The 143,726-nt window shown below is 48.6% G+C and overlaps 4 protein-coding genes across 5 annotated transcripts; 1 reads left to right on the top strand and 3 right to left on the bottom strand.

Moving 5' to 3' along the window:
* Nucleotides 1–22,419: 22,419 nt before the first annotated feature.
* Nucleotides 22,420–60,799, bottom strand: SLC2A4RG (SLC2A4 regulator). The gene is made up of 10 exons (XM_040331139.1): nucleotides 60,629–60,799; nucleotides 44,074–44,264; nucleotides 39,964–39,996; nucleotides 34,761–34,834; nucleotides 31,426–31,631; nucleotides 31,205–31,305; nucleotides 30,078–30,330; nucleotides 25,861–25,944; nucleotides 23,058–23,140; nucleotides 22,420–22,839 (listed from the first exon to the last, which is right to left on the bottom strand). Exons 1-10 carry the CDS (start codon nucleotides 60,701–60,703, stop codon nucleotides 22,728–22,730), a joined length of 1,212 nt encoding a protein of 403 aa, XP_040187073.1. The 5' UTR covers nucleotides 60,704–60,799; the 3' UTR covers nucleotides 22,420–22,727.
* Nucleotides 60,800–70,760: 9,961 nt separating this feature from the next.
* On the bottom strand, nucleotides 70,761–88,954 carry LIME1 (Lck interacting transmembrane adaptor 1). The gene is made up of 6 exons (XM_040331458.1): nucleotides 88,484–88,954; nucleotides 81,444–81,578; nucleotides 78,954–79,017; nucleotides 78,715–78,802; nucleotides 75,985–76,316; nucleotides 70,761–71,730 (listed from the first exon to the last, which is right to left on the bottom strand). The coding sequence occupies exons 2-6, from the start codon at nucleotides 81,554–81,556 to the stop codon at nucleotides 71,491–71,493; spliced, it is 837 nt and encodes a 278-aa protein (XP_040187392.1). The 5' UTR covers nucleotides 81,557–81,578; nucleotides 88,484–88,954; the 3' UTR covers nucleotides 70,761–71,490.
* Nucleotides 88,955–89,045: 91 nt separating this feature from the next.
* ZGPAT (zinc finger CCCH-type and G-patch domain containing) lies at nucleotides 89,046–111,148 on the bottom strand. Of its 2 annotated transcripts, none has more exons than XM_040331456.1 (7): nucleotides 110,931–111,148; nucleotides 106,883–107,565; nucleotides 105,579–105,712; nucleotides 103,020–103,178; nucleotides 100,634–100,756; nucleotides 92,997–93,408; nucleotides 89,046–89,316 (listed from the first exon to the last, which is right to left on the bottom strand). In XM_040331456.1, the coding sequence occupies exons 2-7, from the start codon at nucleotides 107,440–107,442 to the stop codon at nucleotides 89,178–89,180; spliced, it is 1,527 nt and encodes a 508-aa protein (XP_040187390.1). In that variant the 5' UTR covers nucleotides 107,443–107,565; nucleotides 110,931–111,148; the 3' UTR covers nucleotides 89,046–89,177. The 2 variants fall into 2 exon arrangements, with proteins under 2 accessions (XP_040187390.1, XP_040187389.1); XM_040331455.1 differs by having other exon boundaries at nucleotides 106,883–107,508.
* A 37-nt stretch (nucleotides 111,149–111,185) lies between these two features.
* On the top strand, nucleotides 111,186–134,767 carry ARFRP1 (ADP ribosylation factor related protein 1). Its single transcript, XM_040331459.1, has 8 exons — nucleotides 111,186–111,271; nucleotides 113,393–113,494; nucleotides 117,643–117,730; nucleotides 118,694–118,776; nucleotides 120,693–120,774; nucleotides 123,035–123,105; nucleotides 131,339–131,439; nucleotides 134,544–134,767. Exons 2-8 carry the CDS (start codon nucleotides 113,402–113,404, stop codon nucleotides 134,629–134,631), a joined length of 606 nt encoding a protein of 201 aa, XP_040187393.1. The 5' UTR covers nucleotides 111,186–111,271; nucleotides 113,393–113,401; the 3' UTR covers nucleotides 134,632–134,767.
* Nucleotides 134,768–143,726: the final 8,959 nt, after the last annotated feature.

Genomic DNA, 143,726 nt, shown 5'->3' with positions numbered 1-143,726 from the left:
GCCCAAAAAATTGCGTTTGTAAGACCGTTGCGCAAATACGGTGTGAGTGGCCGCATATTTGCGTGCATCAGCTCTGTGCTGAGTTTGCGCGCCCTGAGCACTTTTGGCACGGTTACCGGCGACTGACGGGGGGATAACTCCAGATTGCAAGATTTCTGATCATGTGACCACCAATCTCAGCGGTCACGTGACCTTAAGCCCTGCCTCCTGGCATGAAAAACCCCTTAAAGATCCAGTAGGCGCCGGCTCCAAGGGGCTACATTTACAAATGTAGCCATTTAGAAATTGAATGAAAGGTTTAGTAATGGGAAACACTTTTTGAATGATAAAAAGTGCATTTTATATACAATTGTATAGATCGGACCAAAATGGGGAGGAAAGATGGACGGAGGGACTTCTTTCCAAATCGGGGACGGTCCCTCAAAATCTGGGACGGTTCCTCAAAATCTGGAGTGGTCCCTCGAAATCCAGGGCGGTCCCTCGAAATCCAGGGGGGGGGGTTCCTCAAAATCCGAGATGGTCCCTCGAAATCGGGGATGATTCCTCGAAATCCGGGGCGGTTCCTTGAAATCGGGGATGATTCCTTGAAATCCGGGGCGGTTCCTTGAAATCGGGGACGGTCCCTCGAAATCCTGGGCGGTTCCTCAAAATCCTGGGCGGTCCCTCGAAATCCAGAACGGATCCTCGAAATCCGGGACGGTCCCTCGAAATCCTGGGTGGTCCCTCGAAATCCAGAACGGATCCTCGAAATCCGGGACGGTCCCTCGAAATCCTGGGTGGTCCCTCGAAATCCGAGACGGTCCCTCAAAATCGGGGATGATTCCTCGAAATCCGGGGCGGTTCCTTGAAATCGGGGATGATTCCTCGAAATCCGGGGCGGTTCCTCGAAATCCGGGGCGGTTCCTCGAAATCGGGGACGGTCCCTCGAAATCGGGGACGGTCCCTCGAAATCCGGGGCGGTTCCTCAAAATCCTGGGCGGTCCCTCAAAATCCAGAACGGATCCTCGAAATCCGGGACGGTCCCTCGAAATCCTGGGCGGTCCCTCGAAATCCAGAACGGATCCTCGAAATCCGGGACAGTTGGGAGCTATGAGAAAATGTAGGGGGGAAAAAAATAAATTGTACCTCCTAAAAAATGTTAAGCTTTGCATGTTGCAGTAATGTGATGCAAAACTCCATCATTTTGTACAGGGCTTTAAAGCGTTTGATCTGCTGTCTCCCCCACTTCCTGTGTCAGTTGGAAGTGAGGCGTTGGAGAAACAGGAAGTGAGGTGTTGGAGAAACAGGAAGTGAGGTGTCAGAGGAACAGGAAGTGAAATCTCCCCAGTAGGTTGTAAATACTTAACAGCCCTTCATCCAAAATTATATAAAAAAAAATATAATTTTTCCTTTATCAGTAGATTGGGTCTGAAGTTTTTCCAAAGCAACAAACCGAACGATAAATGTGTCGATATACTTCAAGAGTCTGTACAGGCGTTACAAAACAAGGCAGACAATGAAAGTAACTTTTTTTTTTTTGCCTTCACTCACAACCCAAATTGTTCTTAGGTGGAATTACATTTTTTTTTTATTACACCAACACCAAACTTTTCACCTGATGAAGTGTAGAGTTATGCGGAATTTTGCCCTTTTTCACGTACTAAAAAAAATAAAAAATTTAACTATTTATACTAGTAAAATGCAAAAACTGGATTTTTTTGCAGCTTTCCCCGGCCGCGTTGGAGTCGGTAACTTTTTCAGGCCTGTTTTGGATTTAGTCGAATTACTTCACAGGATATATATATATATATATTTTCTTTTGGCTATGAGTGCTGCGTGTACGCTTTTTCCATATAGAAATACATATATTATTTATTTCACACACTCGCCCCCCTTCTCTCCCCACGCACACATTTCCCCAAAAGACGTGTAAACAAGAGAAATTTTGCAAGACAGTGCAATGTTGATTTAATTATTTTTCTTTTCTTTTTTGTTGGAATATACTATATTATATTGACTTTAAGAATTATTATAAACTTGTGTTTTGTGATGGAGATGTTTTTAATATTTTGGGTTGGTGGGTGGGAGAGAAGAGAGAGGGGGGTGTCAGTGTTGGCACGGTAAGCCCGTGGCAATCTTCTGCTTGGCAGACGGTGGGTTATAAACTGACCGGGGTAGAGTTTAGGAATAATTGCAATTCAATCAGCCTAAATAAAACACAAAACTGCTGCTAACCTGCCTCCAGTTTCTTTATTTTGCAATTTTTTTTTTTTTTTTAAGGGACCGTCCTATCAAAAGTGGTGTTATAGTTCTAGGTAAAGGTTAATGGGTTAAGGCAGTCCTTGGCTTCTTCTATGTCTTGGTTGCTCCAATAGTGAGATCTTCCTCCTAAAATTCCCAACCCTGTATAATGGGCACAGCAAGGGTTCAGACCCAGGAACTCAGCACAGGGATGGTGGGGACCCCTCATAATGGGCACAGCAAGGGTTCAGACCCAGGAACTCAGCACAGGGATGGTGGGAACCCCTCATAATGGGCACAGCAGGTGTACAGACCTGGGAACTCAGCACAGGGATGGTGAGAACCCCTCATAATGGGTACAGCAGGTGTACAGACCTGGGAACTCAGCACAGGGATGGTGAGAACCCCTCATAATGGAAACAGCAGGTGTACAGACCTGGGAACTCAGCACAGGGATGGTGGGGACCCCTCATAATGGGCACAACAGGTGTACAGAGCTGGGAACTCACTGCAGGGATGGTGGGAACCCCCTTCTTAAGGGGGGCAAAACAGGTGCAAATTCATATATTGCCATTCGCTTTCATGAGAAGTCCATTGATTTTTCATGAACTGGCTTCTTGGTACGATTTCACTCCATCAGCCCATGCAGCCCTGATCCGTGTAGTCTAATGGCAGGGGGGGGGGGGGGGGGGGGGGGGGGGTCCCACTGTCGGAAGAGGACACAATGGGGAATATTCCCACATCCACATTGAAGGTGTGGATGGGGGGAAGGGAATAGTATCAGTCTTGTGCCGTTTGGTGGGCTGGCTGATCGAAAAAAGAAAACTGAACCAGCATTCAAAGACTTGTTGCCCAACTCCATCTGCCATCGAAAGCTTTGAATCTCGGATCCGGATCATACATTGAACCTACGTCTTAAAATTTTGAATACCAGTTCTGGGTCATTGACTTGGGAAGCACAGAAGCCAATAGCATGGCAGCCATGCAACTAGCAATTTCAGTTTGGTCAGCAGTGGCTTTGTCCATGAATCTGTCCTGACCAGCCACCAAGTACTAAAAGAACCTCCGACAAGGAACGCCATCCTGGGACCTCGGGGGAACATATCGGAGAAGAGCCAGCTAACCGAAAGCCAAGATGTCTCTGATTGGCACATTAGGTATAAAAAGTGCTGGACGAAGAAAGCCCTATGGGGCCATTTACTACGTAAAGTCATCCAAAAGTAGACTACTAATTTATCTGATAAACTCTCATTTGGCGCATGTGTCCGTTGGCGTCTTTTCTCCCAGATTCCATTTTAATAGATCCAATCTCCGGTACAATTCAGGCCGCTTACGACACGACTTTTCATCTCATTCTATGTGGAATCCTCATATGTCTTAAAATGACCTTCTGTGAAAAATGTTCTACCAACGAGTCTCATCGACCAGAAAATAAAATGGCGGCCACTGCATGAATAAACTCTGATTAAAAATAAATAAATATATATATATATATTTATTTATTAGCAGCATGGCTATAAAACTAAAATTCACAGACTCAAGAAAGTCCAGGTGATCCAACATCTCCAACACCTGGCCTGGAAGATCTCAGGGAAGATCATCCAGTTGGATCGCCTGATAAATGACTACAGAGAGTCCTCACTATTTATATACTAAGAATTTATGTTTATAGGGCTGCCTGCTAGTGTACTAAATAATAATAAAAAATATATTCTAAGTCCCACTTTTTACCCACCTAGGGTTTGAGTCATTTTAAATACTAAGTCTTTGAGTTACTAAGTGTTGATGTTCAAGGGGCTTGCCGCTAAAGCCCTTCACTGGAACACAGCTCTGGCCCTGTGGTTTAGTAGCCAGCCAACAGCCAGCAAAGTAATTCCCTGTAGGTTCGAATCCAGGATGATTTATTTAAATTGGTGACTTTTTGTTTCTTTATTCCTGAAGTAGGATGATGAGAACATAAGTGATTGAGCAGAGGCGAGTAACTCAGAGCATAAGAGCGTTGACCCAGAGCACCATAGACCCGAGTTCGAATCCATGAAACGTTGTAGACTCCAAGGGCAAATACCCAAAATTGCTGTAGACCCCCCCCAAGCTCAAATCTCTGAGTGAAAGTCTGGAGGCCATGGACAACCCACCAGTCTGCTCCAGTCCCAGGTCCCCACAGCCCTGTAACATGTGTGGGCATCACATTAGGTTGTGGACACCCCGCCTCTTCGGTCCACGGTCTGTGACATCACTGCAACATATATAATTAGAATGGGCTGTCTTATTGGGGCAGCCCATTCCAAAAGCAGGGACTTAGGTTTTTAAATGAATAAGACCCAGTTCCTCAACATCGTAAAGTCTTGGATCATTTTCATCAACTCTACACAACCTGTGAGTCCAAACCTGGCGTTCCACACCCCATCTACCAAAGGCCCATAAATAAAGAAGAAGAATCTATTAAGTCCCCATTTTTACCCACCTTTCATTACAAATATTTTCGCCCTCCCGCAGGGATATTGGATGCTAACCTTCATTAGATGGCCAATTATGTCTTAAAGATTAATTGGTTTGATTGATTAATTAATCAAATTGGTGATCATTTATTTACCAAGTCTTGATATTTAAAGGGTTGGCTGCTAAATCACTGATCCAAAGCTGATCTACAGTCCCTAAATGATAAAAGGAAAAAACATTCTAAGTCCCGATTTTCACCTACCTGGGTAAACCGCTCTTTGCAAATATAGTTGTCAGGAGATTAGTAAATTGGTTACTAAAATGTTGATGTACAAAGGGCTGGCTGCTGAACTCCAAGCCCGAGCTTTGTTCTGGTATAGAGGTTTAGCAGCAAACCAATGGTCCAGCATGACCTTCAGGTTTGTGGTTCGAATCCACATCCATTTATTAGAATGTCGATGATCATATTTAGCTTACTAAGTCTTGATTGACTTTCCTGGTGATGAGAAGACTGCTTGGCTCAGTGGGTTAGCAGCCGACCCAAGGCCATCAAGCTGTTTTTGAGTTGCAGGTTCGATTCTCTTTTAAATTTGAGACCTTGTTATAGACCTGAAGTAAGAGAACGAACACATAAGTGATTGAGCAGAGGCGAGTAGCTCAGAGGATAAGAGCGTTGACCCAGGGCGCCGTAGACCCGAGTTCGAATCCATGAAGCGTTGTAGACTCCGAGGGCAAATGCTTGAAAACGCTGTAGACCCCGAGCTCAAATCTCTGAGTTGGAAGTCTGGAGGCCATGGACAACCCACCAGTCTGCTCCAGTCCCAGGTCCCCACAGGCCTGTAACATGTGTGGGCATCACATTAGGTTGTGGACACCCCGCCTCTTCGGTCCATGGTCTGTGACATCACTGCAACATATATAATTAGAATGGGCTGTCTTACTGGGGTAGCCCATTCCAAAAGCAGGGACTTAGGTTTTTATTGCCTCACCCCAGGAACTACACAGTACCTGAACCACCTGCTGGTGAGACAGGGTAGTGAGTCTGAAATATTTCTCACTACCTTGTTCCACCAGCAGGGGGCTCAGGTACCATGTAGTACCTGGGACTGAGAAGAGGCAGACACCAACTCAGGGATTTGAACTCAGGTCTCCAGCAGTCCAATCACAGCTCTTACCCACTGAGCTATCACTGCTTCACACCAAGCTGTGTACTCGTCCTCCTATTCATGGACTACACCCAATAAATCTAACCAGAACCCTAAGACTCACTATCCAAAATAGAAACACAATACTCTAGGTGCCACCTGGAAAAAGAAAGAAAAAAAAGTCCCACCAAGTGAAATATATTATTTTAGATAAGGAATATTTTCCCCCCAAGTTTCATTAGTTAAAATAGATGAAATAAAGTCTAATCAGCTATAATAGAGGGAAAATACTTTAAGTCCCAACAGCAAAAATATGATAAGTCGCACTTTTGGATGGAAATATCTCCAGCAGGACAAATCACTCCATGAAGTTGTTATATTTATATCACAGGAAGTCTATTTCATCTTTTGAAGTAGTATTTTGTACTCACCGTAAAATCCATTTCTCTGAGTTCATGGACGGACACAGCAATTTCTCGGCTCATCGTAGTCTTTTACGTCACCGCGTTTTGGACAGTTGGAATTTGGTCCGACAGTGTGCATGCAAGACAGCTTGAATGGAATTCCAAAGAAAAATTCCATCGGATTTTAGGCCATGGGAAATTGCGATCGTGTGTATGAATGAGGCTTTAGAGACATTCCACTTAGGCTTTCATCATACACCTGGAGCAGCGGTTCTTTTCTCTTCAAAAGAAAGGAGTGGCTCAAAAAGAAGCACATTAAAGTCCTGGAGTGGCCAACAAAAATATCCAGAGAAACGCATTTCAAAAAAGTTATAAATTGATTTGCATTTTAATTAGTAAAATATTTGATCCCCGAGCAGAGTCATGTTCTGCTCGGGGATCAAATATTTTACTAATTAAAATGCAAATCAATTTATAACTTTTTTGAAATGTGTTTCTCTGGATATTTTTGTTATTGTCTCTCGCTGTTAAAATAAACGATCCATTAAAAGTATAGACTGATCATTTCTTTGTCAGTGGGCAAACGTACAAAATCAGCAGGGGGGGATCACATACTTTCTCCCCCCCTCACTGTAGCCATTCGTTTCTCTCACCCATCATCTTGTGTTCATCTCCCTCGGAATCTGCAACAATAAAACTACGTGCAAAAGAAGGACAAAGACAACAAAAAGTACAAAAACAGAAAAAAAAATCTTTAATTTGACCAAGATGATTGACAAAAAATCAAAAACAAAAAAAAAAAAACGTATAGCTCTGTGCTTGGCACGGTATACCCTCCATGAGGTGGCGGCTTTGTGCATACTTTCAGAAAGTCACAGCTGAGCAAATGGAAGATAAAGGTTTGAGCTCTCTCTCAGCCCCGCTACATTTCACACATACAGTCCCCCCCCCAAATTCATGGCCCCCATCCCCTCCCCTCCCCCAGAGCGCAGACCTGACCCGCAGCTACAGACACCAGGTTTCAGCTTTTACGGACCAGGAACCAGGCGTTCATCTTCTGGACCTCCCCCCCCCCCTAGTGCAAGAGAGACCGGCAATTCCCCAGCCTCTCGCATTTCTATGGCGTGTCTCCCAGGCCAAAATTAGTGCAAGAATTCATTATTATTTCTATTGAAACAAACAGAAAATAAATAAAAGTTCTCACCCCCCCCCCCCCATTTCTCTTTAACTTTGGAATGTGCCGGTGACTTGTCGTTAAGGTTCCTCTATCGAGATGGTTCCTGCAAGGACTGCGCAGGCGCAATCCTTGCCGACGGAAATCTCCGAAACTCGGCCGGCATCCAGGCTCATTCCTTAACATCCCCGTGGATTGGAGGATATTAAAAAAAAAGAGCCAGGAGGCCGAGCGAGCGGAGAGAGAGCCGACTGGCCACTTACCTCAAATTCCACGTCGGCCTGGAGGTTTGGAGATTTCCGTCGGCAAGGATTGCGCCTGCGCAGTCCTCACAGGAACCATCTCGCTAGCCGGAACCATATCGTCAGATCACCGGGGATGTCACCTGCACCCCCCCCCCTAGACCTGGTGTGCAAACCACAGTGTCACCTCTCACCCAGTGCAAGATATAGGAACCCCGAGCAACTGATCCCCCCCCCCCCCCCCGAGACGTACGTCATTCAACATTTTATTCATTCTGGATGGAGTGGAAAAGGGTTAAGCGTTTTGGTTGCGGACCGTCCCCCCCCCATTGGGGAGATCCACCCCTCCTGGTCAAGCAATGATGGGAAATCATCCCCAACGCAACACGTCTCTAAAAAGAGGATCTCCTTCAATTAGTAGAGATTTCCTGCTACAGCTCTGGGCCAGGAAGTGACGGCAAACCGACCAAAGAAAAAATATCTGGCAGAGGTTTTAACCCACCAGTGGCTCTCCAGCTGTTGGGGAACATACCTTTGCAATTCTGCCTTTGGAAGGGATGCTTGTAACGGTCAGCCTTGCAATGACTTGTAGTTCCACAACAGCTGGAGAGCCTCAAGTTGAGCACCCATGTTTTAACCCTTCTCCACTCCACACTGGCCCGGGATCACACTGTCGCCGCATGCAGCGCTCAGCAGGGGGTCCCGTGCGCGCTGGTTCACCGGTTCAGGTCAGCAGGGGGTCCCGTGCGCGCTGGTTCACCGGTTCAGGTCAGCAGGGGGTCCCGTGCGCGCTGGTTCACCGGTTCAGGTCAGCAGGGGGTCCCGTGCGTGCTGGTTCACCGGTTCAGGTCAGCAGGGGTCCCGTACGCGCTGGTTCACCGGTTCAGGTCAGCAGGGGGTCCCGTACGCGCTGGTTCACCGATTCAGGTCAGCAGGGGGTCCCGTGCGTGCTGGTTCACCGGTTCAGGTCAGCAGGGGGTCCCGTACGCGCTGGTTCACCGATTCAGGTCAGCAGGGGGTCCCGTACGCGCTGGTTCACCGGTTCAGGTCAGCAGGGGGTCCCGTACACGATGGTTCACCGGTTCAGGTCAGCAGGGGTCCCGTACGCGCTGGTTCACCGGTTCAGGTCAGCAGGGGTCCTCTGCGTGCTGGTTCAGGTCCGATTTCAGCCCCAATTTTGGTCTGAAATCGAAACCTGAAACGCACCGGACCCGCTGCGGAGATATGTAAACAGGCTCCATAGACAGCCAGTCACATTCTGCTGCTATGCGAATTGAAAAGCGGGGAAAAGCACATCCGATTCGCATAAGTGTGAACCCGGCCTTAACGGCGCTCGACTGACAGGTCTTTCTTCTGGCACTGGACATTAATTCATATTTTAAAAAATTTGGGCAGAAATATGGAAAACAAAAATACACTTTGGGGGGCATATAAAAAAAAGACTTTAAAAAGTACCATAGCTTATTTTATTTTTTTGGATGCTTCAAGATCAAGGCCACAAGGAAGCCTTTGCAGAACGGAATTCAGAGACGCTTTGGGGGAGATTGACTAAACCTGGTGCGGACAGGATCTGGCAGAGCTGTGCAGAGTAACCAATCAGATTCTAACTTCAGCTTGTTCAATTAAAGCGCAACTCCACTTTTGTTGGGGGGAAAAAAAAACACATTCCCCTCTGGGTGATCGATGTACATTGCAAGGATTATATCAATCCTTGTTGCAGATTCCTACCTTTTTTTAAAATGAAGAAATCCCTGTGTGTTGGTCTGTGTCACTGTGCCAAGTGGGTCTAATGGGAGTGGTTTCATAATCATCAGTCAGCTGTGCAGCTGCAGAGCACTAATGAGGAAAGCTGCTGGGCCTGCATCCCTTTAGACGTATTCCTATTGGAAATATCTCACCAAAAGATTACATTTTTGTTGCAGGAGATGCCTGAAATCTGACTTGAATCTTAGGAAGACTTCTGGGGAAATTTGTGAGCCAATCACACAAGCAGGAAATGAGGTTTCGGGGGAGTGGTCAGTACGCACTCCAGGCGGCCATATTGCAAAGCCTTCACAATAGCACTTGTGTCGCAATTATATGCGCTATATTATTTATTTGCCATTTTTTCCCCCCACAAAAGTGGAATTACCCTTTAGGCTTCGACAATAAAACCTGGAAGCCGATTGGTTACTCTGCACAGCCGCACCAGTTTTAGTAAATCTTACCCCTTTCACACGGGCGATGCGATCAGGTCTACCTGTCAGCTTTTCAGGCGGACCTGATCGGACCCTCTAGTCCAGGGATATGCAATTAGCGGACCTCCAGCTGTTGCAGAACTACACTTCCCAAGAGGCATAGCAATACTCTGACAACCACAAGCATGACACCCAGAGGCAGAGGCATGATGGGATTTGTAGTTTTGCAACAGCTGGAGGTCCGCTAATTGCATATCCCTGCCATGGGTCTTCAAACTATGGCCCTCCAGTTGTTCAGGAACTACAACTCCCATCATGCCTAGTCATGTCTGTGAATGTCAGTTTTACAATGCCTCGTGGGATGTGTAGTTACGCAACAGCTGGAGGGCCGTAGTTTGAGGATCCCTGCGTCTAGTCTCTTCTATGGACACGTCAGCTGACACTCGACAACATTCGATCCGATCCACCAAAAATAGACGGATCGGGAAAAGGAGTGCCCCACAGACGAGAGCCGGGCTGTGTCCGTGTCTGCAGAGTGGAGCGGACACGGGCCTATCCCCCCCACCCCCTCCTCCGTGCTGAAGCAAGCAACACCACTTCACAGAGGCGCCCGTGTGAAAGCGGCCCTTTATGTTTCCAAATATTTTTTTTTCACTGAAGGCCGCTCTAGGCAGGAAGTTCACGTGACCACCGGCTACACCGATTGGCGTTACAACAGGACCACAGCTGACACCAAGACTCGAGCATATGTGGCTTTCCCTCTAAGCTACTCCAGTCCTTTCCTACCACCCCCAAAATATACTGATAAGCTTGTAAGGCCCCTTTCACACCGATATGTTTTCGCCTGCGTTTTTACACTGAAAAAAAAAAAAAAAAGAAAGAAAACGCAAGAAAAAACAATTCCCTTTAAATCCTATGGGACTTTTCACAGCACTGCGCTGTGGGTGCGGTATGGTTTTGAAAAGTCCTGCACGCTGCATCTTGGGTGCCTTTGAAAACGCAACTTCCTATTGGAAATGAATAGAAATCGTAGCAAAAAAAAAAAAAAATAATTTGCGATTTGCGTATGTGGTGCGTTTTTGAGTCACACGTCCATTCACACCAGAAATGCATCAGAAAACGCATAAGAAAGAGCAGTGTGAAAGGGCCCTAAGATGGACGAGAGGGACGTTAAGCTTCTCTGACGCAGCAAGTATGAACCAAATATGTCCAATGTGCGAAATAAAAACGCCAATTGTGCAAAAACGCCAATTGTGCCGCCTGCACTGCATAAAGGATACAGAGATTCTTATTTCTCTTTAAAAAGTTTCCTCTGGAAGCATTAAAAAGGCACGGGGGATAGACGGCATGCTTCTGTCATGTGGAATCTCAGGAACAGGAAGCTATCAGCCCGATAGGTGAGCAGAAAAGGCTGCACCATAAGGCCCCTTCCATAGGGGGGATGGATCCGCCTGCAGCAGTACGCCTACTCAGCGGGAGATGTCTCCGTTGATCTCCGCTGAGCCGGCGGATGACAGGTCCCTCTCTGCTCACTGAGCGGGGAGGGGCTTGTCAGGCACCGCTGGTGCCTGACAAGCCCCTCCCCGCTCAGTGAGCAGAGAGGGACCTGTCATCCGCCGTCTCAACGGAGACATCTCCCGCTAAGTAGGCGGACTGCTGCAAGAGGATCCATCTAGTGAAGAGATCGAACAAAAAACGGACAGCATGTCCGTTTTCATCAGATCTCATCCGATATGGACGGATGGGGAGGTATCGCCATCTGTCTTATTTTAGCGGATTGGATGTCAGCGGACATGTCACCGCTGACATCCGACGTTCCATACTGAAGAATGGAGCAGACGTTCGGGTCCGCTGACGAAACTGACGGGTGGACATCCGACGTTCCATACAGAAGAATGAAGCGGACGTTCGCCGACAAAACTGACGGGTGGACCTGAACGGTCCGGCAGTGTGAAAGGGGCCTAAAGGACGTATCCATAGAAAAAATCAGAACTGAAGCCTTCTTTTAAAAACAGATATATAGGAAACGGATATTTTAAAAGAAAGGCTTCTGATCCGTACACAAAATCAAACAACGGCAACAGTCATTTCCTCAGAGGGAGTCGGATCTCACATTCAGAGGCCACCTCTGAGCCCCGCATTAAAACAACGAGAGAACGCAATTCGGGGGAAACGCCATAAACCATGCAGGGCTTTCTCATCTGAAAAGGACGGCTATTTGTGACGTTGGGGGTCTGCTCTGCAACTACAACCCTTTGGGCTGGAAGCAGTAGGTTTTTAACCGCTTGGCGATGGCCGCACGCAGATACGCAGCCTGTCGGCGAGAGGGCCTTGGCGGCGCCGCTGAGCAGCCGCATATTTGCATGCATTAGTGCAAATACAGCTGTGCCGAGGAGCGCTCCCAGCTGCTCATGATCGCTCCTAGCGATTGGGATCTTACCGATCATGTGACCGCTGATCACGTGATCCTAATCCCCTTAAAAGTGCCAGCTCCAAAAGGTCAAAGGGTTCAAAAAAGTTGATTTGGGGGGGATCCCAACCCCCCCCCCCTGCTAACTGATGCTAGTGTTTCATCAGATTCGGCGACCTGTCAGAATTTGTAACGCAAGTGACGTTCCGTCGACGCCATCTTGCTACACCCAGCACTCGTCCATAGTAAGTATACAGTGAGAAGGGGAAAGCGGACATCTTGTTACACCCGCCGGACTTTTGCATTTTACACTTATTTTTAAACAGGAAAGTGCGTTTATATAGCGATATGCCGTGCTTAGAACTCTGTGTGACTGGTTAGATGTTGAATTTTATAGGCAGCGAACTTCTGTCAGTTTACCAAACCTGTGAGATGAGGAGGCTCGCCGCCGCTTCTAAAATTCAACGTCACAACAGTCACTATATAACTTCACTTTACTGTTAAATAGAAGCAGGGCCGCCACCAGGAATTATGGGGCCCCTTACACAGCTTCAGGCATTGCCCCCTGGAGCAGAGAACCTGGGGGGGTGCCGCTAATTGAGAAGCGGGGGGGGGGGGACCTCTGGGCCCCTTACAAAAAAAAAATGAAATAAAAAAATAATATAATATACATATATATATATATATATACATACATACATATATATATATATATATATATATATATATAAAAAGGGGGGTAGCCATCTGGGGCCCTTGGGATCTTTAATAAAAATAAAATAAAAAATATATATGAAAAAAAGGGGGGTTGCCATCTGGGCCCTTTAATAAAAAATATATATATATAAAAAAAAAGGGGGGTTGCCATCTGGGCCCTTTAATAAAAATAAAAAAAAAATATATAATTTATTTAGAAGAAGAAAAAAAAAGGGGGTTGCCCCTTACAGGTGTACTGCCTGTACCCCCCCCTGGTGGCGGCCCTGAATAGAAGTGTAAAATGCAAAACTCCGGCGGGTGTAACAAGATGTCCGCTTTCCCCTTCCCTGTGTATCCTTACTGTGGAGGAGTGGCGGGGTGTAGCAAGATGGCAGCGACGGAACGTCACTTCCATTACCAATTCTGACGGGTCGCCAAATCTGATGGAACATCGGGCATTACACCAAAGAAAATAAAAAAACAAAGTGCTCTTTTTACTTGCCTACACAACGCTCCAATCCTGAGTGCTTCCTCCTCTTCTCTTGGGGTCCTTCTTCGGGTGTCCACATCACGGCCTGCATAATATGGAAACTTCCTATTGGCGGTCTAGCAACGGCGGTCCTCTCAGGATCCAGAAGAGGACGCAATGATGTCAGAATGGGTCAGAGAGGGGTAAATATTTGCCTGGGCCTCTATTACATTTATACTGCTATGCTCCTGCTGATTTCCCCTCACTTCCTGTCCCGGAAATTCTCCCCAACAAGCAAAAAAAATAAAATAAAAAAAATACCAAACAAATGTTCTAGTCCTTCCTTCACTCAATCCTCATCTAAAAAATATTGCTTTGGCTGGAGTTGCACATAAAAGTATCTTGGTGAAGACACCGCGATAAGATTCTAGGTTTCCTTACCCGTTTATGGGTTAGCTTATATATGCAAGGGGGAAATAATAATAATAAAAAAAAAAAAAAAAAGCGTGCAATACGAATCATTAAAGTGCTTTATTATATATATATGTGCAACGCATCAAAAATGTGCATTTGCATAGTGCAAAGATTGGGGAACGCAATGGAAGTGACACTGCGCTCCGTTATAAAAGTCTGCAAATCCAGCAGAAAGGAAGGGCTCTGCGAGTGAAAGAACATTCCAACTGTCACTTCTTTTGGAACTGGAAGGAAAAAAAAAAAGAAGAACAAACCGGATTGGCTGCTGTAGCTGCATGGGCACAGCTGCTCCTCGCAGTTTGAGAGCCGTACGGGCGCAGGTCCTGGTTGGCATGAATGAGGCTGCCCGCACGGAAACACCTGAAAACACGGTGATCTGCCGTGCTGGTTCCAGCTATCGTGGAAGTTCCAGCTATCGTGGAAGTTCCAGCTATCGTGGAAGTTCCAGCGCATGCGCAAGCTGATGTGCTGAGATGGTTCCAGCTATCGGGAAAGTTCCTTCAAGGACTGAGCAGGCGCAAACTTGCCGACGGAAATCCCCGAACCGCGGCCGGCATCCAGGGCGACGTGGATTTCGAGGTAAGTGGCCAGTCCACCCCACGTCCTCGCTGCGCTCGGACGGCTCGCTCGGCCTCCTGGCTCTTTTTTTAACATCCTCCAATCCACGGGGATGTTAAAGAATGAGCCTGGATGCCGGGCGAGGTTCAGAGATTTCCGTCGGGAAAGTTTGCGCCTGCGCAGTCAGTGAAGGAACATTGAGGACAAGTCACCGGCATGGATGTGCCCTATTGTTTGCGCGTGTAAACACGCAAACAACAGGGTACATCCATGCCGTGTTTTCAGGTGTTTTTCCGTGCGGGCAGCCTCATTCATGCCAACTGGGACCTGCGCCCGTACGGCTGTCAAACTGCGAGGAGCAGCCGTGCCCATGCAGCCGCTGCGTCACAATGAACACGAATGGAGCTGCCTGCATGGGGGATGCACAAGCTGGGCAAACACAGTCGGCATGTGCTATAGTATATACCTGTGCCAACGAGGCCTTATTTCCTCTCCCACGGGCCCCGTGTGTTTAGCTTCACTAGAATTTATATCAGAAAAAAAAAAAAGGCTCCTTTGCTGGCAGGAGGTACCTAATCTGATGCAGATGAAACAACCAACTGCTTTAAATTTTCAGCGCACTGCGCCACCTGCTGGATAATTATAGGCACTACTTACTGGGAATTTTTTGTTGATCTGAAAACTATTCACTTGACTTCATGAATTATTTTTTTTTTTTTCCGAAAAAGTTAGAATGTGCGTTTTCAAGGCCCAAACGAAAAGTTAAACCTGAACTTCAGTCTTGCACAGTTGTACAGGCTACAACGAAATGGCTTACGCCAATTTCACTGCGAGCTTCTCCGAGTGTGCGTTGGAAGCTCCAAGTCAGATAGAACCTGCCTCATTTCTTGGCTGGGGGATGGTCAAGCCACAGGTGTCAAACACAAGGCCCGCGGGCCGAATCCGGCCCTCCAGGCCATTTCATGTGGCCCTTCACCTCTCCTCCAGCTGCAGGAGAGCTCCAGCCTTCCTCTGGTCCTCCTCCAGACCCCTACTTTCTGCCTTTAAGCAATGCATCCAGCTTCTTCTCAGCAGCAGCATAAGGAAAGGGGGGGCGCATTGTGATGTAAGGGAGAGTGGGGGACTCTACTTCTGATGGTGGGGTGGCTCTTGACATCTAATGTAAGGGGAGGGGAAGCGCTGGACATCTAATCTTACAGATACAACCGGCCCTTTTGAGGGCGATCATAATGCTGATGCGGACCCACAATGAAATTGGAGTTTCACGCCCCTGGTCTAAGCCCTTTACCCAGCCTGTCTCTGGTCTACCCCCTTCCATTCATTGAATTTCAGTTCTTTTTTTAAAAAGGAGGGTGCATCACACGTGGGCATGACCTCGGGCGGTTTGCATGCCAATACAGCTTGCCTGGGAAAGGCATTTTAATATTTGCATAAATCCATCCAAAAGCCAGCCCACTGCTTGCATCCAGTCTGAAGGCTCTTAAAGAAGCCATGGCCCCTCCCACCAGCCATGATCGGCCTGCATTGTATAGAGCAGGGGTCTCCAAACATTCTAAACAAAGGGCCGGTTTATTGTCCTTCAGACTCTTGGGGGGCCGGACTTTGGCCAGCGGGAGTAGAAATTTTCCTGGCATCATTGTTAGTAAACATCTGGTATTAGGGGGAGGAATAGTGCCCCATTGCTGGTATCATAGGGAGGAATAGTGCCCCATTGCTGGTATCATAGGGAGGAATAGTGCCCTATCGCTGGTATCATAGGGAGGAATAGTGCCTCATCGCTGGTATCATAGGGAGGAATAGTGCCCTATCGCTGGTATCATAGGGAGGAATAGTGCCCTATCGCTGGTATCATAGGGAGGAATAGTGCCCTATCGCTGGTATCATAGGGAGGAATAGTGCCTCATCGCTGGTATCATAGGGAGGCCGTGCCCCATCGCTGGTATCATAGGGAGGAATAGTGCCCTATCGCTGGTATCATAAGGAGGAATAGTGCCCCATTGCTGGTATCATAGGGAGGAATAGTGCCCCATTGCTGGTATCATAGGGAGGAATAGTGCCCTATCGCTGGTATCATAGGGAGGCATAGTGCCCCATCACTGGTATCATAGGGAGGCATAATGATCCATTAGTTGTCTCAGTGGGAGAAATGGTGCTCCATTGTCGGTGTCAGATGGCAGAATAGTGTCTCGTATCAGTGGGAGGAATAGTGCCCCAAGGGCCGGATAAAGGCAAGCAAAGGGCCGGATAAAGGCAAGTAAAGGGCCGCATCCGGCCCTCAGGCCACTGTATAGAGAAGCACACAGAGACCCAGGGATGACATTACTGCAATTATTTCAGGGGAGAAATTAAACCAGCAGGGAAGGCAAAAAAAATAAAAAAGCATATTCAAATTTAAAAGCTCTAACTTGTAAATGAAAAACGCTGAAGAAAAACTAAAAATGCAATCAATCTGCATGTAAAACACGTCAGAACTTACAACCATGTGCATTAAAGCACAAAAAAAAAAATATATGAAAATTAGAGCCGTGCAAACATACAAATAAAAAAGGGCGCCCCTTGGAGAAGTCTTATGATGTCATCAGAGAAAAGGGCCCAGACTGTGAAGGGCCCGGTCTGATAAGGCAACTAGTAAAAAGACAGAAAGCCAACACATATGACTGGCTGCTGTTGGGGGGGGTCCTGCACTCTACAACTCATCGTTCTGCAGCCTCTTCCAAGAGGGACAAGGGTTAGAGAGACCAGCGCCCGATGTCTGGCCTGCAGACACCTTGTGGGCATCTCCTGCCTTGTTCTACGCCACCCTGTGCAAACAATCCCTCCTCCCCCCCTTCACCCAATACACCCTGTGCAAACAATCCCTCCTTCACCCAATACACCCTGTGCAAACAATTCCTCCTCCCCCCTTCACCCAATACACGTATTTCTTCCTAAAAAACAATGAGAGGACCGTGCTAACAATTGCCAACTCTCTACCCCGCCGTAATAGGTGCCAGGAAAGGGTTGCTGGTATCATAGGAGGGCACAAACACTGAGCAGGTTCATAGTGACAGAAATAATCAAAATCTGCTGGATCAGTTGGAATCTACCTGTTGTGGTGCGATGGTGCCAACTGGCATGAAGCCGAGTAATTTCACCTTCCTAGAAATGGCAAACAAAAAAAAAAGCGTCACTGGTCCAAGTGTCAAAAAAAACTTTTGGTGTCGCCATTTCCCCTCACCTTTTTCCCCCCCAGTTGCCTAAAACTAGGTTCGCACTTGTGCGGGCTGCGCTGTGCGGTTAGTGCAGCCCATTCATCTCAATGGGCGGTCCTAAGAGCAGAAAAGTGAGGGGGAAAAGTGCTGAACGTTTTTTTTCAACTTCGCGTCTCATGGAATGGCACAGTCCATCAGTTTTCACATGTGCAAAAATGCAGGCGTCTCACGGATGCATGGAGGGCACCGTTAAGAATGAATGCCACCCACGTGCATCTGCCAAATATGGTTGCAATTTTGCCTGCAGGTCGGGAACGTGTGCGATTTTGCAAGTTGCGATTGCCTGCGGGTCGGGAACATGTGTGATTTTGCAAGTTGCGATTGCCTGCGGGTCGGGAACATGTGCGATTTTGCAAGTTGCGATTGCCTGAGGGTCGAGAACGTGTGCGATTTTGCAAGTTGCGATTGCCCGCGGGTCGGGAACGTGTGCGATTTTGCAAGTTGCGATTGCCTGCGGGTCGGGAACGTGTGCGATTTTGCAAGTTGCGATTGCATGCGAGTCGGGAACGTGTGCGATTTTGCAAGTTGCGATTGCCTGCGGGTCGGGAACGTGTGCGATTTTGCAAGTTGCGATTGCCTGCGGGTCGGGAACATGTGCGATTTTGCAAGTTGCGATTGCCTGAGGGTCGAGAACGTGTGCGATTTTGCAAGTTGTGATTGCCTGCGGGTCGGGAACGTGTGCGATTTTGCAAATTGCGATTGCCTGCGGGTGGGGAACGTGTGTGATTTTGCAAGTTGCGATTGCCTGCGGGTCGGGAACGTGTGCGATTTTGCAAGTTGCGATTGCCTGCGGGATGGGAACGTGTGCGATTTTGCAAATTGCGATTGCCTGCGGGTCGGGAACGTGTGAGTTAAGAATGAATGCCACCCACGTGCGTCTGCCAAAAAGGGTTTCATTTTGCCTGCGGGTCGGGAACACGTGCGATTTTGCAAAGGTTCCCGACCCGCACAAGTGTGAACCTAGGCTAACTATGTATTGTATTTCAAAGATAAGGGGAGGATGGCCGAAACAAGTTGGCCAGTTGCGGCTGTGATCACTCATCATACCGCTGATAAATGCCACTGTGCCGGCTTTCCTATTGGACTGGATTACATGCAACCAATCCTATAAAAGATAAGAGATTAGGGCAAGAAGGGAGGCAGCAGTCTTGCACATTCAACAGATATAACCGGCGGCCAACCCTCCAAGAAGCAGACAAGCGGCGTCCATCAGAAAAATCACAGCCAGCGGCATTATTCAAATTACCTGTCCAGACCGATCAACTACCTCAGAGCCAGTGACATCATAGGATCAGGCCTGCCCGCTCCCTCAGAGCCAGTGACATCACAGAGTCCGACCGACCCAGTTCCCTTGAAGCCAGTGACATCACAGAGTCAGACCCAGTTCCCTTGAAGCCAGTGACATCACAGAGTCAGACCCAGTTCCCTTGAAGCCAGTGACATCACAGAGTCAGACCCAGTTCCCTTGAAGCCAGTGACATCACAGAGTCAGACCCAGTCAGATCTAGCTCCATTGAAACCAGTGACATCACAGAGTCAGATCTAGCTCCATTGAAACCAGTGACATCACAGAGTCAGATCTAGCTCCATTGAAACCAGTGACATCACTGAACCAACCCAATCAGCTACCACAGATCTAGCTCCATTGAAACCAGTGACATCACTGAACCAACCCAATCAGCTACCACAGTTCCAGTTCCCTTGAAACCAGTGACATCACAGAGTCAGACCCAGCTCCATTGAAAGCAGTGACATCACAGAGTCAGATCTAGCTCCATTGAAACCAGTGACATCACTGACCCAACCAAATCAGCTACCACAGTCAGTGGCATCACCAATCCCCAGGAATCCCACCACCTTTATATAGAAAAAGGAACTTCAAAACAAGCTTTTGCAGCACAGTAAGCTGCCTGGCGTTATTTCGCCTTGCCTGGCAGCCTCTCAAAATTTTACTCCAGAGGACGGGTCTCAGGGAAGCCTTTCTAAAATGATATCATCAGGGATCAGCGGGAAGAACGCCCCTCTTACAGACAGTCAAAAAGATCATTGGTGTCATTCTACTGGCTCCGCTTCGGACCCAGAATTAGGCAGGGACCGTCAGTTGGAGGTCAGGGAGCCCTGAGCACCTTATGGAGGTTGAGGATGGTTGCTTTAGAGCAGTGGTTCTCAACCTGGGGGTCGGGACCCCCTGGGGTGTCGAATGATGATTTGCCAGGGGTCACCGAATCCTGTGTTTTTCCCGAAGCCGCACCACTCTCCCAGCCGCCACCCAGCAGGGCTATCCCTGGATCCTGTGGCCGCCCAGCTGGGCTGTACCTGGAGCCCACAGCCACCCACTCAGCCTCTTCGCAGGTGCCCATTCAGTTCACGGCATGGCTAGGAGGCAGAGACTAGAGGTCAGCTGACTAGTGAGGAATGTGAAGTGGGAGGGGCTGGAGGAGACCCTATCTCCCGATTTCGGCATAGGTGTCACTGCTACCAGACACCAAAGTCAGAGACACCGTGAATCCGGAGACACAGTGAGTTACACTACCTGTGATTATATTTGCCAATAAAAAGGACTCAGGTAGCGCTAAATATCTGTGGGTTAGGGGCGCAAATTACTTGTCTTGCCCTGGGTGCTGACAACCCATGCTACAGAAATTATTTTACCGTTAGGGGTCCCCACAACTTGGAAAAATGTTATCAAGGGGTCACAGCACTAGATGGTTGAGAACCACTGCTTTAGAGCAAGGGTCTCCAAATTATGGCCCTCCAGTTGTTCAGGAACTACAATACCCATCATGCCTAGTCATGTCTGTGAATGTCAGAGTTTCACAATGTCTCATGGGACGTGTAGTTCTGCAATAGCTGGAGGGCCGTAGTTTGGAGATCATTGGTTCGCACTGGTGCGGTTTTGACGTGTCAAATCGGCGGCATTTGCCGGCAAAGGCACCGTCCTAATCGGTGCGACGCCGCATCTCCGCAATTTAAAAAAGTACTTTCTATACTTTTTGCGATTTACATTTACATCTGTGCAGAAATGTCTGTAATCGCGGCCGAAATCGGGAGTGAAATCGTGCGAGTTCAGCTCAACTTGCACGGCTTCATTCCCGCAGCCTATTGTGAACCTGGGCTTAGAGTGTATTTAAAGCCAAAGCCCTTTAAAGTGTGTGTAAAGCCCTGTCAGGTTATTGTTTTTTGCTGCCTGGGATAGGAAGTGATGGGAAAGCTCCCACATGGGACAAAAGACACTCAACAGGAAGTAAAAGAAGATCTCTCCAAGGAGAAGGCAAATACCCGAGACAGGTGTCACCAGAATAGCCATCCCCCCCCATTGGAAGCTTTCCCCTCTATTCCTCTTCCCCTTTTGTATTTCATATTTCTTGCTGTTCAGGAGACTATAGGGCACATCACTAAAATTGGTGCAGCTGAGCACAGTAACCAATCCGCTTCCAGGTTTTACTGTCAAAGCTCAATGGAACAAGCTGAAGTTAGAAGCCGATTGGTTACTATGCACAGCTACTCCAAATATTGAGTGCTGCAGTTTTAGGTAATCTCCCCCCAATGGTTACCAGGACAAACAGAGAGGGCGAGTCTCCTTAACAGGGGACACAGACACCAATGATAACCTGACAGGGGTTCCAACACCCCATCCCCAAATTGTATTTATTTTTTTAAACGGCTGGCTTGTCACACTAATGCAGCCACGGGTCTCAGCAGGGGGCCCGGTGTGTCCCTTGAGGCTGTATTCACACTGTAACGCCGCGTACGCGGCGTATTCTGCCGCGATTTGTTTAACTTTTTTTTTTTAACAAGACATTTACATTGATGTCTATGGCCGAACGCCAATGCCGCCTGAAAAAAAGGGTCCGGGACTTGTTTTCAGGCGACAGGCGTACGCCGTGAGATGTGAACCATCTCATAGACATCAATGCAAATTCGCCCCTCCAGCGTGTCGGCCGTTTTGTCGCCTAGGTGTGAATGGAGCCTTAGACCAAAACGGAGCCAAAGACGCACAGGACCCCTTTCCCGACGCCCTCCGCAGCCGCCCCGGAGATGTGTGAACCGGCTCCATAGAGAGCTGGTCACAATCTCCTGTCATGCGAATTGGATTGGGGGGGGCACATCCAATTTGCATCAGTGTGAACTCAGCCTCAAGCATAAACTTAAACAGCTCTGATGCCTTGATGTGCAGACTGGCCTGCGCTCTGCACATGCCTTGTGTGGCTTACACGTTAAAAACACATTGATTTCCAGCGACATCCAGTTTCGGGGCTATAGAACCCCTTAAGGCGTATTCAGCAAAACAGTGCTCTAATACTCAACAGCCAGCTCTGAGTGTTTTACAGTCGAATCAGATTAAAAAAAAAAAAAAAAAATCAACACTGATTGGCTGCAATGGATCATTGCACTGCAGAATAACCACCCCCCCCCCCCCCCCCCGTTCCATGAAGGCACACCTGTCACATGGTCAGCTAGGCTAGTGATGTCACAAGCAAACTCTTGCGTGACATCATGGCTTCCGTCATTGTATGCAAGCAACAGGTATTCTTTAAAATGTACCCCTTGCTCCTGAATACGTCTCCCCCCTCCCCGCCCAAATCAAAAACCCCACTCACCCACCCCCCCTGTCCACAGAGCACCCCCAAAGTGCAAAGCAAAGTGCAGCGAGAGTTTAACACCGCCCTACAAAACGGGAAAGAACACAAAAATTTAAAAACACGCCTCATCCCACCCTCCCGCGTCATTCCCCCCCCCCCCCTCCCCTTCAACACGTCTCACGGTTAAAAAAAAACAAAAAAAACAATTCATTCTCGTCTTTCTCACCAACAGTCCACAAGCAGAACCTCAGGAATTCGCTGGGCGCTACCTGAAGAAGGCTCCTATTGAGCACGACCGTCTCCTGTGTCCAGCTCCAGACCGTAGAGAGAGAGAAAAATAAAATAAAAAATACAATCCATTTATAAAAATATCAGCTGTATCACAAGTGTCCTGAATCAGATTCTTGCTGGGAACGGAGCTGAGGCAGCTCAGGTGGTGCCCCCTAGGGGAGGGGCAGTTGAGGTGAAGTGATTGTACACCATCATCAGTCTATGAACCTTTGGCAGGCCTTCTTCCAGCGGCAGGCGGTGCACCACATCTCCTTGCGCTCCATTCCGTATACCTTGCGGCACTTCTTGGCTTCCCCTCGTGGCTTCCTGGGGAAGAGGAAGAAGAGGGGTCGCCCCTGGGTCAGAGGCTGGCCTCTGCTAAGCTAATACATATTCCCTATGACCGACACGTGACAGGGAAAGATTCACAGATCAGCGGATAACATCAAAACACGATGGGTGACACCACAACACTGACCAGCGAGGCCTCAGGCACACGGCAACACACATCACAGGGAGACAGATGGGAGAGGGGTGACGCTCACCGTGTCCCGGTCACTTGCTTGGGATTGGGAGTAGCGGTCAGGATCTGCGGCCTCTTCTCTCCGATACTCAGCGTTGGCCGGGCCTACAGGAGGAGATCAGAAGATGTGTGAGGTTTCTTTTATGTTGAAACTCATTTCACGTTCAGTCAGACAGGTGTCCCAGAAACAATGATAACAGAAAGAAAAGAAAAGAGAAAAAAAAACCTCCCCTGGTGTCCCTACCGCTAAAAGATCTGCCCAGGATGTCAAACCTGTACCCCAAATAAAGTTCTGGTTGGAAAAGAAAAATCCCAATAAAAGAAAAAAAGGATAAAGTTTGTCAACCACTTGGTACTTCCACCCCCTTCCTGCCCAGGCCAATTTTCAGCGTTATCACGCTTTGAATGACAATTGCGTGGTACCCAACCCCCCCCCCCCCACACACACACACAAATTGAGATTTCTTTTGGTGTGTTTAATCACTAATGTTTTTATAGTTTGAAGAAAGAAGAGTAGGAGAAGAGAAAAAAAGAAGAGAAGAAGAAGTAGAAGAGAAGAGTAAAAGAAGAGAAGAGTAAAAGAAGAGAAGAAGAAGTAGAAGAAGAGAAGAAGAGAAGAAGAAGAAGAGGAGGAGAAGTAGAAGAAGAGAATAAGAAGTAGAAGTAGAGAAGAAGAAGTAGAAGAAGAGAAGAAGAAGAAGAAGAGAAGAAGAAGTAGAAGAAGTAGAAGAAGAGAAGAAAAGAAGAAGAGAAGAAGAAGTAGAAGAAGAGAAGAAAGAAGAGAAGAAGTAGAAGAAAAGGAGAAGAAGTAGAAGAAAAGTAGAAGAAGAGAAGAGTAAAAGAAGAAGAAGAAGAGGAGAAGAAGAGAAGAGTAGAAGAAGAGAAGAGTAAAAGAAGAAGAAAGAAGAGTAGAAGAAGAGTAGAAGAAGAGAAGAAGAAGTAGAAGTAGAAGAGAAGAAAGAAGAAAAGAAGAGAGAAGTAGAAGAAAAGAAGAAGAGAAGAGAAGAAAGAAGAGTAGAAGAAGAGAAGAGGACGTAGAAGAAAAGAAGAAGAGAAGAAAGAAGAGTAGAAGAAGAGAAGAGGACGTAGAAGAAAAGAAGAAGAGAAGAAAGAAGAGTAGAAGAAGAGAAGAGGACGTAGAAGAAAAGAAGAAGAGAAGAAAGAAGAGTAGAAGAAGAGAAGAGGACGTAGAAGAAAAGAAGAAGAGAAGAAAGAAGAGTAGAAGAAGAGAAGAGGACGTAGAAGAAAAGAAGAAGAGAAGAAAGAAGAGTAGAAGAAGAGAAGAGGACGTAGAAGAAAAGAAGAAGAGAAGAAAGAAGAGTAGAAGAAGAGAAGAGGACGTAGAAGAAAAGAAGAAGAGAAGAAAGAAGAGTAGAAGAAGAGAAGAGGACGTAGAAGAAAAAAAGAAGAGAAGAAAGAAGAGTAGAAGAAGAGTAGAAGAAGAGAAGAGTAGAAGAGAAGTATTTTTTGAATGGCGTCTGGTAGCGTTGAAGAAGAATTAAGGTATTCTAACCGAGAACAGAACTGGACAAAGAGGAGGAGGCCTAGCAGTGATCTACAAATCTCACCTCTCTCTTTATGGAAACACTCACTCTACAACTCCAAACAACCCCCCAGGACACGGTCCACATACTAATATGCACCAGACCCAAAGACGCAGCTCCTCACATCGCTGACACAATTCATCTCCACTTACACTTTAAAAAACCAAACACCTCCTGCTACTTGGGGATTTCAACCTCTGGGCCAACTCCTCACAGGATCCCATCGCCAACGCCTGCATTGACCAATTGGAAGGACTAGGTTTGCAGCAACGGCTATGCACGCCCACGCACGTGTCAGGTCACATCCTCGACCTGATCTTCAAACAAGATATGGATGTCAACATTACAGAGAACAGACCCCTACCCTGGGCAGATCATCATGCAATTAAATTCAAAATAACCACCAACACCATCTTAAAAAAAAAACAGGCAATAACACCCTGGACTAGATCCCTGAAGAAACTCCACTCGGAAAAACTTTAAAACTACACTATTAAATAAAATGACAACAATAAAACAAACTCAATCAGCAGTGGAAACTCTCAACTCCATTAACAAAGCTTTACTACAGATATAATCGTCCCGAAACGCAGAGCGCTCATCCGTAAAAATAACTCCGGCTGGTTCAATGACGCTCTCCTACAAAAGGAAAACCATGCAAATTATAAATCAATCACTAAGAAATATCACAAGGAAATCTTCAAAGCAAAAAAAGAAAAATTTTTAAAACATAATCGTAAAAAGGCCCGGAATCGTCCCCGAGAGCTCTTCAACCTAGTCGCTCAGACTATGAATCCAGCCTGACTAGAGGCTCCAAAATATGAAAACAAGATTTTTGCAATGAATTATCGGATTTTTTCATTAACAAAATAAAAAAAAAAAATTGGTAATACCGAAAGGTGATCAATTCGATTTGGGCACATTCAGCTTTCCATACATGGTTTGAATGTCGACTGGACCCTGCTGAACCAGCCGAGATCAGAACAGTCGATGGCGGGCTTAACCAGCTTTCCTAACTGCTGGTGCAAAACAAGTCCACAGATCAGAGGTTACTGGTTTGCACATTTGTTCTGAGTCAGAGACTCCGAGTATAAAATCTGTATGACCAGCATGGAAGCCATACTTTTACTAAAAGCACAAACAACAAAAGGTCTTATAAAAGCAGTAACTCTCGACTATGCTAGGCTTCTTCAGCTATGCTTTAATCCTCTTCGCTACCATTAAAAAAAAAACATATATATATTTTTTTTTTACTGTAAAAAATAAAATGACAGCACTTACTGGAGGTGCCTTGATGAGAAGAGGAGGCGGCTGCCAGGATAGGCTCATCTTGGGTGTCACAGAAACATTGATGGGGGAGGGAGCCTGCCGACAATGTTTAAAGGAAAATTCAAAAACACAATAATGACGGAATTGTCTTCAGTGCGAAACAAGGGCATGTGTGCGTGTGTGCGTATGTGCATCTCAGGCTGTATAGCAGTAAAGTCCTGTGCCCGCCGTGAGTGAAGGACGGCGCTCGTCTATGCTCCAGACAATAGTAGAAAGTGACTGGGTGCCCTGGGACCCGCACATCAAGTGAAGACCCTCAGTGTGATGCTGAATAGCAGTCTCAGCCTAGACCTCCGCCATGCCACACCAACGTGTTTCGCTATGCCCCCCAGAGCTTACTCAGGGATTGGGGGCGGAGCAAAACATGGGTGCATGGCCTGGCGGGGGTCTCTGCTCAAAACCATTGCACTGGGCAGGCTAATAGGACTTTTTTTTTTTTTTTAAAACAAACGTTACAATCAGGGAGAAGTACAACTTGAGAATTACAGGCATAACAGTGACCGGGAGAACGGGGAACACCAACACAGAAGGAACTAAAGCAAAAAAACAAAAAAATCACACAAACACACAAAACTGTAGATTTAACTCCAACTAATAAGTGCGAGTCACGTGCCAGTGCTGCCTCGCTTTAGTAAGCTAGAAGGCACTACTAGCGGCAAAGGAAAATAATTACGTTTAATATTTAGCGCTAAGAGGATCTACAGCCCTTTAACCACTTAACCCCCCCCCCCCCCCCGGACCATATTGCTGACCAGAGCACTTTTTGCGATTTGGCACTGCGTCGCTTTAACAGACAATTGCGCGGTCCTGCGACGTGGCTCCCAAACAAAATTGGCGTCCTTTTCTTTTATTTGATCACCTCTGCGGTTTTTAGTTTTTGCGCTATAAACAAAAATAGAGCGATAATTTTGAAAAAAAAAAAAAAAATAATAAAAAATAATATTTTTTACTTTTTGCTATAATAAAAATCCCCCAAAAATATAAAAAAATAACATTTTTTTTCCCCTCAGTTTAGGTCGATACGTTTTCTACTATATATTTAAAAAAAATCGCAATAAGCGTTTATTGATTGGTTTGCGCAAAAGTTATAGCGTCTACAAAATAGGGGGTATTTTTATTAATATTTTTTTTTTTTTTACTAGTAATGGCGGCGATCAGCGATTTTTTTTTCGGTAGTGCGACATTATGGCGGACACGTTGGACACATTTTTGGGACCATTGGCATTTTTATAGTGATCAGTGCTATAAAAATGCATTGGATTACTATAAAAATGCCACTGGCAGAGAAGGGGTTAACACTAGGGTTAAGTATGTTCCCTGGGTGTGTTCTAACTGTAGGGGGGGTGGTCTCACTAGGGGAAATGACTGATCTTCTGTTCATACATTGTATGAACAGACGGTCAGGCATTTCTCCCCCTGACAGGACCGGGAGCTGTGTGTTTACACACACAGCTCCCGGTCCCCGCTCTGTAACGAGCGATCGCGTGTGCCCGGCGGCGATTGCGCCCGCCGGGCACGGGAGTCGGGGGCGAGCGTGCGCCTCTGGCGGCGCGCACACGCCCCTAGAGGCCTGGGCGAGAGCCGACGTTATACAACGTGCTCTCGCGCAGGGGAGCCGACCTGCCGCCGTAAAACTGCGGCGGCTGGTCGGCAAGAGGTTAAAGTGTATTGTCTGGGCAAATATTCAGAACATCGCTGCAACAAATCTACATTTTCCCATGTTTTGTCCCTCTTAGAAGCCTTGCTGAGAGGCGGCGCTATCTGCCAGTCCAGGCATCTGGGTGGACCGGCTCAGTGACGTCAGCAGGCTTTAGCCCGCTGTCGGCTGAAAAACCAGGTCACAGGAGAGAAGAATGAACTGCACCTCCTGTGATCCATAGAAGTACAGCCAAAACATCTTTGGGGCTATACTTCTCCTTTAATTCTGCTCAGATATACACAACATTTATTTTATTCATTTTTTACTGCAAACGTGAATGTGCATTAAAGTGTTACTAAACCCACAACAGTAAAAGTCTGTATACGCAGTAAAGCATGCTTGTTTATACTCACTGTGGAACCTAAGTGGTTAATCCTCCGCATTGTGTAAAAAGGCTGTGTGATCCTGTCTTCTCTGATCCTCCCCTTCTTCCACAGTCCCCAATCCATCTCCTGATAAGACAGAGCCTTTGGAGTCACCACTCTGCACATGCTCAGTTTTGGTGTGTAATGCTAGAGTTTTTTTTTTTTTTTTTTCTCTTGGGAGGGTGCGTGTGATCGGCACATGGGCCAATCAGCACTGTCCAGACAAAGGGTCCTGCAGCCTCATGGGACAGTCAGAGGAGACTGCTGATGAGAAAAGGCATTTAGCAGATTATATTTACTAAAACTATTACATTTCCATGTTCTGACTACTGTGGGAGACCAGATATAGTGAAATCAGGGTCCTGGGGAGACCAGATATAGTGAAAGCAGGCTCCTGGGGAGACCAGATATAGTGAATGCAGGCTCCTGGGGAGACCAGATATAGTGAATGCAGGGTCCTGGGGAGACCGGATATAGTGACTGCAGGCTCCTGGGGAGACCGGATATAGTGAATGCAGGCTCCTGGGGAGACCAGATATAGTGAATGCAGGCTCCTGGGGAGACCGGATATAGTGAAAGCAGGGTCCTGGGGAGACCGGATATAGTGAAAGCAGGGTCCTGGGGAGACCAGATATAGTGAAAGCAGGGTCCTGGGTTTAGTAACACTTTAAGGTGTATAAAATCAGAAAAGCTATTTTTCCTTTTACTGATTTAGTTTAAATTTTGATACGGTGGCATGTCCCTGACTTCAAAGCCTTGCCATATGGAAAAATTACAAGGCATTTCTTTGTATGTTTCAGAGGCGCCATGGTAAGCCAATGCCAGACTTTCCAGCTCCATACAATGATGGCATCACCCACATACATAGGGGTAGATTCAGGTAGGGGCGCGCTTAGTTACGGCGGCGCAGCGTATTGTATTTACGCTACGCCGACGCAACTTACAGGAGCAAGTGCAGTATTCACAAAGCACTTGCTCCGTAAGTTGCGGCGGCGTAGCCTAAATGGGGCCGGCGTAAGCGCGCCTAATTCAAATGTGGAAGGGGGGGCGTGTTTTATGTAAATCTATGATGACCTGACGTGACTGACGTACATGCGCCGTCCGTGTACATATCCCAGTGTGCATTGCTCCCAAGTACGGCGCGACGTATTGGTTTCGACGTAAACGTAAATTACGTCCAGCCCTATTCGCGAACGACTTACGCAAACGACGTAAAAAAATTCAAATTTCGAAGCGGGAACGACGCCCATACTTAACATTGGCTGCGCCACCTAATAGCAAACGACGTAAAAAAACTACCGCCGGGCGCACGTACATTCGTGAATCGACGTACCTAGGTAATTTGCAAATTCGATGCCGAAAAATGTGGAATGTGGAAGGGGGGGCGTGTTTTATGTAAATCTATGATGACCTGACGTGATTGACGTTTTGGCGCATGCGCCGTCCGTGTACATATCCCAGTGTGCATTGCTCCCAAGTACGGCGCAACGACGTATTGGTTTCGACGTGAATGTAAATTACGTCCAGCCCTATTCGCGAACGACTTACGCAAACGACGTAAAAAAATTCTAATTTCGAAGCGGGAACGACGTCCATACTTAACATTGACTGCGCCTCCTAATAGCAGGAGCAACCTTACGCAGAAAAAGCCTTACGCAAACGACGTAAAAAAACTACCGCACGTACGTTCGTGAATCGACGTAACTAGGTAATTTGCATATTCTACTCCGAAAACAACGGAGGCGCCCCTAGCGGCCAGCGTAATATTGCACACAATTATACGCCGCCGCATTCAAGGAAGCCTATTTTTTTAGCGCATCTGCCTTTGAGAATCGGCGTGACGAAACGCCGGCGCAGAATTCAAAAGCTACCTGAATCTGCCCCGTAGCGTTTTCTGTAATGCAGAATAAAGGAATACTTGGTGACGTCAGCTGTTAGAGATGGACACCTTTGTTATAGCCTTAAGGGAGAGGACAGAGACAAACTAGAGTAATAAAAATAAAAAATAATTGGAGTCCAAGGGATCTCCGAGTTGGACCTAAATAAAAAACAAGAATATATAAAAAGTACAAAAATAATATTACTAGTTGTAAATATAAACTCACCTGGTAAGCATGGTCAGTGTGCACGTGGCACAGTGTGCTAGGTGCTGATAGGCTGAGCGGGGAGATTAGGGGCAGCTCTGTGCTGTTGGCTGCTCCAAGGGACCCTGGACAGAGGAAGGGCGGGGGCCCGCTGGTGGTAGGCGACGTGGGAGTCAAGCTGGACAGTCCGTCTGTCAGTGTGTCCACATTAACATCCATTTCCGTGTAGTAAAAGTCCTCCTCGCCATCGTTGTGTCCCTGCTCTCCGCAGCGCCTGCGGGAGACAAAACAACAGTGCGTCGCACCAAATAGACGCTACACCAGGGGTTGACAAATTGGCTTGGAATCTAGGAGCCAGCTAAAAAAGTTAGGAGCCAGAAAACGCGCCCCGTCCCGACGAGCTTGCGCGCAGAAGCGAACACATACGTGAGCAGCGCCCGCATATGAAAACTGTGTTCAAACCACACATGTAAGGTATCGCCGCGATTGGTAGAGCGAGAGCAATAATTTTAGCCCTAGACCTCCTCTGTAACTCAAAACATGCAACCTGTAGATTTTTTTAAACGTCGCCAATGAAGATTTTAAAGGGTAAAAGTTTGTCGGCATTCAACGAGCGGACGCAATTTTGAAGCGTGACATGTTGGGTATGAATTTACTCGGCGTAACATTATCTTTCATGATATTAAAAAAAAAATGGGGATAACTTTACTGCTGTCTTATTTTTTAATAAAAAAAAAGTGTAATTTTTTCCCAAAAAAGTGCGCTTGTAAGACCGCTGCGCAAATACGGCGTGACAGAAAGTATTGCAACGATCGCCATTTTATTCTCTAGGGTGTTAGGATAAAAAATATATATAATATTTGGGGGTTCTAATTAGAGGGAAGAAGATGGCAGTGAAAATAGTGAAAAATTACATTAGAATTGCTGTTTAACTTGTAATACCAATGGCTCACCACCAGATGGCGCCAGCTCACACATCTGGTGGTAATAACTTGTAATACCAATGACTCGCCACCAGATGGCGCCAGCTTTAAAAAAAAAAAAAAAGCCAAGTCGCCAGGACACCATTTCTAGTCGCCATGGCGCCCAGGATTTGTCGAGCCCTGCGCTACACAACACCGCAGGGACAGGCCTCATAAAAAACTCACCCCAAATGTACCGCCCGGATGTGCTTCTGGATGGCTGTAGATGTGCTGAGAACTTTCCCACAATTTTTCCACAGGCAGCGGAACATAAGACGTCCGGAATTCTGTTTAAAAGACACAGAAAGGAGCGTAAGTTCCACCTAGTAAACAACAACCAAAGAAAAAAACAAAACAAAAAAAAATAAAACAAAGGAGGAGGGCACTAAAAAGAAAAAAAGCCCCACCTTTCTCTTTCGGGGGGTGGGGTCACCAAACAGGAAGTGGGTGGTGTCAGAATCCTCAAGGCCGGCGTCGGAATGGGCAGACAAGGGGGCATTCTGCAGAGGAGGAGACGGCGTGGTGGGGAAGGAGGTGTAAAAGTCACAGCCATTGGAAGAACCAGAGCTATACGAGAGGATGGAGCTCACTGCGCACGCCTCACTGAGACTTCCTACAAAAGGAAAAACAAATACATGGGGACATAGAAAGCAGTGCACACAACAGCTCCAAATCATTGCAAAACCATACTGAAAAATGTATAAAAATACTACACTAAAACTTGGCACAGCAAAAACTTACCGAAGATACAGTACTAATATATACACAAACACCGTATATACTTGAGTATAAGCCGAGTTTTCCAGCACATTTCTTTGTGCTGAAAATGCCCCCCTCGGCTTATACTCGAGTCACCTTTTTGCGCCTGATCTCCCGGACTTTGGGGACCCTGTACCAGCCGGCCATAGGTCCCCAAACTTGGCACACATATAGCCCCACTCTTTCTCTACAAGTGTGCAAAGTTTGTTGTCTGGGGGACCTACGTCCGGGGAGCACCGATTTTTCAAAGTCAGGGACCCCTTCCATAGACTCCCATGTTAAACGTCAGTCTAGGTATGGGCACAGTGAGGCATGCAGATGGACACCCTAGGCTCGAGCCTGATCTCCTGGAATTTGGGGACCCGGTACCGGCCAGCCGTAGGTCCCCTGGACCCCAAACTTGGCACACCCGTAGCCCCACTACAAGTGTGCAAAGTTTGTTGTCCAGGGAGTACCGATTTTTCAAAGCCGGGTACCCTTTCCATAGACTCTCATGTTAAACGGTAATTTCTACAGTGATTTTGGGGACCCAGTAAGGCCGGTCGTAGGTCCCCTGGACCCGGATCTTGGCACACATGTAGCCCCATTTCTCCTCTACAAGTGTGCAAAGTTTGTTGTCTGGGGGTCATACGGCCGGGGAGCACCGATTTTTCAAAGCCGGGCACCCCTTACATAGACTCCCATGTTAAGACGTCAGTGGAGGAATGGGCACAGTGAGGCATGGGCAACAGTGAGGCATGGGCAACAGTGAGGCATGGGCAACAGTGAGGCATGGGCAACAGTGAGGCATGGGCACAGTGAGGCATGCAGATGGACACCCAAGGCTTATACTCGAGTCATTACGTTTTCACATTTTTTTGTGGTAAAATTAGGTGCCTCGACTTATATTTGAGTATATACGGTAATTAAAAAATAAATAATAATAATAAAAAAAAATCTAACTAACATTTTTTAGAAAGCAGCTATCCTTTTTACCACTTTGAAGTTCATATGACGACCACCCCAGGGAGAAAACAAGCAGCTGGCTTACACAGACCAATTGTTAAATTTCTCCCTTAAAAAAAAAAAAAAAAAAAGATTTTTACACGTTACTTAGAACCCCTTAATATAATATAATAAATGAGATATAAAAATCTCTCTCTCTCTCTATAGATCTAAATGTATATCATTTATTTTTTCTTAGCAGGAGCCCTAGAGAATAAAATCAGTGGGTGTTCCAAACTTTACGTCACTTTGAGTAAATAGAAACCCAACATGTCAGACTTAAAAATTGTGTACACCGGTGGAACGGCGCCTAAAAATCTCCATAGGCAATGCTTTAAGGTTCACACCAGATGCAGTTCCGTTTTTTCTGCACCGGAAACTGACTGCATGGTGTGAACTAGAACCATTGGAATACATGGAAAACACTGTGCATGCATTTTTATTGCTGAAAAAAAAAAGCGCACGGAACTGAGTCTGGTGTGAACTAGCACTAAAAGCCTTTACAGGTTACCAGTTTAGATTTACACAGGAGGTCTGGTGGTAACATTATTGCTCTCTCTCTGACGGTCGCAGGAAAACCTCACAAGTGTGGGGCGATCTCTGTTTACATATGCATCCTTGACCTATGTGTGCGTTCACATTTGCGCATGAGCATGGGGGAGAGGGGGGGTTGGGGGTGCTTTAATTTAATTTTATTATTATTTATATATTTGTCAACTAATTTGACATCACATGAACATCACCACTTGGGATAGCATGGGCCGTGGCAGGGGTCTTTTAGATGGAGAGAAGCCCCACTTGCTGTCAGATCAGGGAGCGCGGACAGGCGTGTTCATAACAGGTTACACCCTGAATATGCGTGTAGCATGTTACGAAAGGTGAACTTATCCTTTTACATCTCTTCCTCTCTTACAGAAAGTGAAAACACCAATATATTCCTTCAGTTCTGATAAATGGGATTAGTGCTGGATGTGACAATAATTGTTTAGTTACCGTATTTATCGGCGTATTAAAATCAGGGGGAAATCGTGGGTGCGCGTTATACGCCGATCCTCGCTGTCTCTGATCGCTTTTTTGTAATGTACCAAAGCAATTCTCTGTTTGAGGTGGAGAGGTGGGACAGTGATGTGACAAGCTCCACCTTGTCCAATCAGAGAATGGCTATGAATGGTGGTGGTGCCAAGCAAGATACCCCCTGCGGACAGTATGCGACGCTGAAGCCACAAAACCCAGGAGATCGAGACCATCACTGCAAAAGTGACGACTACTACAGTGGTTGTCAGCTATCACAGCGGCCCATCAAATACGCATGCTTACATTGGTCCAAGCTGGCCGAATGTACCGTATTTATTGGGGTATAGCGCGCTCCCGCGTATAGCGCGCACCCCTAAAGTTGCCTGAATTCCTGTGGAAAAAATATTTTTTGTACTTACAGTTTTGGTGTCTTGCGCGGCCTCGTCCGGTCCGGCGTCCGTCTGCGGCTTCAGGTGTCCTCTTCGTCGGGTCCGGCGTCCTTGCGTCCTACCCGCTCGTTTCCCGCGCCGACATATAAAGAGCGCAGTACACTCGTGCAGGCTCGGCTACTCTCGCGCCGACGTCCTGTACGTCCAGGACGTCAGCGCGAGAGGAGCCGAGACTGCCCAACGAGTGTACTGCGCTTGGTATATGTCGGCGCAGTATTCAAACTTGGCGCGGGAAAGCGGGTATCGGCGTATATGGCGCACCCACGATTTTGCCCTGATTTTCATGGCAAAAAAGTGCACGGTATACGCCGATAAATACGGTAACTATGTAATTAGGATCATACCCGGAGCTCAGCTTCAAACACCAGGCTGCTCCCACAGTGGGCTACCATACCCAGCTTTGCCAAGTGCTAGCATCTTTGGGGGCAATGCTGCATGCAACTTCTGGATCATTTAGAAGAAGAGTGGAGAGGTCGGGGGCTGGGACACAGTTTGCAGGGAGTAGATGATAACAGAAGTGAGCTAGATGGATGTACCTGCTCCTGCTCCCAACGCCATGGGCCCCGAGGACAAGCTAGTGAGTGCAGCTGCTGCGATTGCCTCATCCAATCTGCAAAAAAAGAAAAAAGGAGAAATATTTTACTAAGCAAACAGATCAGTCCTTGAAATAAAAAAATAAAAGTTATTACCTAGAATCCACCCCCCCAATACCCTTCGTGTGCTACTCCTTTTCAGAGGATGGAAGCTGTACTGTGCACAGGGCCAGTGTGTTCTGTAAACCACTGGGCTATGGGGGAGGGGTTTTAAACAAGGGAGGATACTTGGTCCTGTGATCCTGGGAAGACACTGTATGCCATGTTCTGGCATCCGAGCCGAATTAGTAGTTCAGTGGGAGTTTTTTGGCCAGGCTTTGGGGGTGCCGTTAATGGCTTACACAGGTATGGCATTTAACCAAGCAAAACTTTTCTAAGCTGAGCTGTGTTGGGGCCCCTTGACTGCAAAAGGCTATTTTAGTCAAAATCTGAACTTAGCCTTTAACCACTTCCAGACCGCCGCATGTATATGTACGTCCACAGAATGGCACGTACAGGCAAATGGGCGTACATCCTTGCCTTCTAGCGGGTGGGGGGTCCGATCGGGACCCCCCCAGCTACATGCGGCGGTCGGATTCCCACGGGGAGCGATCCGGGACGAGGGCGCGGCTATTTGTTTATAGCCACTCCGTCGCAATCGCTCCCCGGAGCTGAAGAACGGGGAGAGCCGTATGTAAACACGGCTTCCCCGTGCTTCACTATGGCGGCGTATCGATCGAGTGATCCGTTATATAGGGAGACTCGATCGATGACGTCAGTCCTACAGCCACACCCCCCTACAGTTGTAAACACACACTAGGTGAACCCTAACTCCTACAGCGCCCCCTGTGGTTAACTCCCAAACTGCAACTGAATTTTCACAATAAACAATGCAAAATTGTCCTAAATGTCCGCCATAATGTCGCAGTCACGAAAAAAATCACTGATCCCCGCAAATAGTAGTAAAAAAAAAATAATTAATAAAAATGCAATAAAACTATCCCCTATTTTGTAAACGCTAACCAATCGATAAACGCCTATTGCGTTTTTTTTTACCAAAAATAGGTAGAAGAATACGTATCGGCCTAAACTGAGGAAAAAAATAAATTTTATATATGTTTTTGGGGGATATTTATTATAGCAAAAAGTAAAAAATATAGAATTTTTTTCAAAATTGTCGCTCTATTTTTGTTTATAGCGCAACAAATAAAAACCGCAGAGGTGATCAAATACCACCAAAAGAAAGCTCTATTTGTGAGGAGAAAAGGACGCCAATTTTGTTTGGGAGCCACGTCGCACGACCGCGCAATTGTCTGTTAAAGCGACGCAGTGCCGAATCGCAAAACCTGGCCTGGGTATTTAGCTGCCTAAAGGTCCGGGGCTTAAGTGGTTAAAGGCAGAGTTCCACCCAAAAATGGAACTTCCTCTTTTCGCCCCCCCCCCCGTGTCACATTTGGCACCTTTCAGGGGGGAGGGGAGCAGATACCTGTCTAATACAGGTATTTTGCTCCCACTTCCGGGCATAGATAGCCAAGCCACCCGCAGATATCTACGCCATTTCCAACACCTCCTCCGTCCCCACACACAGGTCCCAGAAGACAGCAGGGACCAGTGGGCTCGCGCATTCACGCTGTAGGGAACCAGGAAGTGAAGCCGCAAAGGTTTCACTTCTTGATTCCCTTACCAAAGATGGCGGCGCCTCCACCCGAGTGACAAATTGGCTTTGGGTGCCGACATCGCGGGCGCTCTGGACAGGTAATTGTCCTCATTTTAAAAGTCAGCAGCTGCAGCATTTATAGCTGCTGACTTAAAGCGGGAGTTCACCCTAAAAAAAAAAAATGTTACCCTTAGATTGAGGCTCATTTTGTCTAGCTGAATCGGCTAGTTTTTTTTAAATCAAAGCTGTACTTACCGTTTTAGAGAGCGATCTTCTCCTTGGCTTTCCGGGTATGGTCTTTGTGACTGGGCGTTCCTATTTGATTGACAGGCTTCCGACGGTCGCATACATCGCGTCACGAGTAGCCGAACGTCGGTGCGGCTCTATACGGCGTCTGCGCACCGACGTTCGGCTACTTTTGGAAAATCGTGACGCGATGTATGCGACTGTCGGAAGCCTGTCAATCAAATAGGAACGCCCAGTCCCGCAGCCCATACCCGGAAGCGGCGGAGAAGATGTATCTCTAAAACGGTAAGTACTGCTTCGATTTTAAAAAAACTAGCCGATTCCCCTTCACAAAATGAGCATCAATCTAATGTTAAAAATTGTAATTTCCGGGTGAACTCCCGCTTTAAAAAAAAAATAATAATAATTGGCGGAACTCGGCTTTAAGGCCACCTGATGGGAGAGTGATATTTCAGGACTATTCACCGATTACGGTAAGGGAGGTAAATGACCCCGATATAAGCTGGGATATAATCTTACATGGCAACATCATGGCTGCTATTCATAATGAGTAGGGATGTCCTGATGCAGATACTAGTATCGGTACCGATACCGAGCATTTCCCCGAGTACTTGTACTTGGGGGAAATGCTCCGATTCCTCACCCGATACCTGGGCAGGCAAGGGAGTAGCAAGTCTTCCCCCCCCGTGTTGTCTTTTCCTCGTGTTGTCTCTTCCCCGTGCAGTCTCTTCCTCGTGCAGTCTCTTCCCCCGTCCGTGCAGTCTCTTCCCCCGTCCGTGCAGTCTCTTCCCCCGTCCGTGCAGTCTCTTCCCCCGTCCGTGCAGTCTCTTCCCCCGTCCGTGCAGTCTCTTCCCCCGTCCGTGCAGTCTCTTCCCCCGTCCGTGCAGTCTCTTCCCCCGTCCGTGCAGCTCTCCCCGCGTCCGTGCAGTCTCTTCCCCTGTCCGTGCAGTCTCTTCCCCCGTCCGTGCAGTCTCTTCCCCCGTCCGTGCAGTCTCTTCCCCCGTCCGTGCAGTCTCTTCCCCCGTCCGTGCAGCTCTCCCCGCGTCCGTGCAGTCTCTTCCCCTGTCCGTGCAGTCTCTTCCCCCGTCCGTGCAGTCTCTTCCCCCGTCCGTGCAGTCTCTTCCCCCGTCCGTGCAGCTCTCCCCGCGTCCGTGCAGTCTCTTCCCCTGTCCGTGCAGTCTCTTCCCCCGTCCGTGCAGTCTCTTCCCCCGTCCGTGCAGTCTCTTCCCCCGTCCGTGCAGTCTCTTCCCCCGTCCGTGCAGTCTCTTCCCCCGTCCGTGCAGTCTCTTCCCTCTTCCCCCGTCCGTGCAGTCTCTTCCCTCTTCCCCCGTCCGTGCAGTCTCTTCCCTCTTCCCCCGTCCGTGCAGTCTCTTCCCTCTTCCCCCGTCCGTGCAGTCTCTTCCCCCGTCCGTGCAGTTTCTTCCCTCTTCCGTGCAGTCTCTTCCCTCTTCCCCCGTCCGTGCAGTCTCTTCCCTCTTCCCCCGTCCGTGCAGTCTCTTCCCTCTTCCCCCGTCCGTGCAGTCTCTTCCCTCTTCCCCCGTCCGTGCAGTCTCTTCCCCCGTCCGTGCAGTCTCTTCTCCCGTCCGTGCAGTCTCTTCCCTCTTCCCCCGTCCGTGCAGTCTCTTCCCCCGTCCGTGCAGTCTCTTCCCCCGTCCGTGCAGTCTCTTCCCTCTTCCCCCGTCCGTGCAGTCTCTTCCCCCGTCCGTGCAGTCTCTTCCCCCGTCCATGCAGTCTCTTCCCTCTTCCCCGTCCATGCAGTCTCTTCCCTCTTCCCCCGTCCGTGCAGTCTCTTCCCCCGTCCGTGCAGTCTCTTCCCTCTTCCCCCGTCCGTGCAGTCTCTTCCCCCGTCCGTGCAGTCTCTTCCCCCGTCCGTGCAGTCTCTTCCCCCGTCCGTGCAGTCTCTTCCCCCGTCCGTGCAGTCTCTTCCCCCGTCCGTGCAGTCTCTTCCCTCTTCCCCCGTCCGTGCAGTCTCTTCCCTCTTCCCCCGTCCGTGCAGTCTCTTCCCTCTTCCCCCGTCCGTGCAGTCTCTTCCCTCTTCCCCCGTCCGTGCAGTCTCTTCCCCCGTCCGTGCAGTTTCTTCCCTCTTCCGTGCAGTCTCTTCCCTCTTCCCCCGTCCGTGCAGTCTCTTCCCTCTTCCCCCGTCCGTGCAGTCTCTTCCCTCTTCCCCCGTCCGTGCAGTCTCTTCCCTCTTCCCCCGTCCGTGCAGTCTCTTCCCCCGTCCGTGCAGTCTCTTCTCCCGTCCGTGCAGTCTCTTCCCTCTTCCCCCGTCCGTGCAGTCTCTTCCCCCGTCTGTGCAGTCTCTTCCCCCGTCCGTGCAGTCTCTTCCCTCTTCCCCCGTCCGTGCAGTCTCTTCCCCCGTCCGTGCAGTCTCTTCCCCCGTCCATGCAGTCTCTTCCCTCTTCCCCGTCCATGCAGTCTCTTCCCTCTTCCCCCGTCCGTGCAGTCTCTTCCCTCTTCCCCCGTCCGTGCAGTCTCTTCCCTCTTCCCCCGTCCGTGCAGTCTCTTCCCCCGTCCGTGCAGTCTCTTCTCCCGTCCGTGCAGTCTCTTCCCTCTTCCCCCGTCCGTGCAGTCTCTTCCCCCGTCTGTGCAGTCTCTTCCCCCGTCCGTGCAGTCTCTTCCCTCTTCCCCCGTCCGTGCAGTCTCTTCCCCCGTCCGTGCAGTCTCTTCCCCCGTCCATGCAGTCTCTTCCCTCTTCCCCGTCCATGCAGTCTCTTCCCTCTTCCCCCGTCCGTGCAGTCTCTTCCCCCGTCCGTGCAGTCTCTTCCCTCTTCCCCCGTCCGTGCAGTCTCTTCCCCCGTCCGTGCAGTCTCTTCCCCCGTCCGTGCAGTCTCTTCCCCCCCCCAAGAGCCGGACGCACAGATTGGCTTTGGCTGCCAACATCGCGGGCGCCCTAGACAGGTAAGTGTCCATATATTAAGTCAGTAGCTGCTGTATTTCTAGCTGCTGACTTTTAATAAAAAATATATATTTCGGCGGAACACTGTTTTAAGGTGAAAAACCTGGAGACTTTACAACTCCTTTAAGGAATATCGATGAGGACAGGAGGGAAGCAGGGGAGAAGTGGGCAACATTGGATGCAGAATTTCTGGACTTTTTTTATTTTTTGAATACAGTGGTGGGTGGGGGTTAGAAGCCCTGTTAGTTTTTTTCATTTTCCCTGTGCCTTGTACATTCAGGTGGTTGGAAACCCTTGCATATACCCAGTGAATTGACCAGTCCAAGATAATACACATTAAAAAAAAAAAAAAAAATCCTCCTACGTACCCGTTTATCTCCAGCCATCTCTTCTCCGGAGCCCTTTAAAGTACAGAATTTAGACAGCATTATTAAGCTCCAGAAGGCAGGAGGTGGGGATCTGATGTCACACATTAAACTACACTGGGGGGGGGGGGGCGGGGACTTGCACCACTACTGTGGGCACCCCGGCTGTGACAGCTTGCAGCTTCACAGCTGGGTGCCCACTGTGCATGCACGAGTCGTGCTGCACATCCTGGGCAATCTTCTGGGACCTGCGACATGTCCCAGAAGATTGCAGCGGGGAGGGGCTGCCTAGGGGGCCCGAGCGGACTTGTCAAAACTAGATAATGCCCCCCCCCCCCCCCCCCCCCAAAAATGAAATGGCAGAGGGTCATAATTTCTTAACAGCTTCCCCACCGCCGCACGCCGATATATATCTGGAGAATGGCACGGGCAGGGAGTGCGCTCGCGAGTCCCGCAAACTCAAGAGGCAGGCTATGTAAACAAGGCATTTCCCTGTTCTGTCTAGCAACACGACAGGGATCTACTGCTCCGTCATCGGGAGCAATGATCGCTGTCATGTCACTGGTAGCCCAGTTAGAATCACTCCCTAGGACACACTTAACCCCTTGATTGCCCCCCCCCCCTGGTGTTTAAACCCTTCCCTGCCAGTGTCATTTACACAACAATCAGTGGCTATTTATAGCACTGTGATCGCTGTATAAAATGACACTGGTCACAAAATGGTGTCAAAAGTGTCCGCCATAATGTCGCAGTCCTGAAAAAAAATAAAAAAAAATAAATAAATAAAAATCACAGATTGCCCCAATTACTAGTATAAAAAAATATAAAAATGTTTTTTAATAAAAAATTGCATAAACCTATCCCATATTTTGTAGACACTTTTGCGTATATGCTTATTGCGATTTTTTATTTTTCCAAAAATATGTAGAAGAATAATACTTATCGGCCTAAACTGAGGAATATATATATATGTATGTATTAGTGCTGTCAAACGATTAAAATTTTTAATCGCGATTAATCGCATTAATGTCATAGTTAACTCACGATTAATCTATCTAATTTATGACGAATTTCCCCACAAATATCGCACAATTCTGCAAGTGATTATAATTTATTATCGCTGTTTTCTAGCTGCTCTAAAACCATTTTTGACATAAAGGGACACTTTTGGACAATCTACAGTTTCCAGGCAGAAAGAACAGTTTTTATTACATAAAAGAACATGTAGGGCACTGGGCAGACCACTAGGGACAAGGGGGGTGTGTATTTTTTACATACAGTACTGTAATCTATAAGATTACAGTATACTGTATGTAATGTGTTTGTTTACGTTTTTGAATTTGGCGCCGTTCTCCGCTCCCGTGCGTCGTAACGTCGCAGGGAACGGAGCTCGGCGGCACACAGGCACTGTGAATCGAGCGAGGAGGACCCGCCAAGCAAGGAGGACCCGCCAAGCGAGGAGGACCCGCTCGATCACACAGCGGGGTGGCATCGCTGGATCCAGAGACAAGGTGAGTAACTTGCCTGTGAATCCAGCGAGAAGGTAAGCCGCGCCGCGCCGCTGCACACTCTGCATGTCCACCCCGAGGGCTCCTGCGTTAATCGCGCGATAAAAATATTGACGGCGTTAACATGGGTTTGCGTTAACGCCGTTAATATCGCGTTTAACGCACAGCCCTAATATATATATATATATATATATATATATATATATATATATATATATAAAAATATATTTATTATAGCAAAAATTAAAAAATATTGTCTTTTTTCTTCAAAACCGTCGCTCCTTTTTTTTTTTTTATAGCGCAAAAAATAAAAACCGCAGAGGTGATCAAATGCCACCAAAAGAAATCTCTATTTTCTATTTGTGGGGGGGGGGGACGTAAATTTTATTTGGGAGCCACGTCGCACGGCCGCGCAATCGTCAGTTAAAGCGACGCAGTGCCGAATCGCAAAAAATACTCTGGTCAGGAGGGGGGGGGGGGGGTAAATTCTTCCGGGGCGGAAGCGGTAAAAAAAAAAAGAAAAGGGAAGCTTCACTTTTGGGTAGAACTATGCTTTAAACTTTACACACCCACAGCGGTTCGCATCAACAGGGTGCGATGTGGATGCGGTACGGAATCCGCACAAGATTCGCAGCGAATTCACACAAAATCACTGTGAACCGTCTCTGAAACCTGGAAGCTGATTGGTTACTACTAGGGTTGTCCCGATACCGATACTAGTATCGGTATCGGGACCGATTTCGAGTATTTGCGGGAGTACTCGTACTCCCGCAAATACCCCCGATACCGAAATAGAATACTCCCCCCCCCCCCCCCACCGCATCCCCGCTTGGTTAATACGGGCGGGGAACATTACAGCATTCATTTGAATAGCTGTAGTCTTTCCCGCCACGCCGCGTATAGACACTCCCCCTTGCTCGGGTGAACTGTCCAATCCCGAGCAAGGGGGAGTGTCTATACGCAGCGCTGCGCGAAAGACTACAGCTATTCAAATCAATGCTGTAATGTTCCCCGCCCGTATTAACCAAGCGGGGATGCGGCGCGGCAGCGGGGATGCGGCAGCATGTACGGTAAGGGGGACATGGCTGCATATATGGGGGGGACATGGCTGCATATGGGGGGACATGGCTGCATATGGGGGGGACATGGCTGGTTATATGGGGGACATGGCTGCATATATGGGGGGGACATGGCTGCATATGGGGGGACATGGCTGCATATGGGGGGGGACATGGCTGCATATGGGGGGGGACATTGCTGCATATGGGGGGGGACATGGCTGCATATGGGGGGGGACATGGCTGCATATGGGGGGAGACATGGCTGCATATGGGGGGGGACATTGCTGCATATGGGGGGGGACATTGCTGCATATGGGGGGGGACATTGCTGCATATGGGGGGGACATGGCTGCATATGGGGGGGGGACATGGCTGCATATGGGGGGGACATGGCTGCATATGGGGGGGGGACGGCTGCATATGGGGGGGGACATGGCTGCATATGGGGGGGGACATGGCTGCATATGGGGGGGGGGGGGACATGGCTGCATATGGGGGGGACATGACTGGATATGGGGGGGGACATGGCTGCATATGGGGGGGGACATGGCTGCATATGGGGGGGGACATTGCTGCATATGGGGGGGGGACATTGCTGCATATGGGGGGGGGACATTGCTGCATATGGGGGGGACATGGCTGCATATGGGGGGGGACATGGCTGCATATGGGGGGGGGGACATGGCTGCATATGGGGGGGGACATGGCTGCATATGGGGGGGGGGGGGGGACATGGCTGCATATGGGGGGGACATGACTGGATATGGGGGGGACATGACTGGATATGGGGGGACATGGCTGCATATATAGGGGGGGACATGGCTGCATATATGGGGGGGGGACATGGCTGCATATGGGGGGGACATGACTGGATATGGGGTGACATGGCTGCATATGGGGGGGACATGACTGGATATGGGGGGACATGGCTGCATATATGGGGGGGACATGGCTGCATATATGTGGGGGGACATGGCTGCATATATGGGGGGGGGACATGGCTGCATATATGGGGGGGACATGGCTGCATATATGTGGGGGGACATGGCTGCATATATGGGGGGGGGACATGGCTGCATATATGGGGGGGACATGGCTGCATATATGTGGGGGGACATGGCTGCATATATGGGGGGGGGACATGGCTGCATATATGGGGGGGACATGGCTGCATTTGGGGACACATTTAAAAAAAAGTATCGGTACTTGTACTCAGTCCTAAAAAAGTGGTATCGGGACAAGCCTAGTTACTACACACAGCTGCGCCAAATTCCGTGTGCACCAGTTTTAGTAAATCTTCCCAGTTGGACAGTAAGTGTGCGATTTGGGGGGGGGAGGGGATTGAATGCAGACATGACATCTCAGAACTAGCAAGCTACAACATATTACATGTTATTCATAGTTCTTCTCTGTTACATAACACTGCAATAACAAAGTACAGGGTCACGGAACAGCTCATGGGATTTGGAAATCGTTCAAATAGACAACATGAGAGTGCATGTAATAGGCAGACGGGTGTGGAGCGGGTGCGATTGGTGGCTGACCTGTGTCTGGGGACGGGGATGACGCTGGAAAACACTGGAGGGAAGCGGCTCTGTACAGGTTGAGGCTGGGAGACGGCTGCGTTGGGAGATTGCAGCGCCCCGCACAGGAAGTCCTGGCACTGGCCGGTCCTTGGCGCCAGCATGCCGTCATACTGAAAAGGTGTCCGGGTGTCGGCGTAGAAGGCAGAAACCTGTACAGGGAAGAGAAGACGTGAGAGGTCAGCAGCAGACATACAACACGGGTGACACGAGGGAGGAGTGAAAGAGCCGGGTGCCTTGTTGTGTGTTTGGGGTATAAACATCTCATTCTGGGATGGCAGGGGGGGGCATAGAGAAATATCCATGTGTAACACATTGTATACACAAATACCAGGAGGCAATGTGTACGGGGGGATCGTCCACATGTGTGCGAAGGGGGGGGGGGGGTGTGTCAGTGTGTGATGAAGAAGGGGGGATGAGGAGGTGTCAGTGTGTGATGAAGAAGGGGGGATGAGGAGGTGTCAGTGTGTGATAAAGAAGGGGGGTGAGGGGGTGTCAGTGTGTGATGAAGAAGGGGGGGTGAGGAGGTGTCAGTGTGTGATAAAGAAGGGGGGTGAGGGGGTGTCAGTGTGTGATGAAGAAGGAGGGTGAGGGGGTGTCAGTGTGTGATAAAGAAGGGGGGTGAGGGGGTGTCAGTGTGCGATGATGAAGTAGGGGGGTGAGGGGGTGTCAGTGTGTGATGATGAAGAAGGGGGGTGAGGGGGTGTCAGTGTGTGATAAAGAAGGGGGTGAGGGGGTGTCAGTGTGTGATAAAGAAGGGGGATGAGGGGGTGTCAGTGTGTGATGATGATGATGAAGAAGGGGGGTGAGGAGGTGTCAGTGTGTGATAAAGAAGGGGGATGGGGAGGTGTCAGTGTGTGATGAAGAAGGGGGGTGAGGAGGTGTCAGTGTGTGATGAAGAAGGGGGATGAGGAGGTGTCAGTGTGTGATGAAGAAGGGGGATGAGGGGGTGTCAGTGTGTGTCGAAGAAGGGGGATGAGGAGGTGTCAGTGTGTGATGAAGAAGGGGGAGTCAGTGTGTGATGAAGAAGGGGGATGAGGGGGTGTCAGTGTGTGATGAAGAAGGGGGGTGAGGAGGTGTCAGTGTGTGATGAAGAAGGGGGATGAGGGGGTGTCAGTGTGTGATGAAGAAGGGGGTGAGGAGGTGTCAGTGTGTGATGAAGAAGGGGGATGAGGAGGTGTCAGTGTGTGATGATGATGAAGAAGGGGGGTGAGGGGGTGTCAGTGTGTGATGAAGAAGGGGGATGAGGAGGTGTCAGTGTGTGATGAAGAAGGGGGATGAGGGGGTGTCAGTGTGTGATGAAGAAGGGGGATGAGGAGGTGTCAGTGTGTGATGAAGAAGGGGGATGAGGGGGTGTCAGTGTGTGATGAAGAAGGGGGGTGAGGAGGTGTCAGTGTGTGATGAAGAAGGGGGATGAGGAGGTGTCAGTGTGTGATGAAGAAGGGGGATGAGGGGGTGTCAGTGTGTGATGAAGAAGGGGGATGAGGAGGTGTCAGTGTGTGATGAAGAAGGGGGATGAGGGGGTGTCAGTGTGTGATGAAGAAGGGGGATGAGGAGGTGTCAGTGTGTGATGAAGAAGGGGGATGAGGAGGTGTCAGTGTGTGATGAAGAAGGGGGGTGAGGAGGTGTCAGTGTGTGATGAAGAAGGGGGATGGGGAGGTGTCAGTGTGTGATGAAGAAGGGGGGTGAGGAGGTGTCAGTGTGTGATGATGAAGAAGGGGGGTGAGGGGGTGTCAGTGTGTGATAAAGAAGGGGGTGAGGAGGTGTCAGTGTGTGATGATGATGATGAAGAAGGGGGATGAGGAGGTGTCAGTGTGTGATGATGATGATGATGAAGAAGGGGGGTGAGGAGGTGTCAGTGTGTGATGAAGAAAGGGGATGGGGAGGTGTCAGTGTGATGATGATGATGAAGAAGGGGGGTGAGGAGGTGTCAGTGTGTGATGAAGAAAGGGGATGGGGAGGTGTCAGTGTGTGATGATGATGAAGAAGGGGGATGGGGAGGTGTCAGTGTGTGATGAAGAAGGGGGATGAGGAGGTGTCAGTGTGTGATGAAGAAGGGGGTGAGGAGGTGTCAGTGTGTGATAAAGAAGGGGGTGAGGAGGTGTCAGTGTGTGATGAAGAAGGGGGATGAGGGGGTGTCAGTGTGTGATAAAGAAGGGGGGTAAGGAGGCGTCAGTGTGTGATGAAGAAGGGGGATGGGGAGGTGTCAGTGTGTGATGAAGAAGGGGGGTGAGGAGGTGTCAGTGTGTGATGAAGAAGGGGGATGGGGAGGTGTCAGTGTGTGATGAAGAAGGGGGATGAGGAGGTGTCAGTGTGTGATGAAGAAGGGGGGTGAGGAGGTGTCAGTGTGTGATGAAGAAGGGGGGTGAGGGGGTGTCAGTGTGTGATGAAGAAGGGGGGTGAGGAGGTGTCAGTGTGTGATGAAGAAGGGGGGTGAGGGGGTGTCAGTGTGTGATGAAGAAGGGGGATGAGGAGGTGTCAGTGTGTGATGAAGAAGGGGGATGAGGAGGTGTCAGTGTGTGATGAAGAAGGGGGATGAGGAGGTGTCAGTGTGATGATGAAGTAGGGGGGTGAGGGGGTGTCAGTGTGTGATGATGATGATGAAGAAGGAAGGTGAGGGGGTGTCAGTGTGTGATGAAGAAGGGGGGTGGGGAGGTGTCAGTGTGTGATGAAGAAGGGGGGTGAGGGGGTCTCAGCATGTGATAAAGAAGGGGGGTGAGGAGGTGTCAGTGTGTGATGAAGAAGGGGGATGAGGGGGTGTCAGTGTGTGATGAAGAAGGGGGATGAGGAGGTGTCAGTGTGTGATGAAGAAGGGGGGTGAGGAGGTGTCAGTGTGTGATGAAGAAGGGGGATGGGGAGGTGTCAGTGTGTGATGAAGAAGGGGGGTGAGGGGGTGTCAGTGTGTGTCGAAGAAGGGGGATGAGGAGGTGTCAGTGTGTGATGAAGAAGGGGGAGTCAGTGTGTGATGAAGAAGGGGGATGAGGGGGTGTCAGTGTGTGATGAAGAAGGGGGGTGAGGAGGTGTCAGTGTGTGATGAAGAAGGGGGATGAGGGGGTGTCAGTGTGTGATGAAGAAGGGGGTGAGGAGGTGTCAGTGTGTGATGAAGAAGGGGGATGAGGAGGTGTCAGTGTGTGATGATGATGAAGAAGGGGGGTGAGGGGGTGTCAGTGTGTGATGAAGAAGGGGGATGAGGAGGTGTCAGTGTGTGATGAAGAAGGGGGATGAGGGGGTGTCAGTGTGTGATGAAGAAGGGGGATGAGGAGGTGTCAGTGTGTGATGAAGAAGGGGGATGAGGGGGTGTCAGTGTGTGATGAAGAAGGGGGGTGAGGAGGTGTCAGTGTGTGATGATGATGAAGAAGGGGGGTGAGGGGGTGTCAGTGTGTGATGAAGAAGGGGGATGGGGGGGTGTCAGTGTGTGATGAAGAAGGGGGATGAGGGGGTGTCAGTGTGTGATGAAGAAGGGGGATGAGGAGGTGTCAGTGTGTGATGAAGAAGGGGGATGAGGAGGTGTCAGTGTGTGATGAAGAAGGGGGGTGAGGAGGTGTCAGTGTGTGATGAAGAAGGGGGATGGGGAGGTGTCAGTGTGTGATGAAGAAGGGGGGTGAGGAGGTGTCAGTGTGTGATGATGAAGAAGGGGGGTGAGGGGGTGTCAGTGTGTGATAAAGAAGGGGGTGAGGAGGTGTCAGTGTGTGATGATGATGATGAAGAAGGGGGGGTGAGGAGGTGTCAGTGTGTGATGATGATGATGAAGAAGGGGGATGAGGAGGTGTCAGTGTGTGATGATGATGATGATGAAGAAGGGGGGTGAGGAGGTGTCAGTGTGTGATGAAGAAAGGGGATGGGGAGGTGTCAGTGTGATGATGATGATGAAGAAGGGGGGTGAGGAGGTGTCAGTGTGTGATGAAGAAGGGGGATGGGGAGGTGTCAGTGTGTGATGATGATGAAGAAGGGGGATGGGGAGGTGTCAGTGTGTGATGAAGAAGGGGGATGAGGAGGTGTCAGTGTGTGATGAAGAAGGGGGTGAGGAGGTGTCAGTGTGTGATAAAGAAGGGGGTGAGGAGGTGTCAGTGTGTGATGAAGAAGGGGGATGAGGGGGTGTCAGTGTGTGATAAAGAAGGGGGGTAAGGAGGCGTCAGTGTGTGATGAAGAAGGGGGATGGGGAGGTGTCAGTGTGTGATGAAGAAGGGGGGTGAGGAGGTGTCAGTGTGTGATGAAGAAGGGGGATGGGGAGGTGTCAGTGTGTGATGAAGAAGGGGGATGAGGAGGTGTCAGTGTGTGATGAAGAAGGGGGGTGAGGAGGTGTCAGTGTGTGATGAAGAAGGGGGATGAGGAGGTGTCAGTGTGTGATGAAGAAGGGGGGTGAGGAGGTGTCAGTGTGTGATGAAGAAGGGGGGTGAGGGGGTGTCAGTGTGTGATGAAGAAGGGGGGTGAGGAGGTGTCAGTGTGTGATGAAGAAGGGGGGTGAGGGGGTGTCAGTGTGTGATGAAGAAGGGGGATGAGGAGGTGTCAGTGTGTGATGAAGAAGGGGGATGAGGAGGTGTCAGTGTGTGATGAAGAAGGGGGATGAGGAGGTGTCAGTGTGATGATGAAGTAGGGGGGTGAGGGGGTGTCAGTGTGTGATGATGATGATGAAGAAGGAAGGTGAGGGGGTGTCAGTGTGTGATGAAGAAGGGGGGTGGGGAGGTGTCAGTGTGTGATGAAGAAGGGGGGTGAGGGGGTCTCAGCATGTGATAAAGAAGGGGGGTGAGGAGGTGTCAGTGTGTGATGAAGTAGGGGGGTGAGGCGGTGTCAGTCTTTAATGATGATGATGATGAAGAAGGGGGATGAGGAGGTGTCAGTGTGTGATGAAGAAGGGGGATGAGGGGGTGTCAGTGTGTGATGAAGAAGGGGGATGAGGAGGTGTCAGTGTGTGATGAAGAAGGGGGGTGAGGAGGTGTCAGTGTGTGATGAAGAAGGGGATGGGGAGGTGTCAGTGTGTGATGAAGAAGGGGGGTGAGGAGGTGTCAGTGTGTGATGAAGAAGGGGGGTGAGGGGGTGTCAGTGTGCGATGATGAAGTAGGGGGGTGAGGGGGTGTCAGTGTGTGATAAAGAAGGGGGTGAGGAGGTGTCAGTGTGTGATGATGATGATGAAGAAGGGGGGGTGAGGAGGTGTCAGTGTGTGATGATGATGATGAAGAAGGGGGATGAGGAGGTGTCAGTGTGTGATGATGATGATGAAGAAGGGGGGTGAGGAGGTGTCAGTGTGTGATGAAGAAAGGGGATGGGGAGGTGTCAGTGTGTGATGATGATGATGAAGAAGGGGGGTGAGGAGGTGTCAGTGTGTGATGAAGAAAGGGGATGGGGAGGTGTCAGTGTGATGATGATGATGAAGAAGGGGGGTGAGGAGGTGTCAGTGTGTGATGAAGAAAGGGGATGGGGAGGTGTCAGTGTGTGATGATGATGAAGAAGGGGGATGGGGAGGTGTCAGTGTGTGATGAAGAAGGGGGATGAGGAGGTGTCAGTGTGTGATGAAGAAGGGGGATGAGGGGGTGTCAGTGTGTGATAAAGAAGGGGGATGAGGGGGTGTCAGTGTGTGATAAAGAAGGGGGGTAAGGAGGCGTCAGTGTGTGATGAAGAAGGGGGATGGGGAGGTGTCAGTGTGTGATGAAGAAGGGGGGTGAGGAGGTGTCAGTGTGTGATGAAGAAGGGGGATGAGGGGGTGTCAGTGTGTGATGAAGAAGGGGGATGGGGAGGTGTCAGTGTGTGATAAAGAAGGGGGGTGAGGAGGTGTCAGTGTGTGATGAAGAAGGGGGGTAAGGAGGCGTCAGTGTGTGATGAAGAAGGGGGATGGGGAGGTGTCAGTGTGTGATGAAGAAGGGGGGTGAGGAGGTGTCAGTGTGTGATGAAGAAGGGGGATGGGGAGGTGTCAGTGTGTGATGAAGAAGGGGGATGGGGAGGTGTCAGTGTGTGATAAAGAAGGGGGGTGAGGAGGTGTCAGTGTGTGATGAAGAAGGGGGGTGAGGAGGTGTCAGTGTGTGATGAAGAAGGGGGGTGAGGGGGTGTCAGTGTGTGATGAAGTAGGGGGGTGAGGGGGTGTCAGTGTGTGATGATGATGATGAAGAAGGAAGGTGAGGGGGTGTCAGTGTGTGATGATGAAGAAGGAGGGTGAGGGGGTCTCAGCATGTGATAAAGAAGGGGGGTGAGGAGGTGTCAGTGTGTGATGAAGTAGGGGGGTGAGGCGGTGTCAGTCTTTAATGATGATGATGATGAAGAAGGGGGATGAGGAGGTGTCAGTGTGTGATGATGAAGAAGGGGGATGAGGGGGTGTCAGTGTGATGATGAAGTAGGGGGGTGAGGGGGTGTCAGTGTGTGATGATGATGAAGTAGGGGGGTGAGGGGGTGTCAGTGTGTGATGATGAAGAAGGGGGGTGAGGGGGTGTCAGTGTGTGATGAAGTAGGGGGGTGAGGGGGTGTCAGTGTGTGATGATGAAGTAGGGGGGTGAGTGGGTGTCAGTGTGTGATGAAGAAGGAGGGTGAGGGGGTGTCAGTGTGTGATGATGAAGTAGGGGGGTGAGGGGGTGTCAGTGTGTGATGAAGAAGGAGGGTGAGGGGGTGTCAGTGTGTGATGAAGAAGGGGGATGAGGAGGATTTCAGTGTGTGATGATGATGAAGTAGGGGGGTGAGGGGGTGTCAGTGTGTGATGATGAAGAAGGGGGATGAGGGGGTGTCAGTGTGTGATGAAGAAGGGGGTGAGGAGGTGTCAGTGTGTGATGAAGAAGGGGGATGAGGAGGTGTCAGTGTGTGGTGATGATGATGATGATGAAGAAGGGGGATGGGGAGGTGTCAGTGTGTGAAGATGAAGTAGGGGGGTGAGGGGGTGTCAGTGTGTGAAGATGAAGTAGGGGGGTGAGGGGGTGTCAGTGTGTGATGAAGAAGGGGGATGAGGTGTCAGTGTGTGGTGATGAAGAAGGGGGGTGAGGAGGTGTCAGTGTGTGAAGATGAAGTAGGGGGGTGAGGGGGTGTCAGTGTGTGATGAAGAAGGAGGGTGAGGGGGTGTCAGTGTGTGAAGATGAAGTAGGGGGGTGAGGGGGTGTCAGTGTGTGATGAAGAAGGGGGATGAGGAGGTGTCAGTGTGTGATGAAGAAGGGGGATGAGGAGATGTCAGTGTGTGATGATGAAGAAGGGGGATGAGGGGGTGTCAGTGTGTGATGAAGAAGGGGGGTGGGGAGGTGTCAGTGTGTGATGAAGAAGGGGGGTGAGGGGGTGTCAGTGTGTGATGAAGAAGGGGGATGAGGAGGTGTCAGTGTGTGATGAAGAAGGGGGGTGAGGGGGTGTCAGTGTGTGATGAAGAAGGGGGGTGAGGGGGTGTCAGTGTGTGATGAAGAAGGGGGATGAGGAGGTGTCAGTGTGTGATGAAGAAGGGGGGTGAGGAGGTGTCAGTGTGTGATGAAGAAGGGGGGTGGGGAGGTGTCAGTGTGTGATGAAGAAGGGGGGTGAGGGGGTGTCAGTGTGTGATGAAGAAGGGGGATGGGGGGGTGTCAGTGTGTGATGAAGAAGGGGGGTGAGGGGGTGTCAGTGTGTGATGAAGAAGGGGGATGAGGAGGTGTCAGTGTGTGATGAAGAAGGGGGGTGAGGGGGTGTCAGTGTGTGATGATGAAGTAGGGGGGTGAGGGGGTATCAGTGTGATGATGAAGTAGGGGGGTAAGGGGGTGTCAGTGTGTGATGATGAAGTAGGGGGGTGAGGGGGTGTCAGTGTGTGATGATGAAGTAGGGGGGTGAGTGGGTGTCAGTGTGTGATGAAGAAGGAGGGTGAGGGGGTGTCAGTGTGTGATGATGAAGTAGGGGGGTGAGGGGGTGTCAGTGTGTGATGAAGAAGGGGGATGAGGAGGATTTCAGTGTGTGATGATGATGAAGTAGGGGGGTGAGGGGGTGTCAGTGTGTGATGATGAAGAAGGGGGATGAGGGGGTGTCAGTGTGTGATAAAGAAGGGGGGTGAGGAGGTGTCAGTGTGTGATGAAGAAGGGGGGTGAGGAGGTGTCAGTGTGTGATGAAGAAGGGGGATGAGGGGGTGTCAGTGTGTGATGAAGAAGGGGGGTGAGGAGGTGTCAGTGTGTGATGAAGAAGGGGGGTGAGGAGGTGTCAGTGTGTGGTGATGATGATGATGATGAAGAAGGGGGATGGGGAGGTGTCAGTGTGTGAAGATGAAGTAGGGGGGTGAGGGGGTGTCAGTGTGTGATGAAGAAGGAGGGTGAGGGGGTGTCAGTGTGTGAAGATGAAGTAGGGGGGTGAGGGGGTGTCAGTGTGTGATGAAGAAGGGGGATGAGGTGTCAGTGTGTGGTGATGAAGAAGGGGGGTGAGGAGGTGTCAGTGTGTGAAGATGAAGTAGGGGGGTGAGTGGGTGTCAGTGTGTGATGAAGAAGGAGGGTGAGGGGGTGTCAGTGTGTGAAGATGAAGTAGGGGGGTGAGGGGGTGTCAGTGTGTGATGAAGAAGGGGGATGAGGTGTCAGTGTGTGGTGATGATGATGAAGAAGGGGGGTGAGGAGGTGTCAGTGTGTGATGAAGAAGGGGGGTGAGGGGGTGTCAGTGTGTGATGATGATGATGAAGGGGGGGGGATGAGGAGGTGTCAGTGTGTGATGAAGAAGGGGGATGAGGGGGTGTCAGTGTGTGATGATGATGAAGAAGGGGGATGAGGGGGTGTCAGTGTGTGATGAAGAAGGGGGGTGGGGAGGTGTCAGTGTGTGATGAAGAAGGGGGGTGAGGGGGTGTCAGTGTGTGATGAAGAAGGGGGATGAGGAGGTGTCAGTGTGTGATGAAGAAGGGGGGTGAGGGGGTGTCAGTGTGTGATGAAGAAGGGGGGTGAGGGGGTGTCAGTGTGTGATGAAGAAGGGGGATGAGGAGGTGTCAGTGTGTGATGAAGAAGGGGGGTGAGGAGGTGTCAGTGTGTGATGAAGAAGGGGGGTGGGGAGGTGTCAGTGTGTGATGAAGAAGGGGGGTGAGGGGGTGTCAGTGTGTGATGAAGAAGGGGGATGGGGGGGTGTCAGTGTGTGATGAAGAAGGGGGGTGAGGGGGTGTCAGTGTGTGATGAAGAAGGGGGATGAGGAGGTGTCAGTGTGTGATGAAGAAGGGGGGTGAGGGGGTGTCAGTGTGTGATGATGAAGTAGGGGGGTGAGGGGGTATCAGTGTGATGATGAAGTAGGGGGGTAAGGGGGTGTCAGTGTGTGATGATGAAGTAGGGGGGTGAGTGGGTGTCAGTGTGTGATGAAGAAGGAGGGTGAGGGGGTGTCAGTGTGTGATGATGAAGTAGGGGGGTGAGGGGGTGTCAGTGTGTGATGAAGAAGGGGGATGAGGAGGATTTCAGTGTGTGATGATGATGAAGAAGGGGGGTGAGGGGGTGTCAGTGTGTGATGATGAAGAAGGGGGATGAGGGGGTGTCAGTGTGTGATAAAGAAGGGGGGTGAGGAGGTGTCAGTGTGTGATGAAGAAGGGGGGTGAGGAGGTGTCAGTGTGTGATGAAGAAGGGGGATGAGGGGGTGTCAGTGTGTGATGAAGAAGGGGGGTGAGGAGGTGTCAGTGTGTGATGAAGAAGGGGGGTGAGGAGGTGTCAGTGTGTGGTGATGATGATGATGATGAAGAAGGGGGATGGGGAGGTGTCAGTGTGTGAAGATGAAGTAGGGGGGTGAGGGGGTGTCAGTGTGTGATGAAGAAGGAGGGTGAGGGGGTGTCAGTGTGTGAAGATGAAGTAGGGGGGTGAGGGGGTGTCAGTGTGTGATGAAGAAGGGGGATGAGGTGTCAGTGTGTGGTGATGAAGAAGGGGGGTGAGGAGGTGTCAGTGTGTGAAGATGAAGTAGGGGGGTGAGTGGGTGTCAGTGTGTGATGAAGAAGGAGGGTGAGGGGGTGTCAGTGTGTGAAGATGAAGTAGGGGGGTGAGGGGGTGTCAGTGTGTGATGAAGAAGGGGGATGAGGTGTCAGTGTGTGGTGATGATGATGAAGAAGGGGGGTGAGGAGGTGTCAGTGTGTGATGAAGAAGGGGGGTGAGGAGGTGTCAGTGTGTGATGATGATGAAGAAGGGGGGTGAGGGGGTGTCAGTGTGTGATGAAGAAGGGGGATGAGGAGGTGTCAGTGTGTGATGAAGAAGGGGGATGAGGAGGTGTCAGTGTGTGATGATGATGAAGAAGGGGGATGAGGAGGTGTCAGTGTGTGATGATGAAGAAGGGGGATGAGGGGGTGTCAGTGTGTGATGAAGAAGGGGGGTGAGGGGGTGTCAGTGTGTGATGAAGAAGGGGGATGAGGAGGTGTCAGTGTGTGATGAAGAAGGGGGATGAGGAGATGTCAGTGTGTGATGATGAAGAAGGGGGATGAGGGGGTGTCAGTGTGTGATGAAGAAGGGGGGTGGGGAGGTGTCAGTGTGTGATGAAGAAGGGGGATGAGGAGGTGTCAGTGTGTGATGAAGAAGGGGGGTGAGGGGGTGTCAGTGTGTGATGAAGAAGGGGGATGAGGAGGTGTCAGTGTGTGATGAAGAAGGGGGGTGAGGGGGTGTCAGTGTGTGATGAAGAAGGGGGGTGAGGGGGTGTCAGTGTGTGATGAAGAAGGGGGATGGGGAGGTGTCAGTGTGTGATGAAGAAGGGGGATGAGGAGGTGTCAGTGTGTGATGAAGAAGGGGGGTGAGGGGGTGTCAGTGTGTGATGATGAAGAAGGGGGATGGGGGGGTGTCAGTGTGTGATGAAGAAGGGGGGTGAGGGGGTGTCAGTGTGTGATGAAGAAGGGGGGTGAGGAGGTGTCAGTGTGTGATGAAGAAGGGGGGTGAGGGGGTGTCAGTGTGTGATGAAGAAGGGGGGTGAGGAGGTGTCAGTGTGTGATGAAGAAGGGGGATGAGGGGGTGTCAGTGTGTGATGAAGAAGGGGGTGAGGAGGTGTCAGTGTGTGATGAAGAAGGGGGTGAGGAGGTGTCAGTGTGTGATGAAGAAGGGGGGTGAGGTGGTGTCAGTGTGTGATGAAGAAGGGGGGTGAGGAGGTGTCAGTGTGTGGTGATGATGAAGAAGGGGGGTGAGGGGGTGTCAGTGTGTGATGAAGAAGGGGGATGGGGAGGTGTCAGTGTGTGATGAAGAAGGGGGATGAGGAGGCGTCAGTGTGTGATGAAGAAGGGGGGTGGGGAGGTGTCAGTGTGTGATGAAGAAGGGGGGTGAGGGGGTGTCAGTGTGTGATGAAGAAGGGGGGTGAGGTGGTGTCAGTGTGTGATGAAGAAGGGGGTGAGGAGGTGTCAGTGTGTGGTGATGATGAAGAAGGGGGGTGAGGGGGTGTCAGTGTGTGATGAAGAAGGGGGATGGGGAGGTGTCAGTGTGTGATGAAGAAGGGGGATGAGGAGGCGTCAGTGTGTGATGAAGAAGGGGGGTGGGGAGGTGTCAGTGTGTGATGAAGAAGGGGGGTGAGGAGGTGTCAGTGTGTGATGAAGTAGGGGGGTGAGGGGGTGTCAGTGTGTGATGAAGAAGGAGGGTGAGGGGGTGTCAGTGTGTGAAGATGAAGTAGGGGGGTGAGGGGGTGTCAGTGTGTGATGAAGAAGGGGGGTGAGGAGGTGTCAGTGTGTGATGAAGTAGGGGGGTGAGGGGGTGTCAGTGTGTGATGAAGAAGGAGGGTGAGGGGGTGTCAGTGTGTGAAGATGAAGTAGGGGGGTGAGGGGGTGTCAGTGTGTGATGAAGAAGGGGGGTGAGGAGGTGTCAGTGTGTGATGAAGAAGGGGGGTGAGGGGGTGTCAGTGTGTGATGAAGAAGGGGGGTGGGGAGGTGTCAGTGTGTGATGAAGAAGGGGGGTGAGGGGGTGTCAGTGTGTGATGAAGAAGGGGGATGGGGAGGTGTCAGTGTGTGATGATGATGAAGAAGGGGGGGTGAGGGGGTGTCAGTGTGTAATCATGAAAAGGGGGTGTCGGTATGGGGGGCGGTTGTTGGAAGGGTCACCATTGGGGAGGGGGGCCATGATAGGTCAGGGGGGAGGGGTTGTGGATGGATATCAGTGTGTACAGGGGGCGTGTTGGTGTTTTTGTGGGGGGGGGGATTAGTGGAGGATGTCAGTCTGTGTGGGTGATTGGGGGTTGATGGGTAGTTATCTGGAGGGAAGGGGGTGTGTTAGTCTGTGGGGGGTGTTGCAATGGTGACTATTGAGGGGGGTAGGGGGGTGTTGGTAAGTCCGGGGGGGGGTTGTATTGGGAGGAGGATTGGGCATTGTTCAAAAGGGTGTCTATAAAATAGAGAGGGAGACATTCAGGGTGTGTCAGTATGTGGGGGAGGGGAGATGTATGTAATAAGGGGGGGGGTGTCCCGGGTCGAGTGTACACACAGCAGGGGGGGGGTGACATTCCGGGTGTCAGAAGGGGGTGTGTCAGTGTACGGGGGGGGGGGGGTGTCCCATGCCAGGTGTACACAGTACTGGGGGGGGGGGGGGGGGGGTGACATTCCGGGTGTAATTAGGGGGGGTGTGTCCCGGGCCGGGGGAGATGTATATAATGAGGGGGGGGGGGGGTCCCGGGCCAGGTGTACACAGTATTGGGAGGGGGGTGTGTGTGACATTCCGGGTGTAATTAGGGGGTGTGTCCCGGGTCGGAGGAGATGTATTAAATAGAGGGGGGGTGTCCCGGGCCGGGTGTACACAGTATTAGGAGGAGGGGGGGTGTGTGTGACATTCAGGGTGTCAGAAGGGGGTGTGTCCCGGGCCGGGGGAGATTTATATAATGAGGGGGGGGGGTGTATCCCGGGCCGGGTGTACACAGTATTAGGAGAAGTAGGGGGGGGGGGGTGTGTGACATTCAGGGTGTCAGAAGGGGGTGTGTCCCGGGCCGGGGGAGATTTATATAATGGGGGGGGGGGTGTATCCCGGGCCGGGTGTACACAGTATTAGGAGAAGTAGGGGGGGGGGGGGGGGTGACATTCAGGGTGTCAGAAGGGGGTGTGTCCCGGGCCGGGGGAGATTTATATAATGAGGGGGGGGGTGTATCCCGGGCCGGGTGTACACAGTATTAGGAGAAGTAGGGGGGGGGGGGTGTGACATTCAGGGTGTCAGAAGGGGGTGTGTCCCGGGCCGGGGGAGATTTATATAATGGGGGGGGGGGGGGGTGTCCCGGGCTGGGTGTACACAGTATTAGGAGGGGGGGTGTGTGTGACATTCCAGGTGTAAGAAGGGGGTGTGTCTTGGTGGTGGGGTGTCAGTGTATTGGGGGGAGGGGAGATGTATATAATAAGGGGGGGGGTGTCCTGGGTTGGATGTACACACAGTAGGGGGGGTGACATTCTGGGGGGGTCAGTGTATTGGGGGGGTGTCCTGGGTTGGGTGTACACAGTATTAGGAGGGGGTGTGTGTGACATTCCAGGTGTAAGCAGGGGGTGTGTCTCGGTGGCGGGGTGTCAGTGTATTGGGGGGAGGGGAGATGTATATAATAAGGGGGGGTGTCCTGGGTTGGATGTACACACAGTAGGGGGGGGGGACATTCTGGGTGTCAGAAGGGGGTGTGTCAGTGTATTGGGGGGGTGTCCCGGGCCGGGTGTACACAGTATTAGGAGGGGGGTGTGTGTGACATGCCGGGTGTAAGAAGGGGGTGTGTCTCGGTGGTGGGGTGTCAGTGTGTTGGGGGGAGATGTATGTAATAAGGGGGGGGGGTGTCCCGGGTCGAGTGTACACACAGTAGGGGGGGTGACATTCCGGGTGTCAGAAGGGGGTGTGTCAGTGTACGGGGGGGGGGGGCCCATGCCAGGTGTACACAGTATTAGGAGGGGGAGGGGGGTGTGTGTGACATTCCGGGTGTAATTAGGGGGGGGTGTCCCGGGCCGGGGGAGATGTATATAATGAGGGGGGGGGTGTCCCGGGCCGGGTGTACACAGTAATAGGAGGGGGGTGTGTGTGACATTCCGGGTGTAATTAGGGGGGGGGGGGTGTCCCGACCGGGGGAGATGTATATAATGGGGGGGGGGGTGTCCCTGGCCGGGTGTACACAGTATTAGGAGGGGGAGGGGGGTGTGTGTGACATGCCGGGTGTAATTAGGGGGGGGGGGGGGGTGTCCCGACCGGGGGAGATGTATATAATGGGGGGGGGGGGGTGTCCCTGGCCGGGTGTACACAGTATTAGGAGGGGGTGTGTGTGACATGCCGGGTGTAAGAAGGGGGTGTGTCTCGGTGGTGGGGTGTCAGTGTGTTGGGGGGAGATGTATGTAATAAGGGGGGGGGGGGTCCCGGGTCGAGTGTACACACAGTAGGGGGGGGGACATTCCGGGTGTCAGAAGGGGGTGTGTCAGTGTACGGGGGGGGGTGTCCCATGCCAGGTGTACACAGTATTAGGAGGGGGAGGGGGGTGTGTGTGACATTCCGGGTGTAATTAGGGGGGGGGGGGTCCCGGGCCGGGGGAGATGTATATAATGAGGGGGGGGGTGTCCCGGGCCGGGTGTACACAGTAATAGGAGGGGGGTGTGTGTGACATTCCGGGTGTAATTAGGGGGGGGGGGGGGGTCCCGACCGGGGGAGATGTATATAATGGGGGGGGGGGGGGTCCCTGGCCGGGTGTACACAGTATTAGGAGGGGGAGGGGGGTGTGTGTGACATGCCGGGTGTAATTAGGGGGGGGGGGGTGTCCCGACCGGGGAGATGTATATAATGGGGGGGGGGGGTGTCCCTGGCCGGGTGTACACAGTATTAGGAGGGGGTGTGTGTGACATGCCGGGTGTAAGAAGGGGGTGTGTATCGGTGGTGGGGTGTCAGTGTATTGGGGGGAGGGAAGATGTATGTAATAAGGGGGATCCCAGGTCGAGTGTACACACAGTAGGGGGGGTGACATTCCGGGTGTCAGAAGGGGGTGTGTCAGTGTACGGGGGGGGGTGTCCCATGCCAGGTGTACACAGTATTAGGAGGGGGAGGGGGGTGTGTGTGACATTCCGGGTGTAATTAGGGGGGGGGGGCCCGGGCCGGGGGAGATGTATATAATGAGGGGGGGGGGGGCCCGGGCCGGGTGTACACAGTAATAGGAGGGGGGTGTGTGTGACATTCCGGGTGTAATTAGGGGGGGGGGGGTGTCCCGACCGGGGGAGATGTATATAATGGGGGGGGGGGTGTCCCTGGCCGGGTGTACACAGTATTAGGAGGGGGAGGGGGGTGTGTGTGACATGCCGGGTGTAATTAGGGGGGGGGGGGGGGGGTCCCGACCGGGGGAGATGTATATAATGGGGGGGGGGGGGTGTCCCTGGCCGGGTGTACACAGTATTAGGAGGGGGTGTGTGTGACATGCCGGGTGTAAGAAGGGGGTGTGTCTCGGTGGTGGGGTGTCAGTGTGTTGGGGGGAGATGTATGTAATAAGGGGGGGGGGGGTCCCGGGTCGAGTGTACACACAGTAGGGGGGGTGACATTCCGGGTGTCAGAAGGGGGTGTGTCAGTGTACGGGGGGGGGTGTCCCATGCCAGGTGTACACAGTATTAGGAGGGGGAGGGGGGTGTGTGTGACATTCCGGGTGTAATTAGGGGGGGGTGTCCCGGGCCGGGGGAGATGTATATAATGAGGGGGGGGGGGTCCCGGGCCGGGTGTACACAGTAATAGGAGGGGGGTGTGTGTGACATTCCGGGTGTAATTAGGGGGGGGGGGGGTGTCCCGACCGGGGGAGATGTATATAATGGGGGGGGGGGGTGTCCCTGGCCGGGTGTACACAGTATTAGGAGGGGGAGGGGGGTGTGTGTGACATGCCGGGTGTAATTAGGGGGGGGGGGGGGTGTCCCGACCGGGGGAGATGTATATAATGGGGGGGGGGGGTGTCCCTGGCCGGGTGTACACAGTATTAGGAGGGGGTGTGTGTGACATGCCGGGTGTAAGAAGGGGGTGTGTATCGGTGGTGGGGTGTCAGTGTATTGGGGGAGGGAGATGTATGTAATAAGGGGGGGGGGGATCCCAGGTCGAGTGTACACACAGTAGGGGGGGTGACATTCCGGGTGTCAGAAGGGGGTGTGTCAGAGTACGGGGGGGGGGTGTGTCCCATGCCAGGTGTACACAGTACTGGGAGGAGGGGGGGTGTGTGACATTCTGGGTGTAATTAGGGGGGGATGTGTCCCGGGCCGGAGATGTATATAATGAGGGGGGGTGTACACAGTATTAGGAGGAAGGGGGTGGGTGACAATCCGGGTGTCAGAAGGGGGTGTGTCTCGGTGGTGGGGTGTCAGTGTAGTGGGGGGAGGGGACATGTCCCGGGCCGGGTGTACACAAAATAAGGAGGGGGGTGTGTGTGACATTCCGGGTGTAAGAAGGGGGTGTGTCCCGGGTCGGGGGAGATGTATATAATTAGGGGGGGTGTGTCCCGGGCCGGGTGTACACAGTATAAGGAGGAGAAGGGGGTGGGTGGCTGATATTCCGGGTGTCAGAAGGGGGTGGGGTGTCAGTGTATTGGGGGAGGGGAGATATCCCGGGTGTAATTAGGGGGGGTGTGTCCCGGGCCGGGTGTACACAGTATTAGGAGGGGGGTGTGACATTCCGGGTGTTGCGGTGGAAGGAGGCGTTCCCCGGGTGTATTCCGCTCTCCCCGGTACCTCGGTGTCTCGGCCCCCTAGCGGCTCCTCCATGCGGTGCAGACTCCCGGCCGCCTCACCGCTCACCGCCGCCATCTTCCTGAGGAGATGAAAAAAAAAACCGAGTAGCGGAGAGCGCGCACCGGAGACCCCGCCCACACCGCCGCCTTCTCCCCGCACACGGCGCCGCCCACCTTCGGCTAGAGCGCGGACGCCTTTCTCCGATTGGCCGAGGCCAGACATCAACACGAGCCCGCCCCCCCCTCCTCGCGCTCTGGCACGTGGCCAGTGCCTCGTCCCCCCATTGGCCGCCGCGTGTTGTTGTTCAGCGGCCGGGTCACGTGCCAGAGGGGAGAGGGGGGCGTGACGGCCCCCCCTCTCCCCGGGGAAATCACTTAACCCCATCCTGTCCGCGGAGAGAGAGAGAGGGGGGTGTGACCCGCCGGAAAATGGAAGCCGAGTGTTGCAGTCTGCTCAGGGGAGGGCCTGGAAATCCCAGTGATCCCCATGTGATTGTACGACGTGCCCCCCCCCCCCCCACACACTGTGCGATCACATTGTACCAAGTATGGGCCTGTCCTACACCTCCACTAACCAGGAGCACAGGGGACAGGCTGATCATTTCCCTTCTCTGCCGCTTCTTCTGTTTGATATAATAGTAATAATAAAAACATCACTACATTTCTGCTGCTTCCTGTTTTTTATTGTATTTGTTATTTTATTTTTAAAAATTTTAATGTAATTTTGTTATATTTATTCCATCAGCTATCGGGTGCCGCCGACATTGCGGGTAAGGGAACCCGGCAGTGTAGCCATACGGCTTTACGCCAGAAACCCTACTGCGCATGCGCAAGTGACGTCAATACACACAGCTGAGGCTCCCAGAAGTGGGGACAGCATACCTGTGAAAGACACACCCCTTTCTTACACCTGGAATGTCACCCCCCCCACTGTGTACATCCCCCCCATTATATACACACCCTCTGACACCCCCACATCCCCCCAATACACTGACACCCCTCTCCCTATTATATACACCCCCTCATCTCCTATCCACCACAATACACTGACACACCCCCTTCTTACACCTGGAATGTCACCCCCCCCACACTGTGTACATCCCCCCATTATATACACAGCCTCTGACACCCCCACATCCCCCCAATACACTGACACCCCCTCCCTATTATATACACCCCTCATCTCCTATCCCCCCAATACACTGACACACCCCCTTCTTACACCTGGAATGTCACCCCCCTCCCCCCACTGTGTACACCACCCCCACACCCTCTGACACCCCCACAATACACTGACACCCCCCTCCCTATTATATACACCCCCTCATCTATCCACCACAATACACTGACACACCCCCTTCTTGCACCCGGAATCATGTCACCCCCCCCTACTGTGTACACCCGGCCCAGGACAACCCCCCATCTGAAAGGTGCCAAATGTGGCACCGAAGGGGTGAGGAGTACAACGATCAAGAAGTTCCACTTTTGGGTGGAACTCCGCTTTAAAGCAATCTACTGAGCTGGCCAGAACCACCTCTGGAGGGAGTCTGTTCCACATTTTCACAGCTCTTACTGTGAAAAAACCTTTCCGTATTTGGAGGTGAAATCTCTTTTCCTCTAGACGTAAAGAGTGCCCCCTTGTCCTCAGTGATGACCGTAAAGTGAATAACTCAACACCAAGTACACTGTATGGACCTCTTATATATTTGTACATGTTGATCATATCCCCCCTAATTCTCCTCTTCTCAAGAGTGAATAGATTTAGTTCTTCTAATCTTTCCTCATAGCTGAGCTCCTCCATGCCTCTTATCAGTTTGGTTGCCCTTCTCTGCACTTTCTCCAGTTCCCCGATATCCATCAGGACCTTTAGTCCCGCATTGTACAAAAGGTCATCCAAGGCCTGCCCACAACTTGGAGCATGAGAGAGAAGTGGGGAATGCCGAAGCAAGGAATAAGATTAGTTTTTCTTCTTCCCTTGTGGTGGCGGCGATGATGGTGGTGGCGGCGGCGGCGATGATGGTGGTGGCGGCGGCGATGATGATGGAGGTGGTGGCGATGATGGTGGTGATGATGGATGGCGGTGGCGATGATGATGATGGTGGTGGCGATGATGATGATGGTGGTGGCGATGATGGTGGTGGTGGCGATGATGATGGAGGTGGTGGCGATGATGGTGGTGATGATGGATGGCGGTGGCGATGGTGATGATGGTGGCGATGGTGAGGATGGTGGCGATGGTGAGGATGGTGGCGATGGCAATGATGATGATGGAGGAGGAGGTCTTGGTGTCTGGCTGATGTATTCAGTGGACCATGCATAGGTGAGCTTGCACAGTTAGAACAGTATTAGAGAACGTTCTTTGTTTTTGGGGGAGCCCATTTCTTCACTGGACCCCCTTTTTCAAGCAGAAGTAATGCCTTAAAGGGGTTGTGAAGATTTGTTTTTTATTTTCTAAATCGGTTCCTTTAACCACTTAACCACCAGCCGCCGTCATATAACGGCGGCAAGGTGGTTGCTTAACTGGGGGTCGCCGTTATTTAACGGCGCCCACCAGAAGCAGTAATGCGCGCCGCCTCGGGCGCGCACACTGAAAATTCTGTGCGCGCCGGGTCTATGAGACCCGGCACTACACAGATCTCGGTAATTGACCGACAACCGCGGTCTTTTACCATGTGATCGCGCCGTCCAATGACGGCGCGATCACAGGTAAACAAACCGGCGTCATTTGATGACGCCGGTTCCTCTCTCCTCTCGCTGTACCGATCGATACAGTGTGAGAGGGGGGAGCGCGGGGTGTCAGCAGCGCTGTGGATGGATCTGTGACTATTGCAGTCACAGATCCATCCATCCCTGCATTAACCCCTGCAATACTCTGGCTTCCCTGTGCAATACTCTGCATTAACCCCTGCAATACTCTGGCTTCCCTGTGCAATACTCTGCATTAACCCCTGCAATACTCTGGCTTCCCTGTGCAATACTCTGCATTAACCCCTGCAATACTCTTCCTTCCCTGTGCAATACTCTGCATTAACCCCTGCAATACTCTGCCTTCCCTGTGCAATACTCTGCATTAACCTCTGCAATACCCCCCGCGCGATAATCTGCAATACCCCCCGCGCGATACTCTGCAAAAACCCCGCGCCATACTCTGCAAAAACCCCGCGCCATACTCTGCAAAAACCCCACGCCATACTCTGCAAAAACCCCACGCCATACTCTGCAAAAACCCCGCGCCATACTCTGCAAAAACCCCGCGCCATACTCTGCAAAAACCCCGCGCCATACTCTGCAAAAACCCCGCGCCATACTCTGCAAAAACCCCGCGCCATACTCTGCAAAAACCCCGCGCCATACTCTGCAAAAACCCCGCGCCATACTCTGCAAAAACCCCGCGCCATACTCTGCAAAAACCCCGCGCCATACTCTGCAAAAAACCCCGCGCCATACTCTGCAAAAACCCCGCGCCATACTCTGCAATGCCCCCGCGCCATACTCTGCAATGCCCCCGCGCAATACTCTGCAATGCCCCCGCGCAATACTCTGCAATGCCCCCGCGCAATACTCTGCAATGCCCCCGCGCAATACTCTGCAGTACCCCTTGCGCAATACTCTGCAGTACCCCCGCGCAATACTCTGCAGTACCCCCGCGCAATACTCTGCAATACCCCCCGCGCAATACTCTGCAATACCCCCCGCGCAATACTCTGCAATACCCCCCGCGCAATACTCTGCAATACCCCCCGCGCAATACCCCCCGCGCAATACCCCCCGCGCAATACTCTGCAATACCCCCCGCGCAATACCCCCCGCGCAATACTCTGCAATACCCCCCACACAATACTTTGCAATACCCCCGCACCAATACTCTGCAATACCTCCCGCACAATACTCTGCAATACCCCCGCACCATACTCTGCAATACCCTCCGCACCATACTCTGCAATACCCTCCACACAATACTCTGCAATACCCCCCACACAATACTCTGCAATACCCCCCACACAATACTCTGCAATACCCCCCACACAATACTCTGCAATACCCCCCACACAATACTCTGCAATACCCCCCACACAATACTCTGCAATACCCCCCACACAATACTCTGCAATACCCCCCACACAATACTCTGCAATACCCCCCACACAATACTCTGCAATACCCCCCACACAATACTCTGCAATACCCCCCACACAATACTCTGCAATACCCCCCACACAATACTCTGCAATACCCCCCACACAATACTCTGCAATACCCCCGCACCAATACTTTGCAATACCCCCGCACCAATACTTTGCAATACCCCGGCCAATACTTTGCAATACCCCGGCCAATACTTTGCAATACCCCGGCCAATACTTTGCAATACCCCGGCCAATACTTTGCAATACCCCGGCCAATACTCTGCAATACCCAGAAAATACTCTGGGGAAAAAAATGTGTTTTAACCACTTCCCGCCCACGTCATATGAGGTCCTTGACTTTGTGCAGGGATATCTAAATGATGCCTGCAGCTACAGGCATCATTCAGATATCATTTTTTTCAGCCGGCGATTCTCTACACCATAAGAACGATCATGGCGGCTGTTCCGCCTCTTGATCGTTCTTACGGGAGGCAAAAGTGGACGTCCCCACTCCCTTCGCCCTCCGGTGCTTCTTCTGACTCACCGCTGCGATCGAAGCCAGGATCATTTTTTTTTTTTTTGTTTTTTTTCAGGCTTCCCAGCCTAGAGGTGAGATGTGGGGTCTTATTGACCCCACATCTCACTGTAAAGAGGACCTGTCATGCTATATTCCTATTACAAGGGATGTTTCCATTCCTTGTAATTGGAATAAAAATGATCAAAACATTTATTTTTGGGGAAAAACGTGTCAAACTAAAATAAATAAAGTAAAATGAACAATAAAAATAAAAAATAAATATTTAAAGCGCCCCTGTTCCCGCGTGCTCGTATACAGAAGCGAATGTGTACGTAAGTCCCGCCCACATATGAAAACGGTGTTCAAACCACACATGTGGGGTATCGCTGCGAACGTTAGAGCGAGAGCAATCATTTTGGCCCCAGACCTCCTCTGTAACTAAAAACATGTAACCAGTAAAAACATTTAAAACGTCGCCTATGGGGATTTTTAAGTAGCGAAGTTTGGCGCCATTCCACAAGCGTGTGCAATATTGAAGGGTGACATGTTGGGTATCTATTTACTCGGCGTAACTTCATCTTTCATATTATGCAAAAACATTGGGCTAACTTTAATGTTTTTTTTTTTAAAAAGCACAAAACTGTTTTATTTCCCAAAAAAATGCGTTCGAAAAATTGCTGTGCAAATACCATGCGCGATAAAAAGTTGCAACGACCGCCATTGTATTCTCTAGGGTCTTTGCTAAAAAAGCATATATAATGTTTTGGGGTTCTATGTAATTTTCTAGCAAATAAATGATGATTTTTACATGTAGGAGAGAAATGTCAGAACTGGTCTGGGTGCTCCAGAACGCCTGAAGGTGCTCCCTGCATGTTGGGCCTCTGTATGTGGCCACGCTGTGTAAAAGTCTCACACATGTGGTATCGCCATACTCGGGAGGAATAGCAGAATGTGTTTTGGGGTGTATTTTGTGGTATGAATATGCTGTGTGCGAGAAATAACCTGCTAATATGAAACTTTTGTGGAAAAAAAAAAAAAAAAAAAAAAAAACCTTGATTTTGCAAAGAATTGTGGGAAAAAATTACAACTTCAAAAAACTCACCATGCCTCTTTCTAAATACCTTGGAATGTCTTCTTTCCAAAAAGGGGTCATTTAGGGGGTATTTGTACTTTTCTGGCATGTTAGGGTCTCAAGAAATGAGAAAGGCCGTCAGTACTTCAGATGTGATCAAATTGATAAATTTTCAGTAATTGGTACCATAGCTTGTAGACCCTATAACTTTCACCCAGACTAAATAATAACCCAATTTTTTTTTTTTTTTAACCAAAGATATGTAGCAGTATACATTTTAGGCCAAATTTATGAAGAAAAATTCATTTTTTGCAACATTTTATAATAGAAATGAAAAAAAATTCATTTTTTTACAAAATTTTCGTTCTTTTTTCATTATTAGCGGAAAAAAATAAAAACCGCAGAGGTGATCAAATACCACCAAAAGAAAGCTCTATTTGTGGGAAAAAAAGGACAAAAATTTCATTTGGTTACAGTGTTGTATGACTGAGTTATTGTCATTCAAAATGTGAGAGCACCGAAAGCTGAAAATTGGTCTGGTTATTAAGGGTGTTTAAGTGCCCAGTTGTCAAGTGGTTAAGCTTGTGCATTGTCGGTTCACTTACCTTTTCCTTCCATTTCCCTTCTAAATGTTTTCTATGTCTGAATTTCTCACTTCCTGTTCCTCCTCGGTAAGCTTACCCCCATCATCTGAGCCGTTCTGGCTGGGGGTTAGTCAGCGTGCTCGCCCCCTCCCTTGAAACGCTCACAGTGTCTCCCCGCAGGGATGTCGTCCCAAGGGAGGGGGCGAGCACGCTGACTAACCCCCAGCGAGAACGGCTCGGATGATGAGGCCAAGCTTACTGAGGAGGAACAGGAAATGAGAAATTCAAACAAAGAAAAAAAACATTTAGAAGGGAAATCCCTATGGAATAAGACTGGGATGCCATAAAAGATCATGTGTGTGTAAAGAAAGGCGTCCCAATACTTTTGACAATATAGTGTATTCATGCAAGGCTGGTGTAATAACAATAAGCGTGACTCATACGGCGTTATAAAATAAGTTTATCTCCATAACATACAGCCAGTCTATATATAGAGTCACAGGCAGTGTAAATGAACAATGTATTTATATCTCAGATAATCGTTTGCCATTCCCAAGTCTTGAGTCAGTGTGTAAGGGTCACCCTACAATCTCACCCTCACAATCAATTTAAAGTCATTCTAAATGCATTTTTATTTTTAGATAACAAACATGTTATACTTACCTACTCTGTGTAATGGTTATGCACAGAGCAACCCCGATCCTCCTCCCGTGGGGTCCCTACAGAGCAACCCCGATCCTCTTCCCGTGGGGTCCCTACAGAGCAACCCCGATCCTCCTCCCGTGGGGTCCCTACAGAGCAACCCCGATCCTCTTCCCATGGGGTCTCCACAGAGCAACCCTGATCCTCCTCTTGTGGGGTACCTACAAGGAAACCCCGATCCTCCTCCAGTGGGGTCCCTACAGAGCAACCCCGATCCTCCTCCCGTGGGGTCCCTACAGAGCAACCCTGATCCTCCTCCCGTGGGGTCCCTACAAAGCAACCCCGATCCTCCTCCAGTGGAGTTCCTACAGAGCAACCCCAATCCTCCTCAAGTGGGGTCCCTACAGAGCAACCACGATCCTCCTCCAGTGAGGTCCCTACAGAGCAACCCCGATCCTCCTCCCGTGGGGTCCCTACAGAGCAACCCCAATCCTCCTCAAGTGGGGTCCCTACAGAGCAACCCCGATCCTCCTCCAGTGAGGTCCCTACAGAGCAACCCCGATCCTCCTCCCGTGGGGTCCCTACAGAGCAACCCTGATCCTCCTCCTGTGGGGTCCCTACAGAGCAACCCCGATCCTCCTCCTGTGGGGTCCATATCATTCCAACAGGGTTCACATACTTTTTCTTGCAAATGTATACGAAGGATGCATTTTGCAGTAAAGTGCATGCAGATTGCAGCATGTGTCTGGCTAAAAGCTGACGGGAGATTTATATCTGTATTACAGTCCAGAACACATCTCTAATCAGTCTTCAGGCTACATACCGAGTGATTATTAGAGGGAAGTCGGCCGTGCGTTGGAGAAATGTTTCCCCAGAGACCAGAACTTTATCTCAGAAATGTTCAGTGTTGACAACGTCCTATAACATTTACACATGTATCTATAAAAATGTAAAACAATTATCCCCCCCTGTATATAAAGCTATGTGTAATGTAAATGATATAACCACACCTGGGGAAAAAAAATCGATTTGAATCAAGTTGGGAGGTCGAATTCCATAGGACCGGTGCTCCGAAGACTAGGCCAAAGCCACGGCCTCTTCCCAGGATTGCGGCTTCAGCCTAGTCCGCGGCCTTTTCCCAGGATCGCGGCGGACTAAGCCGAAGCCGCGGCCTCGCCTAAAAAATCCTCCTGCCCGCAGCTCGCCGCGATACGGGGAAAAGGCCGCGGACTAGGCCGAAGCCGCGTCCTCACCTAAAAACTCCTGCCCGCAGCTCCTTAGGACCGGCGCGGTGCCCGTCAGAGAAAAAAAAAAAAAAAGAACTCGATTCGAATCGTGAATAGAGTTTTTTTGGGGGCCAAAATCGCCCAGCTCTAACCACACCCCTTTGGGTATCTGTCACCAATAACAGAGGCCTAAAGGTTTGTCCACATTAGCAGTTGAAAGTCAATAAAACCCCACGGTTGAGACGTGCTTTTACCCCCCCCCCCCCCCCCCATTTAGCTGCAGAGGCAGTGGGCACATGGTGTAGCCGCGGAAGGAATTATACCCCCTGAAACTTTCAGCATGCATTGCGGCTGCCGAGCGTGACCCATTAAAGCGAAATAGGCTGCTCTGCAAACACAGCGTACCTGCACGCCATGCATGCGGTTGCGGTGCGCTACTGTGGTGTTCAAGGGGTTAAAGCAGGTGGTGGGGAGGTCTTCTCACCACCTGTCAAATGCCCTTATAAAAAAACGCAGATCGCTCTTCAGAGTGTGAAGTGTGAACGTGCCCTAAGACGCGCCACAGTTTAAAGCTGAATTCCAGGCATGCAGATAAATAAGCAGTTTAAATCTATATAGGGCAGCCGTTTTACCTGCCAAAGAGTTTGCAATTCTCTGCAGCCAGCTTTGAGATTTAAACAATGAAATTAACCCCTTCCAGCCAGCGGGAGCTGGATTTTTACGAGTTCATTACATGGGCCTTCTGACCATGTGATCTCTGTGATTGGCTGTCACAGCAATCGCATGATCAGGAGTCTGTCCCACAGGCTCCCAATTGTACACAGTGACCTGGGAGCTATTGATGACAGTCTGAGCATAATGCTTCCTGACCATGTGATCTTTGTGATTGGCTGTCACAGCAATCACATGATCAGAAGTCTGTCCCACAGGCTCCCAATTGTACAGTGACCTGGGAGCTATTGATGACAGTCTGAGCATAATGCTTCCTGACCATGTGATCGGCTGTCACAGCAATCACATGATCAGGAGTCTGTCCCACAGCCTCCCAATCATACACAGTGACCGTGGAGCTATTGGTGACAGCGCAGTCATAATGCTGGAAACACCAATTAAGCACACTCCCAGGGAAGCCAGTTATGTGTATGTGTGTATATATATATATATAGCCATAAAGCCCACTGCCACATATAGACATGGGAAGGGGTTAAGCAATACAGCCAGGTCAACTCCCTGTCCACAGCCTATGATTGGACAGTGAAGGAGCAGGGGTATACCGCTATGTCATCCATCTGCTCTCCCTTTGTCTGCACTAGTGATGCACTGAAATTTCGTCCGCAAAAAACAAGGGGCCAGATTCTCATACATTTACGTTGCTCCTGGGCAGCGTAACGTATGTGATTTACGTTACACCGCCGCAGGTTTACAGCCTGATTCTCAGAACACTTACCTGTAAACTTGCGGCGGTGTATCGTTAAATCGCTCGGCGCAAGCCTGCCCAATTCAAATGGGGCGGGCACCATTTAAATTAGGTGCGCTCCCGTAAATTACCCGACGTGCATTGCGCTAAATGACGTCGCACCGACGTCATTTGCTTAGACGTTAACGTAAATGTCATCCAGCGCCATTCACGGACGTCTTACGCAAACGACGTAATTTTTTTAAATTTCGACGCGGGAACGACGGCCATACTTAACATTGGTTGCCCCTCATAATAGCAGGGGCAACGTTACGTGTCGGAATGGCTACGGAAACGACGTAAATTCTCTGCGTCGAGCGCACGTACGTTCGGGAATCGCCGTAATTTGCTAATTTACATAAGCGACGGGGAAAACGACGTCCACGACACCTAGCGGCGGGAAACAAAATTGCATTTTAGATCTGACAGGCGTAAGGCTCTTACGCTGTCAGATCTAAAATGCAATTTTGTTTATGGGTTCTAAGAATCAGTCGCATAGATACCCGGGGCCAGATGAGGAGTTACGACGGCGCAAATGGTGTTGCTCCGTCGTAACGCCTTTGAGAATCTGGGCCAAGGCTTTCAGCATTGTGCCAGTTGCTGCATTTAAAAACAATTTTTTTTCACTTTTAATGAACTATCAGCACTTTATGGTGTATTTTTTTTAACAGCCTTGAATTCAGCTTTAACCACTTGCCGATATACATAGGCAGAATGGCAGGGTTGCGCAAAACAACGTATGGGTACGTTGTTCCATTTCAGAGCCGTCCGGAGGCCCGATATGCATGGTGTAATCGCTACCGACGGTCACTCGCGATCACGTGCAAGAGAGCCAGCACGGCCTTTGTGTGTGTAAACACACAAATCCCTGTGCTGTCAGAGGAGAGGAGACATATTGTTTGTTCCTACAACATGCCTCCTCTCCTAATCAGTCACATGCCCATACAGTTACAAACACTAACGAGGGAACATATTTAACCCCTTGATCGCCCCCTAGCGTTAACCCCTTCCCTGCCAGTGACATTTACACAGTAATGGTGCATTTTTATAGCTCTGATCGCTGTATAAATGTCAATGATCACAAAAATATGTCCGATATTGCCCACTGCAATGGCGCAGCACTGCTTAAAAAAAAAAAGAAAGAAGAATCGCAGATCACCGCCATTACTAGTAAAAAAAAAATCAAAAAATGACATACATCTATCCCCTAGTGTCAGTCACGAAAACTCTCAGTGGTGGCTACAAAGCATGGCTGCTCATCTCACATATACTCTCGTATAAATTCTCTTCGGGGTGCGGGGGTGGGTGCGCCGGCAGTGGGGGGCTTTCCAAAACTGCGTTTAGAGAGCCCTGGGCGATTTCATTCACTGCGGCCATCTTCATTGGCGGGGGCGGTTCAAAGGCCGGGTTTGGAGAGACGCGGGGGTCATCTCTAACCGTCTTCTTCTTCTTGTTCACTTTGGAGTACATCGCTTCAATCTGCAGGACAAAGAAACTTTCATTAGTTTAATGGCCGTCTACCAAAACTAGGGGGACAAACCGACATAAATCACAGACCAGGCCAGGTTTAGTGGTACTAAGCAACATTATACTGCCAGGGGCGGACTGACCATTGGGACTCCCGGGCACTGCCCGAGGGCCCCATGCCTCTAGGGGGCCCCATCAGGGTTGCCAGGCTCAATAAAACCAGGGACAGTATGTAAAAATCTCAGTACACCGTACATACAGGTCAGTAAGTGCCTGAGAATTTGTGAATGTGTAAGGAGCAATGCCTCATGGGACATGTAGTCCTGGACAGGAGAAGAACATTTTTTTTAGCCACTTAAAGGGCTTGTAAAGGTACAATTTTATTTTCCTAAATAGCTTCCTTTACCTTAGTGCAGTCCTCCTTCACTTACCTCATCCTTCCATTTTGCTTTTAAATGTCCTTATTTCTTATGAGAAATCCTCACTTCCTGTTCTTCTGTCTGTAACTCCACACAGTAATGCGAGGCTTTCTCCCTGGTGTGGAGTGTCGTGCTCGGCCCCCTCCCTTGGACTACAGGAGAGTCAGGACGCCCTCTAACACACAGCTACTTTCTCTATCTGCAACGTAGAGAACGTCCTGACTCTCCTGTAGAGAGACTGGCAGGGAAGGAGTTAACACTAGGGGGCGATCAAGAGGTTAATGTGTTCCCTAGGGAGTGATTCTTACTGTGGGGGGAGGAGACTGACTGGGGTAGGTGACCAATCAGTGTCCCTATGTACAAGGGACACACCATCGGTCCCCTCTCCCTGACAGGACGTGGATCTCTGTGTTTACACACACAGATCCACGTCCCTGCCCTGTGACGAGCAATCGCAGCTGCCGGACATGCGCATCGGGTCCCCAGTGATGCGGCGAGTGCTCACGTGCTCTCCTCACTGCAGGGAATCCCCAGACGTCATATGGGACGAAAGGTTCCTGCAGACGTCGTATGACTATACGCCGGGCAGGAAGAGGTTAACAACCAGGCCACTTTCTGGGATACGGCACTGCGTCGCTTTAACTGACAATTGCGCGGTCGTGTACCCAAACATAATTGATGAACGTTTTTTCCACCACAAATAGAGCTTTCTTTTGGTGGTATTTGATCACCTCTGCGGTTTTTATCTTTTGCAATATAAACAAAAAAAAAGAGCGACAATTAAAAAAAAAATTATATATATATATATATATATATATATATATATATATATATATATATATATATATATATATATATATATATATATATAGTTTACTTTTTGCTATAATAAATATCCCCCTCCCTCAAAAAAAAAAAATGTTCTTTATTAGTTTAGGCCATAATGTATTCTACTTCATATTTTTTGGGTAAAAAAATAAATAAAAATAATCGCAATAAGCGTATTTTGATTGGTTTGCGTCCGACTTCATTGAACAGGGATCCGACTTCGATCCCAGACAATACCAGACACTGCGTCTGGTATGAATCTTGAAGGGGAACTCCACACCAAATAAAAAAAGTAAAACTTAAATAAAATAAAAAAACGGCATGGGTTCCTCCGCCAAGAGCATACCAGGCCCTTGGGGAGCGAGTGCTTTCCCCCCCCCTCCTAAACCGTACCAGGCCGCATGCCCTCAACATGGGGGGGTGGGTGCTTTGGGGCAGGGAAACCTACAAGCCAGCATATTTTGTCTGTGCATTTTAAAGTGCAAGTTAGAGCCGGTTCACACTGGGGCAACACGACTTCGGGGGCGACTCGGCAAGGCGTCCTGAAGACGACTTCAGAGGCGACTTGCAAAATGACTTCTGTATTGAAGTCAATGCAAGTCGCCCCGAGTGGCCCCCAAAGTCGTACAAGAACCTTTTTCTAAGTCGGAGCGACTTGCGTCGCTCCTATTAAAAACGGTTCTATTGAATAGAACGGGACGCGACTTGTCAGGCGGCTGAGTCGCCTGACGAGTCGCCCCAGTGTGAACCGGCTCTTAGAAGGTCTATTTGTATTGAGAAGGAATCACAGTGTTAAAGTAAACACCAATTGTTTACACAAGTCCGTGGAGTCATGGAAAGCTATTCACTAAAAGTTACCAAGGGCCAGATTCACAAAAGAGATACGACGGCGTATCTCCTGATACGCCGTCGTATCTCTGTGTTACGGCCGTCCTAACTATACGACTGATTCATAGAATCAGTTACGCATAGCTAGCCCTAAGATCCGACAGGTGTAATTGAATTACACTGTCGGATCTTAAGGATGCAATTCTAGGCCGGCCGCTAGGTGGCAAGGCCATTGCGGTCGGAGTAGAATATGCAAATGACTAGTTACGGCGATCCCCGAATGTCCGCGCTGCCCGTCGATCTAACTTTACGACGTTTCCGTCCAGTTATGCCGCGTAAAATTAGGGCTGAGCCCTAGTTGTTCTAAGCCATGTTAAGTATGGCCGTCATTCCCGCGTCGAAATTTTAAAAACCACGTCGTTTGCGTAAGTCGTCCGTGAATAGCGCTGGACGCCATTTACGTTAACGTCGAAACAAATGACGTCCGTGCGACGTCATTTAGCGCAATGCACGTCGGGTAATTTAGGCGGGAACGCGCCTAATTTAAATGGTGCCCGCCCCATTTGAATTGGGCGGGCTTGCGCCGAGCGCATTTACGTTACACCGCCGCAAGTTTACAGGTAAGAGTTTTGAGAATCAGGCACTTACGCTGTAAACCTGCGGCGGTAACGTAAATCAGATACGTTACGCTGCCGTGGAGCAACGTAATTGTATCTGAATCTGGCCCCAAGTCTTTACAAGTTATCATTACATTATTGAAATGCGGTATTTTGTAATAAGAGCTTGTGTAGAAAAGTGATTATCTATATCATCATCATTTATCTTTGATATTTAAAAGTATATCCATTTTTATTAGTATTATCACAAAATATACCCGATTAATTTTACACTGTATTTTTAGTTAAATATATATATTTCTTGAACATACATCACGGGACACAGGGTTATGTAGTCACCACAGGTGATTAAACACTGGCAAACCCAATTAAAATTGAGTTCCTCCCCTATATAACCTCTCCCAAATGAAGAGTGCCTCAGTTTTTTCGCCAGTGTTAAAGGTGGTTGGTCACGTTCAATATGTGCCAAGAAGAAAAATGCTTTTTTGATGGTCTGGCTGCGGAGACCTAGGAGCTATAACCGGATCCATTCCTCGGGCTGATATCAAAGGCCTAAGATGGTTGGTACCCGGGCCTCGTGTAAGAAGAAACAACGTTTGCCTGTAATGTCTCTCTGCAGAGGTCTGGGCTCTGAGATCCAGACTTTGGTGTACTAATACATTTGTGGCACAAAAAGTTACTGGCAGAGTCTTCTACAGGTCCAGGTATGAGTTTTTCTCTAATAAAACCCTTTGTAAACCTGAAGGTTGGCACAACTTGCCCGCCGTGATGGGTGAAAGCTGGAACTACTTTTGGTAGCTTTCCTGCGGTGTGGATCAGCTAAGAAGATAATTTTTTATCTATGTATTATCTTCCTGGAGTAGGAGGTCTTTCCTGGTTTTCACCACTGGAGGGAGTAAGTGCAGCCTGGTGTTTTCTTACATAGCCTTCCAGGACATGCTCAGTGAAGTCGGTCAAATACACACACCACTCACCTCCTTCCTCTGCAGGCTCTGCCACGAACGCATTCAGGGGTCCACAAAGATGCCCCCCACTAATCCCCCCCCCTCTTCCTCATCTCTCCTGGGCGCCGCCATGACAGTGGCGCATGTGCATGAGCATATCATTTGTGTCACTTGTCTTCAAAATAGCACGGATAAATGAACTTGAATTTCTTGATTGTATTTGTGGAAAAATGTAAAGTCTCCCAAAACAAAGATTTGCATAATTTTATAAATACAATACTGTTTTATTATTTCAGTATAAACATTCTGACAGTGAGCAGAATGGTGGGGTAAGTGAGCAGAATGGTGGGGTAAGTCAGCAGAACTGAGGGGGGGAGGGCAAGTGAGCAGAATGGTGGGGTAAGTGAGCAGAACCAAGGGGAGGGGGGTGGCAAGTGAGCAGAATGGTGGGGTAAGTAAGCAGAACTGAGGGGGAGGGGGGTAAGTGAGCGGAATGGTGAGTTAAGGAAAGTATGGGGCAAGGGGACTAAAGTGAACCTCTGGCAAAGCACGTGTTCATTTTAAGATGACCATATGCTTTGCAATCTGATTGTACAATCACCTTTAGACAAAAATAGTTGAACCTCATACCTCAAGGTCGTCCGGCCTATGTGGAAGGATAGGCTCTTCCGAGGGTTTCTGTGTCTGCGAATCCTTCTCTTTCCTGGATTGCTGCACCCCCGTGTTCAGCCCCTTCTTCATCTTGAAAACGACGGCGTATTCATCCGTTACTTCATCTGCTCGAGACTCACTTGGCGTGGCGTCCATCTCTGCCCGAGAGCCCACACTCTCGTACAGGGAGGTCGTTAGGGGCTCAGGAGTGTAGTTCAGGTTGGAGTAGGTGGCGTCTTCTTCCTCGGTAGCGGCAGGGAGCTGCCAGTTTGGAGAGTGGTATAGCGGGTCCATGCTCACAGGACGAAGCTCTGGTGGCACAAAGAAGAAAAGGATGTTAATGATTGGTCACATGATGCAGACAGGATATTTATTATAGCAAAAAGTAAAATAAAAATAAAAAAAATCCTTCTGGTCCTTGAGTGGTTAAGGGGCACTGGTCAAGATAACAGTATGATGAGAAAGCAAAAGAAAGGTAACAAAAGGCTGATAAACACCAACGTTAGCACTGCTAGATACTAAAGTTAATTACCTAAGAAAAAAGGGGTCCGCTTTCTGATAGGAAAAGAGGGGTCTGCTTTCTGATTCTGGACATAAAATTACCTAGGAAAAGAGGGGTCTGCTTTCTGATTCTGGATATGACATCACCTAGGAAAAGAGGGGTCTGCTTTCTGATAGGTAAAGAGGGGTCTGCTTTCTGATAGGAAAAGAGGGGTCTGCTTTCTGATTCTGGACATCACACCACCTAGGAAAAGAGGGGTCTGCTTTCTGATTCTGGATATGACATCACCTAGGAAAAGAGGGGTCTGCTTTCTGATTCTGGACATGAAATTACCTAGGAAAAGAGGGGTCTGCTTTCTGATTCTGGACATCACACCACCTAGGAAAAGAGGGGTCTGCTTTCTGATAGGAAAACAGGGGTCTGCTTTCTGATTCTGGACATCACACCACCTAGGAAAAGAGGGGTCTGCTTTCTGATTCTGGACATGACATCACCTAGGAAAAGAGGGGTCTGCTTTCTGATTCTGGATATGACATCACCTAGGAAAAGAGGGGTCTGCTTTCTGATAGGTAAAGAGGGGTCTGCTTTCTGATAGGAAAAGAGGGGTCTGCTTTCTGATTCTGGACATCACACCACCTAGGAAAAGAGGGGTCTGCTTTCTGATTCTGGATATGACATCACCTAGGAAAAGAGGGGTCTGCTTTCTGATTCTGGACATGAAATTACCTAGGAAAAGAGGGGTCTGCTTTCTGATTCTGGACATCACACCACCTAGGAAAAGAGGGGTCTGCTTTCTGATAGGAAAACAGGGGTCTGCTTTCTGATTCTGGACATCACACCACCTAGGAAAAGAGGGGTCTGCTTTCTGATTCTGGACATGACATCACCTAGGAAAAGAGGGGTCTGCTTTCTGAAAGGAAAAGAGGGGTCTGCTTTCTGATAGGAAAAGAGGGGTCTGGTTTCTGATTCTGGACATGAAATTACCTAGGAAAAGAGGGGTCTGCTTTCTGATTCTGGACATGACATCACCTAGGAAAAGAGGGGTCTGCTTTCTGATAGGAAAAGAGGGGTCTGCTTTCTGATTCTGGACATGACATCACCTAGGAAAAGAGGGGTCTGCTTTCTGATAGGAAAAGAGGGGTCTGCTTTCTGATTCTGGACATGACATCACCTAGGAAAAGAGGGGTCTGCATTCCGATAGGAAAAGAGGGGTCTGATTTCTGATTCTGGACATGACACCACCTAGGAAAAGAGGGGTCTGCTTTCTGATTCTGGACACGACATCACCTAGGAAAAGAGGGGTCTGCTTTCTGATTCTGGACATAACATCACCTAGGAAAAGAGGGGTCTGCTTTCTGATTCTGGACATGACACCACCTAGGAAAAGAGGGGTCTGCTTTCTGATTCTGGACATGACACCACCTAGGAAAAGAGGGGTCTGCTTATTGATCCTGGACATGACACCACCTAGGAAAAGAGGGGTCTGCTTTCTGATTCTGGACATGAAATTACCTAGGAAAAGAGGGGTCTGCTTCCTGATAGGAAAAGAGGGGTCTGCTTTCTGATTCTGGACATGACACCACCTAGGAAAAGAGGGGTCTGCTTTCAGATGCTGGACATGACATCACCTAGGAAAAGAGGGGTCTGCTTTCTGATTCTGGACATGACATCACCTAGGAAAAGAGGGGTCTGCTTTCTGATAGGTAAAGAGGGGTCTGCTTTCTGATAGGAAAAGAGGGGTCTGCATTCCGATAGGAAAAGAGGGGTCTGCTTTCTGATTCTGGACATGACACCACCTAGGAAAAGAGGGGTCTGCTTTCTGATTCTGGACATGACACCACCTAGGAAAAGAGGGGTCTGCTTTCTGATTCTGGACATAACATCACCTAGGAAAAGAGGGGTCTGCATTCCGATAGGAAAAGAGGGGTCTGATTTCTGATTCTGGACATGACACCACCTAGGAAAAGAGGGGTCTGCTTTCTGATTCTGGACATGACACCACCTAGGAAAAGAGGGGTCTGCTTTCTGATTCTGGACATGACACCACCTAGGAAAAGAGGGGTCTGCTTTCCGATTGTGGACATGACATCACCTAGGAAAAGAGGGGTCTGCATTCTGATAGGAAAAAAGGGGTCTGCTTTCTGATTCTGGACATGACACCACCTAGGAAAAGAGGACCTATAGAATACAAGTAAACGTGAACTTACGGTGGTCTCCAAAACGTGGCTTTTTGATTTCATGGAGTTTGGTGTCGGATTTGCTGAGAGATCTAAGCTGGGTTTGACGCAGCAGGGTCTGGAAAAATGACACACAGTCAAAGAATGTCAAAAATAAAAGTACCAAAAAAGTCTAACAAATTCTATGGCAGAACGCTAAAAGCACAACGGTCAACGACAGAAAGAAAGAAAACCGATCGCTGTTCAGTTTTCACAGAATTATAATTTACCACGTCCACAAGGGCCACCCCATTGGGATGGACGTTCCTCATCCTCCTCTTCCTTCTCTTCCTCCTAAACAGGGACAAACATATCAGATATCATCATTACCTTCCAACACCTAATCCACCCATTTTCACATAAAATCGTTATTTCAGTAAACAGACTTTTAAATAAAATCGCATGAATACATTTCAAACGCGTCAGGATATATAGCAACAGTGGGGTAGATTCAGAGAGCAATTACGCCGGCGTATCCATAGGCGCTGGACGTCATTTACGTTCACGTCGAAACCAATGACGTCCTTGCGACATCATTTACTGCAATGCACGTCGGGAAATTTTAGGGACGGGGCATGCACAGTACGTTCGGCACGGGAACGCGCCTAATTTAAATGATCCACGCCCCCTACGGGAGCATTTGAATTACGCGCGCTAATGCCGTATCGCAAAATCTTCCGGAGGGCAAGTGGTTAAAGGAAATCTGTATTGAGAGAAATGATAGAGATATATATATTATATCTATCTATCCATCTCTATCTATACGTACGTACGTACATACATAATATATATATAAAAAAATAGTAGTAATATTTTTACTGAGCAAAACCTATAATATATATACTCTCGAGTATAAGCCAAGTTTTTTAGCACTTTTTTTTTGTGCTGAAAATGCCCCCCACGGCTTAAACTCAAGCCACCTTTTTGTGCCTGATCTCCCGGATTTTGGGGACCCAGTACCGGTCGGCCATAGGTGCCCTGGACCCCAAACTTGGCACACATGTAGCCCCACTCTTCCTCTATAAGTGTGCAACGTTTGTTATCGGGGGACCTACGGCCGGGGAGCACCGATTTTTCAAAGCCGGGCACCTCTTCCATAGACTCCCATGTTAAACGACAGTGTAGTCATGGGCACAGTGAGGCATGGGCACAGTAAGGCATGCAGATGGACACCCTAGGCTTATACTCGAGTCAATAAGTTTTCCCATTTTTTTGTGGTAAAATTAGGTGCCTCGGCTTGTACGCTAGTATATATACCGTATTTATCGGCGTATACCGCGCACTTTTTTGCCCTGAAAATCAGGGCAAAATCGCGGGTGGGCGATATACGCCGATACCCGCGCTGTTTGAAGGACTGCGCCGACATATACCGAGCGCAGTACACTCGGGTATAGTCGGGCAGGCTCGGCTCCTCTTGCGGTCACGTCCTGTGCGTCCTTTACGCGAGAGGAGCCGAGCCTGCCCGACTATACCAGTGTACTGCGCTCGGTATATGTCGGCGGAGTGGTTCGAACACAGCGCGGGGAGGATACCACGATGGCCGCAGAAGGACGCCGGACCGGACGAGGCCGCGATGGACACCGGGCATGACGCGATGGACGACGGGCAAGACACCGACGAGGAGCATTCAAACTGTAAGTATTTTTTTTTTTCTAGGAATTTTCCTTCAAGTTCTGGGGTGCGCGCTATATGTAGGGGCGCGTTATAGCAAGATAAATACGGTATATATATATATATATATATATATATATATATATATATATTTATTATAGTCTTCTTTTATAGGTCTTGCTCAGAAAAAATATTACTACTATCAAGTGGCTAAAGCCCAACTCCAACCCAGTTCTGTTCATTCATTTTAAACACAGAGAGTAGAACAGGGTTGGCGCCTCTGTCAGGTTTTGTACTCCTATTGGTGACAATGACTTCCTGTCTGTTCAGGGGACACAAAAGCCACATTTAAGTAGAGTGAAGTAGTGTTAGAATGTCACAACGTTTTTATTGTTCTCTATACCATCTTGTACGATTACCAGGTACCACCAGTCACACAAAAAAAAAAAAAAGGACAGAATTGCAGATTTTTTTTCCCAAGCCCATTAAAGCCGGAGTTCACCCGAAAAAAAATTTTTAACATTAGATTGAGGCTCATTTTGTGAAGGGGAATCGGGTAGTTTTTTTATAATCGAAGCAGTACTTACCGTTTTAGAGAGCGATCTTCTCCGCCGCTTCCGGGTATGGTCTTCGGGACTGGGCGTTCCCATTTGATTGACAGGCTTCCGACGGTCGCATACATCGCGCCATGAGTAGCCGAAAGAAGCTGAACGTCGGTGCGGCTCTATGCGGCGCCTGCGCACCGACGTTCGGCTACTTTCGGAAAATCGTGACGCGCTGTATGCGACCGTCGGAAGCCTGTCAATCAAATAAGAACGCCCAGTCCCGCAGCCCATACCCGGAAGCGGCGGAGAAGATCGCTCTCTAAAACGGTAAGTACTGCTTCGATTATAAAAAAACTACTCGATTCCCCTTCACAAAATGAGCCTCAATCTAATGTTAAAAATTAACTTTTCGGGTGAACCTCCACTTTAAAAACTGGTTCTCCTTGTGACGTATTTTATGTCTGCGAGATTCCTGTGTAATAAATTTCCTCTTTCAGAAAAATGAACAGAATGAAAGGAACACCTGTACATCCAGGAGCCGGTGTTCTGTTTGGAGTGACCTACCTTCTCTTGCAGAGGGCGCACAACCCGCAGAGCAGAAGAAACAGACCCAGTGCGGAGCAGAGGGCAGGGATGGTGGGATCGGAGGGTGGGCGAGTCACAGGACCTGGAGCCATAGTGGCAACTTGCACCTAATAGCTATAAAAGGAGATAAAAAATATAAATAAAAGCACAGTATCCTATGCAGTCACATTAATCAGAATTGACAATGATTGCTGATCAGGCATTCTCTGCACCCAGCTGAAATATGGGTCACGTTGGATGATTGTGCAGCACGATGGGGGGGGGGGGGGGGTGCATCATGACTTCCAGCTTGCAATACTCAGGAGGCCTCGCATTGTGCTGTTACACCACTTCCTGCCAAGGTGCAGGTGTCTGCTCCCTGCTCAGCTCTGCATGTGGTTTAGCACTGCAACTTTATCAAGGTCTTTCATGACTCACTAATCTGCCTTTAACCCCTAAAGCCATTAGAAGTTTCCGTACAGTTGCTGTATGACCCCCACTATCAGTTCAGAGTCCCGCAATGACCCCTTGACTTCAAAGATGAGACCACTAAGGCACACTGTTAGGCCTCGTACACATGGACGCTCCGGATTTTGGTCTGATGGCTGTACACACCATCAAACCAAAATCCCTGTGTACAGGATACGCGGTGACGTGGCCGCGCTGTCGCCGCGGCGACGTGCGCGGCCCTGGAAGGTCAATGCTTCCACGCATGCGTCGAATCACTTTGAAGCATGCGAGGGCATTCGGCCGAGAGGACATGTCCGGTGAGTCGTACAGACGACCGAACATGTCCGACGGACAGGCTTCCAGCGGACATGTTTTTCTTAGCATGCTAAGAAACATTTGTCCGCTGGAAACCTGTCCGATCCGCCGGAAAATTGTCCGGTTGGACGTACAGACGACCGAACATGTCCGCTGAAACTGGTCTGCGGACCAGTTTCAGCAGACATGTTCGGTCGTGTCTACGGGGCCTTAGACATTTATTTTTGGACATTTGAGCAGACTTTACCGGTACCAGAAAGTAACACTACATAGTTTTACAAAAATAAATAGATTTATTTAATGTTACAAAATGAATAAAAAGATAAAGAATAAAACAAGAGAAAATCGAGCTCTCGTTTGTATAACCACATACACGTTATGTATATATTTGCCTATTACTGCCGAGTCAAAGAAGGTCAACATGGCAAAGAAAAAGAAAAGAATATCAAAATGTCAAAACGGATGACAAATCATATATAGTAATGTAAGCCCCATAGCCCGTTTCACTGTCGCTTCTTCAGGACCTATTTCCATTGACATGAATTCTGCATAGGAAAGAAACGAGTATTAAAACTTCATCGATGGGGACAGTGTATATGAGGTGCCACTCACATAGCAGAGAGAGCCCTCCAATGTGCGGCATGCCGTACGCTAACCAGTCTACCCGTCTTGATTTAGGGAGTGTCGAGCGGATCCGATTGCGCCTGGGTAGCGTACGGCATGCCGCACATTGGAGGGCTCTCTCTGCTATGCGAGTGGCACCTCATATACACTGTCTCCATATCATCTATGGGACTTACATTACTATATGTGATTTGTTTTGATCTGTCATCCGTTTGATGAAGTTTTGATACTCTTTTCTTTCCCATGCAGAATCCCTTTGCCTGCTGTCAATGAAATAGGTCCTGAAGAAGCAACAGCAAAACGTTGCCTTTACTTGACTCAGCAGTGATGGGAAATATATATATATACACACACACACACACACACACACACACGTGTGTATATATATATATATATATATATATATATATATATATATATATATATATATATATATATATATATATATACATACATACATACATACATACATACATACATACATACATACACACACACACACACATACAGACAGACAGACACAATATATATATATATATATAGTTATAAAAATGAGAGCTCGATTTACTCTTGTTTTATTCTACATATTTTTATTCATTTTGTAACATTAAATAAATCATTTTATGTAAAAATATATAGTGTTACTTGGTACCAGTAAAGTCCGCTCAAATGTCCAAAAAACAATTTAACAGTTTTTATTGAATGTGGTACCCCCTTAGCTTTCTTTAAACACCACTAATGCACACGTGTGCCACCAAAGGACACTGTTGGGGTTCTTAAAGTCCATCTCCAGTTTACTCAATGCTGTCCGGAATTCATAGAACCAGCAAGGAACAAATGGAGCAGTTAGTCTGTAGGGGGCAGACCAATAAAAAAAAAAAAGATTTTTAATACAGAAATGTTGGCTTACTGAAAAGTATGTACAGTATAGTATACAGTCAATACTTGGTCGGCTTCTTTTGCATGAATAACGGCATCAATGCGGCGTGGCATGGAGGTGATCAGCCTGTGGCACTGCCAAGGTGATATGGAAGCCCAGGTTGCTTTGATAATGGCCTTAAGCTAATTTTTATTGTTGGGTCTTCTGTCTCTCATCTTCCTCAGATTCTCTATGGGGTTTGGGTCAGGCGAGTTTGCTGGCCAATCAAGCACAGTGATACAATGATCATTAAACCAGGTATTGGTACTTTTGGCAGGGTGGGCAGGTTCCAGGTCCTGCTGGAAAATGAAATCAGCATCTCCATGAAGCTGGTGAGCAGAGGGAAGGATGAAGTGCTTTAGAATTTCCTGATGGAGGGCTGCGCTGACTTTGGACTTGATAAAACACAGTGGACCAACACCAGCAGATGACATGTCTCCCCAAATCATCACTGACTGTGGAAACTTCACACTGGACCTCATGCAACTTAGATTATGTCTCTCTCCACTCTTCCTCCAGACTCTGGGACCGCGATTTCCAAATGAAATGCAAAATGTATTTTCATCCGAAAAGAGTCCCTTTTCTCCTTAGCCCAGGTAAGACGTCTCTGGTTCAGGAGTGGCTCGATACAAGGAATGTGACAGTTGTAGCCCATGTCCTGGATACGTCTGTGTGTGGCGGCTCCTGAGCACTGACACCAGCCGTAGTCCTTGTAAATCACCCCCAAATTCTTCAATGGCCTTTGCTTCACAATCCTCTCAAGGCTGCAGTTATCTCTGCTGCTTGTGCACCTTTTTCTACCACACTTATTCCTTCCACTCAACTTCCCATTAATATGCTTGGATACAGCACTCTGTGAACAGCCAGCTTTTATAGCAATGACCCTTTGTGACCTACCCTCCTTGGGGAAGGTGTCAATGAATGTCTTCTGGACAACTGTCAAAGTCAGCGGTCATCCCCATGATTGTGTAACCTACTGAACCAGACTGAGAGAACATTTAACTACTTAAGGACCGCCTCCTGCACATATACGTCGGCAGAATGGCATGGCTGGGCACAGGCACATACCTGTACGTCCTCTTTAAGTGCTCCAGCGGACCCGATCGCCGCTGGAGTCCCGCGATCGGTCCCCAGAGCTGAAGAACGAGGAGAGCCGTGTGTAAACACAGCTTGCCCGTTCTTCACTGTGGCGCTGTCATTGATCGTGTGTTCCCTGATATAGGGACACACAATCAATAATGTCACACGTCCAGTCCAGCCCCACCCCCCTACAGTTAGAAACACAGATGAGGTCACACTTAACCCCTTCAGCGCCCCCTAGTGGTTAACTCCCAAACTGCAATTGTCATTTTTCACAGTAAACAATGCATTTTTATAGCATTTTTTGCTGTGAAAATGACAATTGTCCCAAAATTGTCCGATGTGTCCGCCATGTCGCGGTCACGAAAAAAAAAAAAAAAAAAAAAAAAAAAAAAAAAAAAAAAAAAAACAAAAAAATCGCTGATCGCCGCCATTAGTAGTAAAAAAAAAAAAATATTAATAAAAATGCAATAAAACTATCCCCTATTTTGTAAACACTATACATTTTGTGCAAACCAAACGATAAACGCTTATTGCGATTTTTTTTTACCAAAAATAGGTAGAAGAATACGTATCGGCCTAAACTGAGGAAAAAAATATATTTTTTATATATTTTTGGGGGATATTTATTATAGCAAAAAGGAAAAAATATTGAGTTTTTTTCAAAATTGTCGCTCTATTTTTGTTTATAGCGCAAAAAAAAAAACGCAGAGGTGATCAAATACCACCAAAAGAAAGCTCTATTTGTGGGGAAAAAGGGACGCCAATTTTGTTTGGGAGCCAAGTCTCATGACCGCGCAATTGTCAGTTAAAGCGACGCAGTTCCGAATCGAAAAACTGTCCAGGTCCTTTACCTGCATTTTGGTCCGGGTCAAAGGCTCAGAAAACCTTTACAGGTGTTTTTAGTTAATTAGCTGATTAACACCATGAGTCTACAAGATTCAACTTTCTCACAATATTTAAATTTTCTGAGATACTGAATTTGGGTTTTCACTAGCTATAATCCATAATCATCAAAATTAAAAAAAGAAATACTTGAAATATATCACTCAAGTTTGAGTTAATCAGCGTCCTGTAGCAATATAACCTTTTTTTATGTAGTGATAAAACCACCAGCACTTCAAAATCCACTAAACTACCACATCAAGGTACATTTTACAACTGTCACCTGATCACTTGATCCTTGCACTATCTGGCTGAAAGTATGTGGGCGTCCCTAAAGATGATCAACTTCAGATTCGCAAAGTCAGGTCCATAAGGATATTGTCTGACGAAATTGGTGTGGGGGACATCAAGTGCCCTGAGACCTCAATGAACCTCTTTGGGATGCAAACGACACAGATTGTGAACCAGGTCTTCTCATCCAATCTCAGTACCTGACCTCACATATGCTTCCCCTGGATGAATGAACACAAACTCCGACAGACATCTCAGAAGTGAAGGCTGTTATAGCTGCATAAAAAGTGGGCCAACACCAGATTAAGGACCATGGTTTTGGAATAGGTTGTCCATCAACTTTTGTGCAATGGTCACACGTCCACCGTCTTTTGTGCGATGGTCACACATCCACCACCTCTTGTGCAATGGTCACACGTCCACCGTCTTTTGTGCAATGGTCACACGTCCACCGCCTTTTGGGCAATGGTCACACGTCCACCGCCTTTTGGGCAATGGTCACACGTCCACCGCCTTTTGGGCAATGGTCACACGTCCACCGCCATTTGGGCAATGGTCACACGTCCACCGCCTTTTGGGCAATGGTCACACGTCCACCGCCTTTTGGGCAATGGTCACACGTCCACCGTCTTTTGGGCAATGGTCACGCGTCCACCGTCTTTTGTGCAAGGGTCACACGTCCACCACCTTTTGTGCAATGGTCAAACGTCCACCATCTTTTGTGCGATGGTCACACGTCCACCACCTTTTCTGCGATGGTCACACGTCCACCATCTTCTGTGCGATGGTCACACGTCCACCATCTTCTGTGCGATGGTCACACGTCCACCATCTTTTGTGCGATGGTCACACGTCCACCATCTTCTGTGCCATGGTCACACGTCCACCATCTTTTGTGCCATGGTCACACGTCCACCATCTTTTGTGCCATGGTCACACGTCCACCATCTTTTGTGCGATGGTCACACGTCCACCATCTTTTGTGCGATGGTCACACGTCCACCATCTTTTGTGCGATGGTCACACGTCCACCACCTTTTGTGCGATGGTCACACGTCCACCAACTTTTGGCCAGAGTGACGTGGCTGACAGTTCCCAGAGGGATTGATGGGCTAATTGTTTTTATTTTTTTTCCCCAGATAACGAATGAAGCACGTAAAAGGTTCCGACCTAAACACTGGGGCTAAAACAAGCTTATGTAATGACTTCTAGAGAAAGCAAGTTGTTGCATGCTGTCTCAGTGTCTAGCCGAATTCTAAAAGGGAACTTAAAAGAAGTGTTTTAAAAAAAGAATCCCTCTTATGGTATGGTCCAAAGGCTGACAATTTTCATCCAAACGCATTTCATATACAAGTTTAAATTTATAAGCGTCCTGTAACAATACAACCTTTTTGTATGTAGTGATGATACCACCAGCACTTTTGTGCAATGGTCACACGTCCACCGTCTTTTGTGCGATGGTCACACGTCCACCATCTTTTGTGCGATGGTCACACGTCCACCATCTTTTGTGCGATGGTCACACGTCCACCATCTTTTGTGCGATGGTCACACGTCCACCATCTTTTGTGCGATGGTCACACGTCCACCATCTTTTGTGCGATGGTCACACGTCCACCATCTTTTGTGCGATGGTCACACGTCCACCATCTTTTGTGCGATGGTCACACGTCCACCACCCTTTGTGCAATGGTCACACGTCCACCACCCTTTGTGCAATGGTCACACGTCTACCGTCTTTTGTGCGATGGTCACACGTCCACCATCTTTTGTGCGATGGTCACACGTCCACCATCTTTTGTGCGATGGTCACACGTCCACCATCTTTTGTGCGATGGTCACACGTCCACCATCTTTTGTGCGATGGTCACACGTCCACCACCCTTTGTGCAATGGTCACACGTCCACCACCCTTTGTGCAATGGTCACACGTCTACCGTCTTTTGTACAATGGTCACACGCTTACCGTCTTTCGTGCAATGGTCACACGTCCACCGTCTTTCGTGCAATGGTCACGCGTCCACCAACTTTTGGCCAGAGGGATTGATGGGCTAATTGTTTTTAAATATTTTCCCCAGATAACGAATGAAGCACGTAAAAGGTGCCGTCCTAAACACTGGGGGTAAAACAAGCTTATGTAATGACTTCTAGAGAAAGCAAGTTGTTGCATGCTGTCTCAGTGTCTAGCCGAATTCTAAAAGGGAACTTAAAAGAAGCGTTTTAAAAAAAGAATCCCTCTCCTCTCTAGAAGGATGGTATTGTCCAAAGGCTGACAATTTTCATCCAAACGCATTTCATATACAAGTTTAAATTTATAAGCGTCCTGTAGCAATACAACCTTTTTGTATGTAGTGATGATACCACCAGCACTTCGATCGCTGCCACATCAAGGTGAACCCCCTTTCATAAACAAAACGACGGACAGACAACCAGCAATCTCAAAACATGTTAAAACAAAAAATAACCATAATCTTACCTTTAGAATGGACAATCATGCATGATCCTAGGGTGTGCCACCAACCATAGAGGCCTAGTGGTTGTCCAACGTTGAGCGACCTAAAGGAAAACAACCGAGTCTCTAAGAAATCATAGTGAGGGGGCGACTGAATTACGAGGCTAGCAGTCTCGTCTGCTTCGAGGTGCTGCCAAAAACACAAAAATGAACATAAAAGGGCATACGTGACTGTATTCAGCAAAGCGCGGGGTAAGCGTAAGACGTGCAAGTCTGATAAGGCGCGTTGAGCACCGAGCAGGTAGCGGAGGACCAGATATGATCAGAGCGATCAAAATGGCTTACAAAAAGAAGCAGAGATGGGGGAAGAGTTGAGAATTTGGGGGACACGGAGTAGATCAATACAATAATTACCAGGGTCCCCAATGTGCACTGAGTGTGCAGGATTCTAAGCTTGCCCTCGCAGGAAACGTTCTGTGGTATGACACCACTCCCTTGCCTCAAAGATCATGACATCGAGAAGAAAGGAAGGGGGGGTGTTGAAATCTCTCATAGAGACAGGTGTGGGCAGGAGACACTCCAAAACTGGGAGTATAAAAAACGGTTTATTCTCAGTTTCAGAAACAAATATTACAAACTGGGGCAATGAACAGTTTGATACATAGGTATAAAGCACGATTCTGTACAGGGATATATATATATATATATATGGGACAAATTAAAATTCAGTCATTTTTTTGTGTGTGTTTGCCTTCTTCTGTTCTCTTTGCAAACTTCGCTCTTCCTGCTGCAAACCTGCAAGCTGAGATCGAGCGTCCGAGAGGCGTTTCTCCAGCTGCGTGATCATCACGCTATCACTAAAAGAAAAAGAAAAAGGGTCACCTTCACAACTCAGCTACAAAAAAAAAATCCTAGATGCATAACATTGTCTTTGTAAATTTAATATTTCAGAAGAATTCCATTTGTGGCATTTTATATACCGTATTTATCGGCGTATACCGCTCACTTTTTTCCCCTTAAAATAAGGGGGAAATCGTGGGTGCGCGATATACGCCGATACCTGCTTCCCGCGCTCAGTTTGAAGCCTCCGCCTACATTTACCGAGCGCAGTACACACGGGTACATTTGGCCAGGCTCGGCTTCGTTCGTGGTCACGCTCTGTGACGTTTATGCGTGGCCGAATGTGCTCGAGTGTACTGCGCTCGGTAAATGTCGGCGGAGGCTTCAAACTGAGCGCGGGAAGCGGGGATTCGACTCGGAGACAGCGCGGGAGAAGCCGGGAGGACACCACCGAGGCCGCGGACGGACGCCGGACCGGACAAGGACGCCGGGCAAGACACAAAAACTGTAAGTAATAAAATGGTTTTTTTTACAGGAATTTCGGGTCAACATTAGGGGTGCGCGCTATACGCCGGAGCGTGCAATACCCCGATAAATACGGTACCATAGAAAATATGTTAGGACTGAGGCATTTTATATACCATAGCAAATATATTAAGACTAAGGCATTTTATATACCATAGCAAATATGTTAGGACTAAGGCATTTTATATACCATAGCAAATATTTGCTATGTTATATAAAATGCCTTAGTCCTAACATATTTGCTATGGTATATAAAATGCCTTAGTCCTAACATATTTTCTATGTTATATAAAATGCCTTAGTCCTAACATATTTGCTAAGGCATTTTATGTAACATAGAAAATATGTTAGGACTAAGGCATTTTATATAACATAGAAAATATGTTAGGACTAAGGCATTTTATACATAGTTACACTGATCCAGCTTGGACCCATTAAATGTAAATACAGTAAAACCTTGGATTGCGAGCATAATTCGTTCCAGAAACATGCTTGTAATTCGAAGCACTTGTATATCAAAGCAAATTTCCCCATAAGAAATAATGGAAACTTCAATGATTCGTTCCACAACCATTTATTCGCAAGTCCTTCAGTTTATAGTCCATATAAAAAGATGATAGAAACGTGATGGGTTGTTTAACCAACCGCAATTTTTTTGTTGTTTAAAAGTCAGCAGCTACAAACACTGTAGCTGCTGACTTTTAATAAGGACACTTACCTGTCCTAGGTGTCCACGATGATGCCCCCCCCCCCCCCGATGCCGATCCGGATCATTGCAGGTCCCGCGCCGCCATCCTCAGTAAGGGAAACAGGTAGTGAAGCTTGCGGCTTCACTGCCCGTTTCCTACTGCGCATGCGCGAGGCTCGCGCCGCTTTGTGAATGGCTACTTAAAGTTCGTTCATTCGCAGAACTCTGTGAATGAATGACATGGCCGCGGGGGCACTGCGTTGCTTTGACAATTGCGCGGTCGTACGACGTTGTACCCAAACAAAATTGATGTCCTTATTTCCTACAAATAGAGCTTTCTTTTGGTGGTATTTGATCACCTCTGCATTTTTTTTTTTTTATGCTATAAACAAAATGAAGAGCGACAATTTTGAAAAAAAATATCAATTTTTTTTGCTATAATAAATATCCCCAAAGAATATATAAAAAAAATAAAAATTCTTTCTCAGTTTAGGCCGATATGTATTCTTCTACATATCGCAATAAGCGTATATTGATTGGTTCACGTAAAAGTTATAGTGTCAACAAAATAGGGGATAGATGTATGGCCTTTTTATATTAATATTTTTTTTTTTTTACTAGTAATGAGATTTTTACGGTGACTGCAACATTATAACGGACACAACGGACACTTTTGACGCTATTTTGGGACCATTGTCATTTATACAGCGACCAGTGCTATAAAAATGCACCGATTACTGTGTAAATGACACTGGCAGGGAAAGGAATAAACCACTAGGGGGCGAGGAAGGGGTTAAGTGTGTCCTAGGGAGTGCTTCTAACTGTGGGGGGGGGGGCTGGGCTATGAGTGACATGACACTGATCACCGCTCCCGATCACAGGGAGCAGTAGATCCCTATCATGTCACAAAGCAGACCAGGGAAATGCCTTGTTTACATAGGCACCTCCCCGTACTGCAGCTCCATGACACGATTGCGGACACCGGCGGACATAGAGTCCGCGGGTCCCATGGGCACGGTCACAGAGCTTGCGGCAGGGCCCGCAAGCGCCGCCGGCAGCAAATTTAATGCAACATACAGGTACGTTGCTTTGTGCAGCCGTGCCATTCTGCTGAGGTATATCTACAGGAGGCGGTCGGCAAGCCGTTAAGCTGCAAAGTAGTTTAGGTATAGGCTTAACCACTTGCCGCCCGCCAATGACATATTGACGTCGGCAAAGTGGTTGTAGAATCCTGACTGGACGTCATATGACGTCCTTAGGATTCCGAGCCGCTGCGCGCCCCCGGGGGCGCGCATCGCGGCGATCGTTGTTGCAGGGTGTCAGTCTGACACCCCGCAACACCGATCAAGGTAAAGAGTCTCTCACGGAGACTCTTTACCACGTGATCAGCCGTGTCCAATCACGGCTGATCACGATGTAAACAGGAAAAGCCGGTAATCGGCTTTTCCTCACTCGCGTCTGTCAGACGCGAGTAGAGGAGAGCCGATCGGCTGCTCCTGTGACAGGGGGGGGGTTTGTGCTGATCGATTATCAGCACAGCCCCCCCGAGGATGCCCACTGGACCACCAGAGATGCCCACTGGACCACCAGAGATTATAAAAATAAAGGTATGCCACCCTAGACCACCAGGGATGAGGACAAAAAATGGATACCAATCATTGCCCACAATGGGCATCACTGATTGGCAGGCATTGTTTGGCACCGATTGGCATCCATTAGTAAAACACATACAATAGTGCCCATCTATGCCCCCTATTAGTGCCCATCCGTGCCGCCTATCAGTGCCCATCCGTGCCGCCTATCAGTGCCCAACCGTGCCGCCCATCAGTGCCCAACCGTGCCACCCATCAGTGCCCAACCGTGCCACCCATCAGTGCCCAACCGTGCCACCCATCAGTGCCCAACCGTGCCACCCATCAGTGCCCAACCGTGCCACCCATCAGTGCCCAACCGTGCCACCCATCAGTGCCCAACCGTGCCACCCATCAGTGCCCAACCGTGCCACCCATCAGTGCCCAACCGTGCCACCCATCAGTGCCCAACCGTGCCACCCATCAGTGCCCAACCGTGCCACCCATCAGTGCCACCACATTAGTGCCACCTCATCGGTGCCTGTCAGTGCAGTACCATCAGTGCCCATCAGTGAAGGAGAAAATGTACTTATTTACAATGTTTTATAATAGAAACAAAAAAATAAATATTTTTTTTTTCAAAATTTTCGGTAATTTTTTTTTTTTTTTTTTGCAGAAAATAAATATCCCAGAGGTGATCAAATACCACCAAAAGAAAGCTCTATTTGTGGGAACAAAATGATAAAAATGTAGTTTGAGTACAGTGTAGCACGACCGCGCAATTGTCATTCAAAGTGCAACAGCGCTGAAAGCTAAAAATTGGTCTGGGCGGGAAGGTGTATAAGTGCCCTGTATGGAAGGGGTTAATTAATGTCTGTGACCACTGGAAATGGTACCAAGTACTTGCACTTACCTTCCTACATTCCTTGCCAGCGACTCTGCAATGTGCGCAATCTCTCTCTGCTTCTGCCGAGTCCTCTCTATAGTCTTGGCCAATTCAATACTCAATGCCCGCTTGCTACTTTGGCTGGCATTATATACTTCCTTGCCTTTCCTTTCTAGATTGGTTTTGGTCCCTGTGGGTTGCCCCTTGTGGTTTTGGCCCTCCAGTTTCTCATTCAGGAAGTCAAACACATTGCGGCGGTTGGGCTTCCCGCGGCCTGCCGCCGCCATCTTGGGCGCTCGCTTTTTTCTGGTTCTGGGAGGGCGGCCCCCTCCTTTTTTCTTCCTTTGTTGGATCGCTAAACACTGGTCCAATGATTTTCCTTTTGGCAAGACCACGGCCTGTACGGGCTCAATTCGCCCCTCTGAATTCTTTCCGAGACCTAAAGAAATGAATGAGTATAAAACAGGCTGATCTGAGAAAGTACAAATTCATTTTTATCATAACTGTTGTTTTTGGCAGCTGATCATTTTGCATCATCAGGACAATTGTGCTCAATGGCCCAGATTCATAAAGCACTTACGCCGACGTATAACAAGTTACGCCGACATAAGTGCAAACGTGCGCCGTCGTATCTGTGCGCCAGAACCACGAACAGATATGCGCCTAAAAACAGGCTGCATGCCGCCGACGTATCTTGCTTACGCCGGCGTAGAGTGGCGCAAATTTAGGCTGGGAGCATGGTGCCGCTCCCATTGATTAGCCATTCAAACATGCAAATGAGGGAAATAAAGAGATTTTTAATACAGCTTGCCTGTAAAATCTTTTTCTTGGAGTACATCACGGGACACAGAGCGGCATTCATTACTATATGGGTTATATGGAGTACCTTCAGGTGTAGACACTGGCAATCTCAAACAGGAAATGCCCCTCCCTATATAACCCCCTCCCATAGGAGGAGTACCTCAGTTTTGTAGCAAGCAGTATGCCTCCCAAAATGGTCCTCAAAAAAGAGGGGTGGGAGCTCTGTGTCCCGTGATGTACTCCAAGAAAAAGATTTTACAGGCAAGCTGTATTAAAAATCTCTTTTTCTTTATCGTACATCACGGGACACAGAGCGGCATTCATTACTATATGGGATGTCCCAAAGCAATGCTTACAATGAGGGGAGGGAGAACATCTCCAAGACAAAAGGATTTAATTTAGAGATATACTCAAATCATAATAAATCCAACTTAGTTGAGAAAAATAATTTTAAATTTTAAATTTAACTCAAAAAAGAGGAGCCCCCGGAATCCGAGGGTCTCAAACTGCAGCCTGCAGCTCTGCCTGCCCGAAGGCAGTATCAGTATTCCTTCTTACGTCCAACTTGTAGAATTTTGTAAACGTGTGGACAGAAGACCAGGTTGCCGCCTTGCAAACTTGAGCCATAGAGATCTGGTGGTGTGCTGCCCAGGAGGCGCCCATGGCTCTAGTAGAATGAGCCTTTAATGATACTGGAGGAGGCAACCCTTTCAAGCCGTAGGCCTGAGTGATTAATTGCTTAATCCACCTAGAAATGGTGGACTTTGCAGCTGCCTGCCCCTTCTTGGGCCCATCCGGTAGAATGAACAGCACATCTGTTTTCCGGATCTTCTTTGTAGCTTTAAGATAGGCCTTCATGGCCCTGACAATATCCAAGGTATGCAGCAACCCTTCCTTTCTGGAAGTAGGTTTAGGGAAGAAGGATGGTAATACCAAATCCTGGTTCAAATGAAAACTGGATATGACCTTCGGTAGGAAGGATGAGGGCGGAGAACGACCCTGTCCTTATGAAAAACAAGATATGGTTCCTTACAGGATAAGGCCGCTAGCTCCGAAACTCTTCTTGCGGAAACTATGGCAACCAAAAATACTAACTTCCTTGTCAGTAGAACCAAAGGAATTTCAGCCAACGGCTCAAACGGTTGTTTCTGTAAACTTGACAGAACAAGATTTAAATCCCACGGACAAAGCGGGGATTTAACTGGAGGTCTAATACGTAAGACCCCTTGAAGGAAGGTCTTAACCAGCGAGTGGGTGGCCAGCGGCCGCTGAAACCACACTGACAGAGCAGAAATCTGTCCTTTGATTGTGCTTAATGCCAATCCTTTATCCACTCCTAGCTGGAGAAAACTTAATACTCTATCGATGGTAAATTTGCGAGAAAGCCATCGCTTGGACTCACAGCAGCCTACATAGGCCTTCCAGACCCTGTAATAAATCACCCTAGAGACCGGTTTCCTGGCTCTGATTAGGGTAGAGACTACTTTCTGAGACAGACCTCTACCCCTGAGAATCAGGGATTCAGCTTCCAGGCCGTCAAATTTAGATGCCGTAAGGCAGGGTGGAGGATCGGACCTTGCGATAGCAGGTCTGGCCGTAGAGGAAGAGTCCAAGGGTCTCCCACTACCATCTTTAGGATGAGTGAGTACCATGCCCTTCTGGGCCATGCTGGAGCTACCAGGATGACTGGTATGTGTTCCACCCGGATCCTGCGCAGCAGGCGGGGTAGTAACTGGAGCGGGGGAAACGCATAAAGAAGTTTGAACTGATGCCAAGGGCAAACCAACGCATCGGTTCCGCAGGCCATCGGATCCCTTGAGCGGGATATGAACCTGTCTAGTTTCTTGTTGAGTCTCGATGCCATGATATCCACGTCCGGCACTCCCCATCTTTGGCAGAGTGCTTGAAAGACTTGTGGATGCAGAGACCATTCCCCCGGCCATAGAGTCTGGCGGCTTAAGAAGTCCGCCTGAAAGTTGTCCACTCCTGGAATGAATATTGCCGATATGCAGGGCACATGCGCCTCTGCCCATAGGAGAATCAAGCTCACCTCTCTCTGAGCGGCTTGACTCCTGGTTCCCCCTTGGTGATTTATGTATGCCACGGCCGTGGCATTGTCTGATTGAATTCTCACCGGGAACCCCTGCAATTTTGACGTCCAAGCCCTGAGGGCTAGTCGAGCAGCTCTGAGCTCCAAGATGTTGATGGGCAACTGCTTCTCTGGCTTTGCCCAAGTACCTTGGCGAGTGCAACCATCCAAAATTGCTCCCCAGCCCGTCAGGCTGGCATCTGTGGTCACTATCTTCCAAGCCACTGGGCTGAAAGACTTCCCCTTCAGTAGATTCTGAGGGTCTAACCACCAACACAGACTTTGTCGGACTCTTGATAAGAGCGGCAACGGGATATCCAAGGCCTGTGGCCTTCTGCTCCATGCTGACAGGATGGCTGCCTGTAGGATGCGAGTGCTTAGAACCAGTAGGATTAATTCCTTGATGGCTTTTACCTTCCTCAGAGGTAGGAACACTCCTTGTTGTTCTGTGTCTAATCTCATGCCGAGATATTCCAACTGCCTTGTGGGCTGGAAAGCTGACTTTTCTCGATTTAGGACCCAGCCGAACCTCTCGAGGTATTGGACCGTGAGGGCCACTGCTCGCTCCAAGCCGGGAGACGAGTGGTCTATGACTAGGAGGTCGTCCAGGTATGCTAGGATCGTGACCCCTTGGATCCTTAGCTTGGCTAGGATCGGAGCTAGGACCTTCGTGAACACCCGGGGGGCCGTAGCCAACCCGAAGGGAAGCGCCACGAATTGGAAGTGACGCGAAGCCACCATGAAGCGTAGATATCTTTGATGTGGCTGATAAATTGGAACATGAAGGTAGGCATCCTTTATGTCTATGGACGCCATGAAGTCGTCCTTCTGGAGTGTGGCAGCTGCTGACCGCACGGATTCCATCCGAAATGAGCGGATCTTTAGATATGCATTTACCATCTTTAGGTCCAAAATTGGCCTGACATCTCCATTGGATTTTGGGATGATGAATAGGTTGGAGTAGAAACCCAGCCCCTGTTCCAGGACTGGTACCTCTACTATTACTTCCTGGGAAAGTAGATGATCTAATGCCGATCTTAATGCGGCTCCCTTTTCCGGATCGTTTGGAATCCTCGACTTCTGGAAATGAGGAGGAGGAAACCTTAGGAAATCTAATTTGTAGCCTGTGGCCACGGAAGACCGTACCCACTCGTCGGGAATGCTGGCTTCCCAAATCTCTGAAAAGAGTCGCAGCCTTCCCCCCACCTTCGTGGGTGGGGGCGCCCCTTCATAAGGTTGGCTTGGGGGCTGGTTTTGCTGGTTTGCGAAACCACTGCCTTTTGCCTCTAACAGCCTGTCCTTGTGATTTGCTGTTGAAGCCGAAGTTTGCTTTTGCAGGAGGCCGTCGATACTGCTTGGCATTAGAGGGCCCCTGCCCAGGGGAATACTGTCGTTTAAACGCAGGCCCCTGAACCTTCTTCTTAGTTGGCAAGAGAGTACTCTTGCCGTTTGAAATGGTCTGAATGTATTTATCTAGGTCTTCTCCGAAGAGTCGTCCTCCATGGAAGGGGAACCCTACCAGGAGCTTCTTGCATGGGGGCTCAGCCTCCCAGCTTTTTAACCATAAGAGTCTTCTCATATGGATAAGGGATAACGATAAACGTGACGCTTGCTGGATAGAATCCTTGATTGCGTCTACCGTAAAACATATGGCCTTAGGGACATCCGAAAATTCTTCTGCCTGCTGGGCAGGAATAAGTTTAAGCATCTGCTTAAATTGATCCGATAATGCTTGAGCGACCCCAATCGCAGCCACAGCTGGCTGTACTACTGCCCCTGCAGTAGTGAAGGAGTTCTTAAGTAGTGCTTCCAAGCGCTTATCAACTGGATCCTTGAACACCTGTATGTTTTCTACAGGGCATGTTAACGATTTGTTAACACATGAGATGGCTGCGTCCACTGCAGGAGTAGCCCATCTTTTGGAAAATTTTTCTTCCATAGGATATAGGACAGAGAACTTCTTAGGTGGTAAGAAGATCTTATCTGGCTTGTTCCAATCTTGGAACAAAACTCCCTCTAATAGAGGATGGATCGGAAACACAGCATTGCTTTGAGGCGCCCTCAGTGAGCCCAAAGCTGAAACCGTCGATACCTGGAGATCTGGTACTGGCAAGTTGAATGCCCTATGGACCAAGTCCGACAATCCTTGAATCCACCAGCTCTCCCTCAGGGAGACTGCCCCAGACTCCTCTGTATCCGGATCCTCGATCCCTGAACCTACTTGGTCCTTGTCCAAGAGGTCGTCCAATTCCCCTGAGGAAAGGACCTCCTCTTCTGAGGGTCCGCGCTCGGGCGACGGAGATCTATTCCGCTTACTGCCCCGCATAGCTGCGGCTATCATTTTACCCATGCTTTTCTGCATCTCTTTTAAAGAGGTGAGTAATACCTCCTCCGTGACCATCTTAGGGTTGGACTGACCCGCGTCAGCTCCAGCCCCAGATCCCGATGGCCCCAAGGCTCCCTGTGGGGAAAGCAGCGGCATAGCTTTGTCCGAGACCTCAGACTCTCTGGGGGAATCCCCACCTCTTGTACCCTTGTTTTTTGATGCCATGGTACAATACCGAGGTACACCTGCTACTTATTGGTACCTGGGACTTATAAATAGTTAAATGCCCAAACACCTGTTTGGGGGATAAAAAAATGCTTCCTCTCCCCTAGATGACACTTTTTTTTTTTTTTTTTTTTTTCAAAAAAAAATCTTTTTTTTTTTTTTTTTTCAAATCTAGGAAAGAAAAAACATTCTGTCCCCCTGAGTAGTATTGCAAGAAAAACTATGAGATGGAAAAGAAACAGCCTATTCCTAGGCTTGAAAACAGTCTTTCTGAAGACTGCAATATTCTTTCTGGCCACTGTGTGTCCTCGGCGCCCCGTGCTTGCCGTTCTGGTCTTTCCTCCTCAGTTCCAAAGTATTGAATGAGCTATATGGAACAAACAAGGAAGGGCCGCCCCTTCCTTAAGCCACTGACCCGCCCTTCCCCCCCAGCAATCTCAAACAGGAAATGCCCCTCCCGACAGGGGGGGGGTGGGGTTGGGAGGAAGGGACCTCTCTGCTCCAGCAAACTGCAGCCTGGAACCATGAGGAGGTCAGCGTTTTGCCTGCTTTGCAGGCCGTGAGGAGGAAGACTGAATGGAGCATCGCCTGGAGGCTTGCAGGTAAGCACAGCTCTCTGACACACACATATACTTTTATATCACACAGGCCCCACTCAATGCTTTTCCAACACTACAAGGGAGGTCACATCTTATGGGGAATAATACATATAGAGCCATCCTATCTTTATGATATGTGACTAGTTTGCCAGATGCAGTGCATAACTTTAGGCATGTCCCCTGTGACCCCCCAGAAAAAACCTGCTAAGAACCAAGTTCCGCAAGTTTTCCCCTCACTTACCTGCTCCATGCCGCAGGACTTTGCCAAGCAAGAGGCCCAATCTTCCCCCATCTCGGTGGGGATGTCTAGACCTTCAGGCCCTGGGTTCCTATGAAGGATCCACTGTCCTGGGCCCATATAGCACTCTGGCAACAGAAACATTAGGCACCCAAAGGTTTCTAAGTTCTGGGCCCAGGGTCCAGCTCTCTAAAAAGAAAAGCATTATGGGCTATACCCCAAGGGTTTGGGGTCCGGTTACTGACCACTTTAGCGCTGAGGCTTTTTTGGACAGAACCGGTTAGCTCACCTAATCCCAAGGATGTGGAGGCAAGCTAAACCATGACTAACACCTAAGACACTGGCGGAAAAACTGAGGTACTCCTCCTATGGGAGGGGGTTATATAGGGAGGGGCATTTCCTGTTTGAGATTGCCAGTGTCTACACCTGAAGGTACTCCATATAACCCATATAGTAATGAATGCCGCTCTGTGTCCCGTGATGTACGATAAAGAAACGGCGATTCACGAACCTGCGTGCGCCCGGCGCATGGTACGTGAGATGCGCGTAAGTTGTACGTCCGGCGTAAAGTTATTCCCCATAAAGGAGGTGCAACCCAGCAGCAGACACGCTCAGGTCTGCACCAGGGAACACAAGCCGGCGTATTGTGCGTTGGACTGGCTGGGCATACGTTATGTTCACGGCGTACGCAGTGATCTGGCGTAGCTTAGGCAGTTGTGCCGGTGCATTGCCACGAAATGAGATCTGCCATCGGATGAGATGGTCCGCCTCCATCACATCCTATTGGCTCACTCCTGTCACGTGACATATTTAAACGTCAAGTATCGACGCGAACATCAGTCTCAGCTAGGCTATCATAGGGAGAGGAGATCCTCTCCCTATGATAGCCTAGCTGAGACTGATGTTCGCGTCGATACTTGACGTTTAAATATGTCACGTGACAGGAGTGAGCCAATAGGATGTGATGGAGGCGGACCATCTCATCCGATGGCAGATCTCATTTCGTGGCAATGCACCGGCGTGTTTGTGAGCAGGCGCGGGGGGGGTGTGCGCATGCGCAGTTCGTGATACGTACCTGTCTGTCGCTCGGCCCATCATTTGCATGGGGTCACCCCTCATTTGCATGGGTCACGCCCACTTCCACCTACGCGAGTGTACGCCTTCGAAACCCACGCCACACTGGCGCAGCGTTGGGAGCACTGGCTTGCTGAATGCAATGCTTGCCTCTCTGCGCTGCGTTGGCGTAGCGTACAGTGGTTACTCTACGGCGGCGTAATGTGCGCCTTGCTTTCTGTGAATCTGGGCCAATGTTGGGATTGAGAAAAGTTTTTTTTTTAAAAGGTTTTGAGAAAAAAAAAATATATATATGATAGAACAACCACTTACCTTTCCCAAACTCATATCCCATTCGAGCCATAAGCTTTGATCCAATCCCACGTGTGTGAGCCTCCCAACCGGCAAATTCAGAACTGCAGGGACCAGGTCCAACCACTTCATTGTCCGCCAATACTGTATAAACAAAGCGTGAGGTTACATGAGCAATGAGTATTATTGGAGTAAAGGGGAAGTTAAATCGCTTACTGGCATCTTTACATTTTAAGGCAGGGGTCGACAATATCCGGGCGCCAGGTCGCAATTGCGACAAGAAATTGTAACCTAGCGCCCGCCGGTAATTGAGGCCGCAAAGCCGCGGCCTCAATTACCGGCCGCCGCGATCGCGCGGTGGGGGCGCACAGAGGCACAGGATCCTGTGTCTCCGTGCGCCCTCCACCTCCCCCGCTGCGCGATCGCGGCGGGCCCGTGATGGCCGGTAATTGAGGCCGCGGCTTTGCAGCCTTGTGAAGTCCCAAGCTCTTCCTTCTGTGAGCTGGCGCCATCTGGTGGTGGCCGTTGGCATTACACGTTAAACAGCAATTCTAATGTAATTTTTCACTATTTTCACTGCCATCTTCTTCCCTCTAATTAGAACCCCCAAACATTATATATATTTTTTATTCTAACACCCTAGAGAATAAAATGGCGATCGTTGGAATACTTTCTGTCACGCCGTATTTGCGCAGCGGTCTTACAAGCGCACTTTTTTGGGAAAAAAATTACACTTTTTTTAATTAAAAAATAAGACAACAGTAAAGTTATCCCCATTTTTTTTAATATTATGAAAGATAATGTTACGCCGAGTAAATTGATACCCAACATGTCACGCTTCAAAATTGCGTCCGCTCGTGGAATGCCGACAAACTTTGACCCTTTAAAATCTCCATAGGCAACGTTTAAAAATTCTACAGGTTGCATGTTTTGAGTTACAGAGGAGGTCTAGGGCTAGAATTATTGCTCTCGCTCTAACGATCGCGGCGATACCTCACATGTGTGGTTTGAATACCGTTTACATATGCGGGCGCTACTCACGTATGTGTTCGCTTCTGCGCGCAAGCTCGTCGGGACGGGGCGCGTTTTCTGGCTCCTAACTTTTTTAGCTGGCTCCTAGATTCCAAGCAAATTTGTCAAACCTTGCATTAAGGAATCATGTGCGAGGGTTAAGCCAATTCTGGGTTTGCTCACCTTGACATTGGCATTTGTTGCCTTATGGGTTTATGTAAAATCTCCATTAATAGCTGTAAAATATTGTAATTATGAATACATTTCATTTAGGTTGCATCTATGGAAGGCGTGCAAAATGGCGTCACAGAAGTGCTTGTTAAGAGCAGACACTTCGGTGCCTAGGATTGTGTATACAAACAATGGAGATCCAAACCTCATTGTTTTACACACACTCACTTCAAAGGATCCCATGCTGGGATATGCAATGAAGAGAGGCCAACCCGTAATCAATACCTAACTTCCCGGGAAAATCCAATTAAACCCCGAATGGAGTACGGCCGCTTGGGCTGCTCGGTCTTCTGAGTGACAGGTGGACAGGCGACTGTGATGACGTCCTCGCCAGTCACCAGGCACAAGTCAGGCTGCGTTTTGTGGGCCGCAAGTCAGGCTGCATTTTGTGGGCCGCAAGTCAGCCTGCGTTTTGTGGGCCGCAAGTCAGCCTGCATTTTGTGGGCCGCAAGTCAGCCTGCATTTTGTGGGCACAAGTCAGGCTGCATTTTGTGGGCACAAGTCAGGCTGCATTTTGTGGGCACAAGTCAGGCTGCATTTTGTGGGCACAAGTCAGGCTGCATTTTGTGGGCCGCAAGTCAGCCTGCATTTTGTGGGTACAAGTCAGGCTGCATTTTATGGGCACAAGTCAGGCTGCGTTTTGTGGGCACAGGTCAGGCTGCGTTTTGTGGGCACAGGTCAGGCGGCATTTTGTGGGCACAGGTCAGGCTGCATTTTGCGGGCACAGGTCAGGCTGCATTTTGTGGGCACAAGTCAGGCTGCATTTTGTGGGCACAAGTCAGGCTGCATTTTGTGGGCACAAGTCAGGCTGCATTTTGTGGGCACAAGTCAGGCTGCATTTTGTGGGCACAAGTCAGGCTGCATTTTGTGGGTACAAGTCAGGCTGCATTTTGTGGGTACAAGTCAGGCTGCATTTTGTGGGTACAAGTCAGGCTGCATTTTGTGGGTACAAGTCAGGCTGCGTTTTATGGGCACAGGTCAGGCTGCGTTTTGTGGGCACAGGTCAGGCGGCATTTTGTGGGCACAGGTCAGGCTGCATTTTGCGGGCACTGGTAAATATTTTGGTACACCATTTGGTTTCAGAATATATTTTTTTTCTTGTTTTCCTCCTCTAAAACCTATGTGGGTCTTATGGAGCGAAAAATACAGTAATTATCCTACTCACCTTGGGCATACCCAGAATCCTCGACTTCATCCTCATCATCTTCATCGGACGAAGAGTCTTCACTTTCCCGTAGCGGTTGGATGACGGCATCTGCTTCAAGCACGGCTTCCTTCAGCAGCAAAGAATCAAATTTTACAGTGTAGAATGAGTTGTCAATGTCTAAAACACACAGGGAAAACAACAGTCAGCCAAAACATACAAACAGCAAATGTAAAAAGGAAAAAAAAAAAAAATGTATCTAAATGCAAGAACAACAATGTAATACGTTACAGCTTACCAGTCATTAGATACGGTGGCTGCATTTGTTTTTAGGTTAGGTTAGGCACCTATTGATCCTTCTACTTCCTGTGCACTGAACGGAAATCTCAAAAACAATGGGGTAGATTCAGAGAGCAATTGCGTCTGCGTAACCATAGTTACGCAGCGCAATTGCTTACTTGCCTCGGCGTATCAAATGCTCCTGATTCAGGAACCTCGATACGCCGACTGCAGCCTAAGATATGACTGGCATAAGGCTCCTTATGCCGTCATATCTTAGGCTGCATTCTTACGCAGGGCGCTAGGTGGCGTTCCCGTTGTGGTCAGCGTAGAGTATGCAAATTGCATACTAACGCCGTTTCACAACCGTACGCGCGCCCTGCGTACGCAGTTTACATCGTTTGCGTACGTCGGGTTTTGCGTAAGGCTGCCCCTGCTATTAGCAGGCGCAGCCAATGCTAAGTATACCCGTCGTTCCCGCGTCGCGAAATTTGAAAATTACGTTGTTTGCGTAAGTCATTCCAGCACGTCCAGCGCCATTCACGTTCACTTTGAAGCAAATGACGTCCTTGCGACGTCATTTACCGCAATGCACGTCGGGAAAGTTTCCCGATGGAGCATGCGCACTACGTTCGGCGCGGGAACGCGCCTAATTTAAATGATCCACGCCCCCTATGGGATCATTTAAATTGTGCGCTCTTACGCCGGGCATTTTTCAGCAGCGCCCACGCAATTTACGGAGCTACTGCTCCGTGAATGAATGAATGAATGAATGAAAAACTTATATAGCGCGGCACATGCGAACTGAATCGCCTCTGGGCGCTTGAATCAAGCGTAGCGCAGGAAATTTACGGAGGCGCAGCGGCAAAACGGTGGCAAATGTACCTGAATCTACCCCAATGATATCAGCTTTCCCAGCTATCTTCTGTGAGCTACAAAACACGTAGCCTTCTATGCAAGGAAGATGCCTGCAGGGGGCGCACGCCTCTAGTGGGCCGTTTCTGCTGTGTTAATTCACAGCAGAAGCTAATCTGCAGGCGCAGAGCACTCGATGTCCTCTGGCGCCCGCCGATCGTCAGTAAAAACACACAGAACTGAGATCTGCCTATGTAGACAAGGCATAGCTCAGTTCTAACGGGGGGGGAGGGGGAGATGTATTGTGTGTCTCTGCAAAGCGGTGACTAGACCCAATCTCTTCCCCTAGTAAAAGCAGCACATACAGTACACAAAAACACTAACTAGGCACACAGTTAACCCTTCGATCACCCTGCAGTGTGGTTGAGCAACATGGGAAATGCAGTTCCAAAACATCTGGGGTGCCAAGGTTCACCATCACACCCCTAGACATTTAACCCCTTCCCTGCCAGTGTCATTAGTACAGTGACAGTGCATATTTTTTGCACCAATCACTGTATTAATGTCACCGCAAAAAGTGTAAAAAGTGTCAGTTAGTGTACGGCTGTTGGCCACAATATCGCTCTCCAACTCTGCCGTTACTAGTATTAAAAAAAGAAATTCCATAAATAAATCCCATAGTTTGCAGATGCTATAAAGTTCGCGTAAAACAATCGATATACACTTACTGGGATTTTTGTAGCAGAATACATATTTGTCTAAAGTTATGAAAAAACTGTTTTATTGAAAATGTTTTATAGCAGAAGGTAACAAATGTTTTATTTTATTTATTTATTTTTATTAACCTTTTGTCTTTTTTTGTTTATAGCACAAAAGCTAAAAAAAAGTAAAAAAGTGTTTTTTTTTTAAATGGTCGCTCTTTTTTTGTTTATAGCGCAAAAAATTAAAACCGCAGAGGTGATCAAATACCACCAAACGAAAGCTCTATTTGTGGGAAAAAAAGGACGCCAATTTTGTTTGGGAGGCACATCGCACAACTGCGCAATTTTAATTTAAAGCGACGCAGTGCTGAAAGCTGAAATTTCGCCTGGGCAGGAGGAGGGTATATGTGCCCAGTAAGCAAGTGGTTAATCGCCAATTAAATTTTCACTTCAAGGGCAGGAGCGGCGTCTAGGCGGCTCCTGGTGCAGGGGAGGGGGGGTGCAAAAAAAAGACAGTGCCATGATCCCCCCCATGGGCAAAAGTCTACACAGCAATGACTAGGACAGATCAATGCAGAAACACTAAGTGACCAGCAGCCCCTCGGATGTTTGAGGATCACACCCCATGATAAAATGGAGTTATGAGAATATAAATGCTTATTTTTTTTTCTGCCTTACCACATTGACAATGTTATTGGGTGACATAAAAGGTAGGTGTGCCCGGCCCTGTAGTCTCAGACTTTACCTATAATCCGCCCAGAGTACCAGATGCCATCGCTGTGCCGGGCCAAGCAGGGTTTGTCAATGCTGAGAGAGTCGAGGTCTGGCTCCTTAAAGACCCGGAGTTCACTCGCCGGCACCACTTGTCCATGGGAGAACCTGAGTGGAGGGAAAAAAAACAAAGGACTTTTAAAGGACACAAACTATTCACTGTACTGATATCTAAAAGGGCGAGACAAGACATCGGAGATGCACCCTCTCTATCAGGGCCGTCTTAATAGCATCATGGGCCCCTGGGCAAAGTAATGCACTGGGGCCCCTACCAGCTTTCCCCTAATCTACACACCTACTTTCAAGAAATAAAGTATAAATAGTTGATACAATTAAACATATATTCATTAGTACTTTCAATAAAATCGATTTTACAAAAGGAAAACATTTAATAAATCAAAGACTAGTCAACACAAAGGGCACATTACGGGGGGGGGGGGGGGGGGGTCAGGAGGGCACAGTACAGAGGAGGAATGCAGAAGGGCACATTAGGGGGGGGTCAGGAGGGCACAGTACAGAGGAGGAATGCAGAAGGGCACATTACGGGGGGGGGTAAGGAGGGCACAGTACAGAGGGGGAATGCAGAAGGGCGCCATTGTGCATGTGTGCGTGGCCGGCGCGAGCTCCGTGAACCCGACTGGCTGGCGCTGCTGTCAATCACATCCAGTGACGCGGCGCTCCGAAAGGCGGAGCCGAGTGATAACGTGAGCGGCTGTGGCCGCTCGCTGTACCACGGGAGCACGCCCGCAATTAATGACCACCATGCAAGCTCTCGCATGACTGTGGTTTCTAATTGCGGGGAGGACCAGAGACAGCCGCCGAGGGACCCCAGAAGATGAGGATCAGGGGCACTCTGTGCAAAACGAACTGCACAGTGGAGGTAAGTATGACATGTTTGTTATTTAAAAGTGACCCTTTAAGTCATGGGTCTTCAAACTACGGCCCTCCAGGTGTTGAGGAACTACAATTCCCATCATGCCTAGTCATGTCTGTGAATGTCAGAGTTTTGCAATGCCTCATGGGATTTGTAGTTCCGCAACAGCTGGAGGGCCGCAGTTTGAGGATCCCTGCTTTAAGTGGTTAATTTGCAGGGATTTCCTCTCACTTCCTGTTTGGCTATGGGGCAGGAAGTGAAGGAAAATCTCTGCAATGGGACACAGATGGGAAAAAAAAAATCTGACAGGGGGTTTTTACCCTTCCTTGCACAACCCAAAAGTGTTTATTTTTTGGTTGACAACCCTGTTCCTGGAATTTCCAGCCTCGAAGTGCTTTGCTTACCTGCAGCTTTCATTAAAGAGACACTTTCCATCTAGAAAATAGGGGCATGGCTTCATGGCCTTGTGCGTGGGGTACAGATAGAGAACCCGGACACCCGGACTCCCATCCTCCGTTTCTTCTGAGCCCACAATCATGGCGTTATGATACTCCAACGTCCCCCATGTGCTATAGTAAGGGGCTCTGACCTTCATCCCGCTAGATGCATCTTCGTCTTCCTCCACCTCCTCCTCACTGCCTCCCGAACAAATGGATTTACTATCCGTGGCCCCCGTGGCCTCACTTTCGTTACTCAGCTCCCCTACGGCCCTCCTGAAAGCCTCATACTCATCGTCCGGCTGTGAGGAGGAGGAGGAAGGACCATCGAGGGCGGAGAGTAAGTTGGATTTCTGGACAGACAGCAGGCTGGACTCTGTCAGTTCTATCAGCTGCTGCAAGTCCTCCTGAAGCTGGAGGAGGTCGGCTCTCTGTGAGGGGTCCAAGTCGGCGTTCACCGTCTGTCTGACCTGTTCTAGCTGAGCTTTGTAGGTCCGGATGGCGGCTGCCAGACTCTCTTCATCCATTGTGTGCTACAGAACACCTCCACCCGGGTACTGACTAGATTCTGCCTTCTTTATAGAGCTTGTCTTCTGTAAAATAAAATAGGAACATCAACTTTCACCAATCCTCAACTGTCTTCATGTATCCTGGAAAAGAATCATATTTATTGTGGAAAAGGAGAAACTTGGCCCCTGAAAAATGGGCCGACTACTGAAATCCAATACGTAAACCACCTGGGGCCCCGGAACAAATGACACACTGACACTTGGGGCCCCGGAACAATGACACACTGACACTTGGGGGACCCAGAATAATGACACACTGACACTTGGGGGACCCAGAATAATGACACACTGACACTTGGGGGACCCATAACAATGACACACTGACACTTGGGGGTCCAGAACAATGACACACTGACACTTGGGGGACCCAGAATAATGACACACTGACACTTGGGGGACCCAGAATAATGACACACTGACACTTGGGGGACCCATAACAATGACACACTGACACTTGGGGTCCCAGAACAATGACACACTGACACTTGGGGGTCCCAGAACAATGACACACTGACACTTGGGGGTCCAGAACAATGACACACTGACACTTGGGGGACCCAGAATAATGACACACTGACACTTGGGGGACCCAGAATAATGACACACTGACACTTGGGGGACCCATAACAATGACACACTGACACTTGGGGGTCCAGAACAATGACACACTGACACTTGGGGGTCCAGAACAATGACACACTGACACTTGGGGGTCCAGAACAATGACACACTGACACTTGGGGGTCCCGGAACAATGACACACTGACACTTGGGGCCCCGGAACAATGACACACTGACACTTGGGGGTCCAGAACAATGACACACTGACACTTGGGGCCCCGGAACAATGACACACTGACACTTGGGGGTCCCAGAACAATGACACACTGACACTTGGGGCCCCGGAACAATGACACACTGACACTTGGGGGTCCAGAACAATGACATACTGACACTCGGGGGTCCCAGAACAATGACATACTGACACTCGGGGGTCCCAGAACAATGACATACTGACACTCGGGGGTCCCAGAACAATGACACACTGACACTTGGGGGTCCAGAACAATGACACACTGACACTTGGGGATCCAGAACAATGACACACTGACACTTGGGGTCCCAGAACAATGACACACTGACACTTGGGGGTCCCAGAACAATGACACACTGACACTTGGGGTCCCAGAACAATGACACACTGACACTTGGGGTCCCAGAACAATGACACACTGACACTTGGGGATCCAGAACAATGACACACTGACACTTGGGGTCCCAGAACAATGACACACTGACACTTGGGGGTCCCAGAACAATGACACACTGACACTTGGGGGTCCAGAACAATGACACACACTGACACTTGGGGGTCCAGAACAATGACACACTGACACTTGGGGGTCCCAGAACAATGACACACTGACACTTGGGGGTCCAGAACAATGACACACTGACACTTGGGGGTCCCAGAACAATGACACACTGACACTTGGGGTCCCAGAACAATGATACACTGACACTTGGGGGTCCAGAACAATGACACACTGACACTTGGGGTCCCAGAACAATGACACACTGACACTTGGGGCCCCGGAACAATGACACACTGACACTTGGGGGTCCAGAACAATGACACACTGACACTTGGGGCCCCGGAACAATGACACACTGACACTTGGGGGTCCCAGAACAATGACACACTGACACTTGGGGGTCCAGAACAATGACACACTGACACTTGGGGGTCCAGAACAATGACACACTGACACTTGGGGCCCCGGAACAATGACACACTGACACTTGGGGGTCCCAGAACAATGACACACTGACACTTGGGGGTCCCAGAACAATGACACACTGACACTTGGGGGTCCAGAACAATGACACACTGACACTTGGGGGTCCAGAACAATGACACACTGACACTTGGGGGTCCCAGAACAATGACACACTGACACTTGGGGGTCCAGAACAATGACACACTGACACTTGGGGGTCCCAGAACAATGACACACTGACACTCGGGGGGCCCAGAACAATGACACACTGACACTCGGGGGTCCAGAACAATGACACACTGACACTCGGGGGTCCAGAACAATGACACACTGACACTTGGGGGGTCCAGAACAATGACACACTGACACTTGGGGGTCCCAGAACAATGACACACTGACACTTGGGGGGTCCAGAACAATGACACACTGACACTTGGGGTCCCAGAACAATGACACACTGACACTTGGGGGTCCCAGAACACTGACACTTGGGGGTCCCAGAACAATGACACACTGACACTTGGGGTCCCAGAACAATGACACACTGACACTTGAGGTCCCAGAACAATGACACACTGACACTTGGGGTCCCAGAACAATGACACACTGACACTTGAGGTCCCAGAACAATGACACACTGACACTTGGGGGTCCAGAACAATGACACACTGACACTTGGGGGGTCCAGAACAATGACACACTGACACTTGGGGGTCCAGAACAATGACACCCTGACACTTGGGGGTCCCAGAACAATGACACACTGACACTTGGGGGTCCAGAACAATGACACACTGACACTTGGGGGTCCCAGAACAATGACACACTGACACTTGGGGGTCCAGAACAATGACACACTGACACTTGGGGTCCCAGAACAATGACACACTGACACTTGGGGGTCCAGAACAATGACACACTGACACTTGGGGGTCCCAGAACAATGACACACTGACACTTGGGGGTCCCAGAACAATGACACACTGACACTTGGGGGTCCCAGAACAATGACACACTGACACTTGGGGGTCCCAGAACACTGACACTTGGGGGTCCAGAACAATGACACACTGACACTTGGGGTCCAGAACAATGACACACTGACACTTGGGGGTCCAGAACAATGACACACTGACACTTGGGGTCCCAGAACAATGACACACTGACACTTGGGGGTCCAGAACAATGACACACTGACACTTGGGGGTCCCAGAACACTGACACTTGGGGGTCCAGAACAATGACACACTGACACTTGGGGGTCCAGAACAATGACACACTGACACTTGGGGGTCCAGAACAATGACACACTGACACTTGGGGGTCCAGAACAATGACACACTGACACTTGGGGGTCCCAGAACAATGACACACTGACACTTGGGGGTCCCAGAACAATGACACACTGACACTTGGGGGTCCAGAACAATGACACACTGAAACTTGGGGGCCCAGAACAATGACACACTGACACTTGGGGGTCCAGAACAATGACACACTGACACTTGGGGGTCCAGAACAATGACACACTGACACTTGGGGGTCCCAGAACAATGACACACTGACACTTGGGGTCCCATACATGCTGGGACTTGTAGTTCTTCAGCACCTGACTCAAACACGAGTTTTCCTATTCCACCAGACCCCCACTCATTTCATTCTTACCTTACACAGCCGCCATGACACCGGCATCAGAACGTAACTTCCTCAGCTGTCCCCCGCACCTGCCGCCATTTTCTTGTAGCCCCCTTAGGTCCATTTTAGTTTAAAAACGATTAATCTCTAAGCGGACAGAACGCGTCTTCTAATAATCTGTCCAGTCATGTTCCTTAGTCCCTAAAACATATTCATTCCACTGACCCAACGCTATGACAGACGGTGCCACAACCAAGATGGCCGCCTAAGTGTGACGCACGGGACGCCACTTCCCAGAGTGCAGCGCGAGTTTGGGCGGAAGTGAGTGTTGGCAGGGGCCTGATCGGTGCTGATGGGGATCTGGGCAAAAGGTGGGTAATATGGGGGATGGGAGGATGGATGTATGGTGGGATGAAGGGATGAAGGGTGCAAGGTGGGTGTGACCATTATATATAGTTTTATCTGAGCAGATAGGAAGAAGCCAGCTGTTACCTTTCCTGATTAGACATTTACATACAGGAAACATTACCTGGTTCTCCATAGGGGAGAATTAGCTTTATTATTTAGCAGTACAGGAGTACTGTGCCCTCCCCCTAGCACCCCAGGAGGATATTCATTGCCCATGGGTAGTGTGCCATCCCCCTAGCACCCCAGGAGGACATTCATTATCCAGGGGTACTGTGCCATCCCTTGAAGAGAACATTCCATGCCCAGGGGTAGTGTGCCATCCCCCTAGCACCCCAGGAGAACATTAATTGCCCAGGGGTAGCGTGCCATACCCCCCAGGAGGACATTCATTGCCCAGGAGTAGTGTGCTAGCACCCCAGGAGAACATTCATTGCCCAGGGGTAGTGTGCCACCCCCCTAGACCCAGAGGAGAACATTCATTGCCCAGGAGTAGTGTGCCACCCCCTATCACCCCAGGAGGACATTCATTGCCCAGGGGTAGTGTGCCATCCCCCTAGACCCAGAGGAGAAAATTCATTACCCAGGGGTAGTGTGCCATCCCCCTAGCACCCCAGGAGAACATTCATTGCCCAGGAGTAGCGTGCCATCCCCTAGCACCCCAGGAGATCATTAATTGCCCAGGAGTAGTGTGCCACCCCCCTATCACCCCAGAAGAGCATTCATTGCCCAGGAGTAGCGTGCCATCCCCCTATCACCCCAGGAGAACATTCATTGCCCAGGAGTAGTGTGCCACCCCCTATCACCCCAGGAGGACATTCATTGCCCAGGGGTAGTGTGCCATCCCCCTAGCACCCCAGGAGAACATTCATTGCCCAGGAGTAGCGTGCAATCCCCTAGCACCCCAGGAGGTTATTAATTGCCCAGGAGTAGTGTATCACCCCAGGTGAGCATTCATTGCCCAGGAGTAGCGTACCACCCCCCTATCACCCCAGGAGGACATTTATTGCCCAGGAGTAGTGTATCATCCCCCTAGAACCACAGGAGGACATTTATTGCCCAGGAGTAGTGTATCATCCCCCTAGAACCACAGGAGGACATTCATTGCCCACCACTTGCAGGGCTTGTGTGCCCACCTGTGTGGAGCTATGACCGCTTGGGGTCTGGGCCCTTCTTTGTTTTAGGGGCCCCAGAGGGGGTTATTTAATGATGGCCATAGAGGCCGCCATTTCTGAACTCCCCTTCTATGAATGCTTCTTCCCTGGCTGTCATGGTGATGAGTTGAGGTGAGGAATCCTGACTCTCATTTTGAAGCAAATGTAGCCTGAGACTAATAAGTAAGAATGAGCTCCGGCGTGTTCGCATAGAACACGTGCGGAGCCCGCCAGGAAGTCGGCACCCGCGCTGCGCTAATCACAGCCAGGCAGACATTTCCCGATCTCTGCAGCCGAGCATCGGACAATGTCTGCCTGGCTGTGATTAGCGCAGCGCGGGTGCCGACTTCCTGGCGGGCTCTGCACGTGTTCTATGCGAACACGCCGGAGCTCATCCTTACTCATAAGTACAAAAGTCAGACAGACAATCAGCATTTTTTTCAGGAGGCCAACAGTGGCTGTGCCCTTACTTCCCTGGTGACAGCGGCACTAGAATTGCGGATCACAGGTCTCTTCTCCAATAGATTATTGGTACCACAGGTCTCTTCTCCAAAGTGTCACAAATGTCTTCTTTAATAGAGTATTGGCACCATGGGTCAATGTTCTAATAGATTATTGGAGCCACGGGACTCTTGATTCTGGGATGAAACCTTACCCTCTATAAGGCCATGGCATGAATCTCTGCTTAGCTACAGGTAATACTTTTTGCCCCCTAGATTAACCCTTAAGACACCTCTGGAAGTGAGCCTCTGTGCTGCCCCAAGCTGTATGCCATCCTAGCGCCTCTGCCCCAGACTACGTTCTGTGGATTCTTCTTCATCACATATTAGGGGATCTTGCAAGCAAAACATTGGAGGTTTGATAACCGTTTGGCCATTTTTCTAATTGCACTTCATACATTTATTTTGTTTCTTGTATCCTTCTCACCTACAGGTCTCCATCATGTATACCCTGCTGTCTGGCCTGTATAAGTACGTGTTTCAGAAGGAAGAATATTGCGTCCTGATCCTGGGACTGGACAATGCTGGCAAAACAGTAAGTATTGTGGAAGTAGTTCTCAGGGCAGTAGGCAGGGTGGAGCCCAGCTAAGCCGGTATGTGTAACAAGATGTCCGCTTGCCCTCTTCTCATTATATCCCTTACTGTGGAGGAGTGCAGGGTGTAGCAAGATGGCGGCGACGGAACGTCACTTTGGTTACAAATTCCGACGGCGGACGCCTAATCTGATGAAACACCGGCCACACCATCGGATCGTTTCTCGGGATTGCCCGATGAAAACGGTTAGCATGAGAAACGCCAGCGCCAACGTCCACTCACGGCGCGTCTGAAAGCGGTCCAGTGGCTTGTGAGCCGCTCGGACTGCTTTTATGAGAAAGCCAGCTAAAAAAATGTATATGTATTGCGGTCAGCAAGGGGATACTAGTACTGTATATAACACCAACATTTTTAGGGCATGCGCCCCCCCCCCCCTTTTTTTTATTTTTTATTAGGGTCACAAGTAGAAACTTTTGTTGTAAGTAACCCTGCGCTGCCAGTAAGTGATGTAGCTGCTAACACGGCTAGTTGAAAAAAAGCAAAAAAAAGATATGTAATGTATAAGTGTAGCGCTAAAAACAATACAATAAATAACAAAATAATTGTATCCAAAATGGCATAAATAGCGATCGCTCACTGTATGCAAACAGTGTATATATGATGCATAGGGATCTCTCACTGTATGCAAACAGTGGGCCGGATTCAGGTAGAATTGCGCATTTTTTACGGAGGCGCAGGGCAACATTTTTGCCCTGCGCCCCCGCAAATTTGCTGCGCTGCCCTTGATTCACGGAGCAGTAGCTCAGTAAATTGCGTGGGCGCGCCGGCAAAATGCCCGGCGCAAGCGCGCGCAATTTAAATGATCCCGTAGGGGGCGGGAATCATTTAAATTAGGCGCGTTCCCGCGCCGATCGTAGAGCGCATGCCCGACGTGATACATTTCCCGACGTGCATTGCGGCAAATGACGTCGCAAGGACGTCATTTGCTTCAAAGTGAACGTGAATGGCGTCCAGCGCCATTCACGATTCACTTACGCAAACTACGTAATTTCAAATTTTCGCGACGCGGGAACGACGGGTATACGTAACATTGGCTGCCCCTGCTAATAGGGGCAGCCTTACGCAAAAAATGCAGAAAAGACGTAAATTGCGTAAGCAGGGCTCGCGCAACGTTGTGAATCGGCGTTAGTATGCAATTTGCATACTATACGCTGAGCACAACAGGAACGCCACCTAGCGGCCATCGCAAGAATGCAGCCTAAGATATGCGGGCATAAGAGCCTTATGCCGCGCATATCTTAGGCTGCAGTCGGCGTAACGACTAACGAGGTTCCTGAATCGGGAGCATTCGTAACGCCGGGGCAAGTAAGCAATTGCGCTGTGTAACCTATGGTTATACAGGCGCAATTGCTTCTTGAATCCAGCCCAGTGTATATACGATACATAGTGATCGCTCACTGTATGCAAACAGTGTATATATGATACATAGGGATCTCTCACTGTATGCAAACAGTGTATATATGATACATAGGGATCTCTCACTGTATGCAAACAGTGTATATATGATACATAGGGATCTCTCGCTGTATGCAAACAGTGTATATATGATACATAGGGATCTCTCACTGTATGCAAACAGTGTATATATGATACATAGGGATCTCTCACTGTATGCAGTGTATATATGATACATAGGGATCTCTCACTGTATGCAAACAGTGTATATATGATACATAGGGATCTCTCGCTGTATGCAAACAGTGTATATATGATACATAGGGATCTCTCGCTGTATGCAAACAGTGTATATATGATACATAGGGATCTCTCGCTGTATGCAAACAGTGTATATATGATACATAGGGATCTCTCGCTGTATGCAAACAGTGTATATATGATACATAGGGATCTCTCGCTGTATGCAAACAGTGTATGCATGATACATAGGGATCTCTCGCTGTATGCAAACAGTGTATATATGATACATAGGGATCGCTCGCTGTATGCAAACAGTGTATATATGATACATAGGGATCTCTCGCTGTATGCAAACAGTGTATATATGATACATAGGGATCTCTCGCTGTATGCAAACAGTGTATATATGATACATAGGGATCTCTCACTGTATGCAAACAGTGTATATATGATACATAGGGATCTCTCGCTGTATGCAAACAGTGTGTATATGATACATAGGGATCTCTCGCTGTATGCAAACAGTGTATATATGATACATAGGGATCTCTCGCTGTATGCAAACAGTGTATATATGATACATAGGGATCTCTCGCTGTATGCAAACAGTGTATATATGATACATAGGGATCTCTCGCTGTATGCAAACAGTGTATATATGATACATAGGGATCTCTCGCTGTATGCAAACAGTGTATATACGATACATAGGGATCTCTCGCTGTATGCAAACAGTGTATATATGATACATAGGGATCTCTCGCTGTATGCAAACAGTGTATATATGATACATAGGGATCTCTCGCTATGAACAAAATGTGAAGAGAAATTAGTCCATAAACAAATTAATTGTGACCATAAATAAATAAAAAGTCCACCACGTGTCACACAAATGTCTGGAACTCAGACTTTGATGTGATGCTTGAAATAAACGTGACTTCTTGTGTAGAACGTATTGACCCTCCACCAATAGGATTGCAGGCTTACCAGAAATTTTAATCTCTTATGAGTCAAACGGGCATGAAAGATGATGTAAACGTCAGGAGCGTCCTTAGAGGCAATGGATCGATCACCCGATCATCAACAGAGGCGAATTCGACCAAATGTAAGGTAAACGGCAACGACAGTTGCACACAACTTGCCCTCAGTGATGGAAGGATATGGAGAAGGAGAGAGGAGGCAACATAGCGTAATCTCGTTTGAAATAGTAAAATTAAGTTCCACTTACATGGAGTTGAAGAATGCAGCGCATATATGTATACAGATGGGGCGGCAGTGGAGTCCTCCCGATGCGTTTCGTCTGGGGTCGTACTAACACGAGACGCGTCCATCATTGAATTACACTGAGGGCAAGTTGTGTGCAACTGTCGTTGCTGTTTACCTTACATTTGGTCGAGTTCGCCTCTGTTGATGATCGGGTGATCGATCCATTGCCTCTACGGACGCTCCTGGCGTTTACATCATCTTCATGCCCGTTTAACTCATAAGAGATTACAATTTCTTTGAGTCCACACGTTCTGGTAAGCCTGCAATCCTATTGGTGGAGGGTCAATATGTTATACACAAGAAGTCACGTTTATTTCAAGCATCACTTCAAAGTCTGAGTTCCAGACATTTGTGTGACACGTGGTGTGCTTTTTATTTTTTTATGGTCACAATTAATTTGTTTATGGACTCATTTCTCTTCACATTTTGTTTACCAGTTTTTTCACAGTGAGAGATCCCTATGTATCATATATACCATATTTATCGGCGTATACCGTGCACTCTTTTGTCCTGAAAATCAGGGCAAAATCGTGGGTGCGCGGTATACGCCGATACCCGCGCCGAGTTCGAATACTGCGCCGACATATACCGAGCGCAGTACACTCGGGTATTGTCGGGCAGTCTCGGCTCCTCCCGCGCTGACATCCTGGACGTACAGGACGTCAGCGCGAGAGTAGCCGTGCATTGCCGACAATACACGAGTGTACTGCGCAGTATTCAAACTCGGCGAGGACGCCGGACCCGACGAAGAGGACACCCGAAGCCGGACCCGACGAGGCCGCCGCGCAAGACACCAAAACTGTAAGTACCAAAAAACGTTTTTCCACAGGAATTCGGGGCAACTTTAGGGGTGCGCGCTATACCCCGATAAATACGGTACACATGTTTGCATACAGTGAGCGATCACTATGTATCACTATTTATGCCATTTTGGATACAATTATTTTGTTATTTATTGTTTTTAGCGCTACACTTATACATCACACAAGTAGAAACAAGCTTGTCATCTTAATAAAGAAGGCCCTTGTCACCTATGTGATCCTACTGCAGTCCAAAGGAGTACCAAAACTCAAAGCGGACCCTACACCAGCCTGTCAGTAGTGTGTGTTGGCGCAGTACTAGGGGGCATATCCAGCTGTGCCAGTAAGCACTTTTTTCTCATCTTCATTTTTTTTTTTTTTTCAGACTTATTTGGAACAAACCAAAATCCGATTCAACAAAAACTACAAAGGAATGAACCTTGCCAAAATCACCACCACGGTTGGTCTGAACAGTGAGTATTTTATGGAAACGGATCCTAGAGATCTTGTCATTATTCAGGGCATCATGAAAGAGTCTATTAACCATATCCAGCCCACTATATAGCAATAGGACGTCCGTAAAGTGGTTCAGTTATCCCGACTGGACGTGATGAGGATAACTAGCTGGCGCGTGACCATCGGTGGTGCGGCGTGTCAGTCTGACGCACCGCAACGCCGATCAAGGTAAAGAGCCTCTGACGGAGACTCTTTACCACGTGATCAGCTGTGTCCAATCACAGCTGATCGTGGTGTACACAGGAAAAGCCGCGTATCTGTCCGACGCGAGTAGAGAAGAACCGACCATCGGCTGCTCCTCTGACAGGAAGGGGGGTCTGCGCAGATTGATTATCAGTGCAGCTGCCCCAAGTATGCCCTCCCAGGACCACCAGGGATGCCCACCACTTGTGACCACCAGGGATGCCAATCGGTGCCCCTCACTAATGCCTGCCAGTGCCTCCTTATCAGTGATGGCCATCAGTGTCGCCTATGAGTGCCCTCTAGCGTCGCCTATGAGTGCCCTCTAGCGTCGCCTATGAGTGCCCTCTAGCGTCGCCTATGAGTGCCCTCTAGCGTCGCCTATGAGTGCCCTCTAGCGTCGCCTATGAGTGCCCTCTAGCGTCGCCTATGAGTGCCCTCTAGCGTCGCCTATGAGTGCCCTCTAGCGTCGCCTATGAGTGCCCTCTAGCGCCGCCTATGAGTGCCCTCTAGCGCCGCCTATGAGTGCCCTCTAGCGCCGCCTATGAGTGCCCTCTAGCGCCGCCTATGAGTGCCCTCTAGCGCCGCTCTATTCTTTTAGTTTATCTATCAAAAACGTAAAAAAAACAGAAACAAGACTGGAGTTTGGCTTGGAATGAAATATTTGCCTTCCGTATAAATTGCAGATGTTTTTTCAATGCTGTTCATAGATTCAGACTATTCTATTCTCTCTGTTCTAGTCGGGACAATCGATGTGGGAAAAGCCAGGCTAATGTTCTGGGATCTCGGAGGACAGGATGAGCTGCAGTCTCTATGGGATAAGGTGAGTCCTCATATCAGGGACTTGTTGTCCAGCATCACTTTAGAACTCCATATATATTCCATTACAAGGCAACACATTTATCCATGCTACTACAGGAATATACCTTTCTTGTTGCTCATATTGACTGATCAGATTGGCAGTAGAGGAGAGTTGAAGTCCACAGGAGGTTGTTGTCCCTGTGCAATGTCCTTTGCTACATCAGCATCTCTGTTCACTTTTTTTTCCTGGAAGATCATTTCTGGGGCGCCCACATGCGGACACTTTTTTTTTTTTTTTTTAACCACTTAAGACCCGGACCATTATGCAGATTAAGGACCTGGCACCTTTTTGCGATTCTGCACTGCGTCGCTTTAACTGACAATTGCGCGGTGTGGCTCTCAAACAAAATTGTCGTCCTTTTTTTCCCCACAAACAGAGCTTTCTTTTGGTGGTATTTGATCACCTCTGCGGTTTTTATTTTTTGCACTATAAACAAAAATAGAGCGACAATTTTGAATTTTTTTTATATTTTTTTACTATTTGCTATAATAAATATCCCCAAAAAAAGATATAAAAAAAACTTTTTTTTTCCTAAGTTTAGGCAGGTATTCTTCTGCCTATTTTTGTTAAAAAATAAACGTTTATCGATTTGGTTTGCGCAAAATTTACAGCGTTTACAAAATAGGGGATAGTTTTATGGCATTCTTATTAATAATTTATTTTTTACTAGTAATGGCGGTGATCAGCGATTATTTTTTTTTTGTGACTGCGACATTATAGCAGACACATATGACACATTTTTGGGACCATTGTCATTTTCACAGCGAAAAGTGCTATAAAAATGCATTGCTTACGGTGAAAATGACAATGGCAGTGAATGGGTTAACCACTAGGGGGGGCTAAAGGGTTAAGTGTGCCCTAAGGGAGTGAGTCTTACTGTAGGGGGGGGCGTGGCTGTAGGCATGACGTCACTGATCATTGTTCCCTATATCAGGCAACAGACGATCAGTGTCACTGCCACACAGAAGAACGGGGAAGGTTTGTTTACACTCACCTCTCCCCGTTCTTCAGCTCATGTGACCGACCGCGGAACACCGGCAGCGATCAGGTCCCGCGGGCGCGGTCACAGAGGTTCGGACCGGCGGCGCGCTCGCGACCCCGTGGCTGGGCTCTTGAAGGCAACGTACAGGTACGTGATTGTGCCCAGCCGTGCCCTTCTGCCGACGTATATCGGCGTGAAGGGGTCCTTAAGTGGTTAAACAAACATGTCATACCACCTCTGTCTGTGCAGTTGGTTTTGCACAGAGTGGCCCCGAATCTCCTCCTCTGGGGTCCCTCAGCGCCGCTCCTGGCTCCTCCTCTTCTCAAGTGCCTCGTCGGAGAAGCAATCTCCCTCGGGGCACCCGTGTGGGTGTGCTCCTGTATCCTTCTGCTGTGCGCATTGACACAGACAGTTTTGAAAAATCTGTGCTCCATGGCCGTAGGTCCCCCAGACAACAAACTTTGCACACTTGTAGAGAAGAAACGGGGCTACATGTGTGCCAAATTCCGGGTCCAGGGGACATAAGGCCAGCCAATACCAGGTCTCCAAATTCACCAGAGAAATGACCATTTAACATAGGAGTCTATGGAAGGGGTGCCCGGGTTTGAAAAATCGGTGCTCCCCGGCCGTAGGTCCCCCGGACAACAAACTTTGCACACTTTTAGAGGAAAAGTGGGGCTACATGTGCGCCAAGTTTGCGGTCCAGGGGACCTACGAGCGGCTGGCCTTTTTGTATCGGGCGCAAAAAGGAGACTCGAGTATAAGCCGAGAGGGGGATTTCAGCACAAAAAAATTAGCTGAAAAGCTCGGCTTATACTCGGGTATATACGGTAATAGGTGTGAGCAGCGTCTGTTTATGTTACTTTTCTGTCCTGACCATAGTTTTCTCTCTCAGTATTATGCAGAATCCCACGGAGTGATCTACGTTATTGATTCTACGGATGAGGCACGACTGTCTGAGTCAAAGCGAGCTTTTGGTAAGCTAAAAAAAAATGGCGTCAGATCTCACACATACGCAGAGATCCGGCGCTTTGTTCGTTTACATATTGTTGCGTGAAACATTGTTAGCTAGGTTAGAATAGAGGCTAGATTAGGAACCAAAAACAAAAAACTTTGGGCCGGATTCACAGACATCGGCGCATATTTATGCCGCCGTAGCGTATCTATATTTATGCCGCCGACGCAGCGCACAGAGGCAAGCACTGGATTCACAAAGAACTTGCCTCCAAATCTATGCTGGGTTTCTTAGTCAGTCGTAACTTGTCGTAAGTGAAAGTGGGCGTGAGCCATGCAAATGAGGCGTGACCCCATGTAAATGATGGATTGAGCGTCATAAAAATACGAATAACGTACGGCGCATGCGCCGTCCCGTGGACGCATCCCAGTGCGCATGTTCAGAATCACGTCGAAACAACTGCCTAAGATATGTCGAATCACTGCCTACGACGTGAACGTAACCTACGCCTAGCCATATTCACAAACTACGTAAACGACGTAAAATACAACAGCTGTGTTCCCTGGTCCATACCTTTGCATGAGTTGCGCCTCATATATGGGGAATAACTTTACGCCGGACGTACAACTTACACAACCCGCGTATATATGATGCGCCGGGCGCAATTACGTTTGTGAATCGGCGTATCTCCCTCATTTGCATATGTCTATGGGAGCAGCAAATGCGCCCAGCGTAAATATGCGCCCACTATACGACGGCGTAGGCAAGTTACGTCGGTCGTAGGAAGCCTATTTTCAGGCGTATCTAGTTTTGTGGGCACGGCGCATAGTTACACTTACGCGGCGTATCTCGAGATATGTCGGCGTAAGTGCTTTGTGAATCCGGGCCTTTTTATTTAATTTTGGATAGAGTAAGGCAGAGTATTACCCCTTTTGGTTTTCCATCTGTGTCCCCCCCTGGGCAAATTTCTCTTCATTTCCTTTCCCATAGCCAAAACAGGAAGTGACCCAGGTCACCAGAACTAGTTTCCCTATTGGAGGATCTCCCCTCTCCTATTCCTGTTCTGGTGACAACCCAAAATTTGGGTTTTCACTTCCACGCTCCCGTAGCGGGAGGGAGAGCCTACCGCCGGCTATCGCGACTGAGCGAGCCGCTGTTCCGCTAAGGCGATTTGCGCAGGAGAGCTGAACTGCTGCCGTATAATGGTGGCGGCTGGTCGGCAAGCGGTTAAACTGAAGCAGTCATGAATAAGTTACTGTAGTAATCTCATAGCTGGATTCAGGTAGAAGCGTGCATTTTTACGGCGGCGTAGCGTATTGTATTTACGCTACGCCGCCTCAAGTCAGAGAGGCAAGTGCTGTATTCATAAAGCACTTGCCTCCTAAGTTGCGGCGTAGCGTAAATGGGGCCGGCGTAAGCGCGCCTAATTTAAATGAGGATGAGGGGGGGCGTGTTTTATGTAAATGGGTGGTGACCCGACGTGATTGACGTTTTTTACGAACGGCGCATGCGCCGTCCGTGGACATATCCCAGTGTGCATTGCTCCAAAGTACGCCACAAGGACGTATTGGTTTCGACGTGAACGTAAATTACGTCCAGCCTCATTCACGGACGACTTACGCAAACAATGTAAAATTTTCAAATTTCAACGCAGGAATGACGGCCATACTTAACATTGACTAGGCCAGCTATTTGTTCGACTAACTTTACGCCGGAAAAAGCCGTACGTAAACAACGTAAGAAAATGCGCCGGGCGCACGTACGTTTCTGAATCAGCGTATCTAATCATTTGCATATTCTACCCCGAACTCAATGGAAGCGCCACCTAGCGGCCAGTGTAAATATTGCACCCTAAGATACGACGGCGTAGGAGACTTGCGCCGCTCGTATCTTAGCCTAATTTAAGCGTATCTGGTTTCCAGAATACACTTACATTTAGGACGGCGTAGATTCAGAGTTACGACGGCGTATCTACTGATACGCCGGCGTAAAGCTACCTGAATCCAGCTATCGGTGTTTAACCCTCATTTTTTATTTTATTTTTATGTTTACACATGCTTACTTGTGAAAGAGTTATTATACTTACACAGGAATACTTTTATATCTACCCTTTTTAGAAGCTGCTTTTATACAAGCTGTAGTCCCTGTGAACAAGGCTTTATTGTTTATCTGAAATTATGAAGAGATCATTTTATTTGGCCCATTTAGAGACGGCTGGAGCATAAAGATGTTGTTTTGGTATTTTGTGTATTTCCCTCTAACGTTCCTATCTTATCACACAGAGAAAATAATCAGCAGTGATGCTTTGGAAGGAGTCCCCATCTTGGTGCTGGCGAACAAGCAGGATGTGGAGGTAAATAGAGAAAAGGGGTCCTAAACGAAACACACAACAAAAAATTATTTAGCCCACAAGACTTTTAACCACTTCCCGCCCGGCCTATGGCCGATTTACGTCCGGGAAGTGGTTATGAAATCCTGACAGGACGTTCTAGAACGTCCTGCAGGATTTCATGCCGCGCGCGCCCGTGGGGGCGCGCATCGCGGCGATCGGTGATGCGGGGTGTCAGTCTGACACCCTGCATCTCCGATCTCGGTAAAGAGCCTCCGGCGGAGACTCTTTACCACGTGATCAGCCGTGTCCAACCACGGCTGATCACGATGTAAACAGGAAGAGCCGTCGATGGCTCTTCCTCACTCGCGTCTGACAGACGCGAGTAGAGGATAGCCGATCGGCGGCTCTCCTGACAGGGGGGGTTAGCGCTGATTGTTTATCAGCGCAGCCCCCCCTCGGATCGCCACCCTGGAGCACCAGGGATGCCCACCCTGGAGCACCAGGGTGGGCAAAAAAAAAAAAAATGGCAAAAAAAAAAAAAAGTCTAAAAAAAAAGTCTAAAAAAAAAAAAGCATAAAGAAAAAAGATGCCAGTCAGTGCCCACAAATGGGCACTGACTGGCAACCTGGCAAAAATAAGTGCTGCCACCCCAGTGTCCATCAGCGCCACCCCAGTGTCCATCAGCGCCACCCCAGTGTCCATCAGTGCCACCCCACAGTGCCCATCCATGCCCAGTGCCCACCTATCAGTGCCCATCTGTGCCACCCATAAGTATCCATCAGTGCCGCCCATCTGTGCCGCTTATGAGTGCCCATCTGTGCCGCCTATGTGTGCCCATCAGTGCCGCCTATGTGTGCCCATCAGTGCCGCCTATGTGTGCCCATCAGTGCCGCCTATGTGTGCCCATCAGTGCCGCCTATGTGTGCCCATCAGTGCCGCCTATGTGTGCCCATCAGTGTCGCATACCAGCGCCGCCAATCAGTGCCACCTCATCTGTGCCCGTCAGTACTACCTCATCGATGTCCATCAGTGCCATCTCATCGGTGCCCATTAGTGCCGCCATATCAGTGCCCGTAATTGAAAGAGAAAACTTATTTACAAAAAAATTAACAGAAAAAAATAAAAACGTAATTTTTTTTCCAAATTTTCAGCCTTTTTTTAGTTGTTGCGCAAAAAAAAAAAATCGCAGAGGTGATCGAATACCACCAAAAGAAAGCTCTATTTGTGGGGAAAAAAGGACGCCAATTTTGTTTGGGTACAGTGTAGCATGACCGCGCAATTGCCATTCAAAGTGCGACAGTGCTGAAAGCTGAAAATTGGCTTGGGCGGGAAGCTGCGTAAGTACCTGGTATGGAAGTGGTTAAAGAGTCGCACCTCCAAACAAAATATATTCACATATTTAAAAAACACATATTATTAACCACTTAAGACCCGGACCAAAATGCAGGTAAAGGACCTGGCCAGTTTTTGCGATTCGGCACTGCGTCGCTTTAATTGACAATTGCGCGGTCGTGCGACGTGGCTCCCAAACAAAATTGACGTCCTTTTTTCCCCAGAAATAGAGCTGTCTTTTGGTGGTATTTGATCACCTTTTGCGCTATAAACAAAAATAGAGCGACAATTTTGAAAAAATTATAATAAATATCCCCTAAAAATCTATAAAAAAAAAGATTTTTTTTTCCTCAGTTTAGTCTGATACGTATTCTTCTACATATTTTTGGTAAAAAAAAAAAAATCGCAATATGTGTTTATTCATTGGTTTGTGCAAAAGTTATAGTGTCTATAAAATAGGGGATAGTTTTATGGCATCTTCATATATTTTCTTTTTTTACTAGTAATGGCGGTGATCAGTGATTTTTATCGTGACTGCGACATTATGGCGGACACTTTTGACGCCATTTTGGGACCATTGTCATTTTTACAGCGATCAGTGCTATAAAAAACTGACACTGGCAGTGAAGGGGTTAAGTGTGACCTAGGGAGTGCTTCTAACAGGGGGCGTGGCTTACTGTGACACGTCGCTGATCGCGATGACAGGGAACACGATCGGCGACAGTGTCACTAGGCAGAACAGGGAGATGTTGTGTTTTACACTAATATCTCCCCCGATCTTCAGCTCCGTGATACGATCGCGGGACAAACGAGTCCGCGGGTCCCGTGGGCTCGGTCATGAAGCGCGCGCAACCTTTTAAAGGGGACATATATATACACATCCATTTTCGCAGCCGTGCCATTCTGCCGACGTAAAAGTGCGTGCGTCGGTCGGCAAGCGATTCCATCTACATTTTTCACTCCTCACCTTGCAGCACTAATGGGCATCCTAAACTGAATTGGCAATTTTTTTTTTTTTTTATGTTCATTTTTTTATAAGCCTGTATCTAATTTCACTTCCTCCTTTAGCAGCCTTGGCCGACATTTCAACACAACTTTGTGTAGGATTGGTATTGCTATATATCTATTTTTTTATTTATTTTTTGCTGTATTTTCTTTTGTATAGGAAGGCTAGTTGTAGTTGCATGCTTCAGCCTCCAGAGGGAGACTAAGCCTGTGTTACATGTAGTTATAACACTGTGCTTACTTTATCCCAGTGCATATTTACGCTGGCCACTAGGTGGCGTTTTTGGCGTAGAATATGCAAATGACCTAGATACGCCGATTCACAAACGTACGTGCGCCCGGCGGAATTTTTTACGTCGTTTGCGTAAGGCTTTTTCCGGCATAACGTTGCTCCTGCTTCTATGAGGCGTACGCAATGTTAAGTATGGACGTCGTTCCCGCGTTGAATTTTTTACGTCGTTTGCGTAAGTCGTTCGTGAATAGGGCTGGACGTAATTTACGTTCACGTCGAAAGCAATGACGATTTGCGGCGGAATTTCGAGCATGCGCACTGGGATTCTTTCACGAACGGCGCATGCATCCCCATTTGAATTAGGCGGGCTTACGCCGGCCCACATACGTTACGCCGCCGTAACTTAGGGCGCAAGTTCTTTATGAATACGGAACTTGCGCCCCAAATTTACGGCGGCGTAACGTATCGGAGATACGTTACGCCCGCACTAAATTACGCAGGGCTATCTGAATCTAGCCCATTGTTTTTTCCAGTAATAAGGTATTTATTCTGTAGTGAGATCGCACAGCAGCAGCTATTGATCTGTGGACAACATAGTCATGTATGGACTTTAACCACTTAAGACCCGGACCATGATGCAGGTTAAGGACCTTGCCCCTTTTTGCGATTTGGCGCTGCGTCGCTTTAACAGACAATTGCGCGGTCGTGCGACGTGGCTCCCAAACAAAATTGGCGTCCTTTTTTTCCCACAAATAGAGCTTTCTTTTGGTGGTATTTGATCACCTCTGCGTGTTTTTATTTTTTGCGCTACAAAAATAGAGCGACAATTTTGAAAATAGTGCAATATTTTTTGCTATAATAAAGATTCCCAAAAAAGATATAAAAAAAAATAATTTTCCTCAGTTTAGGCCGATACGCATTCTTCTACATATTTTTGGTAAAAAAAATCGCAATAAGCGTTTATTGATTGGTTTGCGCAAAAGTTATAGGGCTAGATTCATAAAGCCCGCCGTAAGTTTGTGCGGGCGTAGCGTATCTCAGATCCGCTACGCCGCCGTAACTTAGTGGGGCTGGGCCTGGATTCACAAAGAACCTGCGCCCTAAGTTACGGCGGCGTAGCGTAAATCTGCCAGCGTAAGCGCGCCTAATTCAAATTGTGAAGAGGTGGGCGTGTTTTATGTAAATAAAACATGACCCCACGTAAATGACGTCTCTAACGAACGGCGCATGCGCCGTCCGTGAACGTATCCCAGTGCGAATGCTCCTAATCACGTCGCAAATAGTCAATGCTTTTGACGTGAACATAATTTACGCAAAGCTCTATTCACGAAAGACTTCGAAAAAATTCGACGCTGTCCCGACGTCCATACTTAAAGGGGTTTTCCAGCCTTTTTTTAAGTTTATTAAAAGTCAGCAGCTACAAAAAGTGTAGCTGCTGGCTTTTAATAAACTGACACTTACCTGTTCCACGGCTCCAGCGACGCGCCGGCCGGGGCTCCGCTCCTCGCCCCCCCTCGCCGGCCGGCGTCTTCATTCCTGGTGTGGGCATCCGGCAGTGACAGCTTTCGGCTTCACGGCCGGGCACCCACTGCGCATGCGCGAGCGGCGCCGTCCGATGACACACATTTCCCAGGAGCATTAGAGGGAGATGATGTCAGGATCCTAGGTGATTCCAAAGGCAGATTTCGTGGGACCGCATAGCAACAGGCATTTCCAGATGAGTAAAAAAAAATTTTTTTTTTTCTTTTTTAGGTCTAATGAGCGCAATAATGAAAAAAACATGTTGGGATGGAAACTCCACTTTAAGGGGCAGATCCAAAAAGAGAGTACGCCAGCGTATCTACTGATACTACGGCGTACTTTCAAATTACCCGCGTCGTATCTTTTAGTTTGAATCCTCAAACCAAGATATGACAGCATCTGGGTTAGATCCAACAGGCGTACGGCTTCGGATCTTAGATGCAATACTTTGGCGTCCGCTGGGTGGAGTTCTCGTCGTTTTCCGCGTCGGGTATGCAAATTAGCTATTTCCGACAGTCCACGAACGTACGCGCGGCCGTCGCATTCCCTTACGTCATCTCTAGTCGCCTTTTTCCGGCGTATAGTTAAAGCTGCTATTTTGCGGCGTATAGATAGACTTGCCATGTTAAATATGGCCATCGTTCCTGCGTCGAAATTAGATTTATTTTTTTTGCGTAAGTCGTTCGTGAATCGGGATGGATGTAATTTACGTCCAGGTCAAAACCAATGATGTCCTTGGGACGTCATTTAGCGCAATGCACGGCGGGAAATTTAGGGACGGCGCAGTTCGTTCGGCGCGGGGACGAGCTTCATTTAAATGAAACGCGCCCCCCTACTCGCCGATTTGAATTTTTGAGTTTGAAACACTACGCCGCCGTAACTTACGGCGCAAATTCTTTCTGGATTCGAAGCAACAAAAAGTAAGTTACAGCGGCGTAGCGTATCTCACATACGCTGCGCCGGTGCAGATCTCTGTGGATCTGCCCCCAAGTGGTTAAAATAGAAAGAAGAAAATCGTTTTTTTTTTTTTTTTTTCTACATTTCTGCTCTTTTTTTCGCTCATATCGCAAAAAATTTAAAACAGAGTGGTGAATAAATACCACCAAAACAAAGCTCTATTTGTGCGAACAAACCGATAAAAATGTCATTTGGGTACAGCGTTGCATGACCGCGCAATTGTCATTGAAAGCTGAAGATTGGCCTGGGAAGGACGGGGGCGAAAGTGTCCGGTATTGATGTGGTTAAATACACTCCTTCATCCCACAAATAGCAATAAAAAAAGAATAAAACCTCAGGCAACCAAAAACATCTGAGAAAATAGAAGGTATAAATTGTATCCGGTGTTTGTTTCCCATCTGACGAGTCTCCAGCTATTGATGGGGATTTCCAGGGACTCGCCTCATGTGACATTTTCGTTGAAGCGTTTCCTTTCCTGACGCACATCGGTGTGTGTAGTGACTCGGCCAGACGCCCCGTGACACACATTATGGCCTTTTGTGTCACTAACCACGCCGTCATCATCATGTGAGGATCATCAATGATTTGGTAGAACTGTCATGCTGGTTTTATTTGGGTGATTTCCATGTGGTCTAGAGGTTGTAGAAATGTGGTTGTGTTGGCCATAGTAATGGGATCCACCCTTCGCTCGTTAAAGACGACCTACGATGAGTATTCAACACGTCGCCGTTTTTCTAAAGGTGCTACTGACATAAAATGTTCACCACGTGTCAGTAACAACCCATGCAATTCATGCAAAGACAAATACGTTCAGAGATTAACCACTTGCTTACTGGGCACATATACCCCCCTTCCTGCCCAGGCGAAATTTCAGCTTTCGGCACTGCGTCGCTTTAAATGAAAATTGCGCAGTCGTGCGACGTGGCTCCCAAACAAAATTGACGTCCTTCTTTTTTTTTTTTTTTCCCACAAATCGGAGCTTTCTTTTGTTGGTATTTGATCACCTCTGCGGTTTTTATTTTTTGCGCTATAAACAAAAATAGAGCGACAATTTTGAAAAAAAACAACAAAATGGGCTATATTCAGAGAGAGTTGCGCCTTCGTATCAGTAGATACGCCGACGTAACTCTGAATCTGCGCCGTCGCATTCTGGAAACCAGATACGCTTAAATTAGGCTAAGATACGAGCGGCGTAAGTCTCCTACGCCGTCGTATCTTAGGGTGCAATATTTACGTTGGCCGCTAGGTGGCGCTTCCGTTGAGTTCGGCGTAGAATATACAAATGCCTAGATACACAGATTCACGAACGTACGCTTGCCCGTTGCAGTAAAGATACGCCGTTTCCGTAAGAGATAGGCCGCGTAACGATAAAGCTGCCCCCTAGGTGGCGTAGCCAATGTTAAGTATGGCCGTCGTTCCCGCGTCAAAATTTTACATCGTTTGCGCAAGTCGTCCGTGAATGGGGCTGGACGTCATTTACGTTCACGTCGAAACCAATACGTCCTTGCGGCGTACTTTGGAGCAATGCACACTGGGAAATTCCACGGACGGTGCATGTGGTGTTCGTGAAAAACGTCAATCACGTCGGGTCACATAACATTTACATGAAACACGCTCCCCTCATCCTCATTCGAATTAGGCGGGCTTACGCCGGCCTATTTACGCTACGCCGCCGCAACTTACTGCACTTGCCCATCTAAGTTGCTGAGGCGTAACGTAAATAGGATACGTTACGCCCGCTCAAAGATGCGCCGATCTACGTGAATCTGGGCCAATATTTTTTACTTTTTGCTATAATAAATATCTCATATATATATATATATATATATATATATATATATATATATATATATATATATATATATATATATATATATATATATATATATATATATATATATATATATATATATGTATTTTTATATATATATTTTTTTTTTCAGTTTAGTCCGATACATATTCTTCTACATATTTTTGGTAAAAAAAAAATTGCAATAAGTGTATAGTGATTGGTTTGCGCAAACGTTATAACGCCTACAAAATAGGGGATAGAATTATTATTTTTTTTATTTTTATTTTTTTTACTAGTAATGGCAGCGATCTGCGATTTTTTTTTTTTTTTTTTTTTTTTTTTTTATCACAACTGCGATATTACGGCGGACACTTTTGACACATTTTTGGGACCATTCACATTTATACAGCGAACAGTGCTATAAAAATGCATTGGTTACTGTATAAATGTGACTGGCAGGGAAGGGGTTAACACTAGGGGCGATCAAGGGGTTAAATATGTTCCCTGCTAGGTGATTGTTACTGTGGGGGGAGGGGACTGACTGGGGGAGGTGACCGATGGTGCAGCCCCCCCCCCCACCTACCTCTGGCCGCATGCGGTATTGTATGCTATTGAAGTCAATGCGGAACAAACTATCTTCGTTTCCATTGACTTCTATGGGGAAACTCACTTTGATATGCGAGTGCTTTGGATTACAAGCATTCTCCTGGAACAGATTATGTTCGTAATCCGAGGTTCCACTGTATCAACAATTACAAATTTCATTCAAAAGAGAAAAAAAAGGGAAAAAGAGCTGTCCGCAGTCCTGAAGAAGCGGAACACCTGCGAAACGCGTAAACCTACATTTGGGCTAGGATGTAGCTGTCTAGGATCTTCAGTCATTTTATGGTATTCAAGATGGATTTTTACCATGTTTGTAATTGCTACTAATGGCTGTATGTTTAACATTGAGAAGAGTGTGGTATTTATATTTCCCTGGTGGCTGTTGGCCCAGGTACATGAGATTCAGGCTTTTTTTATTTTATTTCATAAAGTAAAGAGATTGAGACATTTTGGTGCGGACTGAATGCAAAGGCGCGCCATCCCAGCTACCGGCAGCACAGTGATGGAGAACCTTGGCACCCCAGATGTTTTGGAACTACATTTCCCATGATGCTCAGCTACACTGCAGAGTGCATGAGCACCATGGGAAATGTAGTTTCCAAACATCTGGGGTGCCAAGGTTCCCCATCACTGCTCTAGGAGAAGCTGCCTTTGTTGGACAGTGCATGGAGTGGTAGGAGGACAGTAGGAGTACTGAGTGTATATAGTATATCCACCTCTTCTGTGCTCCCCCACTGCTCCTTCTTTCATCTTAGGTGCTTCTGGGTATACCTTTTTGCTTTTAATGTCATTTTTGTTTGGTTTCTTTCCAGGGCTGCCTGTCCATTCCAGATATCAAAACCGCCTTCAGTGATTGTATCAACAAGATTGGAAAAAGGGACTGTCTCACCCAGGCATGCTCTGCCCTTTCCGGGTAAGTCCGATTGTGTTAGGCCACATTCACACGTACAAATGATCCCGACAATGATGACATGCCAGAACCCCAGCCGGGGGTTCCTTGCAATTGGGGCGGCCTCCTGAAGCTATTGACAGCAACAGGAGACTGACGGCTTCCACAGCTAATCGCAGCTGCTTGCGGGTAATCGCTCATGAAGCAATCACCTGTGCAAAGGGGTGTGCTAGGTGTGCCTGGACACACCCTAATACTCTGATTTGGCAACCCTCCATTGACGGGCAGGTGACAGGTAAACCGCAATCCTTCCTTGCTGACCCTCAAAACCTGGACAGGAGAGGCGGCGGTGGAACCGATCTGTATTTTCCCCCAAGCAGCAGCTGAAAGGATGCTTCTCCTCCTCCTCCCTCTCGTCAACATTCACCTGCCACAGGAGGAAAATACAGGGGATCAGTACCAATATATGCCATGCCCGCCATCCCTCTTTTCCTCTTCCTTCTGTTGCCTGGGTCCCCCATGTGCTCCCCCTTCCCCCGCTCTCCATCCTGAAACGATGGGAGGAAGAGGCCGGTAAATATGTCAAATGCATATGTGTTGGAGCTTTGTGGTGCACACCCTAATGCAATAGGCTGTGCACTCCTATGCACCTGCGAGTGATCTGCCCTGGACACTGTGGGGTTGATTTACTAAAACTGGGACATGCTGGTGCAGCTCTGCATGGTAGGCCAATCGGCTTCTAAGGCCCTTTTCACACTACAAAATAAATCCGTTTTAATAATCCGTATTAAAATCCGTCAGATAATGTTAAAAAACGGAAGTTATACGTCCCTTAAAAAAAAACATTAAAGTCTATGGGATTTTTTTATGTTCCGTAAAGATCCGTTATAACGTACGGACGTTGGTTATAACGGAATATGTGACGGGTCTTGCACTATTTTTTGTCCATTTTTTGTCCGTTGCAAGTAACGGATATATTAACGTCCGTTATATTTTAACATTGAAGTCTATGGCGCACGGACGTTAGTAAATGTCTCCGTAAATGTCCGTTATGTTAACGGACGTTAATTTTACTGAGCATGCTCAGTAAAGACTTCTGGAGCTGGACTTCAAGAAAGGGTGAAATGGTTTTTATTAACGGACGTTAGAAAGGAATGATATAACGGATGTATACGGATATATACGGATAAACATTATCCGTTTTCAATAAAGGAAGAATGGTAAAATATTTATCCGTATGTATCCGTTATTAAATCCGTTAATCAACGTCCGTTAATAGGTGTAATAACAGTAGTAACGGATATTATAAAACGGACATACAATCCATAGTGTGAAAGAAGCCTAACTAGTGTTGTCCCGATACCATTTTTTTAGGACCGAGTACAAGTACCGATACTTTTTTTCATGTACTCGCCGATACCGAATACCGATACTTTTTTCCATGTACTCGCCGATACCGAATACCGATACTTTTTTTCATGTACTCGCCGATACCGAATACCGATACTTTTTTCCATGTACTCGCCGATACCGAATACCGATACTTTTTTTCATGTACTCGCCGATAGTTTTTTTTTTTTAAATGCAGCCATGTGTCCCCAAATGCAGCCTTGTGTCCCTAAATGCAGCCTTGTGTCCCTAAATGCAGCCTTGTGTCCCCAAAGAGAAAGCCAAGCCCCCCCCCCCCCCCCCCCCCCCGCTGCCGTCTAGTTGATTAGCGCTTGGGGAACCTAACAGCTTTCATTTGAATAGCTGTGTGTTCCCCGCCGCGCCTCTTAATGTATAGCCCCTCCCCCTTGTCCGGGCACTTTGATAGACAGATCACCCGTCCCAGTATTGGACGGGTGATCTGTCTATCAAAGTGCCCGGACAAGGGGGAGGGGCTATACATGATGAGGTGCGGCGGGGAACACACAGCTATTCAAATGAAAGCTGTTATGTTCCCCAAGCGCTAATCAACTAGACAGCAGCGGGGGGAGCTTGGCTTTCTCTTTGGCAGCAGCTCTCCTCCATACCCAAGGACTGCTCTGCTCCGCTCTCCGCCCCCTCTTCACCCGCTCTGGGGGGGGGGGGGGAGCTTTGGGAGCATTTGCGCGAGTACAAGTACTCGCGCAAATGCTCCGTATCAGTCCCGATTCCAGTATCGGTATCGGGACAACCCTACTTCTAACTTTAGCTTGTTAGATTAAGCTTGATGCTGATTGGTTCCTCTGCAGAACTGCACCAGATTTTGCACTCTCTGGCCCAGATTCTTAAAGGACTTATGCCGGCGCAGCGCCATGCACGCCGTCGTAAGTCCTAATCCGACCCGTCGTATCTATCCGTCTGATTCTTAGAATCAGTTACGCATAGATATCCATTAGATCCGACAGGCGTAAGGCTTTTACGCTGTCAGATCTTAACTGCATTTTCTTTTTGACCGCTAGGTGGCGCTTCCGTCGAATTCTGCGTTGAGTATGCAAATTAGCTAGATACGCGAATTCCCGAACGTACGTGCGGCCAACGCAGTAAAGTTACGACGTTTACGTTAGGCTTTTCCCGGCGTATAGTTGCCTCTGCTATATGAGGCGCAGTCAATGTTAAGTATGGCCGTCATTCCCGCATCGAAATTTGAAAAAGTTACGTCGTTTGCGTAAGTCGTCCGTGAATGGGGCTGGACGTCCTTTGCGTTCACGTCGAAACCAATGACGTCCTTGCGGCGTACTTTGGAGCAATGCACACTGGGAAATTCCACAGACGGCGCATGCGCCGTTCCGCAAAAACGTCAATCACGTCGGGTCACAGTAGTTTAACATAAAACACACCCCCCCTTCCACATTTGAATTAGGCGGGCTTATGCCGGCCGATTTACGCTACTCCGCCGCAACTTACGGAGCAAGTGCTTTGAGAATACAGCACTTGCCCGTGTAAGTTGCGGTGGCGTAACGTAAATCAGATGCGTTACATCCGCACAATTTTACGCGGCTGTACGTCAATCTGACCCTCTGTGTTTAGTAAATCAACCCCAGCCTGTCCGCATCCATAGGCCGATCACTCACAGGTGATCACTCCATGCACAATTACATGCGAGCAGCCGCAAAAAGCTTTGGCGGGCTTGGGTATTGATCGCTATTGTTTTCTCTTTCCAGGAGGGGCGTGAACGAAGGCGTGGAGTGGATGGTAAAGTGTGTAGTGAGAAATATTCATCGGCCCCCGAGACAGAAGGACATCACATAGGGGGGGCACGGCGACCATGAGCTGCACACTGAGAATTTTCTATGGAGCTGTTCTTACAGCAGACTGGAATGTATATAATCTCGTACCTGCCAACCCGACTCCTCTGTATAGATAAACCCTTATAGAATTCTATTTATCTTAAATTCCTCTGTGAACTTCTCTGCCCTGTGGGCAACTTTAAACACGTGGCAACCCCCCTATAACCCTCCCTCACCTATGTGTTGCAACTATCTTGCAGTACTGCTGGCCACCCCTAGTGGGCAACGCCCCCTAAGGAACTAATGCATCAATTTGTGAAGTTGGCGCTGTCACGCGTCGGATACACAGGAATGTCACCGTTTTGGCAGTATTCAGAGAGTGGAGGAAGTCAGTCTTAATCTCCTAATTAAGAAAGTGAAGGTAGTTTGCTGGGCATTATTGAGAAATACAAGAGATGCTGAATTCGTTTTTTTTTTTTCCCACTGACCTGGAAAAGAATTTTCACAGTTTCTGACTTTTTTTTCCCCAGCTCAGAGTGACTCTGAAAGTATTAATGCCAAAGGATTAGCAAAAACAGCCGAGCAACTTGTATTGTCAGCAGTGGCGGATTGCACGCTTTTAGGTGACGGTGGGAGAAAATACTTCCCAGTGACACACGGAGCTGCCCGAGGTCTCCTTGCTTTCTGATAGCTGTTGGACACACTCCTCTTCTCTCCCCTATCAGCAGGCCTGGGCATTGCCATTTAGGTTTAGAGCATGGTTATGCTAACAGCAGCTATCTGCATACCTAGTTTGGAGGGGCTTTGAGTGCCATTGAGGGGACTGACTGGTTCTCTTTAAGTGCTTCTACTGTTATGGGAACTATTTTGATATGCATGAGCAGGCATGTACTGGCCATCGGGACTACCAGGAGTTTCCCGGTGGGCCGATGGCTCAGTGGGCCGGTCAGGTGCAGTCCTGGAGCCGCTTCTCACTGATGGGAGTGATCGCGATTTCACTCCTGTCAGGAAGAGCAGCTGCCATCACTTGCTGGAGTGAGTATTGTCCTTTCTGCTCCCTCCAGCCTGCAGGGGGAGATAGATAGCCGGTGACTTGTCCTCAATGTTCCCCTATGGGGGAAGTTCCTCCACTGACTGCGCAGGCGCAAACTTCCCGACGGAAATCCCCGAACCTCGCCCGACATCCAGGCTCATTCTTTAACATCCCCGTGGATTGGAGGATGTTAAAAAAAGAGCCAGGAGGCCGAGCGAGCGAAGCGAGCCGTCCGAGCGCAGCGAGGACGTGAGGCCGACTGGCCACTTTCCTCTAAGTCCACGTCTCCCTGGATGCCGGCCGCCGTTCGGGGATTTCCGTCAGCAAGTTTGCACCTGCGCAGTGCTTGAAGGAACTTTCCCGATGGCTAGAACCATCTCTGCGCATCAGTTCGCGCATGCGCTGGAACTTCCGTGATACCTGGAACCAGCACGGCAGATCACCGACAGACTTTCCTTCCATCACTTGTCACATGACTGGAGAGAGGAACGATGCTGTCTTCATTTCAGAGAGCTGGGAGTGAGTACATGTGGGAGAGGGGGGACTCTCTGATGGGGGACACCCTGATGCAAGGGGAACTCTGATGGGGGACACTTTGATGCAAGGGGGACACTCTGATGGGGGACACTCTGATGCAAGGGGGAGACTTTGATGGGGGACACTCTGATGCAAGGGGGAGACTCTGATGCAATGGGGACTCTCTGATGGGGGACACTCTGATGCAAGGGGGAGACTCTGATGGGGGACACTCTGATGCAAGGGGGACACTCTGATGGGGGACACTCAAAATTAAAGTGGGCCGGTCTGGATGAAGTCCAGGGCCAAATTTTTGTCCCAGTCCAGCCCCGTGCACGAGAATGCTTTGCGTCTCGATGCGGTGGTGATTTAGCAGCGTGTGTATAGGTTCAAACCACAAAATGGCACCTCTCTGTTTGATTTTTTAGATTCGGGCCTATTTTATTTAAAGTGGTTGTAAAGGTTTGTGTTTTTTCACCTTAATGCACCCTATGCATTAAGGTGAACAAACACCTGATCATACGCCCCCCCCCCCCCCCCTGTTTAACTTACCTGAGCCCGTTCACCTGCTTGTCCCCGGCGTTCCTTTCTCCACAGAGTCTCGGCATTGATTGGATAGATTGATAGCAGCACAGCCCATTGGCTCCCGCTGCTGTCAATCAAATCCAATGACGTGGCCGCCAGGGGGCGGGACCGAGACATACACTCTGTCTATGGACGCAGAGTGTATGAGACGGGAGCACGCGCCCGCAAGATAACCACCTTGGGAGAGAGCTTCCCAGAGGGGGTTAGCTATTGCCGGGAGGAGAGAGCCCAGAAGAGGAGGATCGGGGGCCACTCTGTGCAAAACGAACTGCACAGTGGAGGTAAGTAGGATATGTTTGTAATTAAAAAATAAAATAATATCTGAACCTTTACAACCCTTTTAAGTAAGGGAAGCACTCTTTCCCACGGTCAGGGTCGCCCAGAGCAGCCTCTTCTGTTTTCCCACAATGCAATTGGAGAAGGAAATGGAAGACATGGGTCGTCTTGGGAAGCAGTGTAAACTTTCACTGAGATTTTTTGTCTGTTAAGGCCTCATTCACATGAGCGTACTATAGCGTGCAACCAAGCGAGGGCGGAGGTGGGTGTTCCATGCATCCCTGTACAGCTCAAAAGAACGTATACGTGTAATGGGACATTGAATACCCCTACAATTGCCAGATACTGTGTGTGTGTGTGTGTGTGTGTGTGTGTGTGTGTGTGTGTGTGTGTGTGTGGAGATATATATATATATATATATATATCTCTATCTACACACATACATAGATACTGCATTTATATGTGAGATCTGAGGTCCTGATGAAGCGAGTCATCCCGTGAAACACGTTGACCCACATTTAATGACCTCTGAGGACTTCCATGTCACAGCTTCTCTGCCAGCTTACTGGGGAGACAAGTGGTAGAGTTGGCACCTATTACAAATTGTATATGTTTTTTATGTAGAGTACCGTATTTATCAGGGTAAAGCGCGCACCGGCGTATAGCGCGCACCCCAAACCTAGAAGGGAATTTTAAGAAAGAAATACTTACAGTTTGAATGCCTCTCATCGGTGTCTTGCCCGGTGTCCATTGGCGGCCTTGTCCGGTCCTGCGTCCGTCTGCGGCCTTGGTGGTGTCCTCCCCGCTTCTCCCGCGCTGTCTCTGAGAGCCACCGCCGACATATACCGAGCGCAGTACACTCGGCTAGGCTCGGCTCCTCTCGCATAAAGGCTAGGAGGCGGGACAGGGCGTGACCGCGAGCGGAGCAGAGTGTACCCGAGTGTACTGCGCTCGGTATATGGCGGCGGCGCTCAGACAGCGCTGATCGGCATATAACGTGCATCCACGATTTTCCCCTGATTTTAAGGGGGAAAAAGTGAGCGTCATACGCCGATAAATACGGTATTTTTAAATTGATGGAATAAAAATGAGTAAACTTTTTTTAATCCATTTTTGTTGTGTGCATAAATTTGTCTGGAGGGGTATTCATAGTCCCATTACACATATTCTTTCTTTTGAGTTATTTTGTTCCAGGATGATACCCTTCCAATGACATAATTAATAATTTATTCCCATGCACATATTGTTTTGGCATCCCTATACAGGCAGTCCCATTCATGTCAGTTGAGATGCAGGGGCTGCACCGACAATTCGATATCAGTGTGGTGCCTCCGCACCAATGTCAAACAACGCTGTGCCCGTTGACATGGATGGGACTGCCTGCACAGGGGTACATGGATGGGACTGCCTGCACAGGGGTACATGGATGGGCCTGCCTGCACAGGGGTGCATGGATGGGTGTATGTTGTAGTACACCTGTGTGAATGAGGCCCAAGTATCGGCTCAGAAAGCATCATTCCTCTGTGTATGCGGCCTGTACACACCGACGGTGGTGAACGCTTGTTTCGTTGAAAGATTATTTTTGTGGGTGTTCAGGGGGATCTCCTAACCAGAGATGATATTTTTATGGTGACTTTCCTACCCAAATAAAATAAAAATCTGAACCCTCTATTGTCTTGTGGTAAATTTTCAGTTGTTTTGTTGGAAAAAAAAAAAAAAAACACAAAAATGGCCACCTATGCAGCTCACGTCCAATTTTAAAGCCATAATAAAAAATTATAAAGCTGGCCTTACACCAGGGTTTGACAAATTTGCTTGGAATTTAGGAGCCAGCTAAAAAAGTTAGGAGCCAGAAAACGCACCCCGTCCCGACGAGCTCGCGCGCAGAAGCGAACACATACGTGAGCAGCGCCCGCATATGTAAACGGTGTTCAAACCACACATGTGAGGTATCGCCGCGATCGGTAGAGCGAGAGCAATAATTCTAGCCCTAGACCTCCTCTGTAACTCAAAACATGCAACCTGTAGATTTTTTTAAACGTCGCCTATGAAGATTTTAAAGGGTAAAAGTTTGTCGGCATTCCACGAGCGGACGCAATTTTGAAGCGTGACATGTTGGGTATCAATTCACTCGGCGTAACATTATCTTTGATAATATTAAAAAAAATTGGGATAACTTTACTGTTGTCTTATTTTTTAATTAAAAAAAGTGTAATTTTTTCCCAAAAAAGTGCGCTTCTAAGACCGCTGCGCAAATACGGCGTGACAGAAAGTATTGCAACGATCGCCATTTTATTCTCTAGGGTGTTAGGATAAAAAATATATATAATGTTTGGGGGTTCTAATTAGAGGGAAGAATATGGCAGTGAAAATAGTGAAAAATGACATTAGAATTGCTGTTTAACTTGTAATGCTTAACTTTGTAATACCAATGGCTACCACCAGATGGCGCCAGCTCACACAAGGAAGAGCTGGGGACTTCACAAGCCAAGTCGCCAGGACGCTATTTCTAGTCGCCCTGGTGACCGGGATTTGTCGAGCCCTGCCTTACACTAGGAGATTTTCAAATTACATTTTTTCCCAAAATTCTAAGTGCATTCAACGACTTGAAGAATGATGTTCAAAATTTAAAACCACTTTCATACCGGGGTCAATTCTGCCATTCCTCTCCTACATGCAAAAATCATCATATTTTTTTTTGCTAGAAAACTACTCAGGAGCCCTAAACATTAATAGGTAGATTCAGTAAGAGTTAGGCCGGCCTATCAGTAGATAAGCCAACCTAACTCAGAATCTACGCCAACTTATGTTTAAGCGTATGCTCAAACAGAGATACGCTTAAACATATCTAAGATACAACGGCTTGCGCCGTCCTATCTTAGATTGCAATATTTTGGATGGCCGCTAGGTGGCGCTTTCATTGCGGTCGGCGTAGAATATGTGGGGATACGCCGATTCACGAACGTACGCCAGGCCGACGCAGTACTTTTACGACGTTTACGTAAGAGATAGGCCGCGTAAAGTTAGAGCTAGGCCTAGTGGAATAGTAATGTCAAGTATGGCCGCCGTTCCCGCCGCGAAATTCGAAATTTTTACGTCGTTTGCGTAAGTCGTCCGTGAATCGGGATTTACATCCACGTCAAAATCAATAGGCCCGTACGGCATACTTAGCCGCAATGCGCACTGGGAAATGTAGGCGCCCGGCGCATGCGCAGTAGCTTAAAAAGGTCAAAAACGTGAGGTCAAGCCTCATTACCATTAAACACGCCCCCCTCCAACCCATTTGAATTAGGCGCCCTTACGCCCGCCGCCCTAAGTAAGGCCTGGTACACACGATAGGATTGATCCGCGGATACGGTCCGCCGGACCGTATCCGCGGATAAATCCTCTGGCGGATTTGGATCCATTGGCATGTACTCACCATCGGATCCAAATCTGCGCGGAATTCAACCGCGGTGATGTGTGCGACGCTGTCATATAAGGAAATCCACGCATGCGTCGAATCATTACGACGCATGCGAGGGACGGGTTCAGACGGATCGATCCGGTGAGTCTGTACAGACCACCGGATCGATCCGCTGGAGCAGATTCCAGCGGATAGATTTGTTAGCATGCTAACAAATTTTTATCTGCTGGAAATCGGAAATATCCGCTGGAACGTACACACCAGGGGATCTATCCGCTGAAACCGATCCGCTGAGATTTTTCAGCGGATGGATCCTCTCGTGTGTACGGGGCCTTAGGAGGCAAGTACTTTGCGAATCATGTACTTGCCTCTCTTACTTAAGGCGGCGTAGTGTAAACACGCTAGGCTACGCCGCCGCAAATTAGCGCGCCCCTACCTGAATCTACCTATATATATATTTTTTTAGCAGAGACCCTGGCAAATAAAAAATGGCGATCGTTACAATTTGTTATGTCACACGGTATTTGCGCAGCAATTTTTTGTTTTTTTAGACCCCCCTGGTCTAGACAACAGGACTGGAGCATCTCCAAAATTGCAACTCTTGTAGGACGTCCCTGGTCTGCAGAGGTCAGGGCCTTCCACAAGTGGTCCAAGAAATGAAAACTGGAGAAATGGCGACCGTCATGGGAGGTCAAGGTGCATTGATGTACGTAGGGAGCGAAGGCTGGCCCATGTAGTCTGATCCAATAGAAAAGATACTGGAGCTCAAATTGCTGAGGAAGTGAATGCTGGTTCCTATAGAAAGGTGTCAGGAGACACACAGCATCGCAATTTGTTGTGTATGGGGGTTGTGTAGCCGCAGACCGGTCGGGGTGTCCATGCTGTGTTCACAGCCAAAAGTGCCTACAATATGAGCATCAGAAATGGACTACAGAGCTATGGAAGAACGTGGCCTGGTCTGGTGAATTCAAGAATAGCTTGAGGAACACAGCGAGTTTGAGGTATTGACTTGGCCTCCAAATTCTCCAGATCTCAATCCAATCAAGCATCTATGGTAGGGGTAGGCAACCTCTGCACTCCAGCTGTGGTGAAATTACAAATCCCATCATGCCTCTACTTCTAGGAATCGTGCCTGTGATGGTCAGGGTCTTGCAATGTCTCATGGGACTTGTAGTTTCACCACAGCTGGAGGGCCGAGGTTGCCTTCTCCTCTAAAAGTCTGATCCATGGAGGCCCCACCTCACAACTTAAAGGATCTGCTACTGACGGCTTATTAATTCTGGGACCAGGAAGAAACAAATTAAACCACGCTTTATAAGGTTTTTTTGTTTGTTTTTTTTGCCTTCCTCTGGTATAACATAGGCCCGGATTCAAGTAGATTTGCGCATTTTTTACGGAGGCGCAGGGCAACGTTTTTGCCCTGCGCCCCCGCAAATTTACTGCGCTGCCCTTGATTCACGGAGCAGTAGCTCCGTAAATTGCGTGGGCGCGCCGGCAAAATGCCCGGCGTAAGCGTGCGCAATTTAAATGATCCCGTAGGGGGCGGGAATCATTTAAATTAGGCGCGCCGAGCGTAGAGCGCATGCTCCGTCGGGAAACTTTCCCGACGTGCATTGCGGCAAATGACGTCATTTGCTTCAAAGTGAACGTGAATGGCGTCCAGCGCCATTCACGATTCACTTACGCAAACTACGTAAATTTCAAATTTCGCGACGCGGGAACGACGGGTATACGTAACATTGGCTGCCCCTGCTAATAGCAGGGGCAGCCTTACGCGAAAACCGCCGTACGGAAACTACGTAAATTGCGTACGCAGGGCTCGCGCAACGTTGTGAATCGGCGTTAGTATGCAATTTTCATACTATACGCTGAGCACAACGGGAACGCCACCTAGCGGCCATCGCAAGAATGCAGCCTAAGATATGCGGGCATAAGAGCCTTATGCCGCGCATATCTTAGGCTGCAGCCGGCGTAACAAGGTTCCTGAATCAGGAGCATTCGTTACGCCGGGGGAAGTAATCAATTGCGCTGTGTAACTTATGGTTACACAGGCGCAATTGCTTCTTGAATCCAGGCCATTGGGTATAAGGCTTTTTATCTACAGGTGTTCAACTTACTCTTCTTCTTCTTCTTTTTCTTATTTTATTTTTTATTTTTATTTGAACTCATAGCTTTTTTTTCAGCCTAACTGCATAACTTCTGCTATCTGTACCTTTGGAGTTGACGGAAGGCAACTTCTGCATTATTGTCGTGCTTCATTTGCATTTCCCCGATTTATGATCTGTTTATGATAAAAACAAATGAGTATTTCCTTCTGGCTGACGGCGCACGTGCCGAGATCACAATCTGCTTATGTAACGGTCAGTAACGTGCACACATTTCCCCCAGAGAACAGGAGGAAGAAATTATTATTCAAATACTCACTTACTCTAAAATTCTTTCATCCACCCAAAGGACGTCCAAGAATAATATTGTGTCTCCACACTAATTGTTACGTCTTATTGTTTTAAAACAACCATTTTTAAATCGCTAAATATAACCTAAGAAAACAATTGTTACTTATCTCCTAACAGGGAAGCAGCTGATACCAATGATGGGACACTATTCCTCCTATTGACACCAATGATGGGACACTATTCCTCCCACTGATACCAAAAATGGGGCACTATTCCTCCCACTGATACCAACAATGGGACACTATTACTCCCACTGATACCAATGATGGAAAACTATTCCTCCCACTGACACCAATGATGGAAAACTATTCCTCCCACTGATACCAATGATGAGGCACTATTCCTTCCACTGATACAAAGAACATTTCTACTCCCGCTGGCCACAGTCTGACCCCCCCCCCCCCCCAAAAAAAAATAAAGTCTGAAGGACAATAAACTGGTCCTTTGTTTAGAAAGTTTGGAGACCCCCTGGTCTAGACAACAGGACTGGAGCATATCCAAAATTGCAACTCTTGTAGGACGTCCCTGGTCTGCAGAGGTCAGGGCCTTCCACAAGTGGTCCAAGAAATGAAAACTGGAGAAATGGCGACCGTCATGGGAGGTCAAGGTGCATTGATGTACGTAGGAAGCATAGGCTGCCCCATGTGGTCCGATCCAATAGAGAAGCTACTGGAGCTCAAATTGCTGAGGAAGTGAATGCTGGTTCCTATAGAAAGGTGTCAGGAGACACACAGCATCGCAGTTTGTTGTGTATGGGGTTGTGTAGCCGCAGAACGGTCAGGGTGTTCAATGCTGACCTGTGCTCACAGCCAAACGTGCCTACAATGTGAGCATCAGAAATGGAC

This window comes from Rana temporaria, chromosome 12 (genome assembly GCF_905171775.1).
Source record: "Rana temporaria chromosome 12, aRanTem1.1, whole genome shotgun sequence".
NCBI lineage: Eukaryota > Metazoa > Chordata > Amphibia > Anura > Ranidae > Rana > Rana temporaria.
The sequence above is the reverse complement of the archived record's forward strand: the minus strand, read 5'-3'. Positions and strand labels throughout refer to the sequence as shown.

Bases quoted from the DNA above. Each gene is read 5' to 3' on its own strand.
- ZGPAT (XM_040331456.1), bottom strand. From the start codon at position 107,442: ATGGATGAAGAGAGTCTGGCAGCCGCCATCCGGACCTACAAAGCTCAG. The intron at 105,713-106,882 runs GTAAGCAAAGCA...CCCTCCACTCAG, and splicing joins CTCTTTAATGAAAGCTGCAG to GTTCTCCCATGGACAAGTGG. The intron at 103,179-105,578 runs GTAAAGTCTGAG...TGTGTGTTTTAG, and splicing joins GTACTCTGGGCGGATTATAG to ACATTGACAACTCATTCTAC.
- LIME1 (XM_040331458.1), bottom strand. From the start codon at position 81,556: ATGGCTCCAGGTCCTGTGACTCGCCCACCCTCCGATCCCACCATCCCT. The intron at 79,018-81,443 runs GTAGGTCACTCC...GTCCCTGTTTAG, and splicing joins TGCGCCCTCTGCAAGAGAAG to GAGGAAGAGAAGGAAGAGGA. The intron at 76,317-78,714 runs GTAAGTTCACGT...TTGTGCCACCAG, and splicing joins GCCACGTTTTGGAGACCACC to AGCTTCGTCCTGTGAGCATG.
- SLC2A4RG (XM_040331139.1), bottom strand. From the start codon at position 60,703: ATGGCGGCGGTGAGCGGTGAGGCGGCCGGGAGTCTGCACCGCATGGAG. The intron at 23,141-25,860 runs GTAAGTGCTGTC...CTCCTCCTGTAG, and splicing joins TTCTCATCAAGGCACCTCCA to GCCCGGCCAACGCTGAGTAT. The intron at 22,840-23,057 runs GTGAGCGTCACC...CCTCTTCCCCAG, and splicing joins AAGCAAGTGACCGGGACACG to GAAGCCACGAGGGGAAGCCA.
- ARFRP1 (XM_040331459.1), top strand. From the start codon at position 113,402: ATGTATACCCTGCTGTCTGGCCTGTATAAGTACGTGTTTCAGAAGGAA. The intron at 118,777-120,692 runs GTGAGTCCTCAT...TTTCTCTCTCAG, and splicing joins TGCAGTCTCTATGGGATAAG to TATTATGCAGAATCCCACGG. The intron at 120,775-123,034 runs GTAAGCTAAAAA...CTTATCACACAG, and splicing joins TGAGTCAAAGCGAGCTTTTG to AGAAAATAATCAGCAGTGAT.